General features: G+C 43.9%; 2 protein-coding genes across 2 annotated transcripts; one reads left to right on the forward strand and one right to left on the reverse strand.

Annotated features, from left to right (window-relative positions):
* Positions 1-14816: 14816 nt before the first annotated feature.
* LOC143689742 (uncharacterized) lies at positions 14817-16250 on the reverse strand. Its single transcript, XM_077167900.1, has 3 exons — positions 15914-16250; positions 15254-15344; positions 14817-15138 (listed from the first exon to the last, which is right to left on the reverse strand). The coding sequence occupies exons 1-3, from the start codon at positions 16150-16152 to the stop codon at positions 15013-15015; spliced, it is 456 nt and encodes a 151-aa protein (XP_077024015.1). The 5' UTR covers positions 16153-16250; the 3' UTR covers positions 14817-15012.
* NTF3 (neurotrophin 3) lies at positions 15863-82594 on the forward strand. Its single transcript, XM_077167899.1, has 2 exons — positions 15863-16134; positions 81186-82594. The coding sequence occupies exons 1-2, from the start codon at positions 16117-16119 to the stop codon at positions 81975-81977; spliced, it is 810 nt and encodes a 269-aa protein (XP_077024014.1). The 5' UTR covers positions 15863-16116; the 3' UTR covers positions 81978-82594.
* The last annotated feature ends 61585 nt before the right edge of the window (positions 82595-144179 follow it).

Consider the following 144179-nt stretch of genomic DNA (forward strand, 5'->3'; position numbering starts at 1 on the left):
ATTTCCTAATTTACCCTTTAATTCTTTAACTTAGGAATGTTGTAAAGGTGTTGATTAATATCCAAACTTTGGGGAGTATTCTCACTCTTTGTTACTGACTTCTTAGGTTATTCATTGTAATCATAGAAAATGCTCTATATGCTTCTTTTTTTTTTGTATGCTGTGTGGTGGCGTCACATTTCGTTCTTTTTCCATGTGAGTATCCTGTTATTGCAGCACCATTTGTAGAATTTTTTGCTAATTTGGTTGGTTTCTTTGGGAAGTGCATGGGCTGGGAAACGAACCATGGTCTCCCACATGGCAGGTGAGAATTCTACCACCGAATTACACTCGCACTTGACTCTATACGCTTTTAAATCTTTGGATTTGTTGGCACTTGCTTTATAGACCAGCGTGTAGTCAATTCTATTAGTTGTTATATGTGCACTTGAAAAGAATTGTTGAGTGTAGTGTTTTAAATATTTGTTGTCATTAGGTTCAAACTTGTTTGTCATGCTGTACACATCTTTTATCACTTGATTGATTTCTTGTGGTGTGCTTGATCTATCAATGTATCAGTTTCTGAGAAAGATGTATTATAATCTTCCACTATGATTGTGAATTTGTATTAAACTCTTATTTTCATAAAACGTCCCTCTACGTTTCTAATAATAAGTCTGGCCTTAAAACCTATTTTATCTAATATTAGTTTAGTTATACTACATTTCATTTGGTTAACGTTTTCATGGTATAATGTCTTTTATTGTATTGATCTCAATTTTTCTTTTTGTAATTACTATATAGTATTCTAAGAAAAAATCCAGTTTGACTCTGTTTTTTTAATTGCGTTTAGATTTATTTCTTTTAAAGAAATGATAGATATTTGGGTTTAATTCCCTACTATTTCACTGCTATTTTTACGTCTCTCTCACTTGCACCATGTTCCTTTTTCTTTCTTTCTGACCTTTGAAATCAATTAATAATTTTATTCCAATCCCTGCATTGGCATCTTAATCATTATTTTACGTTCATTTTGAGATTATCATAAAGATTTCAACATGCAACCTTAAGTCTAATATACATTAGCACATTATTTACTTCCTGCACAATGCAAGGACCTTAGAAGTCTATACCCATTTACAACTTATTGCCTTTTGTACTATTGCTGTTGTGAATTTTAATTCTACAAGAGATTATATGGTTTTATACAGTTACTATTCATTTACCCTTACCACATATTTAAGGTTTCTGCTGCTTTCTGCTACTTGTTTCTTGCATTTCCTTACTTTTATTTGAAATCTCTTTACTTATGCATGAATAACTCCCTTTAATATTTCCTTTAATACATATCTTCAATAATAACATCTCAAATTTTAATGATCTAAAAATGACTTTATTTCACATAATTTTAAAGAATTTTTTTTTGCTGAATATAGAATCTAGATTGGTAGTGATATTCTCTTGTCATCTGACTTCCATAGTTTCTGGTGAAAAGTCATTCATACTGCTTTAATTGAAGATAACGTGTCCTTTTTCTCTGGTACTTTACCTATCTATCTATCTATCTATCTATCTATCTATCTATCTATCTATCTATCTATCTATCTATCCGCCTGTCTGTCTATTTTTTATTTGTTTCGACAGTTTTATTGTGATGTACTGAGGTGTCATTTTCTTTCTGTTCATACTGTCCTATGTATGATGGACTGCTTTAATATGTAGGTTGGTAATTTTCAAAATTCTTGATCATTAATTCTTTATATATATTGCCAGTGCACCATTCTCTATTCCTTCTCCTTCTGGGACACCAATTATATGTGTATTAGATCCTTCCTCCTTATATCATGCTTTTTACATCTTTAAATATATTTCCCATTATTTTTATCTCTATGCCTCTATCTGGATATTTTCTACTGAGTTGACGTCTGGTCTAGTAAGCCTTTCTTCAGTTTCATTTAACCTAGATCTTTATTTTGGTTGTGTTTTTTCAATTCTAGGATTTACACTTTTTTTTTGTTAGAGAAGTTTTTTGTTCTTTTTTAATGCAATTTTATTGAGATACAATTACTGAATTGGTTTGCTAAAGCTGTTGGAATGCAGTATAGCAGAAATGGAACATGTTTTAAAAAGGGAATTTAATAAGTTACAAGTTTACAGTTCTAAGGCCATAAATATGTCCTAACTGAGGCATCCAGAGAAAGATATCTTGGCTCAAGGAAGGGTGATCTGGGAAGGCACATAACTGGCGTCTGCTGATCCTTGTTCCCAGTTCTATCGCTTTTAGCTTCTGATGCCAGTGGTTTCCTCTCCAAGCATCTGTGGGCCTTCACTTAACTTCTAGGATTTACATTTCATTCTTTTAAATGGATCCCTATTCTGTCATGAAATTCTCCATTTTTTCATGTATTTTTTGGAACATAATAATCAAACTTATTGTAAAGTCAGTATCCGGTAACTTCAAATACGTAGATATCTTTGGGTTTCCTTCCCACTGTCTGTTTTTCCTCCTGGTTCTCAGTCATTTGGACATGTTTCCTGATGTTTCATAATTGAGTAACAGAAGTTGTTCATGGAAAGCTGTACAAATAATTGGAATCACGGTGTGTTCTTCCTTCTGTGAGGGTTTTCTTTTACTTCTATGAGGCTGTTAGGCTAAGGAAAGATCACCTTAGTCCTATTTTGAATTAATCGAAACCTGGGTTTCTGCTATTGTAAAAGTGGTTCTAATTTTCTTTTTCTTTACTCCTAAGTAGCCTTTCAGCAGTCAAAATTGAAGGCCCTTCTCACAGGGTGAGTCCTGAACTCCAATTTTTTTTCTCTGAGGCTTGCAGACATTACTGAAAGTTCACCTCAGAATTTCACACTTTCACTTACCACTTACAAATCAGCATGTACCTCAAAAGGAAAATGGAGTCTTACCTCCTGGTGCCTCTCTTCTCTCTGGGATTTTTGTCCCTCAAGTTCCTGCTGCCTTGAAGCTCCCAAACATAATTTTTCCTTTTTCATCAACATTTGATTACAGGAACTGTCAAACATAAAGAAAGGGTTAAAGTATCTTACAGCGAATAGTCACATACCCATAAACCAAGTTCTACAATTCGCATTTTATTATGACTTGCTTGTTATATACCTTTCCATCTATTTATCCCTCTATCCATCCATTGATCCATACTATTTTTTATGTTTTTCCAAATACTTTAAGGATATTGGAACAATTTCCTCTAAATATTTCACCATACAGTTTCTTAGCCTAGTGCAAAATAATTTTTAACTTATCCATTAAAGCTGCTATGCACATACTTTTTACAAGTATTTTTTGTATGCATATATCTTCATTTTTCTTGGATAAAAACTTAGTAGTGGAATTATTGGATCACTGGGTTTATATTTAGTTTTCAAAAAAAATGGCAGAGCTTTTTCCAAATTAGTTATACAAATTTTACCATCAACAATGTTTGAGAGTTCTAGCTACTCCACAACTTCACCAACATTTTGTATTGTCAGTCTTTTTAAATATTAGCCATTCTTGTGGGTGTGCACTTGTACCTTATTTTGGTTTTATTTTCATGATGACTGCTGATGTTGATAATTTTTCTCACTTAGTTATTATGTATTGGCATTTGTATATTTTCTTTTGTGAAGTGTCTGATCAAATATTCTGTCCATTTCTATTGGATTTTTTAAATTGAGTAGCATACATTCTTTATATGTCTGGATTACCATATAGTATATGTGTGTGTGTATCTATATATATATATATATATATATATAGTGCATTTGTCAGATAAAGTATCTACGAATAGTAACTAAGTTAAGGTTGCTGATAGTGTTATCTTTGTCTTTTTTTGATATTTTGATCATTTATTCTACCAATTGCCTAGACAGGAATATTAAAACTCAAGATATGACTAGAGTTTCTCACTCTATATCTGTTTGTTTTTGCCATCTCATAAGGTACTAACTATGACCTTTCCAGAAGCCAAAAACTGTAAAAGCCCAAAAATTCAATCCATGCTATTCCCTTCTTTGGACTGGCGACTTCCCTCCGGAATCTGCCTGTATTCGTTCACTCTCCAGTCCCCAGTATATGGTTGTTAGCTGTAGGAAGGTCGGTCTAGAAGAACTTACACAACCATACCATAAGTGGAACCTCCAGATCGTTTTTAAAAATATGTGTTCTCCAGCTCTCCTATGTGTTTTTGGTGGAAGGACTGGTATGTTACAAAATGGCCTGCCATAACTGGAAGTGAAAGTCCCCAATAAATGTATTTTTAAAGGAAGTTTTGTATCATCATAAATAGAATTGATATCTCACAACAAATCAAATAAAACTATTAAAATTAAAAATGTTTATCCATGTGTCACCAAAACCAATCTTACATATTATCAGTGGTACCCGCATTACATCTCGCTAAAGTGACTAGATCACTGCATGTGGCATCTCAAGTTTGGAAGGGATCTTAATTGTTCAACTACCCATCAGTCTGAAACAACCTCCAGAACAGGCTTCAAAGTGGTCTTCTTTCTTATGCCTGAGCTCATCCAGTAACAGAGAAAATATCACCAGCTATGGAGGCAGTTGATCCCATCTTTAATATTCTGTGCGTCAGAACTATCACCCTTGTCTACTAGAAGACTGCCCCCTGTAAATTCCACTAACCCACCCTGGCTCTATCCCTTGGAGGGCTGCAAATCAGTTGAATTTTCTTTTATATCATGAATCTTTAGATAGCTGGGTCTTTACTTATTCAGGATACTCCTAGCCTCCTGAATTGTGGTGTTATTGGTATTTGTGTCAGTTGGGAAAGGTAATTTGACCCCAGGTCTTACTGATAGCTTTATTGCAGGGAAAATTAAAAGAAAAAGTTCTATCAAAGAAACATTCCCTTAGAAAAATAGATCCTTTTATTGCTTTTAATGCAAAAGGAAGAAGATGAGAAAGTGAGAAGAAATACGTTGGAGGAAAGATTAATTCAGCTGGGAATCTTAAAAGGTCATCTATAATAACATTATTGAAAAATAGATAAAGAGTTCATCTAATTATTCCATCCCTTTTCAGAAAGGACCAGCCTATGTCATCAAAAAGAGAAAAGTATCCATTTCACTTTTAAAACTGTCCTTTAACCTCTATTGTGATTAAAATTCTTTCCCAGTTCCTACTGAAATCTTGTCTGTTGCATGTTAAGTTAATTTCTTCCTTTTCTGCCAATAGTGCACAATGTGAACAAAATAAAGGAAATGAAATACTAAACTGAGAGAAGTAAAGAAAGGGAGGAAATAAGAAAAGGTAGGGAAGGGATTGGAAGGAAATGCAACCACCTTTCTAGAAGGAAAACAGGAGATGTATCTATTTCTCACTGATTGCATGGAAAAGACAGAGCAGCAGCATCTGGGAGTGAAAAGCTTGGGTTCCACGCTCTGTCACTGACGAGTCTGATTATCTGCATGATCTCTGGTGGATCTCTTCAGTCTTCTGGATCATGTTGACTTCCTCTGCAAAGTGAAGGAGTTGATTGGGAGAATCCCAGGTCCCTTCCAACTCTGAAAGAACTATAAGTCATTCATTTATTGAGTCCACGTTGCAGCCAGTCTCTGTTTTCCAATGTGAGTGACAGCGTGTGGACCAATGTTTCATACTGGGAGCCCCTACCATGATGATTTCATTCTTAACATTAATCATGGTCTCCCTGCTATCCCTGTGCAAAATACACTGCTTTGTCTTATTCATTTCCATATATTAGGAGGCTGGCTATTTCCCACATTGTTGTATACCTTTATTTATCTATTTTATTTTATCTTAGTTTATTTATTTTGGGGGGATGCCAAATTACTTTATTTGAAGAAATAGTACAAATGAAAGAAACTGGTGGGTGTTGATAGAACTTATAGAAAAGGTAAAGGTAAACCCAACACGCATGCACTGCTGTGGTGACCACAGAAGTCACCCTGTGACACTAGGGAAGATGGCATAAGGCTTAGCTGTCATCATTATTGTTTCCCAGAGTGTGCTTGTCAGAGAGATAGCCTGCCAAGCCAAAATCCGGGGCCCCCATCGTGCACAGTTTGGTTACGTAATCACCCAACTCTTTGAAGGATTTCACCTGCTCATTCAGGTAATGTGTCTCAATGAAGTCACACAAATGTGGACCATTTTTGTGAGCAGCCAGTTTGTACAGTTCCAGTAATGACTGATTCACCCTTTTTTCAAAGCATAATGCACACTCCATCGCATTCAACCTGTGCTTCCAGTCGTCTCATTCTGGTTTCTTGCTGTCCTGAAGGGAGGTTCAGCCACCTTGTTGATTCTGCAGCTTCATACGTTTCTCAGCATGTTCCCTCTCCTCATGAAGAAGAAAATATGTGGCAAATTTCTTCAAAGCCATATCATCATGGTCAAAGTGGTAAGATATTGACAGGTGGATTTAAGAGGCACAGAGCTCCATGTTGACCTGGAGGTTAATGGCGGCCTCTGAGTCCTGGTTGAGTTCTAGCGAACCTGCGATGGGGATGTGGTCGTCATGGCGGGCGGCCGAGAGGAGGTGGTGGCTGCGCAGTGCTACAGCGCTGGCTGAGGGCTGCTCAGGGTGGCTGGCTGATGGGGGCAAGCACCAGGCTCGTTCAAGCACTGTTGAAGCAGGAAATCATGGCGACTCTCCATGAAGACGGCTGCCTATCTATTTTATTTTTAAGGTATCTGTGTTAGTCCGGGTTCTCTAGAGAAACAGAACCAATAGGAAAGATTTATAAATATGAGATTTATTAAGGTGTCTCATGCAACTGTGGGAATGGAAGAGTCCAAAACCTGTTGGGCAGGCTGTGAAGCTGGCAGCTCCCATGAAGGGTCTCAATGAGCTCCACAGGAGAGGCTGGCTGGCTGAAAAAGCAGTGAAAATGTCTCTCATTGGTGGGAGACGTGCCTTAGTTGATCACAGATGTAACCAGCCACAGATGCAATCAACTGACTGATGATTTAATACACCAGCCTTCCAGTTTATCAAGCAGCCAGGAAATATCCTTGCAGCCACGGTCAGGCAGTGCTTGCCTGTCAGACAACTGGGCATCACCACTTCGGCAAGTTGACACCAGAACAATTCATAAAGTCAGTTAGGGGAGACCAATGTATGTGGAAAGATAATCACTGTCATCACATAAACAGTTATTTTAAAATTTATGCTAAAGGAGCTGATTTCCAACTTTGGGACTCATTGCTGGGAACTTTTGGGAAGACCTTCAATCAGTTAGATAAGAACCAGTGGAAATCTCTGTTTGGAAGCAAGAAGCTGGAAGTAGTGAGGCAATGAGATGCACTTCTGATGCCTTATGATTACTGTCTTGGCAGAAGCTCCAGGTTGATTGCTCTTTCACAGGCAGGTTTTGAATGCTGGCTTGCCAGTTGAGTCTGGGCCCTAAGTGACACTTAAGTCTTAGATGCCTATGCCAGAAGAAGAGACACTTGTATGAGTGCAGATTGATGACTGGGTAGAATCCAAATAGCATATACATGACAAAATATCATATGTCTGTAATGTTCTAATCTAACATTCTATATTTTGGGAGTGGGCATTTATAGAGTTATTATTTACTTGAGGATCAAGGCTCAACTTTTTTCATGTATATTTAAGTGCTGCAGATAATTGTGATTTTGATTAGAGGCGTTTTAATCTTTGGAGCAAAGTTAATGACCTGTCTCCATGGACAAACTTCTTAGTAACCTGGCACCACATGAAGTTGTCTAGTCTCCTTGAAGAAGCTGTCTTATCCAGGGCTGTCATGTACAGTTACATAGGTTGTGCCCTGCAGAAAAGAAGCAGTTGGGAGATGAGTGGGTGTGAAAATTCAATCCTTCCCCCATGTGCCAAGTTCAGTGCCCTTTTGTGGGCCACACTGACCCAGAGGAAAGCGCCCTTTTCCTAATTTACACAAATGCCTATAAGTGGACCTGATCCTATCCTATTCACAGCCTTCATTTCCTTCCTTTTCTCACCTCCCTGGGACAGACTTGAACCCAAAAGAATTGGCTCTACTCATAACTGCAGTGCTCTTACTGCTGTTCTAGGTACTGGACTAGGAGATAGGGAGACCTAGCTGATGTCTGAGCTCCTCTGTGTGATCTTAGACAGGTTGATTGTCCCCTCCTAGGCCTCAGTTTCCTCATCTGTAAAAAGAAGCAAACATCACCATCTCAAGGCTGTACGGTGCAGTGGTGACATACAGTCGGGGTTTGAACCTCTCATCTACCCCTCATTCCCTGCCTATTAATCCTTGGACAAATTGTATGAGCTCTTTATGCCTCAGCATTTTAAATCTGTAAAGTAGAGATACTAGTTACTTCCTTAGTAGGGTTTTCTAAGGATCAAATTATATATATGTATATATATATTTTCCTCCAAGGAGCTAATGCATATGTGTATATATATACATACACACACATACTGGGTATATGCGTACTACACACACACACACACACACACACACACACACACACACACACACACACAATGCTTAGAACAGTATTGAGCACATAATACTATTATTAGCAGTACCTGGAACTCAGTAAGCATTTACTAGAAGATACATATTTTATTACCATTATTATAATCTATAAAGTAAGTTCCCACCTGCTAATATTCTTTCCTGCTCTGGGGTTTACAGTTCTATGAGACCTCAGCTTGGGTACTCTTTGTTGCTTGAGCATTATTTGCATTCAGAATGGGGGCCTAAGGCAGTCTGCACTCAGGGTGGGGACAGGAGTAGATAGAACTGTCAGTGAATTGACTGGAAAATATAGAAAACCATCAGATGGGTTGGCTGCATAGGGTATGTCAATCTGTAGATATTTGTGTGTGTTGGGGATAATAGTGGTATATAAGCTTATTTTCACTTGACCTCAGCTTTCCTAAGCCCCTAACAACTGCTGACATTTCTTTTTAGTGTTTCACGGCAACAGAGTTCCTAAAATGTAAGACCTAATGATTAATTCTTTTTCTTCAGTTTTCCTAGACCTGTGGAAAACAGAGATAATATATACAAAGAGGTATGGATAACAGGATGAAACATCCTTGCCTCCCCCCCACCCCTTACATTTCGCACGCATCTGGCAGGGCTAGGTGAGGTCTGGTTTGGGCACAGGAGGATGGATGAAGTGATCTTTTCAGGGTCCTCCCAGTCGGAGATTCTGAGGAAAGATGTGTAGGAGATGAATACTCATGGGACATTTTATCACATACTGCTCTCATATGTGTGGCTGGATTGGATGCGGCTTCTAATTAGAAATATGGAGGCCTGAGTTCCTGTTTTGCTTTGCCTTAAGTCCCTGGGAAAGCTGCACCTTTGGATTGTCACACATCTACTTCCCAGACATTCTGGGCCCCTTGCTACCCAGTAAAGGAAATAAGTGGAGGGTGTGATCTGTTTTCCCTGATCCCTAGCCCTAGCCCAAGTTCCCTAACAGAGGTAAATCCCCAGGTGGTTTCAATACCCAACGGAAGGGATTATGTGATGGAAAGAGCACTGGTTTTCCGGCCTACTTTCTAGCCAGTGTGCCTCCATCTTCTGTCTTTTTTCTGTAGGACCCAGGAAAGTACAAAGGGCAGCTTTTGTTCTACACTGACTGTCCCAGTAGTAATGGGTAGCCTTGGTAAACAGCAGGGAAAATCATTATGCATTGTTTAGAGAAGTCCCCTGGCTGTGGCTTGTAACTGTGGGAGTTTTCCACATGGATGACTCTCTGGGGCTACTGCAGGTGGAGAACAGATAACACAAAACTCCCAACTGTATTCGAATTCGCATGTTTTTGTTTCCTTATTTATAATTCTGGTTGTTGAAAACAGTTGAGGTTATTAAGCCCCATTTTTTGCATTATTAAACCAAGGAGCTGAAAAATTAAGCTGTTTGCCCCGGCTTACACAAAGGAGTGATAGAGCTGGTTAGTTTCCTATCTTCCAATTTCTAGCCCAGTGATAAATCTCTGGATTGTAGGACCTCTCAGGATTAGCATTCTTATGATGCAGATACAAGCATTAAGCTCTACCTACAACCCTCCATTTTCCTTCTAAGCTTTCAAGATGTCCTTTAGCATCCAGACCCTTGCCAAGAAGAAGCCACAGTAAAAGGGAGTCAAGAAAACTGACCTTGACCAGGTTACTTCAACTCTTGGGCTCAGCCTTCTCCAGAGATTAGTTTCTAGAGAAATTTTCTGCTCCAGGATTCTCAAGTCTGTAACAATCAAAAGCATCTGCATATTTTGAAATATCCAAATTGACACTACTTTTCATTTTCTTCTCAACATATGGGGCCAACTAATTAGAAGAGGGAGTGTTCAAGAAACAGCTGGCTGGTCAGTGGACACAGCTCAGTAGATGAATCGAAAGGACTGACCACATTCAACATTTGTAAAACTGAGTCTGAAATATGAAGGCTGGTGCATGTGATGAGTGGGAGAGTTTACCAGGAATTTTATTACACAAGATGGAATTAATGTCGGTTCCATATCTATGTTGAGCCCTGGTAGTAAAACATTTTGGTTCCCTCCCCATGAAATATTTTGTTTATGTCATATGGGTCTCATCTGATATTTCTTTCTTTTTCTTCACTTCCCCACTCCTTTTCCCTGCCTTCTTTGTCTCCTGAGGCCTATTCCCTTTGGAAATGCATTAGTTACCTAGGAAACCTTAATGTCACTTTTTTATGAGTGGCGTTTGGTGCAGCATAAAGTTAATTTATAGGGTGGCTCAGAATTCATGTCATGACTGGTGAAATAGGACACTTTATTATGATTTCTCTATCCACCTGTGTGGTAGATCTATATACCTTTCTTCTATTATTATGGGTAATTTCTTTTAACATAATTATGAATACATATACTATTTCAAAAAATGAGTTGATTTATTGTTGTTCAATATAATTCATTATATTGTTCAATGTAAACTCTAGAACACAATTAGCAATGACAACAAATCCAGTAATACACCAGGCAATCTGTTAAGAGTTGAAGGATATAATGGAATCTCCTTTTAAATGATGGGTGGTCCTGCCTTAGAGACAGGGAATGGATAAGAAGAGATTTTGAAATCCTTTTACTATGTCTTTAATGCTCTTTGAGGTTCATATGAGAAAGCGGTATAAATTCTAAATACTTCTTCTACTTTGTTCTGTTAATTTTTGCTCTCTTTGTCCAAAGGGGAAAGTACATCCACGAGTTACAGTAACGACATGTTTAAAGATGGCACACAAATAACAGGACATTCCAGAGTCAAGCTTACCTCTAATCTAAAGCTTGAGTTCAGGCACCAGTGGCAGGGAGGGGGGCACTGTTTTTAGCATAAGGAGGGTTAATTGGGAATTAGTGCTTGCCTTGTGCCAGGCACTGCGCAGTGTTTTAAATAATTTCTTTTGATCCCAGCAATACCCCTATGAGACTGCTGTTGTTACTGCCAATTACAGATGAGGTTCTGATGGGGAACCTGTCCAAAGACACATAACTAGTAAGGTGGGAAACGCAGCAATGGAATCCAGGTATGTCTCCAAAATCTGTTCTCTTTCAGAGAGTTCTAGTTACTGATCTGTTATTTATTTATTTTTAAAATATTCTTTCCTGCAACCCTGTGGAAAGTCTTCGAACGTCTGAGTCTCAGTTTCCTCACCCATTAAATGTAGGACTAGGATATGGGGACGGGTAGAATTTGATCTCTAACATCCTTGCTCTGTTTAGAGAGTTTCATTGCTGATAAAAACAAAGCTGTGCGTTCTCAGGAAGATGGAAATGTTAGGGAAGACCCTGGTTTCTTCATTAAACATAGACAAATCACTTCGTTTCTGTGAGCAACTGTACCTACTTTAAAAGAAATAATAAAGCCTCTCAGAGCGTGTGTCAGGGCATTTGGGAGGAATTGCTCATCAACATGATAGCTTATGTGACTGTCGGTTCATAATACCATAGCGAGTGCCTATGCAGTAAGATGTGGGCAGCTATGAATCTTATTTGAGTGCCATGAAGCCAGAGTAGCATGCAGCAGCCTTCCCTAACCCTTAAATTCCCAGTGCCTATACAAACACCTTTGCCTTCACTTTAATTGTTTCAAAATCCTAGACTTTCTGGCTCCATCAGCTCAAACAGCTGTCTGGGTGGGTGGGGGTGGGGATGTATGGGGTAGGGCAAAGAAAGCAGCTGCAGCCAATGGGCCAAACCTCCCCACAGCGCCCTCCAGCAGCAGAAGATGCAACTTGCAAATGTTTTAGCATCTGCTAAGGTGTGGAGTATATTTTAGTAAACTTGAAAGCGAACAAGAGAAAAACAAGGGCAGGACAGACATTCGAGGCTAGCTACATGATCAAGGAGAAAAGAACCAAGCTTGTCTTTGCCATGTACGGTCATAAGGACAAGGTTCTTGGAGCCCAATTCTCTCATTTCCTGGGTCAACATGTCACAATGAATTAACCACAAGCTGCTACAGCAGGAGACACTCCCCCCCACCCCCACCGGTAACTCCTTCCCCATCCTCCATCCCTACACACACATACACACACAATCCACTCAACTGAAACTTGGAGTAAAAAATGCTGGTTTTCACAAAGTAAAGGCATCATTCCTACTAACGTTTCCATTTTGTTTCTGTTCAGTATTTCAACCACAGAGTGGTGCTATTGCAAAAGATAAGGGTGGGCAGACAGCATGCTCTCTCGGAATTTACTTTCGGAGAGAGTTTTAAAGGGGGTTTTCAGACACCAGGTCTGGTTCTTGCCCTCACAGGCTACTTTGAGGAGTCAGGGCCTTACTCTCCAATGACTCAGGGAGAAAAAGAAAGCTCAGCAACCTAAAAATACAATCAACAGACGGACGGTCAAGGCTGTGACCAGGAGTCAACTTGGAGAGAGGCATCACCTGGCTAATGGAGAAAGACTAGTTATGAATGGGCTTCCCCGCGGATCCTCAGGACTGTCAATGGAGCATTGAACTCACTAGCTTACTTTCCAGTTCTACTTCTAGCTTTAGCTGTTTACCCTACCACAGTCTTTCTTTTAAAAAGAAAACAAAACAAAACTCTTACATTTAGAAAAACAGATTTGCTGAAGTCACAGTGCTCTGTAGTTCCAAAGTGACTCTCCATTAGGTACTATAATCTCCTATTCGGTATTTAAAAAAAAAACAAACAAAAAAAAACCACGCTTTTTTTTACTCCCTTTTCTACCTACCATCCTCTTTCATCATTTTGCCACTCCCTTGGAAGCCTTTTGGCAGAAGGAGGTCATCCCCCAATCCCCTGTGAAGGCGAGAAAAGACCATCTTTAGTTCTAAAGTAGAAAGAAAAACAGTAAAGGAAAATACAGGTTGCTTGCTCAAGACCTTTCTTCCACCAAGAAAAGTACCAATTTCTCTTCATTTGGAAATTCAATCCGTCTGAGAATAATGTATCTTTCACTCTCTGCCTCTGTCTGGGTCTCTCTCACTCGGCATCTCTTCTCCCTTCAGACACCCCGTCTTCCCCCCACCCCCACCCCCACCCCCCACCAAAGGCACTGCACATATTTGGCAAGATTAAGGTGTCACTTCTCATATTACAAGGCGTGTTGATTGCACGCAAAGGCAGACCCACAGGTTTAAGACAAAACCCCCTCGATTTGGGAAACAATACAAACTCGTCCTTTGATCCCCTAGATCCTGGCAAAGCAAGGCTTCGGTCAGCGCGAGGCATCTGCAGAACAAATCGGGGTCTTAAACTCACTGCTGCTTTTTCTTCTTCTTTTTTCCTTCTGATTTTTCAAATTTAAGTTTGCGCCCCCCCCCCCCCCACTTCCCCTCCTTCTTCCAGACTACCAGTGACCAGGGAGCTGCAGACAGAACGGCCCGCACATTTTTAACCCGTTCCTCGCTGCAGCAGGAGCTAACCACCTCTTTCTTTGCCATCTTCTGGTTCGCCGAGGACTTGGAGCTCAAGAAAAAGAGCCGAGGGGCTGGAGTTTAAGGAGCCCTAGAATTCGGCCAGTAAAGCTGAAACTGGGGCCTGAATCCCTCCTTTGAGAGCTGCGAGAAGGGAGGGGGCCAAGTGCGGGAAGTGGGGGAGGGAAGGGAGGCGGGCCAGAGGAGAAGAAGAAAACAGAACCCCACAGAGCACGCCCAGCCCCAGCCTTCATGGTGTTGTGTGGCCGGGTGGAGGGGAAAGCGCAGCAGCCTGGCCAGGGCCGGAGAAGGACTTCGATATTTGGGCACCAGGGAAACCACTGAAGGAGGATCCTACCCTTCGGAGGGACAGCGGGAGTTGACGCCCGGGCCTTGGTGCGCGCTTCCGGCCGTTTTCGATGTGGCAGCGCCCATCAGCCAGGATAATGATGAGGCAGGTACAATCTATCTAGTAACGAAGTACCCAGGCTCCGGGTCCTTTCCCACCGCCCCTCCATCTTCGCCCCCGCGTCGGGTTTGGCCTGATCGGGTAGGCGTTTTGTGCTACAGAGTTCTGGTGGTTCTGTGTTTTGATCAAATTTTCAATTCCAAAGAATTTGTGGGTTTTCTTTTTTTTTCGTGGCTTTTTTTTTTTTTTTTTTTTAATCCTAGACCCTGGAAAGTAATGAGTTGCTTATAGGCTCCTGGTACTGCAGGGCAGGGAGGAGATGGGATCCTCACCCACCTCCCCCAGTCGCGCTGGGATCAAAAAGTACCGGCAAGAGATGGGCGAGCAGTGTCAGAGGTGGCAGGGAGGGAGTGGTGGGGGGATCGAGGGTGAGGTCCACCGCGCCACGACCAGAGTGGGGAGGAAAGCGGGAGAGCGGGAGGCAAGAAGGCAAAACTCCTCTCCGAGGCTTTCGAATTCTCTTAAGTGACACCACAACCCCTCCGCCCCCAAGTTCTCTCGATGGCAAATGGGCGAAAGCAAAATAACTTAATTCAGAGAACGAACTCGGAGCAAGTGGGGTTTAATGGGCAGCTAAAATTATCAGCCACAGTGCAAGGTGCTGCTCTCAAAAGAAAAGGTTTAGCCCCCAACACCCCACCTCCGTCCTTTCTCTGGAATGGATGCACAGGTGGGGAATTGAGCTTCACTATTTGTCGGGCGCTACCGAGAGGGTCGTTGCCTCTTCTGCTTCCCGCGCTGTCCCGTGTGCAGACTGGTAGATGCTGGGCGGGTGCACCGCTGCAGGGCCCCATTCTGGTTTGGAAGGAAGGAGCTAAGAGAGAAGTTGGAGGCTGGGTGAAATGGAGGCTCGGATCCATCCCCCACTTCCCTCCACGCGCGCGTGTCACACACATGTAGGTCCTCCCCTGTCCCGTCTTTCCTGGTACCTCTCTGGCTTGACCTCCTGCACTGCGCCCTGGGCGCTGGTCCCCGGGAACGAAGAGTTCGCTGAGGACCCGAGTATTCCTTAGGATTGTCCTGTTGTGGGGTGGGGGAAGGAGTCAGGAGTGGGCACGGTAGGAGGTGGGGAGAAACCTGGAACTGGAAGGGTCTGAGATTTGGAGGAGGGGTTTACACATCAGACCCAAGCAGCCTGAGGACAGGAACATGTAACAACAACAACAAAAAATCTTAAAAAGAAAAAAAAACAAGAAAAAAATTTTGAAGTACAAGAACAAATAGTTCTAACATGTAAAATATAATGAAAAGTTGACTATTTCGTTTTCTCCTGGATTTCCAAAAGGGAAATCGGGGGTGGAGAGGGGATTACTGAAGAATACCACTTATTTAGAAGCTTACCTTTTTATTTTATTTTTTTTAAGAGGGGCTAGAGGAAAATTAACCCGGTCCGCAACCGACCCTAGGCAGAGGACCGAAGGACACCGTTGCGCTGGTCTGCGGGGCGCACCGCGGGCCCGGTGCCGGTGCTGGCGGCGCGGCGCCGAAGGGGTTAAGGCGCTGAGCGCGGAGCCATCTGGCCGGGTTGGCTGGTTATAACCGCGCAGATTATGTTCACGGGACTCAGAGTTGAAGGCTCCTCTCCTTACCGAACAGCTCCGCTCACGGCCCCAGCGAGAGAGCCCGGCGCAACTACTTTCTTCCCTTTTCTTTCTTCCTTTCTCCCTTTTTGCCCCTGCTGGGTGGTGGTGGTGGCGGCGGCGGCGGCGGGGTGGGGGAGACTCTGAATGACCAAGCTCGCGTCCACCTTTCTCTTCATGTCGACGTCCCTGGAAACAGTCACACGGATGCCATGGTTACTTCTGCCGCGGTAAGGGGAGGCTGGCATGGAGAGTGGGCAGGTCCTGGGGTGGGGAGCGGGCTCCGTTGTGTGTGAGTGTGTGGAGGGGGGTTATGGGGGTTTCCAGTGGACTGGAGCGAGGGGCTCCTAACTCCGCACCCTGCCCCACCCCCACTGTGCCGCTCTTTCTCACTTGCCCCGGATGGTGCCTGCCGCGAAGTTTACGCTGGATCCGAGGCCGAGACGTAGCCGCCCCCTCCCCCCACACACTCTCCCACACACGCCGGCACACACCGACACCCCTTCCACCTCCTCTCTCTCTTCCTTCGGCTGCCCAAAAAGCCGTTCTCAATCTGGGAAAGTGATCAGGTTTAAGAAGGACCAGAATTGGAAATGGGGACGACAGAAGGTCCGGAAAGAGATTCAGCAGAACCGCCCCCTCCCACCCACTCCCCCAGCACCCCCAAAGACCCTTGTCTGCTTCTCCTGTGAAAACTCCCCGCCCATTTAGAAACAAAAGCGGTTGGCAGACAGACCCCGGGCGGGGAGGAGACCAGGGTGCCGCAGCAGCTCCCCCGGCGCGCGCCTTGTACCCGGTTCCCCTCGGTGCCGGGCTCTCGATGCGGCCCCCCATCCAGGGTCCCGGCAAGGGCTGGGGGAGGGGACGCGGAGCTCAGGACCGCGGCGCTGGCTTCCCAGTTTGGGGAGCTGGGACTCCTGGCCCCGCACCGCGTACCTGCACTGGAGTCTCCCTGCTTCCGCCGAAAGCTCGCTCGGAAACAACCCCCCGTCCCCCTGGCTTGCCTGAGCCTAGCTTGCCTGTACCCCAACCCCATCCGACCCCGCAACCGCCACCCTGGGTTTCTGCGCAGATGTGGAGCTCCGCACGCGGCCAGCACATCTGGGGCCCCACCGTAGAGCGGCGGCTGGCGCGGGAGCCGGGCCATCCTTGTGTGTGTGTGTGTGTGGGGGGGGGTTGCCTCACAGATTCTCCGAGCCCCTTCTAGGAACTTGAGAAGGAGGTGTGGGAACCCGGGAATCGGCGGGGCGAGGTCGGAGTTCAGAAAAACTACAATGATCCAAATTGCGCCACTGCCCCAGCGCTCAGCTCAATGGCGGACGCTCCTAATTGAATTTGGAACCCTTGGGAATTGAAGGTTCGGGACCGGGGATGCGTGTGGCGGCGGGGCTGGGACAGGGCACTCTGCTTGTTGGTTTCGGGCGCCAGTAGGTGCGCGCCGAGGAGGCGCGGCTTCTTTGCCGGAGCTCGGCTGCTATGTTCCTCATCTGCGCTTCAGATGCACGCAACTGAGACAGACCCCTGCGTCTAATGGGGTGGGGGCTGTTGACTAGAAAAGATCCGTTCATCGGATGCGTGGCCTGGGAGGAATTCTAGGTAGAGGATGTAGCAAGACCGCCACGCCTCGACCTCTGGCGGCGGGCTGCAGGTTCAGAATCAGAGCGGAGGCAGCTGCTGGGACGCAGCCCGCGTGCGCGCTGTGCTCTTTGCTGGCGAACTCCGGAGACTGTGCTCCCGGGGACTTGTTTATGTGCCTGAAGAGGAGGGGGCGGAGGGACTCGTGGGGGAGGGGAGGAGAGACTAAAAGGATGGGTGTTCCTCCGCAGCCTGACTGCAGAATATGCTGGGAGACCTGCTTTTTAATAATGAGCTGCCTGCCCTCTGCCACTTAGCAAAACAGTTAAGTGAGCAAAACATCTGAGCTCCCTGCCCCAAATTTCAGGGTGGGAGAAAGTTGTAACATAGAGGGAACGTTTCAATTAGTTCTATTTCTGCAATACACAGAAATTTCCAGCATACTCAACCTGCCCCCTTCCCACACCCAATTCTTTCCTGAAGTGTTGCACAAAGAAAGTTGAGAGATGAAATTCAAGGATTAAAATCCAACCGCCTCTGTCTCGGGCTCAAGCACATACAGCAAGGTATGGAGGGAGGAGGAGATGAAAAACAAGCCAGCTGCCCTGAGCAGTGTGGAGGCAAGTAGGAAGTCTGCGGATGTTTGCCCTAGAGAAAGGTTTGGCTTTACTGAGGACCGCGCTGTAGCTGGAAGTGGAGGATTTGGTTCTCTGTGAATGGGGTCTTTGCTTTCCGCAGAAAGGAGATTGTGACCCTTGGGTGTTCTGTGGGTCAGTGAAGGATGGGCAAGTGTGTGAGGGTGTGTGGGGGGGGGGGGAAGGGGGGACGGCAAGAAAGCAGGAACTGCACCACGTTCTGCATGAGGCAAGGTGTGTGCATTTCCGAGGTGTCTGTGGGGTGGGCATATGTGGGAATAGCTGGAGCTGGAAGCATGTGGGAACATAGGTGTAGCTAATGAGAAATCTGTGCCTATGAAGGGTGTCAGAGCAGGAGGAGAGGTGCAGTGTGTTGAAGACAGATGGCTTGTGTGTGCCTGCACAGACGAATGCAGTGGGTGTGGTGTGGGAGGGCGGCTGTGCGTGTGAGGGGAAGGTGGTTATGTGTGGAAGGTTCGGCGCCTGAGGATTACCAAGGGGATGTGGGGGGGGGGGCAGGGAAAGAGTATCTCGGAGGACAGCAGAGTGTGAACCTTATGAGTACCCACTGGGAAATTTGGCTGGGGTGGCACGTGGGGCATGTGTGAGAGAAGAGTGTGGGCTCAGACACTCTATGGAGGGATATGGCAATTGTGGGAGAGGGTGCCAGTATCTGCCTTTATTCTTTCTTCCTCGGAGAGGAGGGAATTGGAGAAGGCTTAAAATGAGAGATGTGCATTTGAGAGGAAAAGGCCTCCTGTGTTGGCACTGGGTAGGGGACAGGGAGGGATGTGTATTAGATTGCAGTGAAGGGAGATATTTTGGGTGCCTCATGGCCAGGATGCATGTTTTCCAATGGTGTATGATGGGTTTCTTATTTAATAGTGGAATTCACTCTCACCAATTGATATTGATTAACAATTAAAATTTATGGAATGCCTACTGGATGCTTAGCCCACTGCTGAGTTCTGGGGCATGGCATCATGCCCTGGAAAGATTACTTCTCTGGACTCAGCTGATTGCTGCAGTTTTGCCAGGAACAAGGGAGAGAGTGCAGTGCTAGTTGAGGTTTCTTTAAGGTCTATAATGCAATTTCTAGAGATTTTTATGGCTTTTGGGGGCCTAAGGAAAGCTGTATGGAAATATATCTGTGCTTTTGCAAAAAAGTGGAGCATAAAGATAGGGGTGATGTATTATTTTGTGTGATAGGGAGGGAGCTGGAGGGTGTTGTTACAGTTTCTTGTAGGATATGAGGGTTGGGAATTGGGGGTGCTGCCTTCCAGTTTGAAACAGAGCCCAGATACCTTTGAGGATTGAGTTTGTAAAGTACCTGCTAAGAGGGGCAATAAAGACTTGACACGTGGAGCTGGAGAAGGGTGACCAGAGAAGATGGGGTGTTTTTGTTTTTATGTTTTCTGGGCTATAAGTGCAAAGTAACCTGAGGTGTGCATGTATATGCATTTGTACACACGTGTACATACTGTGGGGCTAGAATAAAGTAACTGGGAGAAAGCTGGATAGAAGGGTGTATGTTCTGGCTCTAGAGAGGGGGTGGGGTTTTTACAAGGAATTCACAGGAAATCTGCATGTCTGAGGAAGACTGGAAAATGTCTTGGTTGCTCAGATGTGTATTGTAAGTGGAAAAGAGTGTAGATAAAAGGATGTCTGTAGGCTTGGGGAGCATTTGTTTTGTTTGAGGAGTGAGGGGTGTATAAAGTTGCTTGGGCTCATACCCTGAGATAGCTAGTGAGGCACCTGGATCTGGGCAGGGCAAAATGTGTGCTTTTGTGACAACGCGCACCTGCCTGGCTAGACCAGGTGATGGGAACCCCATTTTATTAGGTTCTGATGGTGTGAGGGTGCATGATTGGGGGAACTGTGTCTGACTCTTGGCATTTTCAAATTAGTGAAATTAGAGTTGCGCCATCTTGAGGTTGTACCTTATTTCTAGGGGAAATTTATCACTGTAAGAGATAGGACTGATGATAGCTGATATTTGTCACAAAGTAGGGACTTAACTATTGGTCAGAAGGGCTGCTGGTAGATATTTTTTAAAACAGTGTGATGAAGTGAAAAATTTGCAATTAGAATGCCTTGATTCTCGCTGTCTTGCCACTTTGGAGCAATGTGACTTTGGGAGGGTTTTTAATCCCTCTGAACCCTACCTTCTCTTTTTGTAAAATGATAATGTCTCTGATGATTCAATAAGGAGGAAAGCTCACTCCTCTTTCCCCCTTTCCAGTAGGTTTAGGAGCACAGAGCTTTACCCACACAGGAAGTCTAATTGAATACATGTGCTAGCTTGTAAATAAGCCCCTGTAAAAGCCCTCTTCTCCTTTATAGCCCAAATTGATAAAATAGCCTTGATGCAGCTGTCTTGGTTTACTTATCCATAAAATGAAAGTAGCCAAACCTTGAGTATGGTTGATGGAAATCTCTATCCATAAAAGGACTTAAATTATTTAGAAGAATGTGGTCCAGAAATCAAGGTTATTAATTATAAGAGACAGGCATTTTCTTATTGTTTAACATTAGCCATGCAGACCACAAGGCCAAACAAATGTGACCTTGAGGACAGAAAAAATAGTAATTGCCCATGGCATAGGCATGAATAAAAGAGGATCACAGTCTGGCCAATTTGGGTTACTGTCAAGGCCTGTTCTTCTCTAGACTGTGGATCCTTGGCAGGCAAGAACCTGCCTGGTAAGAGGAGTTCATGGACTTTGGGTTTGTGGAATGCTACATGCCTAGTGAAGCAAGTTGGAGACAGCCACTTGTCCCAGAGACAAGGAGGCAGGGGGACAAGAGACCCATGCAAATCTCTGTGTCCTTCCAGAAGTTAGCACAGGCTGTTAACTCCTGGCTCAGACTCAGGTTCCCATCCTTGAGTTCGGTGGCCATAAATAGACAGGAGCTAAGCTATTTCCATGAGGCACTGAACCAATTCTGTTGCTTTTCTTGGCGAGATTGGACCAATTAAGTTGATTGGAAGAGGTCACCGCTGATGGATCTTACATTCCCCAGGCGGGATAAGCCAGAAGAGTTTAATTACATAACGTTCCCCATCTCTGCAGTTCCACCCCCAGATGTATCAGATGTTCAAGCCTCTCCTCCATCCCACCACCCCGCCACTCTGCCACTCAGTATGCAGCAGGTGGCTTCTTCTAAAGGCTTCTCCAGACTCTTTCCCAAGCACTACAAGACTCACACCTGAACTGGAGGGAATGCAGTCCACGTGCTGATTGAAAGTGAAAAGGCAGGGAATTCAGGCTGACAGAGAAGATCTTTAAAACCCAGCACCCTGCTGCTGTTTTACTCATTAATGAGGCAGGCAATCTCTGGCATTAGGGATGTTGAACTATTGACCGTTGCTAGGACTTCATTTAGTTTTATTTAAAATTGAGTTTTGTTGGAGAAGGACCAAATATTGTCCTGGAGACAAGCCTGAGCCCCATATGGTGCTGCTGATAGGGTCTGTGGATGTATTCTGTGTATGCTAAGCATGTCACAGGATGCAAGCATGCATGTAGGAGGACACGTGAGCCCAGGAGCACCCTGGGGAGGTAGTAACTTTTGCAGAGCTGACATCATCAGTGATGGGCACATGAGAGCCCCCAACTCAGATTGGATTGTCATTTTATTGCTTCTGTCACCATCAGGGGCTCACAGAAGGTGTGAGGGACAGATACCTTGCAAGTGGGCCAGCTTGAGGGAAAAGTTGGGGCAACTTCTTTTAGATTGTTAATACATGGGAATGTGTGTGCTTTCAAGAAGTATGAGGCTGGTGTAGACAGCGCTTCACCCCTGTCTACAGATTTCTATTAAGTTCAAGGCTGCATAAAGAGAACCTTTTCAGAGAATTCACTTTGGAACCTGTGGGAGCATATGTAGCTGGCCAAAAAACTCCTTTTTTTGACAGTTTTCCATAGCTCAGCCTTTCAATCTACCAGAAAATACCAAGCAGCTGGAGAGTGCCTGACCCGGGGTGGGGTGTGTTTGGGGGGGAATGGGGCAAGAGGGAGAGGGGGTCAGAATACAGGTGCTGCTGCATGTATTTGTCTAGGCTCAGGTCCTTCTCAGACAGTCTTAGTTGGAAACCACTGAAGAGATGCTCTTGTCATCTCACAGCAGGAACCCTTGACTCGACCTCAGCTTAAATGGTGAAGAACAGATTTTGAAGTGAAATTTGGTGTAGTCTATTGTGATTGCTCCCTTTTTAGCAATACCTCCAGGGAAGACTTTTTTTTTTTTCTTGAGCCCCAAATCCTTTACTGGTTTGTTCAGTCAGGGACTTTGAAAGGATTAAGGTTCTCACATCTAGGGCCAGAACTATAGGAGTAAAAGGTAGCTTACTGAGACTCCAGGCCAAGGTGATGCTCAGCAGCGTGGGGCAGCAGGAAGCCTGCTGACTTGGAGATAGAGGACCGGGCCGGAGACTTGGTTCTGTAGCCCAGTTAGCTGTGGTTGTGTGACTCTGAACATTTTCTCCAGGCCTTAATTTTCCCATCTGTGGAAGAAGGGCTCAAGTTAGATCTTGATATCCCATTCCAGCCCCACCTTCCTAGGATTCTACAGTAGTCTCAACCTCCTACTCAATCAGCACTAATAGGCCTGGTTGGAGTACCTCTTGGCACACCCTTAATGAGCCCTGGTTCTTATCTTTGGGGAACGGATGAGTCAAAGGCAGAAAGGCATGCAAAGAATTTGCCATAGTTTTAGTTTTGGCCAAGAATGCTCACAGCATTAGCTTAGCCTACACAGTGTGTGCAAAGCTGAAAAGTGTTGGGTTTGGCTTTCTGGTAGACCTGGTGCTAAACGTCCAGCTTCCACACCAATTCCTTTCAAAGTTAGTGTTTCTGATGAAGATAAGTACCACCTTTAGGGTGATTAGTGATAATGAAAGTTAACATTTGAGTATTTTCTGAGTGGCAGGCATTTTTACAAGTGCTTCATGCCATTATCTCAGTGCTCAAAATAATGCCATTTATGATGGGAAGACTGAGGTTACGTGAAGTTAAGTGATATGTCCAGGGTGACACAACCGATGTTGTATTGTAGAGTGTAATGCGCTGGCTTTCCAGCCTGAAGACTGTGGTCATCCCATGTTTACCACCTGCCAGTCAGAGTCTTTTCTCTATGTTGTCATCTGATTTGGTAGCCTTCTACAAAGCCTGTCACCACACAAAAAAATAACGCGCTCCACTGGAAGGCTCATTTTAATGTGCAAGACAAATGTTTAAATTTTCTAGCCACCTGCTGGCAAGCATGTGTCAGATCTGTCTTAACTTCTATCCACCCCCCTCCTTTACTTCCCCTTCTGTTGACAAGGGAAACTGCCCTTCCGGAATGGGGGTATTGATTTAAGCCACAATTGCCTCCTTGTAAATTCTATAAGATTGGAGCTAGACATCTGGTTTTGATCCACACGTCCAAGTGAGGTGGTAAGTCCCAGCATTCTTGAGTCCTGGGATGAAGCTTGCACAGAATCAAAATAAAAGAGAATCTGAGTGGAGAACATGAGGTTTGTCTTTTCAGAATCTGGAAAATGCCTTTCTCTGATAGACTAGGGACCTCCTACCAAGTGCCTCTCCTTTTAGACTGGAGCCAAGGTGAAGGTGAATTTCTAGCTGGAAAGTTGGGGGAAGATGAGGACTGGGTCCTTGGGCTCTGTCTGCTGGAGAGCCAAGCAGCTGTAGAGTCCTCCAGCCCTGGCATTTTCCTGCTGCATGCTGTAGTCTGGGCAGTACCAGAAGTTAGGAAGCCAAGGGATTCTTGGGGTGATACTGTCCTTTCAAAAAGTGTGACTGAAATCACTTGTTCTTCCTCCGCTAATTCTCCTATCTCAACTACTGGGCACATACCTCCAAGGCATTCAATGAGGGATGGCTCTGTTCTGCTACTTAAAAGTATTTGCAGTGTGCAAATAAATGCAAAGCACTGCCCTAATGCCTGTTATGTTGTGGGTGCTCAAATATATATATACGTATACTTCTCATAAAACAACTTTTCACAGTTGTAGGAATACTTATTATATAGCCCTATATATACATATCTATACATGCATATGTATGTATTTATAATAGCCAGATCCCTGTGATTTACTTACCATGCCCTCCCCCACTTCTGTGTCTAGGTTTAAGCCCCCAGATTTTAAAATACTCTTGAAGCATTTAAAAATATCCTCCGTCTCTGGCTCCAAATTATTCCTTAGGGATAATGCTCAAGTTCACAGTCTGGGATTAGTTCCATCCTGAGTCTAGCAGACCTGCTCCTGTTAGTTCATGGGTCTATCCCCTCCTTCCACTGGGTTCTTGAGGAAAATGGAGCTCTGGTAAGTGACATGTTTTCCCAGCACATGTGTTCCATGATTGAGAAGGAGCTCAGCTTTCCTGACACACAGCTGGTGGCATGAACAGCTTACCACATCTTTCCCCGAAAGGACTCAAACTAGCTGTGTGACTTTGAGTAAATCACTTTCCCTCTGAGGGCCTCTATCTCTTCTCCTGGAAAAGGAGGGAGCTGGACTCACTAGTGGGTTGACCAGGAGTCTGCCGGTTTTAACCCTTCAGATATTCTGTGATCTCTGCTTCCTAAATCTCACTGTAGCTCATGCCTGGGATTTCCAGGTATCTCTGCTGGAAATGTCTTGGAAGACTTATATACAGAAATGCCGGGAGTGGGGTGGGGAGAAGAAGGGAAGGAGGAAATTAAGTTATGTGATGCCAGATAAGTTATGGAACATATGGATAAGTGTCTGTTTATAAAGTGCTGTAGAAGAAAGCCTGCCAGATTTGTGGCAGATCTTGGATTGGAAATTGGGAGCATAGGGAGAGGTTTGTGTGGGATAAAATCATCTGTGGGTCACTGAATTTAGTCAGATAAATCACCAAGATCCTGAACTACAAGCAGGGAGACCTGACTCCACCCCTTTCGGTACTAGAGACTAACTGTGCGATTATGGGATGTCCCTGAACCTCCCCAGGCCTCACTTTGCTCATCTGTTAAATTACAGAGTTAGGGGCTTCTGGCCTAGAGATCTCTACAGTCTTTTCTTCCTCATCAGTAAGTTGTAGGACTTGGAGATTGGTAGAAGAATCTGGATGGATGGATGGATGGATGGATGGATGGATGGATGGATGGATGGATGGATGGATGGATGGATGGAGAAGGGAGTACCCTCAAATGGTTCAACTCTAGAGAGAAATATCTGATTGAGGAATGATATGAGAGGTAGAGAAATCCATTTGTTCTTGAATTTGAAATGGTGGTGGCAGATAGATCCCGTGCCTTTGTTGTGTTTAGAATGCTCTCCCCTCCTTACTCACTGATGAATTGAGGTCATGTGCCACATCTTTACTTAAGTGATACCGCCTCTGGCTCCCTGCCGCCCTAATTTATACTACTGGGCAGCATGTACTTTATTTGCATTCCTATTTTCTCACTCAAATATGAGCTCCACAAAGAAAGGAATCTGGTCTGTTCACTTTTGTGTCTCCCAGAACCTTGAACAGTGTCTGCCAGAGAAATGTGTCGGGTGGATGAATGCATGACTGTCCATCAGTGATCTCAGACCGGGCAGCAGTGATAGGGTAACCTCAGGAAATAGGGTCAGAAAGGCTTGCCAAGGGCCCAGAGCTGAGTTCTCCTGTGTCTCTTTTGGTCTGTGCCAAGGCTGGGGTCGTGAATATTCACTGTCTACTCCCCAGAAAAGGTCATTCTTGCTCTCTTTAGAGACCCTCCAACCTCTGTCATATCTTAGCCTGCTTAACGCTTCTGCAAATTTGGGTTCTTGGTTGAAAGGGAATTAGATGCTGTTGTGTGTGAACCAGGCCAGTCCCTCTTTCGATACTCAGAAAGCAACTCAATACACATTTTAAAAGATTATTCAGTAAATATCAGACTCTGTGCTAGATATTGGAGAAGATGCAGAGATGAGCGCCGGGGCCCTGATGACAAGGCTCGGTAAGCAGGTGGGGGAGACAGACAGGTTACTGCTGGGTCAGTTTAAGGAGAGGAGATGTGAGTGGTAGGTTGACTGCAAGACTCTGAATTAAATGTTCTTGGTTGGTGTGACTGAGGATGGAGAATGCGCTGGGTCCAGGAGCAGGCTCGTGGGCCTGTGGACAACCTTCACTCTCATAGCAGAGTGACTTCTATCACTGAGTTCCCAGTGCCAGACCAAGCCCAGGGCCTTGGGTGCTAAGTCTCAGGGCCCTGTGAGCTATTCACAGGCAGTTTTGGAGAAAATACATATTGTACAATAGTTGGGGCTTGGTGGATTTGCAGGCATGCTTGCAGGCGAACCCTTCAGAAATATCCCTGCCAAGAGCAAAGCAGTGGTGCATACTGGAGAGGGACTTCTGCCCCAGGCATTGCTTTCCCCTCCTGCCCTAACTGCAGCTGGGTGCTCTTAGTGGCCACTGCTGACGCAGTGACAGACTGCCATCTACTGTCCACTTGTGTCCGTGAGTCCCTCCTGCTCAGGGAGGCCCAGACACCAGGAGAAGCAGACACTGCATCCTTATTTAGTAATGTCTGTAGACTTTGGAAGGGGACCTTTTAAAAAAATAACACGTTTATTAGATGTTTTCTTTATCTGCTTAACAAGAGTGCTATTTTAAGGGGACCTCCGTCCCTCCACTAGTGTTTTTTAACCGCTGTGCTGGCTAGGTACTTGTGGATTTCGAAGGTAAGGCCTTACCTTCCAGAGCCTTCTGTTCCGGTTGGGAGTACAGGACTGACTTGCAGATCAGGGTGCATTTGATAAGTGGCAGGTGAGTGGCATGGACTGCAGATGCTGAGGGCTTGTGGAACAAAGAGGAGCCCAGAGGCTGGGGTGACTGGGAAAGAGGAGTGTGGGCAGCTTCAGCATCTCAACGTGTGCTCCCATGGGTGCCTTGTGGTGTGGAATAGACTGTGACCCAAGAGTGGGGCCTAGAAAACTGAGACCCAGTTCCAGATCTGTCACCCACCCGCCCTGTGACCTGGAGCCTCAGGCTCCTCACCTCTAAAGTGAGGCTGTTGTCTAAGCCCCCCAACACCCACTCCTCCCTCCCTAGGTATCACACTTGTATGCTATGGGTTGTGGTTCCTGGTTTCCAGTTTTCCAAGGAACAGCAGAGTCAGAGTCCCGGCATCCCACATGGATGCTGTGCAGGGCGGGAGGGGACTCCTCCCTCCATGGTCCTGCCCTGATAACCCCACACTCAATGGGAGAGAGAGAATTTCCCCAGAGGAATTTAGGGTGCCATACCCACCTGGGGGGGATGAGGGGCTCTATGCAGCACCTGCCCTGCTACTTCTTTCCATATCTCTCCTGGATTTTCCTCCCAAACTATATCTGTGTAATATTTGAGTCTTTAAGATACTAAAGAAATTGCTTTAGTATCTTAGTGTTAGAGCTTAAGTCTAAGATGCCTTCAGGTTAGAATTCATTCGACAGTTGCTTTTAAGGAGGTTTATTCTATTTTATTCTTATTCATTTACTTTCATTTATTTGACGTGGCTGAGAGTGGGAGGTGGCTGTTGAGTAAAATTGAGGAAAGTTGTTTTTCGTAACTCACGCTTTCATTCATTCTCTTTCTCTCTCTCTTGCTTAGCTTTTAGATTATCATCCAGCAAATATCCAGTGTGTTTATTTCATGTTCTTGTCTTTTGCTATGTGTCGGGTGGGAAGAGGAAGGGAAGAGGGAAGACCTAAGTACACAAGAGATTGTTGTCTCTTAGCCAGTCAAGAAAATCATGTTGATTTTGGGGCTGTTGTATAAAGTTACTGCCTGACTGCAGCGAGGGTCCGGAGCTCTTTGGGGGACCTTTGACAGAGGTACAGTCAAAGGTAGAGCCGCTAGAGAAGGTCAGATTTTGACTAAGAGAAGAAAACATGTTAGAGGTGGGCAAAGGATTCCAGTTGTTTATCTTCTTTGTGGTGTGCTTTTTTTTGCAGCACAGCGATGTTTTGAGACTACGGTCCAAAAGACAGACAGCAAACTGGGGCTGGGAGAGAGATAGAAAGGGAAATTTTCCCTAGACCAACCAGGGTAGAGGGAACTAATCAATTCTCAGCAATGTATGGGGAGCCAGAAAGCCCCAGAAAATAACTAGGAAATGTTCTGTTGGCCTGCTGTGTAATTCGTAATCATCAGTGAAAGTGGGAGGAAATGGGGGAGAAGAGAATTTAGGTAGATGGAAACAGCATGGGGAAAGAAAGGTTCTAAGGTGAATGAAAACAGGGTGTGCCTAAGGAATTGAAAGATACCCAGGTAGGTGGTACCTGAGAACAAAGGTAGATTAACCTGAGGTGAAGGAGAGAGGTAGGCAGGAGCCCACAGGGAGCTTGACCCCAGGGGTGATGGGGAGCTGTTGAAGAGGTGGAGTTAGGAGAGGGTAGAGGGGCACAGTCAGCTTCTGTTTATAAGATTACTCTGGCTGCATTGTGGAGGTGGCCTTTAATAGTTGTTCAGTGAAAGAAGGAATGATGGGGTGGTTGGATTGATGGAAGAATGAATGAATGAGTGAACAAATGACTGAAACACCCTGGGAGAGTAGCAGAGAATGGCAAGCCTGGTTTGATCTTTGGATTCCTTAACCAGTGCTGGCCACGGGGTGATTATCACAACTGGGGAGGATGCAGGCAATACAGCAAGTATCCTGGTTCTAGCTGTAGGAAAACAGAGGCTAAACTAGTTACTCTTAGTTCTGAAAACTTTAGGGTGGCTGGAAGTGGGGCATCTTCGGACCTTTTCCCATCTTCTATCCTTTCCATCCTATTTTGTACCAGTTCAGGATCAGTAAAGAAACTGACTTCTGGAATTGCCCCCCCCGGGAAATCTGACACTGTGGGAGTGACTTACTTGAGACCTGCAGACTTTTTCACGTTCACAGTAGAATAGGGATAGATGCTAAGCTTTCTGGGAATATGAGGAAGTCCCAGGTTCCTAGACATCAGACCTACCCATAGATCATTTCTGTGGATTAAAGTGTGTGTGTTTTAAACTCTCCTGAAAATTACCAAATACCACAGATACTCTCTTGCCAGCAATGAGTCTGTACAGTTTTTTGCAAGGTCATGTTGTTCAGCATATGCAAGGGAAAGTGAATGACAGGGACCCAGAGAGATGTTTGCCATGCCACCCAGCACCTTAGGAGATGGGAACTCAACAACTCCCTTGGTCAAGCCACAGTGAGCTAAGGAGAACCTCTAACATCAGCTCACAGGTCTTTGGCTGCTCAAAGACTCCCCCACGCCCTGGCTAATACCTCACCTGACACTTGGAGATCTAACTTTGACAAACTGTGGGTGCTCAGGGTGTTGCTTTGACCAATTAAATTGGAATCTCTAGGGTGGGGAACTAGGCATCTGTATTTTTTAAAGCTCTCCAGGTAATTCCAGGTGATTGCATTAACTTTTAGTATTGTCCCAGTTTGCCCCTTCCCTGCCTCTCTACTGCTTTGCCAGAGCGCCTCACTGAGTCTCACCTTTGGTGTAACTGTGAGAACATTTTGCTTAGATAAGGATGTTTAGCTTATTTGAGCTGAGCTGCTCCTTGACCCATTTGCTTCAGAAATTGGAGACCAAGGGCAGAGGGGCAGAGCAGAGGTTCTCGGTAGATGTCAGAGTGCTCTACTGTTCTCTATTGAGGGCAAATGGTGGGGAGCAGAGGAGAGGAAGGGAAGTAGATCAGCATTCATAGAGCAAGTACCTCTATAGCTGTCATCTCATTTAGTTTCCCCACAACCCTCAGAGACAGGTACTATTACACCAGGCTGAATGCACAGTTTCCCTAAGGTCTTTAAAATGCAAAGTTGTTTGTGGTCTCCGAATAACCAGATTCCTACATTTGTTCTCCCTGGGTTTGCATATCAGTCAGATGCTCCCCTCTAGGGACAACTGGGACCAGGGCTGCTGATTTCTGGCACTGATGGCTGAAAGGAAGAAAAAGCCCCTCTCTTCCCTCTGTGGGCTAGTCCTAAGAGGCTCAGGTTGAGGACATTATTTAACCAATAGGCCTCCATGTAGGGAAGGTAAGTTGTTCTCGCCAATGTCATTGTCCGGGTAGGAAGTCAGGGTTTGTGAGGGATAGAGGAGGTGAGTACAGAGAAGGAAGCTAAATTACAAGATCTGACGCAGTTAAATAAGGTCTGTAAAAGTCTAGTTTTCAAATGTATATTTTCAAGTTGTAAGGTGGACCATCTTTGCAAAAGATGGATGGCCATATATGTCATCAGGCATGCTACAGCTGAGGTCCAGCAGTCATTGTTAAGTGTGTGCTTCTGCCAGAGTTTTGAAATTGGGATTTCCTGGACCACCAAGTGACCTTGGTGTAGTTTGGAAACTGGAATGCAGGTGGAACGGGCCAGTGTAACTGAACTTGAAGACTGGGATGGTCGTTCAGAGTGGCGTAGCCATGCCTCCCGGCTGTGGGCAGTGAGAGTTGGGGTGAGTGTCCTTCTGTGCCAGGGACTAGAAGGCTTGCACATTGCAAACAAGAGAGGAGCCTTGCAAGTAGCAGCAGAAACAGAAAACCGCAGGGCCATCTCTTTGTATTTCACGTGGCTGGGCCAGAAGTCAATCTTCGGTAGTTATGTGTTGCTGTCACCACCCCCCACCCTAAACACACCCAACAATCATTGCCCAGCACTAGCTTTTTTCATTTTTTAATTAAGGGACAGTGATCTTTTAAGGAGGGAGAAGAGAGATGAACAGAAACATTTATTTCTGGCCTCTAGGCAAGTTATTTTTATGTAAAGTAATTGAGGACCTGGTTGTAAGGGACCACTTAATGAGTGGAAAGTTGACTATATATAGTATTGAGGAATATTAATTATAAGGTACATAAATATCCTCTAATAAATAAAAAAGGATAAAGAAAGGCTTTCCAGTCATTCCCCTATATTACTATACAAAGAAATTTAAAGAGAAAATGTTTCTCAGGCTGCTTTTGCACTGGAACTAATGATGACGGAATCTAAACCCCATTGCAGCAAAACGAAGAGAGTGCTAACATTTAGGCAAGAAGGCGCAGGTTTGTTCGTACTTCTGTCACCGCTAATGGTGCAACCTCTTGCAGGCTTAGTTTCCTCTTTTGTAAACTGTAATAATAAACTGTACCCATTTTAAACAATTAATGTGAGGTTCAGAGGAGATAATGCATAGGAAACAGCTATGCAAACTGTAAATTCCTTTCCGAATTTACGTTATGATTTAAGTTGATACTTTTTAATGCCGGCAGCCCATTGCTCTGTTTGGAAGATGATTGTCTTCCAAATCAGGCTAGGAAAATGTGTTCCCTAACAAGACATTGTAGCACACCTAGGTGTTTATGAAATTTTGAGTTTGGGAGGTAACCTTCAGGTGGCACAGTAAGAAATAGGAGGAAATGTCATGGTGTGGCTTGAAAGAATAGCAGTCTATTACTCTGCTTAGTTCTCATGATGTCACCGGGGTCTGAGTCTCAGGGTACCCCCATTTGTGAAGGTCTGCTCATGAAGCAGGATGCTGAGAGTGAACATAAATGATGCACAGGGCAGGAAAAATGCTATCCAGGAAATGTGAGTTTGTTTCAGCACGGGTTGCCCACCACATTGTGAGGCCAATGGGCTGGCTGGGTTCCAGCTGCTCTAGTTACACTCCGCACACACAACTGTATCTGTGTGTGCAAATCAGAACTTCCCTTCCAGCCAGAGAGTGGATCTGGTTCTAAGACTCACAGATTGCCTTGCCTACTGCCATGGCCCCTGCCTTTTTTGTTTATTGTCTTATCATTATGAAAATCTCCTTGAAATTAATCTCCTTGAAATACCTGATTCTCAATTTGTGGATGCAGAGCCTTACATCTTTGAGATTATTTCATATATTTATATATTATTAACATATGTAAAGCCCATGCTTTACATGCTCATGCATTTCCTTGGGTTTGGGTTTTTCTGGCAGGAGAGTTGGCTGTTTCTTTTCATGATGCTGACTTCCTTTAGATGAGTGGTTCGTTATTCTTATGGCCTGCTGGTCCTCTGTGTAGATTCTCTTGAATACCTTGGTTTTGACTTGTGTGCTGACTTTGGCTTCTTAAATTGTCCTGAATGCTTACCTTCTTTTAGGGACTCGGTTTCTGGTCAATGAATGACCCCCTTCTTATTTTCAAGCCTATGTAGAAATATGTTTATTTTTTAGTGTTTTTTTCTGTTATATATGTGGATTTGGTACAGAAGGCTGAAGACTGCAGAGGGTGCCCAGTTTGTGATCTTGAAATTGGAGTCTCTTCAACATTATTAAGAATGCTTCTGTTGAGTGAAACATTGAATAGGGTTTCCACAAGAGGTAATGGCTAGAAGAACTAGACCAGTTAGCACAGTGCTTGTCCCATATAGGGGCTTGTGTTAGATAGGTAAAGTTGTTTTGTTAGTTGTATATTATTGGAAATAAAAATGGAGGTTCTTGTAGAATATCAGCCTAGTTTTAAATCTCATCACCACTGCCTCTTAGCAAAGGAACCTCTAAGATTCAGTCAGTTTTCTTAAGTGTAAATGGGTGACAATGGTCCTGCCTTCCCCATTACATTACTGGAAGGGCTAAATTCTATGTAGTATATAACTCTCTTAATCTGTAACATGGTCAGGTCTCAGTAAATGTTAGCCTGTACTATCATTATATTATTTTGAGCATTATTAACTAATCCAAGACCCCCCTAAAAAGATGCAGTGCCATGTCAGGGCAACCAGTGGCAAGAACTGGAACTGGCTTTATAAGACACTAAATAAGAAGGCGGAGGCCATTCTCCATCTGCAGGGCCCAGTGGTCTCTGCTCCCTGTGAATCTGCACGCCTCTCTCATTCTGTCTCCCCTGGGTCTGCCCACTGTAAAGATAGAAGATATTTATCCAGTTCATCGCCTTTCATTTCCAAGCCTACCCACTGACTTTCCCAGAGCCCCAATTCCCAATTCTCAAAGAGAGACTGATTGGCCTGACTTGAGTCAAAGTTTCACACTAAATTAGTTAGCCATGAAAGAAACAGCAAGGCACATGGCTTAGTACCTAAATGTTTTCAGGGGCCCAGCCTTCATTCAAAGTTGAGGGCTGTTCTCACAATACAGGCCTGTGGACAGAGCATGTAACCCAGAATTTATCCCTAACAATGATCAATAAATAACTTCATAACTAGAAAGAGCTTCAGGGCATGTGAGGATTCTCAGGGGCATTTAGATGGGGCAGTTCGAGATGCCCTGTCTCTTTCTGGGCAGCACACTCTACCTGTGCTGAATTATTAGGGCACAGCCCCTACTTCTTAGGAGGCTGCTGCCCTAGAGAGGAGAGGCAGCAACAAAATGCACACCAATATGCGTGGCATATAAGCAGACCATGCAGAGCATCCAATTAAAAAAAGAAAAGGTTTTACATGTTCCAGCAAGACTAGTTCTTGCTGAGCCTCAGGACATGGGTGGGGCCATCCCTGCTCTTTATCTATGGGTAGCAATTCAATTGGGGGCCTATATTGGAGTAGACAGGCATGAAATGAATTCTGCATAGACATTTAGGAAGACTTGGTAAGGTGGGTCCTCTCATCTCTCTCCCTGTGGTTCCAAGCACTTAGACCCTGGAACACGCCTTCCAGGTGAAAGGCGGACTGTCCAGTTCAACTGATTTTCCCAAAGGCAAATCTTGGGCTCTTCTCTAGGAAGCGTCTCCTGAACTCTGCCTCTTAAGTTCAGAAAATGCAGAACTTCACTGTGCACATGTAGCTCCCAATGTGCGTGAACTCCTTCCTTGTAATCCATGCATTTTTTAAGATAAACACAAGAGTATACAGTGAAGGTCATTGAAATATCCAAAGTGGCAGAGATTCAGATTGTTAAATCCTGGACAATTAGATAATCTAGTTTCTGAGCCAGTACAAGGGTATCTAATGTTGTGATTGTTTTTATAAGATTTGTTCAGCATTTCTTGGTTTATTTATTTGCACATGGGACCAGAGCATAGTATAGTCTGGGAACTATACTATGCTAGGTGCTTTATGTGCACCATTTGGATCCCATAAAACTCTGCAAGATAGAAATAATATCCCCATTCTATAGGTGAGTAAACTGACACTCCAATAGGTTAAGCAGCTAACCCAACAGACCTTTGATCAGACCCTAGACCTCTCTGACTCCAGCACTTACAGGGTGCCCACTGCTCCAAGCTGCATCTCCTCTATTCAGGAATAAATTTGTTGTCTACCCTGTTCCATCCACCCTCCTTTATCTACATATATTATGGTAAGAAATAAACTGTTTCTTTAGTGAAATTCTTCTCTTATTGGAGCCTTTTATCTTATTATTAGATTAATTTTTGAGTTAATCTCAAGATGTCTCAAGCCATTTTCTTACTTTTCATCTTTTTTCTTTGTTTCTAGTTTAGCTGAGATTTTTTTTGATGAACAATTTTGTATTGAAAAAAAAAAGAAGGAATGCACCCATTACTAACCTAATTCTTGTATGTTTAAATAAAGTGAGGAAGGAAACTCTCTCCATCACCCATGAAGATTGGCCCAGACTTCTTTGATGTGACCTGCCTGACAATACATGACTTGCTCTGCCTGCTTCACATTTTATGCCCAAGTTCCCTGCCTCAATTTTGTTCTGGTTGACCCCTCTGCTTAGGAGCCCTTCCCCAACTTTATTTGCCTGGTTGACAATTACAGGTGTTAGTTCACCTTGGAAGCTTTCTTCAAACCCCAACATATCTCTGGTTTGTCATTTATCACACTGTATATGCATGTGTATCTGCCTCCTCCAAAGTCTGTTCTCTGTGCAGGTAAGGGCAGTAATGTAGTCCTATTTGGTGTTCAAGAAATAAATACTGAGCTGCACCCTAGGCAAATCTACAATAGCATGGGGGCCCCCAGAATTTCAGAGGACTCTTTTTTAAGCACTGACGGATTATCTTTCTTAAGTTTATCTTTATAGGAAGGCTTGTGGTTACCTTTAGAAGCCTTCTTTTTTCCCTGGGAAAAAGGGAAGAGAGGGCTGATTGATTACTGGCCAGGGCTATTAAATCTCACCCTTACATGTCTGACCACTAAAATTTTCTCTTAGCATTAATACTGACATTTAGGGAGAGCTCTGTCAGCAGCTACTCACTACATGAGCATCCAGAAAGCTTCAATCCAGAAGTATTTAGTAAGCTTCTGCTGTGTGCTAGGCAGTGCTCCAGGTGCGGTGGACAGAGCAATGCACAATACCAACCCTCTGCCCTCTTGGAGCTTACATTCCAGGGGAGACATCCATAAACATGGAAACAAACAAGCACATAAAGAGAAAAAATAAATAAATTTCCTATGGTGAATTGTGCCATGATGGAAAATAAAGTGATATGATAGCAGAGAGAAAGCTTTAGATTGGTAGGTTCAAACATGGCAAGAAGGCCTTTATGGCTGGGGTACAGAGTGAGAAAGTCTGGCTGGGTTGCATAGGGCTTTATAGACCATATATAGAGTACCTTTACCTATTTTTCCTAAGTGCTCTGGGAAGCCAGAGGTCTGCCTGCCCCCTCCCCCAGTGTGTTGGAAAGCCATGGATGGTTTGGAGTTTATGGTTCAGGGAATAACTTGATCTGATTAACATTTTTAGAAGATTCCTCTACTATGTGGGGATTGGATTGTGGCAGGAATGAGACAAATCAGATTCTATTGCAGTGGGTGACAAAGAATGGTGGCTTGGACTGGAGTGGTCAAGCGTGAGGTGTGAAGAAGCCAGAAGGTTTGAGATCTGTTTTGGAAGTAGGGCTAGTGGATTTGCCAATGGACGAAAGGAGATGTATGAGAGAGAGAGATGCAATGGAGGAAGGAAGAATCAGAAGTCCCAGAAGGAACATACACTCAACAAGAACTGATGTTGAGTTCCTAAGGCCTGAGTCTTTTGTGTGCTGTTACCAGGAGCACAACGGAAAGAATAATATTCGGAATGTCCAGTATGCTTCATTTATCTAATCTGAAAAATGAGCTTTGCTCGATGACCTAATGGATGTAAACTCTGGTTCTAAAAAAGTCATTCATTCAGCGACTAGCTGCTGAGTGCCTGATATGGTAATGTGTGTTGTGCTGGTTGGGAATACAAAAATGCACAGTTCTCACCTCCGAGAAAATACAGTGCACCTATGGAAATAGGGCATTCTCAACTAAATCCAACACAAGATAGAAATTATCTGGGCCGTGGGAATGTTACACATAGAGGGCAGTTGGAATTGCAGAGACTTCTAGTAGATATTAGATGACTGAGGAAAGACTTGGAGCAGGGGAGAAAATTTTAGGTGGCAGGGCTAGCACAAGCATAGAGGTGGGAAAAAGTATTACGTGTTTGGGACTTGAGCAACATGCTGAAAGGTAGAGAGTTTATGCAGAGAATAATGGAGCTAAGTCTCAGTGCAGTTACCCCAATCCCTGGGCATTGTGGTTTGGGAGAAAGGGCCTATTGTGCCCCTCAGGTTTTTCTCCCCTTTTCCGGTTTTTGGTTTGTATTATTTCTCCCTAAAAGGGTTCTTTGAACTTTCTGGAAAGTCCTCTTGGGGTCTTCTCATCTGTTCTTAGTTTAACACTGTGCACCATTTCATGGGGTTCTGCTTTGTAGGTTGCGGTGTTTGACATTTTGCCTTCTTTAAATGTTTCTCTGAATTTAGCAATTAGTACATGATTTTCAGCCATCCCAGCAGCAGGACTTACTTTGATTCTAGGAGCAGAGCTTTAGAGAAAAACCTAACAGTACTGACTCCTGGGTTTACAGAGCTCTGCCAAACTTGGCTTTACAGGGAAGAGGAAAAGTATAATAAGTGATCCTCTTTGGTGTCAAGTGCAAACAAATCATTTAGCCCCTCTGGGATCTGCCAAAAAAAAAAAAAAAAGCTACTCGTTGTGAAACTGCTGGGTAATCCATCTGATTTAAGCCCAGCATTTAGTTACTTAAAACATTCTTGCACATGCATCTGCTAGCACATGCACATATGAATACACTCTGATGTCTCTTTGTACCCCTTCCTAACCTCTGATGATTTCTTTCCTCTCCAGGAGTCTGGACTACAAGGTTTATAACATGTGACTTCTGGAAAGCTGTATCTTCTCCTAGCCCAGGGCCCCATTTCTTTCCTTCTTCATTGGCCTTTAGCCCAGTGGTTGGGCAGGGATCAGAAACATTCTAGCATTCTGGGGACTGTCCTTAAAGCCTGGGTGGGAATCTTCATTGTGGTCTGCAATCTGATGCCACCAGATTTGGGAGCACTCCACTTGAGTCTCTGACCCATTCCATGACTCCCAAATCAGTGAACTTTTGGATGACAGTCTCACTCCCTTTCTTTTTGGCCTTTGCAAGAACACAGTTCGATATCTAGCAACCTTTTGACACAGTGGAGGAAATCATGGTGGTCAGCGCGGGAGAAAGTGAAACTCCTGAGATCTTGCACCTTTCGTTAAGCTTCATCCTGGAGTGTAAGACACCGAAGAAGCAGATATTATCTTTATTAAAATGATAGTAGAAGTGGCTAGTGATTGCTCTGGCTTCTCGTGGGGTTGGATATACCCCAAAGTGAGGAAGATGCAGGCCCTTTGTTTTAGCTGTCAGGAAACTCAGCGTCCTGCTACAGTGTTGCTGGTTTAATTTGCTCTCATCATTTTGGGTGGAATCCCCTTTTCCTGTGCATTTTCTGAATGGTTTCAGACATTTTGTATAATTTCCCTGTCTTGTCACTCAGACAAGAAGAGTAGATTTTGGCTCTTTGAATCTTGAAACAACAATAGTAGCCTTAACTGAGAACTGTGCTGGGACTCTCTACGTGAGCTTATGAATCCTCATAACTAACCACTCAATGAAATAGATCCTTTATTTTTTAGACAAGGTGTTTTGGTTTGCTAGAACTGACAAAATGCAATGTGCCAGAAATGGGTTGGCTTTTATAATGGGGATTTGTTAGCTTGCACACTTACAGTTCTTTGGCTATAAAGAATGTCCAAATGAAGGCATTAACAGGAAGACTGGCTACGGGCAAGCTTGGTCTCCTCTGCCAGAGGGCAATGCACATGGCAACGACTGCTAGTCCTTTTCCTCTGAGTTTTGTTGCTTCTAATTTCTGGCTTCAATGACTTCCTCTCAGCTTCTTTGCGGCTTTTCTGTGAGCTTCTCTTAATTTCATCTCCTAGCTTCTGTGTATGTTTTATCCTTTTATAAAGGACTCCAGTAAGAGGATTAAGACCCACCTGACTGAGGTGGGGGGCATCTCAATTGAAATAACCTTATCAGAAGGTCCCACCCACAACAGGTCTACACCCGCAGGAATGGGTTAAAAGAACATGACCTTTTATGGGGTGCATGCAACTTCAAACTCCCACACAAGGAAACTGAGGCCGCAACAAATTTTTCTCCATTACACTTAGGATCATTTGAGAATACCTATTTTATTTATTTTTCTAGTAAGTTGTCTGTTTCTTCCTTTTCTAATGTGAATTCCATGAAGGCAGAGCTTTTCTTGTCTCCTTGCTTCACTGCAGGGTCTCTGTCGCTGGGAATAGCACATGGCATGCGCTGGTTGTGCTACTTGCCCCAAAACATTTGTTGAATGTCCTTATAACTTGTTCAAGGCTGAATGGCTAGTCAATTTTGGCCTCAAGCTTGGAATCACTTTTTTCTGATTCTGTCTTCCTAACGACCTCACAGCACCTTCCATCCTAACCCTCACCTTTCTTGCTCTAATTCACTATCATAGCTGTTTGCTAAGACGTGTGGTATGCTACAGTACCTCTCTGCACGATAGCCTCATCCCTCTCTTCCTTTCTAACACAGCCCTTGCTTGATTTTCTATTAAATCAGCACATACAGTTACATCTTTTATCTCTTTTATCTCATCAGAAACACAGAAGTCACCTCCTTAATTCAACAATTCTAACTTTTCCTAGATTGAACCTGCTCTCTGGTGATGTAGAGCTCGTTGGGGCTGCTAAAAGTTTCCTCTTTCTTGCCCCAAGTCAGTGGGTAGTAGAAGAGATGACAGCTATACTTCTGGAGAGTGTGTGTGTTGGGGGGGGGGGGGGGGGTCTTTCCAGAAATAGAAATAACATACAACATTGTTTTCTGGTTATGAAATTAATACCTATTCTGATACATAGTCATAATAAAGAAATAGGAAAATGTTAAAAAGAATAAAGAGAAAATAATTGCCAGAAAACCCATGAATATTTTAGGATATAATCCTCCAAGTTCTTTATCTGTGTGTCTGTGTGTATATGTCTTGTGAGGGGCATCATTGTCTATATAGCCAGTTTTGTAAATGGTAATTTTCCACTTATCGTATTATATGTATTTCTCTCCTGTCTTCAAGAAGTCTTTCATAAAATGATTTTACTGCTTAATATTCCATCATGTACTGTGTACTTTATTTAACCATTTCACAACTGTGGCACATTTTTGTTTTGGCCACTGCTCTTATACTGCAGTTGCCATCCTTTTACATCAAGTTTTATACACATCTCTGGTTATTTTTTTTAGGATAGAATTCTAGAAATTGCTTTCTTAGGCTTAGAGATATTAACATTTTAAAGAAAGGGAGTGCTTCTTGAGGCTTTGACAGCACGGAGTGGGAAACCTGAGCCGATGGTTGCCCCAAAGCAGCGGAAAGGTCTGCTGGCCAGCTCCACTAGGCTGAGGGCCCCTCTGGGGGGCTAGCCCAGGGAAGACCTCTGTGGTTATGGCGAGGATGATCACCTTTCTTGATCTAATTTTTATGTGCTTTCTCAATCTACTTTTTAGATCATTCCTCTCCTGCCTTCTTACACGGTGCACATCTTGCCTAGTTTAGTGGAAAAGAACTCGGGTGCAGGAGTCGGGCAGGCTTGGGTCTGAATCCAGCTCTACCCCTTGCTGGCAGGGTAACCTTCAGTAAGGGACTTCATACATCTGTCACCCTCAGTTTCCTCAACTGTAAAATGGGGATAACAATCATAACTACTTGTAGGATTGTGTAATACTAAATGTTCGAATACTTAAGAACTTTCGCTTTGAATAATGTCTGGCACATATTAAGCATTTAATAAAATGTTGGCATATTTAAATAAATTTTTTAACTCAAATTAACATTAAATGACTATGATCAGGATCCATATTCGTACAGTTTTGACTTCCAAAGTCTGTTGGAAGTGCAGTTGGCAGCAACCACAGTGTGTACCAGTCACTGACAAGGCTTTTTCCCCAGGACCCCATACTGGTGCTCCCTTCCTCCCTGTAGTGTTTTCTGGTCCTTCTCACTCCCCTTCCCTAAGAAGCTGGATGCTTGGCTTTTCTGTGACTTCCAGATCTGCCCACGTGTGCACGCCTCTCTTTCTCACCATTCTTGGACTCCGTTCTTATCAGTTTATTTGTTCCAGTTAGAAAGAACTGGAGCCTAGCAGCAGCTTTTCCATTTGGCTCTGTCTGTATGCTGCATTGTAAAACCATTCTCTCCATTACTTAGAAATCTCTTTGATCCATGTTTAGCTGTATTTGTTCTCCCAACAGATGTTTTGAAATAGTTGGAGGCTTTTCTTCTCCCTGTTTGCCTAGCTTCATGCCCCTTGAAGCTCCCCACTTGTTCAGGATCTTTTCCCCAGCTGACCACAGAGCAGGGACATCTGTCACGAAGGTCTCCCCTGACCAGCAGCAACAGGAGCAGCTCTGCTACCAGGATGTTCTGGAGTGGCTGCTTAGTGGAAGGAGGGAGAAAGCTGTTGGCGAATGGTGCAAGGCAGAGCTTGAGTTTCCCACACACATTCCAGGGACTCTTTTGAGCCAAGATATACATAATTTAAATTGCATTCTGTTGGCATGTTAACAAAAACTCAACCTTATGTTTGTCTGTTGTAGACCACAGAGTGAAGCCCCAGGGTACGGCAGGTAGCCTAAGAAAGCCCCTGGGAGGTGGGAAGGATCCACAGCCCCTCCATACACCCTCGAAGGGCAGAGCAGGGTGTGTGTGTGCAAGTTGATGGTAAGAACCTTCCCAGGATTAAGGGAGTGGTCCAGGACCCATAGAGGGGAAGCTCTGTCTGTCTCAGCAACAGAGATGGCCAAGGAGGAACGTGTCTTGCCTTTCTCAACTCAATCCAATCATTTTTATTTCTGATCCTACCCCTGCCTTTAGCTTCCAACATTTGGGAAGTTTCTGAGTGCTTTGTAAAGAAAGCAACAGGAAAGTGAGAGAGACAGCAAAGAGGTCCTGAGAGAGAGAGAGAAATAATGGAGGGTCTGGGGAAGCGGAGGGTCGAGGTGAATGTACACCTGATGGAGAGTATCAGGAAGGAATAGTGAGTGGACCGCTGAGGGGCTGGGGATGGACAGATGGCTGCTTGCCCACCACGTTTCCTCTCCTCCCTGCACCAGCTCTGTGTGCCACTGGCCCGGGCGTTTAACATCCTAAACTTGAGGTTTTCTATGGGTGAGTCTGGGAGGCTGAGTGTGCTCTCTAGGATCCCTTTCTGACCTGGACAGAGTTCAGCTAAATGTGTGGAACGAATGGGAGCTCCCAGCTGGCCCCCTGCAGAGTGTGCAGCCCCTCTTCCTGTGGAAACATCTTCCATGCAGGGCTGCCCTGCCCACGGGGTCATCCGGGCCCCATCTGGGGCCTCTCCTGCTCTTCTTTAAACTGCTCCCTTGTCTCCCCACATGCAAGCTTGCTGCTCTTTTTCACGATTCCCATTATTCTCTGATGGCATGCATCTGTCTCCCAGTGTTGTCAGCTTTGGGAGGTTGGACCCAGGTTCCCTAGTGCAGTCCGTGCCTGACGAGTCTATACTGTGAGTTAACTAGAAGGTGAGATGGAGATGCCTGAAATCCACGCTAGGGCAGAGGGGTTGGGCCTGGCCTCTGACTTGGACTCCAGAAATGCTTTCCTAACACAGTAAGTAGATATTTAGGCTGTTATCACACACCCACCTTGTCTCCATCCACATATACACAAACATGCAAAACACACATACATAGAGACCCTGTATTCGCAAGTATCCTTGGCTGTGCTCATACCAATGATTTCACCTACCTGCCCCATTGGTTTGTATTCTGTTTGTAGAGGTGATGTGGAAAGGAAGGTGTCTTAGTTTCCTAAGGGTTCCGTGGCAAGGTATCATGAAGTGGGGGGCTTAAAACAACTGCAATTTATTCTCAGAGGTATTGCCTTTGCTCCCCCCCCCCCCCCGAGAACTTGTAGAAGAGAGTCCTTCCTTGCTTCTTCTACCTTCTGATGGTGGCCAGCAATCTTTGGGGTTCTTTGGCTTGTAGATGCCTTACTCCAATCTCTGCCTCCTCTGCCTTCACCTGGTGTTCTCCCTGTTGTCCGTCTACATCTAAAATTCATCTTCATCACCAGTCACATTGGATTAAGGCCTGTCCTAACCCAGTTTGGCCTCATCTTAACTCATCAAATCTTCAAAGACCCTGTTTCCGAATAACATCACATTGGTGGGACTGAGGTTAGGACTTGAGCATTCTTTTTCAGGGTACACAATGCAACCCACAATAGAAAGGCAGCTAGGGCTCAGAGAAGTAAATATCTTGCTCAAGGACACTCAGCAGCTGAACTAGGAACATACTGCTGACTCAACAGCAAGATGCTGACTGGTGAGTCTGGCTCTGAGCATCCTTAACAATCCTTTCGAAATGACACAGACAGTTCTCTGGGTCAGTGAAGGATAAACAGAGAGAAGAGTCAGGAATAATGGTCAGAGGCTAGAATCCGATAGCCCACAGAGTCTAGGAAAACAGGATGGACTCTGGTGAGCTGGTGGTGAGGGAGGGAGTGGGGAGGAGAGTAATTGTCCACCCCAGACTGGACAGGGCTCATTGCTGTGTGCGCCAGTTGAGAAAAAGAACAGGCATGATCTTACTGTGAGAGGGTAAGCTATTCATTTAGCAGTGCCTTCTTCCTTCAGTGCTGAGGAATTCACAGTCGGAAGGTGAGCTGTAGGTTCCGGTTGGAATTGAGTTTTCTTAGCAGGGCTGGCTAAGGTCCTCATATTGACGGATGGGTCTTAGTGCTACAGGATGCCCCACAGGTAAGGTCCAGTCACCATAATGACCCAGGAACACCAGGCATATTCACATTCCCAGGCCTCTGGGCATCGCATGGATCAACATTGACTCAATGACTGAAAGATGTGCTTGAGCTTCCTTTTCCTATCCTAGAAATCCACTGAGCACTGTGGACTCTTCAGACCCAGATGGAAGCTTGCCAGAGTTACTCAGTCCATCCCCCTGCTTCTGGCCTGCCGCACCTAACCGCCTCAGCAGGGCTAGTACTCACTCCCCAGAAGCTTCAGGGTGGTGGTGGTCCGTGTTCTGCTCCCATCCCCCCTACCCCCTCCCCCACGCCCAGGGCCAGAGCTCTGCTGAGCCTCTGACTGTTGGAGGGGAGGGCTTGTGTAAGGCTCCCTCTCAGCAGCTCAGCCCAGATGGGATGACGAGGACCAGATTCAGTTTCCGATCTCTGAGTTTTGCCAAGATTTTGACCAGGCTTCCTGGAATAGACAGGGAAGCAGAAGGAGCTCCTTGAGGTCAAGTGATCTGGGCCGGAGTTCGCCCAGAGTCCCTGAACGACTGTTACTCAGTGCAAGTGTGCCAAGAGACCGGGGAGAGACAGCTGCGGGAGGAAGGGGGCGCTGCCGAGCTGCCCTGCCGTCTCCAGGCTGGGGTTGGGGGGAGCAGGGTGGGGGGGGGGCCAGTCTGTGCCTAAGTTAGTCTACCCATAAAATAGAGAAAATAATTGTCTCATTCCTTTCACTATAGGATGAGAACAAAAAGGAAATATTTATGAAGTGTTTCGCATTCCAGAGGGAACAGAAACTTTCATGGCACATTATGGTTTGGGGAATGCATGGTCAGAAGTTAGAAATTTACCAAATCTAGTCACGAGTGTCAGTGGAGGCCTCTGGTGGGCCTCTGCCCCTCTCTCTGCCCTGGGGCCCCTCCGTTCCAGCTTCTACCCTGACTCCCTTCTTCATAACCAGGCTTCTTTAATGGAGCAGTCATTTCCGCATTTTCTGCTCAACACTTCAGCCCATCTGCCATCTGGCTTCTTCCTCCAGCGGGTCACAGAGCCTGCTGTGGCCCGTGGCTGCTGTGCTACTAAACCCGATGAAGGTGTCAGCCCCGTTTTGCATGAGCTTTCTGCACTGTTTCCATGTTGACTTCCTTCTGGAAATTCTCTCTTCTCTCAGTACGACACCACACTGTCCTGTGTCCATCCTGCTTCTTTGGCCACTTCTTCTGCTTTCCTTGACAGACTTCTTCTTCTCCATTTGACTTGGACTCTTCTCTCTCCACACGTGCTTGGTAGCCAATTTCAGGCATTCTGGGGCTCTTAAATCCATTTGCCGCTGACTCCCAAACTTGCAGGTACCTCTTCTTAGGCTACACAATCATATATCCACGATGCCTGATAGATACGCCACCCAGATGTCTCCTAGATACCTAAACTCAGTGCATCCCAAACTGAGCCTGGGCTTTCCTTGGGCCCCAAACCTTCTCTTCCAATGACTATTCTCCACTGTTTCCCATCTTAGTAAGTAGAATCACCTGCTGCTGCTGTTGGCCAAGGCAGAAACTTGGGAGTCACCCTCCACTTGTCCTGTGCTCTCAATCCCCGCAAGCAGGCCACCACCAGGTCCTCATAATTCTGCCTCGTCAAGATCTCTTGAGTTTGCACACATCTCGTCATCTCCAGTGGCACCACCCTAATCACAACCACATTTATCTTTTGCCAGTCTCCATGCTTTGCAAAGCTAATCAGGCCATTTTTTTCTACTTGAGATCTTAGGGTGGTTACCCAGAGCCCCTGATTTTCAAGGCCATTTGTGATCTCCTTCTTTGTCGAGTCTCATCTTTCTCTTCCTCTCGCTCTTCCTGGTCTCTGCTTCACACCGCATCAGTTTTGTTTTCCAGAATGCACGGTGCCCCATCTTGCCTCTGAGCCTCAGCATCTAGGAATTACTTCCTACTGCCTGGGACTCTCCCTTTTCCCCCCACCGCATCTCATGCCTCTTTAGCCTGATATCACCTGCAAGGTGTCAGCTTGAGCATCATTTCCTTTGGGGGATTGTCCCTGATCCCCTGTTCTATGCTAGGGTTTCCTGCTAAGCTCTGCCATAGCACCCTGTACTTTTTTTAGGTGCCAGGTTCGAGAATTGAACCCAGGACTCCCGCGTGGAAGGCGGTGAGCTTTCTACCACTGAACCACCTGTGCAGCCCCCTGCACTTTTCCTAACATCAATATTTCTTATTGTAACAATTGATTCAATGCTGTTCTCATTAGATGACAGACTTCTTGAGGGCACGCACTGGACCTACCTTGTGCATAGAAGCATCAGCTGCACCTAACAAAGTGTCTGGCTTACAAAAATCCCTCAGTAAATAGTCGTTGAATAAGTGGATGGATGAGCGGAAGATGTTTGCCTCACGGATACCTGCAAAAGGATCAGAAAGCAGGGATAGAATTAAGGAAAAAGCATTGTCAGGGGTGACATTCTGAATTCCCAAAGTAGGTGACTACCCTCATTCGCCTTGACAGACACTGACCATGCCACATGCCTGGGAAAAGACTGCACGGGATGCTGTCTCTTCTCATAAGGAGCTTACTCTCGTAAGTTCTTTAAACATGCCCTGGATTGATTGGGGCACATTAATGAACTGGTCCTTGTTTCTCTGTGACCAGTTACACAGAAAAAGGGCGATTAAAACTTACTCCACTTTACATTTAACTCGTTTTTCCCTTTTGGCTCTTGCATGCCACAGGAAACCTCATCATTCTTAGATGTGAGGAGGCAGGTTAGATTCTTAACAGTGTAGCTTTTCAGCCGAGTCTTTTCTGATCTTTTAGTCCTTGATTCTCATTTGGTGAGCGTAGCTGCTATACTTTCCCTTCCTCCTGAAGTTAACACCTGGCTTGGCTCCCCAGAAACTGGCTTTCTCCTTTCTGTGCTGAGAGTTCGTTTCTTCCTCTTCTGGATTTTTAAATGGGATGACATCAGAGGATGGAAACCGACCACACCCTGCCACCTTGACCCTTGATAAAATTTCCTGGAAACTGCTACACCCAGAGGCAACCTAGTCTCTGAGAAAAGGCCTTGGGAAGCTAAAGCCTTAGTTCCTGCCCCTAGTCCCCCAGGAAGGACTGTCTGTAACTCTCAAATATCTTGATCTTACACCCCTGCTGGGGGAACACAGTGCATTATTGGAGCCTTCCTTTCACACTCCAGCAAGAAGCTGTTTCCCGGAGGCCTTGTAAGCGGTTCCATCCTCTTCTGGACTGTTTCTGTATTTCAGTTATCTTCAGGGAGGAACATGCGTATTGGACCTTTGCCCGGCTGTGAAATTTCATTTCCATTTCTTTACACCTGCAGTTGGAAGGAGAGAGAGAAAAGACCGGAACTCGGCTTTTGTTCCAGACCCAGGTTATCGAGGTGCTCTGGCTGTGGCTTCCCAGGAGGGGTATTTGGCCTCAGAGCAGATTTCATCGGCGGGGGCTTTCTGGGGCCACACTAACTCAGCCGCCTTCCGTTTTGGGGTTGTGGCCTCTAGTTCCTTCTCCTCAGGTACCCGAGGTTTGTGTACTCGGTTTGTGCCTTAAGGCTGACATCTGAAAAATATTCGATTGATGTCAAAAAATATTTGATGGACCATTCCAGAGATTGAGTCTAATTCACAGCTTTTCACATCTTTTCCTGGAGGGGCAGCATATCCTCTTGCCTTCTCCCTTTTCCTGCCCCTCACCGTCCCCTTTTGGACCTCAGGGAGGCAAAACTTGTCTCCTTTTCATTGTTTCATCACCACAAGGTGCAAACACCAATGAGATTATTCCATCTTTATAGGTTCCTTTCTATCTCTACTTAAGCGAGTCCTTGGCATATAATAGGTGCACATGTAGTGATAATTGCCTTCTGCCACCCAGGACATGTTCCCAGGGACAGCAGAGAGACAGCCTGGCCCTCGAGCACCCTACCTCAGCTATAACCTCATCTCCCTTTTTGCCATAAGAACTTGGATCAGAACGAGCAGCCCTGTAGGAGTGTATTTCTTTGCCTCAATACCAGGCCCCAGAGAGCATTTGATTCCTTGGCAAAGTGGAGTAGGCTTAATTAATTTTTCTCTTTTCTCCTTTGAACCTCTTGGAGTAGACACACAGAGTCACATTCATGCACAATTGGATGTATAATAATTTTAATGGCAGGTGGTGTGAGCAGTTCTTTTCCTCCTGATACAGACCAGGGATTTTCCATCTGGGCTTTTTAGCGGGACCTAAGAATATTGGCTTTCTAACCATTTGGATTTGGGTGGAGTGAGCAGAATGGGGGAAAAAGTTCAAGAGGGAAATATGCTGATGTATAAATCACATGTGAGGGAAGTTTTGAAGTCATTATTGCTTCAGGATGTGTGAACTCTAATTATTTTTTAAGGTCTTGATTTGCCCAAACGAGCATTTCCCAAGGTTGCTGCTCCAAGCATGACGTCTTTGCTGTCAGGGAGTCCAGCCTGGTCTGATAGGAGTTTAATCGCTTTAAGGAGGGCCCAGGGTAGGATCTGGTTTCCCCAGGTCTTCAGTTGTGGCCAGTCCTGCAGGCAGTACGACGTCCAGATGACTTAGATGATTAAGACGACTGAGTTAAAATGAAGAAGAGATGTTTCCCCCATGACCCTCATGGCCCCCATCTTTTCCTTTTTCTTCTGTTTTTTTCCCCAATTGGCTGGGCAAGGCAGTAAATCACTTGTAGGCTGAATGGGCTACCTGCCGTTAAACTTTGCTTCCCTCAGCCCCCTGCTCTAAACAAGCAGTGCTATTGGGCCTGGATTCTAAAAGAGATTTCTCAGCTGCTTACTTGCCACCTTTTGACTCCCCAGCCGAGTCCTGTCTCCTTGCCGCCCCCCTTCCACATCCCCACATACCCCATTCTCCTCGCTTCCATCCCTCAGGCTCCTTCAGCTGCAGCCCTGGGTCCTAATGATCTTTCCAGGGAATGGTTTTCAAGGGTCATATAAAACATGCCCCTCTGTGTTTGGAGAATGTTTTCCATCCCCAAAGGGCCTTTCTGGATAATGAGGGAGGCCAAGCTGGGCAGCCACAGGAAGAAGCCCTTGGAAGGGAAGACTGCGGCCATAAGCCAGCCTACCCGGGACTTATGTGGAGGGCTAACTGCTTAAAGGGAAATGTGGGAAACTTGGGGAAGACTTGGGAGAAGAAAATTAAGAGAATGTTGAAGATATTTGAGGGACAAGGCAGAGGGGGAGATTTTAAAAGGACATGGCGGAGAATTGGTTTCTGCTAAAACTTTCTGACAGGGTGACCCATTCTTGATCTGAGGCATACTTTAGGGCAGGGATGGCAGATCAGTGCAGCATGTGCGTTCCCATTCCCTGCTCCTTTGCAGGTATGACACTCTTTCCCACCGAACTTCACAAGGCCTTTTTAGTCCCTACCACGGGCCTCAAGTTTGTGGATTGGATGAAGCCTATGGATTGGGTTTCGAGCTTGGATTGAAATCCATGTGCCACCTCTAGTGTAATGAAAAGAGCATTAGCCTTGTAGTCCGAATACCTGATCACTACTGCTGTTAATGATGATTCTCAGACCTTGGTCTCCTCCTTTATAATAAGGAAATCATACCTATCTCAAGTGCAAAGGTAAGGATTAATCAGATAATATATTTGGTGATGCCTAGAACCATTCCTGGCATGTACCAAGGACTCAGTGAATGCAAATTTCAAGTATTGCAGGTATAGCAGGCCCTCCCCCACCCCACCCCCATCACGTGTAGAGTATCAGGCAGTACTTCTTTCATTCTTGGCTGCTCCTTTTAATGTCCTCAGTGAAGGCAGATGGAAGATAGCTGGGTTCTTTCATGCTCCTTCACTTTAACTTCACCTTCATTCAGTTTCCCTTTCCCAAGCTAATGTAATGCTCCCTGGCAACCCTGAAAAGACAGGTTCACACCCCAGTTTGCCGTGCTCTTGGTTCTTTAAGTGCATGGTGAATGTGTGACCATGCAGCAGCAGCAGGTCTCCTTTAGACCCTGTGCTGGCTCTCTGAAGCCTTGCACTGTGGCACAGGAGAGCTGGGAAAGAGATCTCATGTAAAGATCTTTGTACAGCTCATGTTTGTGGTATTTCCCATTGGTGGAGACGAAGAAAGCTGGGGTGAATTGAAGGCTGTAGGCCTGGCATCTGTGGAAGAGACTTTGCTGTAGCCCACCTCAGCTCTTTCTCAGTCCGAGGTCAGTAGACTGGAGTGAGTTCCGTGGGCATCCCCTAGAGTGCCTTCTCCAAAATGGTATCAGACTGGTTTCAAACCCTGCCTCCAAACTGGAAAGGTGCTATTTTCAGAGCATCAACTCTAGGAAATATTCTTTGAGCAAATCAGACCTTTAAAATCATAAATTCACATATTCTGAGATATCAAAATGCCTTTATCAAGTTACTAGATAGATAAATAGATGGATGTAGATGTAGGGTTGTGTGTTTATGTCTGGAGAGACAGAGAGATGATTTTACTCCTTGAATCAACTACTGTATCTCCTTCTTGTCCTACTGATCCGCACTGAAAAGGCCAAGCTGAATAGATTTCTTCCATATGGCTTCAGATTCTCTTTGGGTTTGTCTCATTCATTGTTGCTTTCAATGTAGACACTTAATACCAAAGGTTACCCAGGAGTTTTATCGCCTATGTTCCAGAATGAAAGGTACAGAACCCAGAGAATGTATTGTATCAAGATAGAGTTTAATTAAACAACTGTGTATTGATCACCTAAGTTTGTGCCAGACAATGTAGGGGATATTGATGCATGTAAAACGTACTCCCTGCCCTTAAACAACTTTAAAACTGTCATGAAGGATAAAGAGATACACACAGGACAAGACAAAATGTAAGAGCTACAAAAGAGATCATCAGAATCCCTGGGAGTTTGAAAGAAGCAGATAACCAATGACTTCATGCAAGAGACAGTGTTTATAGCATTTGGGATCAGTCTTGTGGTAGGGTTATATTTGGACAGGGAGAGATGGTTGGAGGTGGCATGGTAGGATTTACAAGCAGAAAGTACCACAAGAGTGAGGATGTAAAGAGCATGGGAGGGGACAGATTGTCATGAGGGTGGATTTCTTTAAGGGACATAGCCTAAGAGAAAGGACTCTTCTTTGTGCTGGGGTTGGGTTGTAGAGGCAGAAGCCTGGTATATAGACTGGATATGGGAATTAATCAAATGTGGCATTTTGTCAGGTCAGCAGCTATGTGCAATAGCAACAGAGATGGCTGAGTCCTCTTCCCACCGTATCACACTATTGGGCTACCATCTTGCAGTGGCTGTGGCCAAGGCCCTCTCTCTGGGACTCAGCTTCTACATGGGTAAAATCAGGAAGATGAATTCACCTATCTAAGATCTGACATCAATGATTTTGTGATGATAATAGGAGGTTGGCTTAATTAACTAATTAATGGATTAATCATGATGCCTCTTTCAATGGGGTGGAAAAACTGGTGTCCCTAATACACATGAAAGTAGGATTCAAGAGCCAATTCTGAGCTGTTCTTTTCCCTCTTTTTCTACGCTGGACTAATATTCTTTGTATTGTAACTCCTTGGAAAGGAACTTCTAGTACAGCACGTCTTCTCTTTTCTATCTGAGAGGCCTCAACAGGTTCCATATTGCACATTCACCAACTTGGAATTTCAGTTCAGTTCAACTAACCCTTTTATTTTTAATCATTTTTTTATTTCAGCAAACCCTTTTTGACCATTTCTTGTGCCATGCATTGTGCTGAGGCTGTGTGGAGTAGAGATTCCTGCCAATCTCACGGCAGGTAGATGTGGAGGAAGCAGTGATTCCCAGACCTGATGCTTATTAGAGTCACTGTGGGCTCTATTTTAAAATTTGGGTTCTGGCTCTATTCCTTGATACTGTTGATTCAGGAAGCCTGGGGCATGGGGAAGGGCTGACTGTCACGAATACTGTCCCCTCCCCATAATTGTGGTGATGGACCAATTTGAGTGGGATTATCCAGAAGTTTACCAGTGGGAAATTAAGTCAAAGGAGGGACTTTTCCCAAATGAATACCTAGTGTGTGCCTGGGAGTTTGCACACCAAACATGTCATGAAATGCCTCATTTATTTCTCCTAACCGCTATGTGAGGTTGTTGTATTTATTAACCTCCTCTTATGGTTGAGGAAGCTGAGGCTTACAGAAATTATGTGATTTACCCACAGTCACCCTACTGGGAGATGGTGGGGCAAGCCTTGATGTGCACATCTTTCTGACTTCCCAGCCCACCTCTTTCTGCTCACACCTTGCTACTCAGTTCACCAAATAATTACTCCTTGGTGGAACTGGATATCCTGAGTCCTGGACCATAACCATCCTAAGGTGCTCCATTGAGGTAGCCCATGGAAGCAATTCCAGCAAAGGCTTGGAATGTACAGGCTCCAGCATCCATGCTTACCTCACAGTAGCCATGAACCAGAAGTGGCTACTCAAGAAGCCTTTCCCTAGGAACCTTCTCCTTGACGCTCCCTGTTGAGGCTTAGAGAGGTGATGGAAGTTGCTCAAGAGCATCCAGCTTTTGTTGGTGGCAGAGTTGGAACTAAAAGGCAGGTCTCCTGACTCTTGGTCCCTCTTAGAAACATTGGGTGTTCCGGGGGCCTGGGGAGGGATCTGTGGCGATCAGCCAGCCTGTGCTCCAGTCTCCAGGCTGAGCTGCATCTGGCCTGTCTCTGGTCAGGCCCAGGTAGAGGCCAGAACTTTAAACATCTCCTTTCAGCTCCACTACAACTCAGTAACACATTTAACAAGTTCTTCCTTACTGGCTAGCCTAGCTCTGTCTGGCTATGGCCAATGGCGAAAGGCATGGCAGGGAGAGCAGGTATTGATGTCCTGCTTCAGGCTGTCCCTATGTGGATGGGGCCGTGGCCCCTCTCATTCTGCACCATTGGGTTCTAAAACCAGCCTGCAAGGACAAGGCTGGAGAATGTACTGCCAGCCCCAGTGGTGTCTTTTACAACTTCTTGTTTCTCCCATGATTTTTCGGAGAAGTCCTCCTTTTGATCTGGATTTTCATAGGCATCAGTTCTTTCCAGAAGTGATGTGTGCCACATACACGCTGGAGGCAGAGACAGGGAAAGGGGGGTAAGAGGGATATGGGAACTCTAAATCTGCTTGAGTGTGGTGGAGTAATATATCAAGAAAGTATGGCCTACTCACTGAAATGTTATTTGCCTTTTTTTTTTCCCCTCTGGGTAGAGTCTCCTGTTCAAACTTGAAAATTCCTCTACTTCAAAATGAACAGGAGAGATAGGCTATAGGTTGGGATTTCCCAAAAGGTTTGATTAGGGAACCTGAATTCCTTTTCCTTTTTTATAGTCTTGTTGATAGGAGGAATGGGGGAAGGGAGAGAGCAGCAGGGCTGGGTCACCCTAGAAATTTTCCTCCATGCCCTTGAAGGGTGGAGAGGTACCTGGATCCCTTATTGGTCACTGGGGTGCGGATTAGGAGGGGCTGGTTCTGGGATTTGATTTCTGTGATCTCCATCAGACCTTTTCCTCTGTCCTCCCATGACTTCAATGACGGAAATGACAGCACTGCATTAAAAGAGAAAAGGGCTCCCACATTTGGGCATCTTAGTGCTGGGGAGAAGGAGGTCTGTAAGAGAGTGGCTGCTGCTTTCTTCATATTTGATTTACCTGTTCTTAGGCCACATTCCCTCGGTGGGGGGGCACACAAAAAACTGGGGACACAAAACCCAGTTCTGATCCCCCATTAACTAACTGGCTGTGTGACCTGGAGCAGCTCATCTTTGGTATTTGGGCCCCAGTTTTGTCAGCGGTGAAATGAAGGTTGAGGGATGAGATGACCTCCAGAGTTCCTCGACTACTCAAATCCCACTGTTCTGTGACAACTGAATTTAAGTGCTGCCATCATTTCCAAGCATGTGTTTGGGGAGATTTCCCCCAGGTGAACATGACCTTGTGCTCTATCTGAGAGGTTTTGTCATCTGGTGGGGCTGTGGTAGCCACAGCTGCGGTTAGCTTGACTAGTTGAGAGGTATAGAATCCTGAATTTACCATTTTCTTTTTCTCCAAGGGATTGGCCAAATGCCAGATTCTTCTAGCTCCCTCCTCCCACTCCTTCTCAAATGGTTGTGTCTAAAAAGATTCTTTTGATGCACCCTGCTAGAATTGTCCATTAATCTTACTTCTTTCAAACCTACAAATGATGAACATCCATCCTTGAATTCCCGCAGTTAGAGATGAGGTATGTTTCCATGCTCAATTACAAAACCGTAGTGAATTTATTTCCCAGTGCACAGCGGCAGAGATATAAACAGGCCAGTCCTTATTAGTTGCCTTTCCAGCTCCTCTCCTTCTCCTCCCTAGATTTCTCTTTGTCTTATCGTCATCTCCACTGGATTTATTATGCTCTGTGCTTCTTACACCCTTGAAAGTGAAGAGATGAATTATTTTCCTTTCACTTTCCCAGACTCTATCATATAGCCAATGGGCATCCTCTGCTCCCCACCTCCTGTCTGCCACCCCCCATTTTTTTCTCTGATGAGATTTCCTCTCTGAGGTAATATTTTGGTCCTGTTCTCTGTTTCCAGACAAGTTGCCTTGGTCCTTTAAATCTGGTTTCAATCAGCATAATTACGGTCTGTTCAGTGATATCAACTCTGCCTTGATTTGATCGTGTAATTCACACTGTGTCCTCCATCTCTTGGGTTATTTTATATATACACACTTAAGTGCATAGATATGTGTATAGATTAGATATAATGTATGTATACTATATATTGAAAGAGAGATAGATTTTCCGTCATGCTTGTAATTACTTTCCGTCTTTTTCCAGAGCAGTACTTAATTCATATCAACTCAACTAGATTCATTTTGAGAACCATAGGTGCTCTTTTTTACATTTTAAGAGCAGCTTTCTAAACCTATGTCAATCACTAGTCAGAAATTGAGGGCAGACTTCCTTCATCCCCCAACATAAAACTCAGTCCAACTAAAGAGTAGAGTCGGGTGTTCACTTCTCCACTGGAAGCCCACCTGGCCAGCACCACACAGTGTTTTCTCTTCGATCTCCCTTCCCCATCATCCTCTTATAAGTCCTTCCTTTTATTTAGAAGAACAAAGGAGGTGGCCCTGGGAAAGTTTTGATCCATTGAGGCCATAGAAGACAATATGGATATGAAACAGAAATGATAATGCAGTCGTGGAATCTCAGTCTACTTGTCACGTTGTGAATTCTACTAGCCTGGTGGTTATGCCACCCAGGTTGTGCCAGCACACAATGAAGCATAATGACGGCTTCTGGCATAGAGGCTTTAATTGGAGAGAATTATAAGGTTGGGATTCTTTCCCTTCTTGGATATGGGACCAGAGTTCCTCATTGTCTTCATTGATAGCAGGAGGCTGGATTAACTACATCAAGCTCCATGAGGGTGTATGCAGGGAAAACCCCTCACCCTGCAGTTTAGTTCCTGAATCCTGTGGCATGGTTAGTCTGGACACTAAGTCAGAAGCAAGGACGTCGGAGTTCCTGGGAGGCATTCTGCTTGGAGTCCTTTGTGTGGTTCCTGCTGCTAAACCATCTCCTCGGCCACCTCCTCACCACCCCTACCCCTCTAGCTGCAGGACAGGGGCATGGGGCATACCCTCCTGCTCACTTCCTTTTCCTGGATAAACATGCCACCTCCATTCTCCTGGTGTCTGGTGAAGCAGCTGGAGAAAGGGATGTGGTATGCCCCCAAATGGGGTTCACATGCTCTTTCCTTCCCCTCTGCCTCCCCATACCTGTCTAGCCGAGACTTAACCCAGAGTATTTCCTTCACCTATGAAGTTCAAACACATATGCTCCCAGCCTTGAAGCCGTCTCTACAGTAAAATACTGGACTGTAAGATGAAGATGTAGGCCAGGTGATTTCTGAAAAAGTCATTATTTTGAAATGCAAATTGAATGTCTTTCAACTGCTGATAATCACAGAAGATGGGCATATTGTCAGCACCTGCTTTGAGCACCTTCCTTTGCCTACCCTTCCTTTAGGCAATATGCATTGCAATTTATCCTGCATTAGGGGTCTCCTCTCTTCTCCCCTCATTACCAGATCTTTCAGTAGACTTTTTATATAGTTTATTTGTCCACAGTATTGTGTCGTGTTGTGTTCAGAAACATGGACTCGCTGTCTTTTAAGGTCATTTCTGGCACAAAAATTCCTTCGACTTTTATAGACTATTTCTTGAGCTATTGATGGAAAGCAAAGCCGGCATCGGTGTCGACTGCTGATGTGGTAAATCTTCCCATGGCTGTGCTTGTAGGGTGCTCTTATTTGGAGGAAGGGGATCTGGGTGGTAGGCATGAAGAACAGTAAGAGCTCTGCATAGAGGGACAAGGATTTGGGTTTGTTCACTGGGAATAGTTTTCTGGATCTGTGTAGAATTCAGGAACTGATCTCCTGGTGAGGAAATATCTGCATTCTAGTGGGAAGCAGAAAGTGGGTCTCAGCATCCTGGTGGATTTTTGTCTTGCTTGGTCGGAGGAGGACTAGGAGAGACGGGGAATCAAAGGCAGAGCACCCTGCACGGCCCCTGCAAGCCTGCTCATGGATGCAGGTGTACACAGCAGACAGCCCGGGAGCCCCAGACTTTTGTCTACACACTGTCAGCTTCACCTGGTTTCATCTTGATAAGTGTTTCCCAAGACCCTGGTCAGAAAGTGTTGCCAAGAGGTATATTATTTTGCTGATTTTGACATTGCCATTGATACATGACCAGAATCTAAAAAAGTTTTTTTTGAATTTATTAATGGGAATAATTTGAAATTTCTATGCACAGACTTTGCCTTCATGGGATAAGTAAGAATCACAGGGCTACCTTGGGAGAAAAGAGGGTTGGAGGTTGGTGTGGGGGGAAGAGAAAGCATTAGTAGATAGATAGCGTAGGAAAAATACTATGAGTCAGAAGATGAAGCATCTTGTTCTAGCTCCATCACTTACTGGCTGTTTGTTATTGGACATATCAACTCACCTTCCTGAACTTCTATTTTTCTTAAATCTAAAATGTAAAAAGACTTTTCTTTATCTCACAAGGCGACTGCAGTGATGAACTGGAATATATACAGAACGGTATAATCATCAGGTATTACTAGTGTAATACCTAAGGCCCACCACTGCTGCATCCATCCCCTTTCCTCCTTCAGTGGTTACTTACTCTCTGAGCTTCTTTCTAGATCATTTCTTCTTTCTCTCTAGTTTGGACCTGCCTATGTGTGGGGAGCGTTGCTGATCTCCCATGATGGCAGGCAATGGGATGTTTTTCAAGGTTGATTTGACTGTCACTGCTGATCTCTTTGCCCATTTGCACCTCCTCTTTTTTTCCCTGGGCCTAGAGTTCCTGGAAGGGTGTCGCTAAGGAAGAAAGGGAAATGGCAGGCTTGGAGACCGCCGACTGCCAGAGGTTTGGTCTCCAACCTAGCCCTTGTGCTCTCTGTTCTAGAAAACCAATGGCTTTAGATTTCTATGTTGATGCTTATATTAATTTATTCCCAGAATACTTATTCAATGAATTCCTTAAGGGCAAAAAAAAAAAAATTCTTAAGCCTTATCTTTCTTGGAGCCAGGAAAGCACCCTCTCTAGGTTCTAGATTTTTCTTGTAGTTCTGAATATTTGTGGGAGGCCCCAGCAGAGTTCCTGTCTTATTGAGTTCACACAGAGCTCCTCTCCCCTATCCATGCGATCTTTCTAAAAACATCTTCCCCATCCCCAGACCTGAACCTACGCCTGAGACTGTGACCCTCACCTCACTGTTACCTGTCATGGTGAGGGAGTTAAACCTCCTTTCTTTTTTACTTTTGCCTCTCTAGCTCTTCCTGGATCCTTGTGCATCTTTTGGAGGAGTAAATTATTCTTAGCCCTGCACGTAATTGTACATCTCATATTGGGTTAGGCACTGGGGCTGTGGCAGAGAAGGTAATGAGGGTGCCTCGGGAAATCAAAATCCAGTTACCTAGAGCCGCACTCAGTTTCCCAACCTAGAGGAGGTCCTCCCAGGTCGTACCCTATCTGGACTTCATCTCACAGCAGCAACTAAGGGGCTTTTGGACCCTTTTGGACCAGAATCTCCTTCACAAATCCCATTGGGTATTGGTTCTCATTTGCTTTTTTTTTTTTTTTATTAATTAAAAAAAGAATTAACAAAACAATTAGAAATCATTCCAATCTACATGTACAATCAGTAATTCTTAATAACATCACATAGTTGCATATTCATCATTTCTTAGTACATTTGCATCAATTTAGAAAAAGAAATAAAAAGACAACAGAATAAGAATTAAAACAATAATAGAAAGAAAAAAAAACAAAAAATACAAAAACAAAAAACCTATACCTCACATGCAGCTTCATTCAGTGTTTTAATATAATTGCATTGCAATTGGGTAGTATTGTGCTGTCCATTTCTGAGTTTTTATATCCAGTCCCGTTGTACAGTCTGTATCCCTTCATCTCCAATTATCCCTTCTCTTTTTTTTTTTTTTTTTTAATTAACGGAAAAAAAGAAATTAACCCAACATTTAGAGATCATACCATTCTACACATGCAATCATTAATTCTTAACATCATCACATAGATGCATGATCATCATTTCTTAGTACATTTGCATTGGTTTAGAAGAACTAGCAACATAACCGAAAAAGATATAGAATGTTAATATAGAGAAAAAAATAAAAGTAATAATAGTAAAATCAAAACAAAACAAAACAAAACAAAACAAAAACCTATAGCTCAGATGCAGCTTCATTCAGTGTTTTAACATGATTACTTTACAATTAGGTATTATTGTGCTGTCCATTTTTGAGTTTTTGTATCTAGTCCTGTTGCACAGTCTGTATCCCTTCAGCTTCAATTACCCATTGTCTTACCCTGTTTCTAACTCCTGCTGAACTCTGTTACCAATGACATATTTCAAGTTTATTCTCGAATGTCCGTTCACATCAGTGGGACCATACAGTATTTGTCCTTTAGTTTTTGGCTGGATTCACTCAGCATAATATTCTCTAGGTCCATCCATGTTATTACATGGTTCATAAGTTTATCTTGTCTTAAAGCTGAATCCATTCTGCCATTCTATGTCTTTTGATTGGGAAATTCAGTCCATTAACTTTTAGTGTTATTACTGTTTGGATAATATTTTCCTCTAACATTTTGCCTTTTGTATTATATATATCATATCTGATTTTCCTTCTTTCTACACTTTACTCCATACCTCTCTCTGCTGTCTTTTCGTGTCTGACTCTAGTGCTCCCTTTAGTATTTCTTGCAGAGCTGGTCTCTTGGTCACAAATTCTCTTAGTGACTTTTTGTCTATAAATGTTTTAATTTCTCCTTCATTTTTGAAAGACAATTTTGCTGGATATAGGAGTCTTGGTTGGCAGTTTTTCTCTTTTAGTGATTTAAATATATCATCCCACTGTCTTCTAGCTTCCATGGTTTCCGCTGAGAGATCTACACATAGTCTTATTGGGTTTCCCTTGTATGTGACAGATTGTTTTTCTCTTGCTGCTTTCAAGATCCTCTCTTTCTCCTTGACCTCTGACATTCTAACTAGTAAATGTCTTGGAGAACGCCTATTTGGGTCTATTCTCTTTGGGGTGCGCTGCACTTCTTGGATCTGTATATTTAGGTCTTTCATAAGAGTTGGGAAATTTTCAGTGATAATTTCTTCCATTAGTTTTTCTCCTCCTTTTCCCTTCTCTTCTCCTTCTGGGACACCCACAACACGTATATTTGTGCGCTTCATATTGTCATTCAGTTCCCTGATTCCCTGCTCAAGTTTTTCCATTCTTTTCCCTATAGTTTCTGTTTCTTTTTGGAATTCAGTTGTTCCATCCTCCAGTTCACTAATTGTAGCTTCTGTCTCTTTAGATCTACCATTGTAGGTATCCATTGTTTTTTCCATTTTTTCTTCTTTGTCCTTCACTCCCACAAGTTCTGTGATTTGTTTTTTCAGATTTTCTATTTCTTCTTTTTGTTCAGCCCATATCTTCTTCATGTCCTCCCTCAATTTATTGATTTGGTTTTTGAAGAATTTTTCCATTTCTGTTCGTATATTCAGCATTAGTTGTCTCAGCTCCTGTATCTCATTTGAACTATTGGTTTGTTCCTTTGATTGGGCCATATCTTCAATTTTCCGAGCGTCATCCATTATTTTCTGCTGGTGTCTGGGCATTTGATCAGATCTCCCTGGGTGTGGGACCCAGCTGGTTGAAAGGTTTTTCTGTGGAATCTCTGGGCTCTGTTTTTCTTTTCCTGCCCAGTAGGTGGCGCTCGTGGCGGTCGTTTGTCTGCGGGGCAGTCGGCCCGGGAAACCGCGCGTGGAGGCGGGGGTCGCTGGCCGTGGCTTTGGGGAGTGCTGGTCCAAATTGCCCAGCTGGCTGAGACGCCAAGCGTGACGGGAGGGCCCCGCTATCCAATGTTCCCAGTCAGACCGGGGAGCCACGTGCGTGGAGGGGACCCCAGACACCAGCCACCCCAGCCGGGAAAACGTGCACCCCTCGGGTATCTCACAGCAGTGGATTCTCCCTACCCGTTCAGCCGTTCCAGAATGGGGTACGCTGTCTTTTTTGGTCTCTGTCGTGACTCCGGGAGCTGTTTTGTATTGTTTCTGTTTCTTTAGTTGCTTTTCTGGAGGAGGAACTAAGACCCGCGCGTCTTACTAAGCCGCCATCTTCTCCGGAAGTCGGTTCTCATTTGCTTTTATCTTCAAGTCTTATGCATTCTCCTATCCTAGGAATTTCCAGTCTAATCCTGATCCTCTGCCAATGCTGTCGGACCCAGGAAGCCTTGGTGGCGAACTGCTGATCTGGGAGGTGGAGTGTGGGGCAGGGGGCCCAGGTCCGCAGCAGCTCAGACTTCTGGGCACGTTCCTCCCTTTAGTGCAGGAGGCCTTTTCTGTACACTTGACAGCTGCCTTCTCCCTGCCTCTCCTTCCCACAAGAGGCAACCGTGCCGCTTCAGAACAGTAAGTGAACTGGAGTTGCTGCATTTGCTGTTTCCTTTTCCTCTTTGGCATCTGAATCCTTCATTTCCATTCGCTGACATGCAGTTTTGTATGTGAAATCACCCACGTCATCCATCAACTCCCAGGAGAAACCCCTCCTCCTGCCTCTTACCTTCACAAAAGCATTCTCAGCTCATTTCTTTTCTGATTCACCCTAGCCCATTGATTATTCTTGATTCTGACAAAAGATGTCTTTAAAGAGTGCTGATTGTCCATATCAAGGGGGGTAGGAGCAGAGTGAGCATAAAATTCATTATCCAAAATGGGACTCATTTTGAGAATGAACGGGAAGAATTAACAATAATTATACCAGGACAAGAGCATAATGGTCATCCTTCTTAAGATACTCACCCTTTATCCAGTGACTCTATTTCTAAGACTCTTTTCTTGAGCATCTACTAAGAGCCAGACATTATTATAGGGGTTGGGATGCTGAAACGCAGAAAATGGGAGCTTACAGTCTATTTGGGGAAGACTGGTGACTGAAAGGGATGACTAAAAAAGAATGTGAGGAGTGCCAAGTTAGATGTCCTCTTCAGGGAGGTGACATATGAGCAGGGTCAGAAGGAGCAGCTAGGAGTTACCTGGTAAGAAGGAGGAAAAAAAGGAGTTGTTGGGAGCCCTCACAAGGATGAGTGAGCACATGGCATGTTGGGAGAACCCAGGTCCATTGCTGCAGCCCATGTGTGCAGTGGAAGGGAACCAGTGGGGGGGTGATGGGGAGCTGGCAAGGAAGGTGCCCAGGAACCACATCCGCCAAGGGCCTCTGGCTATGCCTAACAGTGAGGCATCATAGGTTATAGAGGTGAGTGGAAATCTCTCCAGAGAGAAATGGCCCAGTTAGGTTTGACTTTAGAAAAATCCAGTATGGAGAAGAAATTATAAGGTGGGTGGGAGAAGATAAACATAGAGTCTCAGAAACCACTCAAGTAAACCATGCTGGAAAGAGTGTGTGAGCTCTCAAGAACAGGGGAAGGAGGGTGTTGAGGAATACAAGGAGGCGGAATCAGCTAGAATTAAACATCAATTTGACATGAGGGAAAAGCAAGAGGAAGGACTCAAATGTAAATTCTGGTGAATGGTGGGGTCCTTCCCTGGAAAAAGTCGAGGAGAAGCAGTTTGGGGACATGCTGACTTCACTTGTGGCTCTATCCCCCTTGAGATGTCTCTAAAGCAGTCAAGGAGGGGCATCCAGTAGGTGGGTGGACATAGGGGCTTGGAGCTTAGGGTGATGCTGGAGGTGCGGATGTGGACATTTTCAACACAGAAACCGGGTGGGTAAGATGACACACTCATAACCACGAAGAAGAAGAGGACAACGGGATTTGGGGAAACAACATTTAAGATGTAAAAATGCTTTTTACATGGCAGGAGGAGAAAACAGTGGGTGAGTGCTATCAGGGGAGCCGGCAGGAGGGAGAGAAGGTCTGCAGTGTCAAATGAATCCAGTTTAGTAAGGAAGGGATGGCAACATGGCTGTCTGATCTTACAACAAGAAACTCCCTGGTGTTCTTAGAGGGCTGTTTAATTGGAGACCTGTTGTTAGTGGTGCTGGAGGGGGAAGGCCTGTTGGCAAGAGGGTTGAAGAATGGAGATTCCAAGTGCAGGATGCTTCTTACAAAGCTCAACTGGGGTCAGGGAGTAGTGAATTAGAGTAGCACGAAGGAGCAAGGAAGGGCTTTCTTTTACTTTCCTTTTTCTTTTATTCTTTTAAGATTGGCAACACTTGAGCATTATATAATGAGGATTTGAGGAGGAGAAAACTGTAGAGAGAGATGGGTGAAAGATCCAGCTGGGATAGAGATCCTGATGGAAGCAAGCTTCTGAGGAAACAGGAGGGAGTGAAATCCAGAGAGGGGATGTAGGTTCTTCTTGAGGGGAGATAGGACAAAATGACTCTGTCACTTGGGAAATTAATTTTGGTGCTGCCCAGGGGGACCACACCCCCTGGGTGACCCAGGGCAGCCTTGCCAAGAGCTGGTCCCCACAGAATTACGGCTATGGTCCCCTCCGTCACTTTCAAGAGTGAACGGGTGTGGATGACAAAGTATCTGGTCATCTTATTGGTATGATTTCAGTAGATTTGTAAGTGCCATTCAGAATTGGAGTTCCTCCTACTCTAAGAGGCTTAAGGAAACAAGGGCAGGTTTTAAAGAGCTCCTATGAGTAATGGAAGAAAGACTTCAGATGGAAATGACAAAAATGAAACCTAAAAACATCGATTGTACAGCAAGGACTCAGCTGAACCTGAGAACATAAATTTGCTTGGCACTGAACAGTGCATGGCCATGTCTCCCTTCTCAGCAGCCCACATGTCAGCCAGGAAAAATGGATGTGTGAATTTAGCTGAGGTTGGAGTTGTGCATGGTACATGGGACTGGAGTATAAGAGAGGGGCTGAAGTGACAGACCACGAGAATAACCCATGCAAGTCATAAGCGTTGTACACAAAGATATTTATTGCGACATTCTTGATGAAAGTGAAGAATTGGAAATAATAAATGTCCAACATGGGGTGTAATCCAGTAAATTATGGTACATTCATATGATGGAATATTATGTCGCCATCAAAATTTTGTTTAGTATGATGGGATAAAGCCTAGATTGTAATATAAAGTGAAATAAGAAAGTTACAGAATGATTAATAGTAGTCTCAACTACGCAATGCATAGTAAAACTCTGCATGTGTTTTAAAAAGATGATGTAAATATTTCAAAATGTTTGCAAGGGGGGCTGATAGATTTCTTTCTTCTACATTTTTGCATTTTCTAAACTGTACTCAGATTACTTCTATTATAAGGAAACATAAATTCTCTATAAAAATTTGTTTAAGGAAAACATTCTTCAAACGTGGAAAAAAAAGAGTGTGTGCAACATAGTTTAATTTAACCATCCAACAAAAGCATTATAGGGAGTTTCCTTTCTTCTAGTCCCTGGATAGGCCACGTCAGCAGCGCAACCTGGTGTCTGAGAGTGTGGATTTTGAGATCAGACGTGCCTGGGTTTGAATCCAAGCTCTGCTATCATCTGAGCCCTGGTGCAGCCATGTTTAGAATATGGAAGTAATAAAACACACCCCCAGTCTCTTCTTAGCAATTCCAAAACCTAAAGAACTCTGAAAACTCAGAGTCATGCATATGTAACCCCAATTGATATCATCATTATTTTACCTAAGTGAAGATTTAGAATTTGCAGGAGATATATTAATGTTTAATCATGGAAAAATGGGTTGCCATCCTTGACCTCACTGAGGCTATTAGATAATATACCAAAAAATACCAGTTCAGATGGGGGATCGCAAACTATAGGACCTTCGTCGTAGGCTCATGTGGAATTATATCAGATGTGAGTGTTGAGTCCTTTGCACATTTCCTGGCACAGAATAAGTGCCCAATTATTATTATTATTGATATGACTATTCTTGAGCTTTCATTAGGTACAGGGTGTATGATTTCTGCTTGACCACCCTCTCTTCCTCTTTTTCTTATTGTTATTTTTGAGAGGAAGATTAAACTGTCATCATACATTATGTAAACTTAGCTTGATCTTGTTTAGCACACGAGACTAGAAAAATGGGGACTTCCAGCCAGGGAAATTCTCCTGCTTCTTTATTTTCTTCCAGATTTCAATAAACTTCTGAGAAATAAGCCATTGGGAATAACACACAATAACAAGGCACCCAGATAGTTGAAGAATAAGTCTCATTCCCTTGGCAAAGACTTGAATCTCAAAGCATATGTGTTCATTATGGAATTGGAGTGTATTTATGGCAGAGTTGCTCTACCTTTTAAGGTAAAGCTAAAACCAGTCTAAGATATAAAATTTGTGTGCTTTTTAAACAAAGGCTGGTTATTCATTGCTTTCCATAAGAATTCACAATAAGAACTTTTTAATTGCAAATCCACCTGGTGTCTTTAAAATATGATTCAGTTCACAAAACTTTGCTTTGCACTCAACATTTTTGGAGGCATAGTTTAGTGTACAAACCAAGGGCCCCTTGTGCAGCTACCAAGATCACTCCTTTATCTCCTCAGGTGGGTACACACTCTAAATTCTGCTCACTTAGTGATGGTCAAGTACCTTATTAGCATTACTGAGGGTAATTATGGTGTATCATGCTATAGGATCAAAAGTTCCACCTTCTGGGTGGGCCACGGTGGCTCAGCAGGCAAGAATGCTTGCCTGCCATGCCAGAGGACCCGGGTTCGATTCCCGGTGCCTGCCCACGTTAAAAAAAAAAAAGTTCCACCTTCTGAATCAATGTCAGATTGACTCAGAAAAAACAAAAGACTCTCCAGACCCTTCAGTGGTGGGCGCAGAGTCTGCAGGAGTCCCCTCACTGCCCCAACCATGACTTTGTCCATCTCAGGGTGGGCAATATATAGCCCATTTGCCTCCCCTATGGTGAGGTCTTCTGCCTCACTGCTGCAACACAGAATCACAGGTCTGGGACGAACTTTTTTTCCAATCCACTATAAAGTCTAGTGTGTCTAGTCATTGCTGTGTGCCTGGAAACTCACTACAGCATTCTTTGTCATGAGATCTCCCTGAAATCGATGGCACTCCAGCTTTGCAAATTGATCCCATGGCGGAAGAGCTAATCTGCTGACCGAGATGACCAGCTATTATGAGGACTCGAACTTTTTTCCAGGTGGATTTATCAAGCCTCTGTCAGTCTCCCAAGGCAGGCCAGCCCGGTGTCAGAACACATTCCTGCACACTCTTGGGCTCCAATTTATCCTCTGTGTTAATCCGTTCATTAGCACCAAGTGGCAGTGTTCCTTGCCAAGCCCATCAGCGTAATTGGAGCTTCTGAGGTTGAATCCCTCAAAGACCTGAGTTCAATTGTCTCATTAGCCCCCATGCATCATCCACACCCATCATTGAGCATTATTTCCTTCATTATAGTTGTCATTTTCTTAATACAGGTGTTGTTGAGAAGGATTGTTTTTAACCCACGTTTGCTTAAGCTATGGTTTGATCTTCAGACTACATTAAACTGCAGACTAGACAGAGCCAGTGCGGGTGGTATTTTTTTTCCCTTTGGCTGGACTTGGAGAGCAGTTGAGTGCAGAGTTTGGATCAGAGATGGTCCTGGTTCATCTGCCTGGACAGGACCCTGTTCTTGCAGCTGGATGTGGCCCAGCTTTGGAAATGATCTGGTTTGGATAAACTGGTGCATTGGAGATTTTGTGAGCCTAGGGAAAAAAGTGCAGTGTGCATTTTGTGGCGGGGTGGGGGGTGGAGAGGCATGGGCAGGTTCCACCAAATGCAGAGAGAGATAGAGAAACCCCACTTCCTTCAGGGTCACAGGACTGTGGTCTGTCACTCTGAACTCTGTACCACTTTGACAGTAGAAAGGACTATTTTTTAGGAAGAGTGTAGAATCAGGAGTAGGGAACCAGAGGTTCGACTTCTAGTTTTATCTCTAGCTGGAACCATCATTCACATATGCCCCAGATTTCTCAACTTTAAACTAGCAAAACTTTCTCTTTATAGTTGCCCTAACTTCATCTTCCCCAGAAAAGCTAGAAAGAGTGGAAGGTTAGTTTTAAATTAAAGTACATTGCACGTAGGTGCTAAGTACATCATCATCCTTTCTTCCTTTCCGAGAACCTTTGGCCCTGCCTGCCTCCAAATGTGGTTCTCACACTGAGACCTGTGCATCTGTGTGGGAAAGCCTGGCCTCTGGGGCCTTATGTTTCGGTCCTGCTTGCTCCTGCCTATGTTAGTTGGGCAGAGCGGCTGCCTGGCTGCCTGTTTCAGGCGGCCTCGCTTGATCTCCAGAGCATCTACATTATAAACCTTTGAGTTCAAGGAAGAGGAACTGCAAGCAGATGTCTCAGGTCCCTTGACCAAGTGGAAGTCCCTCTTTAGACCTTCCAACTCCACCCCCCGTCCAGAGCTGTTGAAGCCCACTTTCTTCCAACTTGTGGGAAACCCAGAAAAACTAGTGTGGGGCTGGGTTGTGCACTGTGTTTTCCAATAGTCAAGCTCAGTCATCAAAAGATGAATCAGAAAGGGGTGAATGTATGAGGTGGGGGGGGACAGGGAGGGGTGGAATGTCTGTGCAGCGTCAGCCTCAGCAAAAGGAGCACTGGAAGTTATGTTGGAAAAATGTCTTCAGCCTTTATTTACCATGGTGGGTAGCCCTGGGAGGCAGGGGAGCTGGGTGGGAAAGGAAGACAATAGAATGCTGTGTTTCCTTGCTATAAAAGCATGCTCTAAGCAAATAATGTGGCAAGCTCAGTCAGAACACTGCTCAATTAGCCCCAGTGCTTAAAGGAGGGTCCCCTGCAGCTGTCGGCGGGCTGAAGGGGAGGCAGGCGCACCGCTGACTTGGAGGAGACAAACCTGCAAGAATTCTACATGGGGAGTTGACCCGGAAGGGAGAGCATGCTCCAACCTGACCCAGAGCCATGCTGCTGGAGCAGAGGGTCCAAGAGGGGCTGGGGGTGCTGGGGTGGGGGTAGGCATGCTTTTCTCAGGACAGGCAGTATAGGGAGACCAAGGAGAAGGTGACCAGAAAACCCAGGGCGAACGTTTCATGCAGAGTGACCGACATATGGAACATGTTATCCGAAAGGGTTACAGGCTGGAGGGGCTCCTAGAGCATTTCAGGGGGCCGGCTAGGGGAGGGGAGGCTTCAGAAACCCAAGGAAGTTTCTAAACAAAAGGAATCTGAGAAGGGTTGGGGAAATAATGAGAAAGGCAAACTTGACCCACAGGCTCTCTCTTCTATCACAGGGGCTTCCCCCCTGCCTGTCTTTACATGTTTTCAATTCGCAGAGACACAGGAGCCAAGGGCCTGTCTCTTTAAATGAGGAGCATGGGGTTGGGGTGCATAGGACACCCCATCCCCCAGCCTGTGCCCACCCAGAGGGGGCCTTGTTTTAGCTCCCTTCAGGGTCCACACTGCTGGAGATAGAATGCTCTTAGGATGATTTACTCAAATTCTCTCATTTTGGAGGAGAGCAAACTGATAACTAGGAGGTAAAAAAATCAGATAAAAGACTTGCCCATGGTCTTAGAGTAAACAGATGGGAAAATGAGAAGTCATAACCATCTCTTGATTCCTTATCCTTGTCCTCCTTGTGTTTTCTCCCCTTCTCAGCATCCCTCTCCCAGTATACCATACACACACACATACACACACACAAACACACACACACTGCTTGACTTCCTTTTTTTATAAGAGAAGTTGTGGGGGGATTATAGGAAAATCACACAGAAAATACAGAGTTTCCATATTCACCCCCACCCCATTCACACCCTGTATTAGTGTGGTAGGTTGTTAACGATTGATGAAAGATTATTGTGTTGGACTATTAACCATAGTTCATGGTTTACATCTGGGTTTCCTCTTTGTGTTGTACAGTGCTTTTTAAAATTTTTATTCTAGTAGCATATATGCAACCTGAAATTTCCCGCTTTTAACAACATTCAAATATATAACTCAGTGCTGGTAATTATGCTCTCAGTGTTGTGTTACCATCACCACCATCCATTACCAAAACTCTTCTCACCCCAAATAGAAACTGTACAATTTAAAGATTAACTCCCTTTTCCTACCCCCACTCTGGCCCCTGGTAAACTCTCTTCTCATTTCTGTCTCTGTGAATTTGCTTATCCCAGTTATTTCCAATCATATATGCAGTGTTTGTCCTTTTGTATTGCCTGACCTCTTTCCAAAAGCAAATGTATTAGTTTGATTCCCTCCTCCCCTCTCCTTATCCCCACCTCTGATAACAGTGCTGCTGGTCATAGCACCTAGCCACTACTGGGGCCACTACAAGTGGCCTGTTTTGTGGGCCTCTGCACCTGAGTCTCTGCTAAGAGACTTTTTTGAAACTGAGTACTCGTGCCTTCGTGCTTTTCCCATGCTATCCCACTTATGGCTACCTGCCAGGTCTGCAGCACTGGCTTGTTCATTTTCCTGGCAGGTAGGAAGAAAATATTAGTGTAGGGATTTAAATAGCTTTGGGGGGATGCCGGCAGAGTGAATGTTTTCTAACAGGAATTTAAGTGCCAACACCCCCTGAAGCTACAGCGGTGGTGGCTTTGGAGGAGGCACCTCACCCCTGCCCCCCACTTTTTCCCTAACCAGGTAAAAATAGCCACTCAGGGACCTTTGACTCTACTGAAGCCCCCTGTTCCAGAAAGCTCTGTGTGCTTCTGTCTGTCTCTGTCAGTATCTCTCTTTCTCTCTCATGCATGCACACATACACAACCTTCTCTTGCCCTGAAATGTCAATGCATAGAGGATATCTTCACACGGCGGCTTTGTGACTTTGCAGTCAGACTCTTTGGATCTCAGCACTCAGTTGGACCACATCTGCAGATGACTGACAGCTCCAAGGGGTATTCATAGTCTTTACTGTCCAGCCTCAAGTACTAGTAGTGTACCAGTAATTATCCTAGAGATCCATTTTGGATCCATCGTCCAAGATTTATTCAGCCTCTCCTGAGCAATTGTAATTTTTAAATTACATTAAAAGGTGACACCTCAGATCCTGTCATTTTTAGCTGTGGGTGTTCTGTTTATCTTCTGCTGTGTAACAAACCACCCCAAAATTTGGTGTCTTAAATTAAAACAGCACCCATGTTACCATATCTCATGATTTTGTGGGTAAGAAGTTTGGGCAGAACTGGGTGGAGTAATTTTTCTGGCCATGTGGCATTGACTAAGGTCACTTGGTGGTGTTCAGCTTGCAAATGAGCTGGTCTTAATCATCCAAGTTGTCTTCATTCACAAGTTTAATGCCTTGGGACTGCCTAGGGGAGCACTTTTTCTGGGCATCTCCGACCTGGTGGCCTGAGACAGTCAGATTTTACCTACATGACAGGTCAGGGCTCCAAGCGCAAGGCAAAGCCACATGGTCTTTTATGGCCCAGCCTTGGAAAGTGCAGATTCTACTATGCTGAATTGGTCAAAATGGTCACAAGCACTCAGGTACAAGAGGACAGGGCAAAGACACCATCTCCAGATGGGAACAATATAAAAATCTGCAGCCATGTTTTAAATTAGCAGCCTGCATGTACATAATGTCTGGTTCCAATGTATTTTCTGACTAAACCCTCTTGTAGAGTAATTAATTTACCCACTTTTGCTATCTGACATAGCAAGAGAGCCTCTATTTGTGCTTAAGCCACCTCTCTGACTCTGACTCTGGTGTCTTCCATGCCAGTGTCTTTTGCTGCTCTGTAGTCATCCCACCTCCTCCTTTTCCTGGTGAGAGGATGTACAGCCATGCTCAGCGCTCAGCACATGGTACCATCCCCTTCCCTAGAGTCATAATAACAGCAGGCTGGAATGGGGAGAAGTAAGCACTTTGGAAACAGTGAAGTTTTCAAACGTAATGGTCTTGATGGTGTTGAGGATCTGTGAGAACAATAAGATGAAGAAACCATCGGGTTGGAAGTAGAGTCATTCAGAGCAATGGCAGGATATAGGAGGAAAAGGAAAATACATCAACTTCCACGGTCCTTGAGGAGAGTGGCCATCAGGAGGTGACGGTGCTGGTGCTACATAAATATTGATGGAAAGAAGAAGGGAAGGATTCTGCTTCCATGGGTTACCTGTGGGGCCAGGTCAGTGTTCAGGCTGCCTACCCTGGCTCTATCACAGGGTAGGGCAGAGCATGGCATGGTGCTCAGCCTCATATAGGACCCCTGTGCTTCCTCCAGGGAGCCCTGCCATCCACCCCTGGGTAGGATGAGCCCCTCCATGTGCTCTTATACTGTTCGGCATGTTCTGATGAGTAGCCTAGGGCTGGCCCTGTGGAGGTCTGGGCTTTACTTCTGGTTCCCTCACTGATTTATTGTTTAATTTCAGGAGGTCGCTTTGCCTCCCTTGTGACCCATAACTTCCCCATTACACAAGAGCCCTAGTAAGTTAGGATGCCCAGAGCCTGGCTCCATAGCTTCAAAGCAACACAGTAAACAGGGGAGGACCAGAAAATGAGACCAGTAATGAGTCTCATTGAGTCTGTAGAAGAAGGGTTAGCAAAGCGTAATAGAAGCACTGAGTATTCAGACTAGAAAGAACCTTTGAAAGTCTCCAGGTCCAGAATTATTAACTTTAGGATCTGCAGGTTTCTGGGCTAGGTGTTAGGGAATCTGAATCACCTTGAATTTTTTTTTGTAAAATATTTCCTTTACATGCATGTGTATGTTTCTTGGGGAAAAGTACTTTAGCTTTCATCACATTCTAAAAAAGGTGAGTGATCCCCAAATGGTTAAGCATCACTGCTTTTATCCACCAGCATCATGTTATATGATTCTTAAGCATGGGCATAAGGCCTCTCCAGGTGACATTTGGAAATGTGTGGGCGATTTTGTTTCAGTTGTCACAGTGACTGCAGGATACTTCTGATTGGTGGTAGGTGGGGTCCAGAGCATCACTTGAGAGACAAACTCATCAATGAAGACCTGTCCTGCCCAAAGTACGAGTAGCTCCTCTTGGAGAAATACTAGTAGGAATTGGGACCCAGAGACGAGCAGTGATTCTCTCAAAGTCACAAAGCTCATTGGTGGCCAAGTTGGATTTTATTAGTAAATTGAAGCAGAAGATGGGCCAAGAGCCTCATTATTTTTTGGCAGCATATACACTGCAATCTATGAAAGTCAAAAAATAGAAATCTGACTCACCTTCAAATATCCAATTTTAAACAGGAACCCCTGGGCTCTTGGTCTTCTTTATCATCAATTAAGGATGAATTGGTGATGCTAGAGGCCAGCCTTGGACTGTGAAATGCCCTCTTTACACGTCAGAGGACTTATCTTGAATGTCTCTTTCTCTAAAAAGTGGTAAAAAGCATTAAACACACCAGCATGATGCCTGGCGTCTGGTTCACTGCAAGCCAGGGGCAGATGTCGTAGACTATCTGGAATGAGTTGGGAAGCACAGGGGAGGCCTGTGGAGTCACTCAGACAGGAGATTCAGTTGGGGATTTGAACCTGGCTCTGCTTCCTAGTTATTGTTGATCTTGGGCGAACTGCTTAATCCCTCTGAACCTCAGTTTCCTCAGCTTCAAAGTGGGGTAATAATCATATCTGTGAGGATTAATTGAGCTAATCCATGTAAAGTGTTCAGCAACATCCCTAGCATCTGGTAAGGGTCAGTAAATGTTAGCCATTATTCCAGGCAATTATGACTTGTGTCTGTGATGATGACTTGTGTCCCAGCTTTGGGTTCTGAGTGTTTGTGCCAAGATTGCTTTCAGAGGACAAGCTCTTGCTTGGGTTTTAGGCTTGCCCAGCTGCCCAGAAAGAGAGTCACTAGATTGTTTGGGGTTGGAGTTATGATGTTTATTAAGTGTCTCCTGCACACTCCAGTTTGGGTGGAAGATTGATTTTCTTCCTGTCTGCTTGTCCCAACCTCGCTGCCCATGGAGGTGAGAGGAGACTTGGGAAATCACCAGATCAATGTCTCTTCTGCCTCAATTTCCTAGGCTGTAAGTGAAGGACTGCAGGCAGGAGGATGTAGGGGAGAGATGCCCCAGCAGAGTGCAAGGCAGCCTTGGCCTTCAGGCTTCACACATTGCAGCTTCCAGGAGAGGCAGTCCAGACCTAAGACAGCCACAGACCATTATCTCATCCTTGTGTAAGGAGGTTGGTGTGTGGCAAGGCAAAGGCGTGAGAGAGGGACGCAGGCTATGTTTGACACATGCCTGATCCCCAGGCCTGGGCAGGGAGAGCCTGCCATCTGACCACACTTTCTGCGGCCAAGTCCTCTCTGGGCCAAACCAGTATGGCTTGGGTTGATCCCGGCTTTGCTGCTGCTGCTGTATTGATGCACATGTAAAGGTTTGGGCGTTGCCAAGCCGGCTGTGGTCCTGGTTTGGAAGAGGCCACCAGAGTGTGAGTAAAGAAGTCATGCTGTGGGGTTCCCCTTAGTTTTAGCTCTCAAGATGAAACCAATTTCTTTTATCTGCCATTTTGAGACTCATTCTTGGCCGGATGGACACGATAGGTACTTCATCATCATTACCATTATTATTTATTATAATTATTAAAAGTCAGTTACTCAGCAACCCCTGCCCTGTAATAATATTAACTTAGACATTTAGATAGCACTGTGCAGGCAGTTATGGCCCCTAAGACCAACTTAAACATGAGGCATAAATGCACAAACAGAAAGGCTGACTTGGGGCAGTTGTTCTCTGATGCTGCGTTTGATACTAGTCATACCCCCAACTGCCTGTGTAACTGAAGCAGGCTTCCCTTTGTTTTCTCACTTGGAAAATGGAGTTAACCCAAGTGCAGTAGATGAAACCAAAATCTAGATGTCTGAGAACATTAAATGATGCAGTAATTTGAAAATAGCACAACTATACCCCATCCTCATCTTGGGGAGTTACTCTTTGTGTGTGTGTGTGTGTGTGTGTGTGTGTGTACACACAAGCCCATGCATGCAATGCACTCCTATATACACAGATTTCCTAGAAAATGCTGTTATGGCTAGTAGCTGAATTGACTCAGATTTTCTCTGCAGATTTTTCCTTGTCCACCCTCTGGCCATGAAATAGGAGGATAAAGTAAATCTCTCTCCCCAGGGGCTTGAATCAGCATACTAAGCTCCTTTTAGATCTCTGGCCAAGGTGAGATGGCCAGAGGGTTCTTTGGCCTGGAGAATAACTACTAACTTCCCCCTTAGAGCAGCTGGTGCATTGTTGTGACATGTGCCATACCTTCCACCTTTCATTGCTTGGGGCCAGAGGAGGGTATGCTTTGAACAATGAAAGATTCCTCTTCCAATCTATGTGCAAAGCAAACTCACAGCTTTCAACCTCCATCTCAGGGCCTTTCACTTTCTTTGGATATAGGGTCCTTGTACATTCAGGAGTCCCTCTTCTTCATATCCTGTCCTCCAGGAAGGACGAATTTCAGTACTTCCTTTCTGAAGAAATTGAGTCAGAACAAGAAAGGAAACTATTTCCTTTCCTCCGTTCTCACCTTTTTTGACTCTGTGTTTATGCAGAGATCCCCAGCCTTCAGGGATTCTCAAATGCGTTGTCACCTGACACAGCACATAGAGAGTCCCTCTCATCCTTGGGCCACAAATGGCTTTACTGTCATGTGACTCTTGAGCAGTCTCATCAAAACCTTTGGTGACTGTCACTCACTCGCCCTCTTATTTTGGCTATCCCTTGCCCTCTCTAAAGCTCAATGACACTTTCTTTGTGCTGGATAACAGGCTGTGTAGTAGCTATCATCATGCCAGAGGTATGTTAAGAGTGAATGAGTGATTTTTAGAAAGGAACTTCGAGCTAGAAGATGAAGCTATAGTGGAAACCCACACCGCGGCTCTTCGTGTGAGTTCATTTCTCATTTGCTTCTTGTAGCAATTCCAAGTCTCTCTTCCCTTTCTCCCTTTACAAGCATTTCCCTCCCTTGTTGGTTTTGGATTCATCTTGCCCCCAGTGAGTTAGCCTACGTGTTTCCAGTTTGAATCTAATCGTGCTATTTCCAGGTTGCCAACCCCCAGGGGTGCCTGTGCTTAATTGGTCTGTCCTCACTGGTGTTTGCAGCACCTTCTCTTTGAGCGTCATCTGTGCATTTTAATTAATCTGCCACTTTTTCCTCCCTCTTGCTTCCGGGTCATTAATAAAAAGATTAACCCAAAACAGACCAACCCCCAGTGGAGATTCTACCAGGATCTCTCTCCCCACCCCCCATCCCTGACCCCAGCTCACAGACTTGTCTCATGGGTCAGGACATCTTCATGTGGCTTTCACTGACAAATTTTTAGGCCTGGGAACCTGTGCTCAGAACAAAGACCAATTTGAATTAATTTTGCAATTAAGATTTGGAGAACAACTTAGCTAGTCATTTTATAGAGGCTTAGTTTAATATTTCTACCACATTCCTTTTCTTTTTGTCATCCTATTTTAAATCGATCGCTTTCCCACCTCTCTTTCCCTTTTCACTCGTTGAAAAAGATATTACAGTTATCTGGCAGGATGTGATCTTTTGAGCCCTTAGTGTTAGAGGCCATGTCATGACTGCAGAAATTCTCCAAAGAATCAGGCCCTTCTGGATATAGTTGGGCAGTGTTCTCTTCAGTCCCAGCCAGAGAATGCATTAGTCTCCGAAGGATGTGTCTCAACAAGAAATAGTGAAGTCTCTTGAATTTGCATATTACAATTTTCACAAATTAAAAAAAATAGGGCTTTCACATTTGATCTCATGATTCCTCTTTGAGGAAAACAGGCAGGAACGTTCCAGATGTAGAAACTAAGACCGAGCCTTTATACCTTCTCTGTAAGTCACCCAGACTTAGGTGCTACTCCCCATGCCAGGAAGTGAGAGGGTAAGTACTTCCCTCTGCCTGCTCCAATGCACAGCCTCCAGAGGGACGTGTGACCTGCAGGGGTCTGACCCGGGAGAGCACGGAGGCCAAGAGGGACAGGAGGAAACTGAACTGCATTTACTTCCCTGGGGAATACGAGGAGAAAGAAACAAGAATGGTGGCCTCAGATCCCTGGAAACTGCTTAGAACTGAGGCTTCCTGGGATGCCGCTCAACTTGCTGGGTAACAGCCGTCCTGCCCCAGGCTTGGAATGTGAGCTTCCTGTCAAAATAAATGCTAGAATATTTGAGGGCAGGGACAGACAGAGAGGCAGCATAGCATAATCAGTCATTAAGTGCATGAATTCCAGAGCCACACTATCAGCTACTGGCTCTGCTATGTGTTAGCTAGCTATTTCACCTTCTTGTGCCTCAGTTTCCCTGTCTGAAAAAGGGAAATGTAAGAGTAACTACCTCAATGGAGTTGCTATCAGAATTAAAGATTTCATGTATGGCAGTACCTGGCATGTGACATTATCCTTGATGCTCCTATTCAAAGCAGGCAAAAAATTCCCTCCATACTTTAGCAACAAGAAGCACCTTCAGCGAGGAGGTATAGGAAAATTAATCCTGTACAGGTCGAGTGGAACCCAAAGGATACAGCCCCTGTCTCTTTGTGACAGGCAGACATTGGTTGCTGTGGGCTCAGACCCGGTACCACCCGCCACCGCAGCTTCCATTTCAGCTGCTCCTCGAATATCCTCAAGCCCTCTGTGTGTGTTGTAAACTGAGCCAAAAAGGAGGAATCCGTAATTGCTCTCTTTTGAGTATTTTGAGCGATGGTGAAACCTTGTAGGAATGTTGCTCCAGGGACTGAAAACACCATATGTGGGAAAGCATTCTAAGTGAGGAAAATCACATATGCACGTTGGTCAGGATCTTGGAAAACTCTGAGCAGGGAAAATGGGCACTGGGGAAAGTGTAGGAAAGGGGTTTTACTGGGGTCTTTAACAGGTCTTTTTCCAATTATAGCCAAGAAGAGCCTGGGGACAAGAGCCTACTTCATTGCCAGGGTCTGTATTTTCTTTGGGGAAAGAAGGCAGAGTTGATTGGTTGCCAAAGCCAGGCTTGGCAGAAGCCCATACAGAATCTCAGGCCAGCAAGCTGTGTCTAGGGTAGGTCTTGCTCATGTTAGGCACTCAGTACTTCATTGTCAGTAGACAATGAATCTCTGCAACATGCCCGTCCCTAAGCATCATCAGTGATACATGGATAAAAAAGACCTGGTCCCTGTCTTCAAAGTGTATACTGTTATACTGACAATGATAACACAATAAGACAATTGCTACAAAGTACGGTGACCACTGGAGAAAAAACATAGAAGTCCCCCTAAACCAAACACCTTGCTGATATTTGATTGCCTGGACGGAGCTGGCCCTGTCTTTCCTTTTACACTCCATTCCACCTCAGGGAATAAGTCCCCTGAGGAAATTTCACCCCAGAAGACTGGGTGGAAAATTAAGCCTGGATGACCAGAACGAGACTGAAGATCAAAATTAGCCTCTTCTCATGCTCAATTTTCTCTGAAACACCACCTCACACTTCCCTATGTTTGCTTTCTTAATTTTCTCTTCATTTCCAGCTCACAATGTTCTTTTCCTCTTCCACAACCGCTGTGACTAGTTCAAGATCCAAGCACTTGCTAGCAATGACATTTGGGAGACAGCCTTGTGGAGGTCACGGTGGTGTAGACTGCTGCAAGCTGGGTGTGGGGAAAGAAGTTCTTGACTTTAGATGCTTGGTACTTTGTGGGTGTGCATCAAGGGCAGTGTGCAGCATCTCCTTCTGCCACAGACAATTCGGTTTCACGTTCAAAGTGACATTCAAAGTGTAGTTACTATGTACCAACCACTGGTTAAGTGCTTTCAGGTAGATTTAATTCACCTCTTGCAATGAGCTTGAATATTCCCAAGCCACTGAATTTTTGTGGCACTTAAGAATCAAGTATTCTCTATCAGTGAGACCGTCACCACCCCTCCAAGTCTCAGTTTCAAGTTCAGACTTATAGACTTCAGACTTTCTGTGTTTGGGGAAGTTCTAGTAGGAACATTCTTGAACTTGCTCTCTAGGAAAACGCTAAAAGCAGACCATCAAGATGGAGTACACAGGAAGGCTGCTGAGTTTAATGGCAGCCTTACAAATAGTTTGGAATTATTTACCAGCTTGCAGATGATGTATTCCCACCATTTATTCCAAGGTATCATGGCATATATTTATATATGATGGTAATAAACAGTAAAATACAAAAATGGGTGGAATCTATGCTGAGGACATTTCGGGAGCATTTCATATTATTAATTTCTGTCATTTGTCCCCACCACCACAGTGATAGCCTGATTTGTTTGCTGACTTTGTATTCTTGGGGCCCAAGAGAGGCAGAATTGTCTAAAAGAGGTAGAATACCAGTGCTGTAACCCATCAAATGGCTCAAGGCTCCCCAAACAGTGGCAAACCAATGGTGAGGGTAGTAGGAAAAGTCCACTCTGGGTGTAAACAGAAATATTGTCTGTAGAGAACTTGAAAACAATAAAACCAATTGCAAGTCAGTTTGCTCTTTATTATCATCATACTTTGGCAAGTCTTAACAATAGCAGTGATAAAATATTCCTTTCTGAGGACGCTGCCCTCTCCTATTGCCTGCTCTTCATCCCCCTACCCCTTAGTTTGTTACTGCCCAGAGGAGGAAAGTGGGCTGTCTCTTCTGCGGGCATTTGAAGATGGGAGAGAGATCTGTTCATTTCCACAACCCCAGGTTCTCCTGAAGGGTTGCAGCTGAAGTCTTAGTTCCTATCCACAGCTCTCACCGTGATATCTAGCACTCATGGGCTTTGCCATCCCTCTTGGTCAAAAATGGATTTCTGCACTTACCTTTAGCTTCAGCAGAATGGAATGTCTTAGTTCCTGTGTCCAGGGCTGGCTTCATGGCCATGCCACCAGTGCAGTTGCTCAGGGTCTGCTTGGGGTTGAATGCCCCATGCTCATCGTCTTGGAATTCTTCATAATTTTCCCTTTCAATATGTAGGTGAAATCCTGATGGGACAATGGAGTGTGTGCCTAGGGCCTTGGCGCCTGGGCTCATAGGTGGGCACCCCTCTTGCCACCGCCTCGTTTCCACTGCTGACTCATTGCACGCAGACCCCAACCTCAGCGTGCCCCTTACTGTGGAATGGACATGGGGATGGGGCACGGACACGAACAGGAAAGGGTTCCTGGCCTTGTGGTACACAGATTTTGCTGAGTAAGCCACACAATGCATGAAGAGTGTGATGCCAGCCGCACGTGTCATTCAGAAAGTATGCTGAGGAGAAAGGGATCTTGGGGGAGCAACCTAGAAAAAGTAGCTATAAAACCAGAATTTCAGCAGAAGAGGGAATGGAAGTGTTGGCAAGGTGACAGGAACAGCATGTGCACAGCGGACCCAAAGTTCATTCAAGTAGTGGTGAACAGTGAATGTGGCTGGAGGCAGGGGGCAGGGGGACCCAGTCAGAAGATGATGAAACGGGAGGCTGGGCCCTAGCAGAGAGACCATTGTGGGTCTGCAGCTTAGGTTTTTCTCTTCCATAAAATGGAGGAGTCAGAGTAGATGCTCTTTCAAATGACTCTTCTGCTTCTAATACCCGTAGGTTCCATATTCAAGCCACCCTTCAAAATGCTTTCTTTTTCACCCCAATGCCAGAAGGATCACCCATCATTCTTCTTATTAGTTCACCCTTGTAACGAATGACCTTCCTCATCTGTACACCGGCTCTTACCCTGCCGTGGGCTCCCTCCCACCTACCATACTTAATTTATTTTTCTTTAATCGGGTATCTTGCATATTCTTAGCTTATGGTGGCTGGGCTTTGGGGGGGATATAATAAATCATCTTTTGATAGAATCTCAGTCCTAAATGATTTCTTTGTGCTTGGGTGTTGCCTGCACAACACCCAAGCCTGCTTGGGTTCTAATTCTAATTGCCTGCTTTTTCTTTTTTGCATCCCATCATTTTTTTTTACTTTTTTTTGTCATATAGTATAACATATATATACAGAGCAAAGAAATAAAAAAGCAATCGTTTTCAAAGCACTCTTCAACAGGTGGTTACAGGACAAATCCCAGAGTTAGTCATAGGCTGCCATACCATCCTCTCATATTTTTCCTTCTAGCTGCTCCATTCTGGCAGGCTAGAGGAGGCTAGAGGGCTTAAATACTTTTTTATCATCACAGTCAACTTTTTTTCCTTCTTTTTTGTGAATAATAACATATATACAAGCTACAAATTTCAAAGCACAGCACCACAATTAGTTGTAGAACACACTTCAGACTTTGACATGGGTTACAATTTCACAATTTCAGGTTTTTGCTTCTAGTTGCTCTAAAATACTGAAGATTAAAAAGAGATATTAATTTAATGATTCAGCATTCATATTCATTTGTTAAGTCCTATCTTCTTTGTATAATTCCACCATCACTTTTGGTCTTTCCATACCTCTTTTTGGGGTTGTTTGGGCTATGGCAATTCTAAATTTTTTATATTGGAAGGGTCTGTCACTAATATGGGGTAGGGAGATGGAACTATCTGATGTTCTGGAGAGGCTGGGCTAGGTTTCAGGACTTATCTGGACCGGGGACCCATCTGGAGGGTGTAGGTTTCTGGAAAGTTACTCTAGTGCCTGGAACCCTTGTGGAATCTTATATATTGCACTAGGTGTTCTTTAGGATTGTTGCATGCTGTACTTTTTGAATTGTTCGAATTTCATTTTGTTGGGCCTGCAAGAGTGAAGGAAATCTCCACTAATTAGCAGAGAAGGAGCTCATTTATGCTGAGGGGATTGTTTTCTTAGGATAATATAATCCCTGGAGCAGTCTCTCTAAGGATGGGCAGCAAAGCTAGATTCCTCTCTTAGCTTTGACCTTGATAGGGTTGGTTGTTACAGGAGTAATCCTGTGGAAGGGAGATGGTCCCCTTAGCACAGAGGTAGGGCAAGAGCTGGGAGGAGGAAGTCGGGGAAAGGTGCCTGATACGTTGTTGCTCTTTGGGGGCAAGAGAGCAGTGGGAAAGAGGCAGCATCTGTGCACCGGACCAAGCTAGCGTTGCAGGCTCAGACTCGGGTCCTGGGTAAGCAGGTCTGCTTTTCTGTTCCTTATGTCAACCTTTGTTTATTTCCCTCCTGTTTTCCCCCTGGATTTAGTAAAGTCTTTCTGAAAATACCAAAGGAGAACCAAGGGAAGATTTTTTTTATTTTCCACTCTTAAGAGCTTTAGAGAGGAAATGATATACCCCTGGGGGCCGGTGAGGTGGTAGCAATGGTAATTAAGAGTGAATACCTCAAGTGTGCTGTGTGTGTGACTATCTTGGGGTACAGGTCAGGTCCACTAAGGTGACATCCCCTGCCCACCTGCAGGGTCTCCTTCCAGGGCTGACCATCAGAAAACCTAGGCTGTTTTACTGAGGAAGCTGCTAGCAGGGATGGCGTCTCAAGATCAGCCCTCTAATTCCACAAGGACCCAACAGAAACCCTCTGTTGAGGTTCCACTATGGCAACAGAATGAGGCTGCTGATGGGTAAAAATGCCGTTTGAACAAGGAGATAGCAGAATCATGAATATGCCCGCTAAAAGAAGCATTTTAAAAAATGGAGACTGAAGATAAATAAAGCCAAATAAGAAGAAATTAATCAACAATAAATTTTCCAAATGGGGCAAACCTGACCCATTAATTGGACTTGGTTGCTGCTGTGTCTCCATTTACGGCAAGATCTGCTTTTGCAGGGCTGCGTTTTGTGAATGAAGAGGGTCTTTGGGGATTGAGCAGATGAATTGGGTGTCCTGGCAGAGCATCTCCAAAGGAGAACCTGGCAAGGCATCCTAAAACTGGAGCCCTTCCACAGAAGGGGTGGAGCTCAACCCCCCTGTTCATTTACAAGGGGAGTAGAGCAGCTCTGTGAAGAGCTTCTGGCCAGAGATGAGCCCACCTCTGACACTCCGATGCAGAGGCAGCTGGCCCCACCCCCAGGCTCAGCGAATCCTTAGAGGGGAGACTCCAGGGGCTGCAGTGGGGGTAGCTGTGCTTCTGGAGACAGTGGCGAGGCTGCTGCTAGTAATAGAAGAATAAAATACACAGTTCTAATTCTCAGGTTGAATATGTTCACAACTGGCCAAGGAGGGCTCTATGTCTCTCTTGACTAGTGTGATGCTTAAGGAGGTTAGAAGGACATCATCATCCACACACAACAGAAGGCTGCAGGCTAAAGCAGACTCCAAATGCAGATGCAACATGTATTTGTCTAGTACATATATATGTATCCTTTTGCTCACCTCTCACACATCCCCCCATCCACACATACACACACACCCACAAACATATGGGTGTTTTTTTCCCATCACACAGCCACAATTGTTAGAAGCAAGATTGTTAAGGCAAAATCTTGGAAATCTAGGAGAGAAGGGTGCTTTGGAGATTGAGGGGATTCTCATTATGGCTGTCTTTCCCAGGGGTGGGGGAAAGCCAAAAGCAGCATCTTCAAAGTGTCTAAAATTTATTTTTTTGGCTAACCTAGGATGGTGATACTCCGTTCTCTTGCCCTCACAGGTCTACGCAGCCCCACGTAGCAGGTCGCAGAGCGGCCTGGACTCAGCTGCCCCAGCCTGCTATTCACACCTGTTTTTCCTTTTCAGATCTTACAGGTGAACAAGGTGATGTCCATCTTGTTTTATGTGATATTTCTCGCTTATCTCCGTGGGACCCAAGGGAACAGCATGGACCAGAGGAGCTTGCCGGAAGACTCGCTCAATTCCCTGATTATTAAGCTGATCCAGGCAGACATTTTGAAAAACAAGCTCTCCAAGCAGGTGGTGAACGTTAAGGAAGACTACCAGAGCACCCTGCCCAAGGCGGACGCCCCCCGGGAGCCGGGGCGGGGCGGGCCGGCCGGGGCCGACCAGTCGGTCATCGCCGTGGGCGCGGACTTGCTGCGGCAGCAGAGACGCTACAACTCCCCCCGGGTCCTGCTGAGCGACAGCACCCCCTTGGAGCCCCCCCCGCTGTATCTCATGGAGGATTATGTGGGCAGCCCTGCGGTGGCCAACAGAACGTCACGGCGGAAGAGGTACGCGGAGCACAAGAGTCACCGAGGGGAGTACTCGGTGTGTGACAGTGAGAGCTTGTGGGTGACTGACAAGTCGTCGGCCATCGACATCCGGGGACACCAGGTCACCGTGCTGGGGGAGATCAAAACCGGCAACTCCCCTGTCAAACAATATTTTTATGAGACGAGATGTAAAGAAGCCAGGCCTGTCAAAAATGGTTGCCGAGGGATTGATGATAAACATTGGAATTCTCAGTGCAAGACAGCCCAGACCTACGTGCGAGCACTGACTTCAGAAAACAACAAACTCGTGGGCTGGAGGTGGATACGGATAGACACCTCCTGTGTGTGTGCCTTGTCGAGAAAAATCGGAAGAACATGAATTGGCATCTCTCCCCGTATATAAATTATTACTTTAAATTATATGATATGCATGTAGCATATAAATGTTTATATTGTTTTTATATATTATAAGTTGACCTTTATTTATTAAACTTCAGCAACCCTACAGTATATAAGCTTTTTTCTCAATAAAATCAGTGTGCTTGCTTCCCCCTGGGCCTCTCCCATCTCTTAGACCTCGTTTTGTGATGCGGCTCACGGCAGCCTCTGTAAACTCTGTGTACACCAGTATTTTGCATTCAGTATTGTCAAGGCCATGACTGTCGTTTTTAGTAAACTTGTTAAAATTGGATGATGTCAGAGTTGTGTATAGACACAGTTATGTCCCCTTCTGGTACTTTCCATGTTCGATTAATTAATTAAAAGAACTGTTATCACCTCCATTTGAAAATGACACCCTGTAGCTTTGAGCTCAATGCTTCATTCTTGCCGGCAAGCTTGCTCTCAAGTCCTTACTTGCCTTCCTGCCCTGTCACTTTGGCCAGTTGGAATTAAGATTTGCTCCAATGTTATGGTCCTGGAACAATGAACAGAAACCTGCAGCTTTACTTCTGGGAATTTCTTTTCAGCATATTTGTCGTTCTGGGATTTGGGGTTAAGGGTGAGATTTTATTTTATTTTTTTTTGGCTTTCGTTTTTGTTTTGCTTTTGATAAGTGGTTTTCATCCTTTTAGATACATGGTGAAAAAATTAACTGTTTATAACGAAATAATTTTATGGCTACCCAGAAGCGAACTGAAATGAATCATGAATAAGCTTGTACACAGAAGATAAATTTACTCGTTAGAGACTCTCTTGGTGTGTGGCCTTCCCTCTCTCATCTGCTGCCCCCCTAGAGCTGCTTGAGGGGTTGGAAAATGTTCGGGCTTTGGAGTCAGATGTAAGTTCAAATCCCAGCTCCTCCCCTTTGATCCTGGGTAAGGTTTTAAATCTCTGAGCTAGGGTGTCCTGGGGTCAAATGGGGATCAATAACTACCTCACAGAGTTGTTGTGAGAATTCAGTGAAATAACCACTATAAAGTGCTAACACGTAGTAGGAGTTTGAGAATGATCAGTTCCCTATCGCTTCCCTTCCTCTGCTTTCTTAGGTATTTTGTTCCTCTGTATCATTTTTGGTTGACTCATCACCTTGAGATCTAAGAAACCTGAATGAAAGGGACCTTCTCAGGGCCTGTGAAGTCCAGCCGTGAGTCATGACAGCACAGGGGTCACTGAGGGGTGACCACACATGTCCTGCTGAGCAGTAGGGTCTGCAAGGACTTTGGTGATCCTCTTTTCCCACTGGGAAGCAGTTCTTCTCCTTTTGAGTGGAGTGCAAGGACCCACTTCCCTTCTTGCCAGGAGGTGCAAGGTTCCCAGTGATCTAGGAAGGAAGCTGCATTATCTGTTATGAAGCCCTGTGCTGTGCATTGCAGGGATGCCCAGCTTTTATTGAAGGCTCCCATGTGCTGCCTCTATCTACAGCAGCCTGCACCCTGAGCTGTCTCTAATGAGCATTAGTAAAGAATGTGTCCTTTATGGCATGCATAGCAGTGGCTTTAGTTAAGAATGTCATGCTGCATTCAATTCTAGATGCCTATTTTCTGGGTGCAGGAAATGAGTTCACCATGCAGCCACTATGATCGAGGCACTTGCAAGCACTGCCACCATTAATGGTCACCCATCCTTTGAAGTAGCCATGCCGTCTCCATTTTCCAGGTGAGGAAACAGGCCCAAAGATGTAAACAGCCCATGGTCACTGAGTGGGTAAGTGGTAGAGTGAAGATTTAAATTCACGTTTGAATGATGACACCCCTTATTTCCCTCTACCAGTTCCCTCCCTCTCTCCCTTGTGCGTGGCAGTGTTGCATTTCAGAATGAACACTGAAGTCCCAGAGAAATGGAAAGCATAATTTTTCTGTACATGGAAATCTACTGTAACTGTTGTTTCACTGGGCTTACGTCAACAATAAAATAAACCTGTTGACGGGATAATAGGAATCTTAAAATTGACCCAAGTTCAGTTCTTTGGGAGAATTTGTCATTGGAAGGTGACTGGGAAGGCCATTTCCTGGGCACTCAGTGGGCACACAGCTAGTCCCCTGGTCAGCAGGACGAAGGACACCACAGCTGGGAAGCATCTATAAGGCTTGGCCCTGGACGCTCAGCCAGTACTTGCAAGGGCAGGCCAAGTCATTTCTGAGCTCAAGGACCTAAACACTGGAGTTTTGTAGTCTTGGTTAAAAGTAGATTTTGGGAAATTTGGAACAACCTGTCAGGGGATTCCAGCAAAGGCTACCCAATATCTATCTGTAATAGGGCATTTCTTTTCACCCTCAGGGCCTGTACTCCAGGAACCCTCATGTTCCTCTTCTGGAACTTCTATTCTAACTGGGTAGAGGCCTGTCCAGAGAGTGTGGTTGATGGGAAGATGGGCGTGGGTGACTGACAGCCCAGACCCCAGCCTCAGAAGGGACGCTCCGAGCACAGCAGGGCTAAGTTCTGGTCCTACCTTGGGAGGAAAGAGTTTATCCACATGTCAAAAGCAAATGTGGAGGTCTGTACGATGGTGGCTCAGTGGCAGATTTCTTGCCTGCTGTGCCAGAGACCTGGGTTTCATTCCCAGTGCCTGCCCATGCAAAAAAAAAAAAAATGCATGTGTGGAGTTGCATGCTTCTAGGGTAAGGTAAGTGTAGCTCTGAAGAGAAAGTGAACCTCGGAGTGAAGTGAAAACATCTCTGAGAGGAGCTTTAGGCTTCAGGCAGTCTCACAGCTTGGCCTCCGCCATTCCAGGTGGCAAGGCAGTGAATTGCTAGCCCATTCTGTTTCGGTGACCTTATTGGCATGAGGGCATTCAAATGCTGCCAAAGTCAACAAGTTCAGCTCAGGGGCCTTGTGCAGAGCCTTCCTCAAGGGTAATAGACCTATTTCTCGCCTGTCCCCATATTTGCCATTGGGATTGGTTGAAAATTAAACTCATCTCCAGGATGGAAGGGTCTTGAGGGACTCATGTCTGGCTCCTAAAGAGAACTCTACAATTGCTTTTATCTTCTCTTGTTGCTTAGTTTCTTTTTGGAACTTCGTTAAGCAGAGATGGGTTGGAGTGCAAAGATTTTGACAGAACAGGAGAAAGTGGGCGCTCTGGCCCAGCTTTGTTACCTCTAGCTGCATGGTCTTGGACACCTCATTTGTTCTGGGGCTTTCAGTGTCATGAGATTCAGTTCCAGAGAGAGGCAGCATCTATACTGGATAGTCTTCACTTCCTTAGCGAATGCTGCAGTTAGGGGCTCTTTTAACTGTATGTGGTTTCTCTCTGCTTGCTCATGATCCCTAAGTTTCCCCTATTTATAAGCTGTGTGAAGTTGAGCAAATTACTTACCTTCTCTGAGCCTTTGTTTCCTTGTCTGTGAAATTGGGGTAGTGTCTACTTCATAAGATTGCACTGTGACATAATGAAATCATCCAGCGCCTTACACGTAGCAAGCCCCCTTAGGTGGTGGTGATGATGATGGTGAGGATGATGATGATAATAATGATGGACTTTTGGGGGGATAGTCTGCTTTGCCAGAGCCCTCATTCTGGAACTCTAGTAGGACTTCCCAAGCTTTATGGTAGAGAATTAGTCCTACTTAAAGTGTTATCAATCACCTATCACATAGGGAGCAGACACCAGGGTAGCCGGTTTGTCCAGTTCTCTTCTGGAGGTCTCACTAATCAAAACACTGGCCCAGTCTTGCTGACAGCAAAGTAATTAATTATTTAATTATTTCCAGTTGAAACCCTAGGGAAGGTGTTTCTAACCCCTTCCAAGCAGCGAAACTTAATATTTTGCTAAAAGTTCTGCCTATGTGATTTTCTGAAATGTGCATATGTTTTCTTTCCTTTCTGCAAATTTATGGGACAGCTTTGTTCTCATTCTCTCTCTATTCTCCCCCTTCCTCTTTTCCAACAATGTTTTCTCCAATTTGGTGCTTTAAGATTTGCCATTTTTAAGGATTTTGTTGTTGTGAGTGCATGTATGTATACATGTATGTATTTTATAGTCCATTTAGTCCATAGAAAACCCCTCTACTGAGGCTTGGAGAAGCCATCTGCATTTATTTTATCACCTTTGAACACATGTTCAGAAATGAAATCTGCGTAGTCACTTTATGACTACCTGGAGATCCGTCTGCCTCCACCAGGAAGACATGTTCACCAGGCCCCGAGCTCTGGCAACCCTGCCCGAGCAGAACCTCCATCAGATCCTCATTTAGGCTCTGGCTCTGCCCCACCGAGCTCCAGCTCTGAGCCACTACGCACGGTCATGCCTCAGCGAGGGCGCTCTGAAGCCTGAAGAATCACTGCCAACTGCCAACGACCCCCGTCCTGCCCTCTGCGTCCCTGGGCCAAGGGTTCTGTTCCACAAACCCATGAACACCACAGAGTTACTGGAGACTGATTTCTCTCAACCAAAACCTTCCCCAGCCTTCCTTTTTCCTCAAAGACACCCCCCACACGCACTCAAACCTACGGAGACCCAAACTCCTTACACATTCCCTTCTCATTGCAGCAGGCAAGACTTCTCAAAAGGCACACACACTTCACAGCATGCTGAAATGCAAACCGCCGGCTGTGCTGACTTGACCCTCTGGGGTGTTGATGGATCTTCATGGAGGTCGACCCAGCTTGGAGAAGCAGAGCCACCAAGCAGGTCAGAGGCATTCTGAAGGACTGAACTGGTTTTCTTCAATCCGCATCTTGCATTTGGTTGCAGAGTATGGAAGGCAAATGAAGCAAACGCAGATGTGCAAGTGGAGGGGCAGGCCTGGGGAGGATCAAGGAGGTGAAGAAGGGGAATGGCCCAAAGACATCAAAAGCCCTTTCTCTCAGGAGCTGCCTGCCACTGATGAGTTTAGCTGGGCTGACTTATTGCTGAGTTCAGTAACGACGTTCCCTGTTAAATTACAGAAGTCTCTGTGGCAAGAAAACATAAAAGTTGATTGGGAAATTGTGAGACATGACCTAATGAGTTAGATGGCTTTTCACATGGAGATGTATGGAGGTGTGTGAGTATGTTTGTACGTATGTGTGCATGCACGTGTGTGTATAGCTGCTTTGATATCCTAACCACTGATGTATTGCATTTTTTTATGGAAAGGTAATGCTTGAAAAGAATGCTCCTGAGCATAAGTTTAACCTCTAGGAGACTGAGTGGGTAGCCAGCTGGAGAGCATATGGAAAATGAACATTCTTGGGACTAGAAAACAGGCTGCTTAGGGTTGAGGATTTACAGACAGAAAAGGCATCAGGCCGACTCCCCCAGCCAAAACAGAAGGAGTTGGAGTCATAGGCCTTCTGATTTGGTAGGAAAGAATCGGAAGCTGTGCTGGGATTAGGAGGTGGAACAGAAGATCAAACTGAAGAATAAATAATAACAACACACCACTTATGTGTTGCTTCCTACATGTAAGGCACTGTGTACTCATCTTCTTGATTCCAAGAAGATTCAAGCATCACTGAGTGGAGACATGTCCCAGCAGTCAGTGTAAGGGAGCTGCCATCGCAGACATCTCAGGTCATATAAAGAATAAAGCTAGATATTGGGAAGCTGAAACCATGACAGCCCTGGTAGTTTTAACCCTTTTGTGAAATTAGGGACACTGAATGAGAGAGGCTAAGGATCTTGCCTGAACTTGTCCAGCTTCTAAGATGCCCAGCTCAGAACCCAGGAGGTACATGTGGCTTGGAAGCTCATGCCCCTCATTGCAGTGGGTGAGAGAGTGGTAGGGAGGATGCCCAGGGCTTCAGGTGCCCTGACTACTGCATTTCAGTTAGGGGCACAGTGTTAGTAGGATGGCAAACTCTTGGCACACAGGGAGAGATTATAGGGTCAATTCAGTTGTGGTTTTTACCCAAGGGAAATGCCAGACTGGTCAGTAACAGTGGTTCACTGTAGCAGGGGTTGTGACTGGATTAGGAAGGGGAGAGGCCCTCTACCCCAAAACCCCCACAGGGCAATTTAAGAGTCAGCTTACTAGGGAAAGGTGGTTAAAGCTTCTCTCTGTTGTATAAAGATCAGCAGTTCTGTAATATCCCTTATGGGGCCTTTGTAAAGAGATATGAAACAAGACTTTCAAATTTGGACAGGATCTTTGAGATCCAATATCCATCCTCTTTGCAAGGCAGAAATCTTTTTAATTCATTTGACACTTTTTCTCATTTGTCTAGTGTCTATTAGATATTGGACACCTTGTTCAACTCTGGGATGCAGCACTATCCCTCCTGGAAGGGTGGAACCTTAAATGCTAGCTTTGCTTTTCCTTGATAATTTCCACATCCTCTTCATATGTTCCTTCTCACAAGGCAGCTTCCTCCATTTAAAATTGACTAATAGAAAACTCCCCTCTATGCTGAAGTCAAACCTGCAGATAAAACAGCTGTAATTACGTTGTCAACAAAAGGGCTACAAATACCCAGAGAAGAGAGCAACTAAACGCTGCCTTGGATAGTCAGGGAGGTCTTCACTGAGGTGGTGACCTCTGAGCTGACTCTTAAAGGATGAACTGGAGTTTCATGGGGAGTATGAGGGAAAGGATATTCCAGACAGGGTTACAGCTTTTAAAGTTCTGACTGGTGAAAACATCTGACATACGTAAAGTAAAAGGGTCATTGTAGCAAGAACTTTAGGACTGTGGGAAGCTAGAGAGAGAAACTGGAATCAGACAACTCAAGATCACAAATGAAACGCTATGAAGTTTGGATTTGTTTGGGTACTCCCAACTTTAGCTTGCATCAGAATCACCTGGAGGGCTTGTTAAAATAGATGTTGGGGCCTGACTGCCAGAGTTTCTGATTCATTAGGTCTGGGGTGGGACCCTAGAATTTGAATGTCTAACAAGTTCCCAGAGGGTGCTGCTGCACACTTTGATAACTGCCAGTTTACTAGGTAATGAGTCAGCAGGTTTTCTCAGTTATTTTTTTTTAAGATAATTTTAGTGGCAGTATATAGTTGTTGAATGGCTTGAGACAGAGTGATGTAAAAAAAGTAAACAATAGTTTAATAACAATCTTCTACATAATAATAATAATACATAAAGCAGCAATATTAATAATGATTATTGAAGGAGAGGCAATGGATGCCTGGATAAGGAAAAGGTGATGGGAGTAAGGATGAATATTGGATTAGAGAAGGATTTTTGAAATACAGTCAACAAGATTAGTAGTCAACTGCATGTGAAAAGAGAGGATGGCATTATGGAAGATGATCACAACATCTCTCAAGGCATAACAGTTCTAAATCAAGTTCAAGAAGATAGCAAATGGAGATTGGGTTTGAAGACAGGTACGGTAGATAATGAGTTTGAGGTACTCGAGTGGACTTCAAGATAAGGATATCCAGTAGCTAACTGATTATCAAGGTAGGAACGTGCTTGAAATGGTGCAAGAACAGCTCTTAGATGTAGAGATAATATAGTTCATTACAAATGAGTTCAATCCATACTTGGTGGAAGCTGAAATCATCAACCCATCAGCAAATCAGGTCTGGGCTCTCACTATGGGGATCTGTGGTTCAGGCCTCCCTTGCAGAAGGGCTAATTCCCCTCCCACTTCATCCCTTTTGAAGAAGAGAAGGAAATGCCTATGCTGAGGCCCAGGGTTGTCTGTCACTTCAATCAAACATCACTGAATGGAGACATGTCCCAGCAGTCAGTTGAGGGAGCTGCCATCACAGACATCTCAGATCACATGAAGAACAAAGCTAGATATTGGAAAGCTGAAATCTAAAGATTCTGCTCAAAAGGGAGCTACTGCTGTTTTATTTCTGAGCTAGAACCTTTCTCAGTTGTTAACTGGCAGCTTGAGAACCTCTTGGTTAATCAGGAAGATAGAAGATTCCTCTCTCTTAGCTAAATCTTGGAAGGAGCCAAATGTCTTTCTGCTCCAGAGCTTTCAGATCTGCCCTTTCCTCCTCCTTGATGCTCTTTCTTTGTCCTCAGTTCCCTCATCTTAGTCACTCCTGCTCAGCCCTCAGTTCTCAGTTTATAAATTATTTTTCCTCGAGAAAAATATAGTTATGGTATACCCTTCTCTACCACTTTCTGGTCTCTTAGCACCCAATATTTTATTTCATGTTACTTAACACAATTGAAATTGTAACCAAAGGATTATTTACATCATTACTTGTTTGATACATTGCCCATTTGACTGCAAGCACTAGTATCTAAGTCAGGTGATTTTAGGCAAAACTGTATCCCAGGTGCTGGGCAAGGTGGCTCGGGTCTCAACAGGTACCCAAGAGATATTTGTCATAAGAGTGAAGGAAAGAATCCGCTCTACAAACTGCAATTGCAACAAGAAAAAGGATTTGGGTCAAAAAGTGGCAGATTGGATTAGTAAAGAAGCTTACATTACTCTTTAATTATTTGGACATCTAGGATGAGTTAAGGGAACAGTTCAAGGAGGCAAGAGCTCAATGATACAGAATGATAATGTCATTTTCTGTCCCCAGATTTAAGACTCTGTTATTCCATTAGTGAAATGGAATTTTAAATTGGAAGAAAAGAATGTTGAAATACAAGTTTAAAGAAATAAAAACACAGAACTGAGTCTAGGTTTATACTTCTTAGATGAAGAAGAGTCACGTAGTAGTTTTAGCCTCAATTCATTCACTCAGCCACACATTCATTCAACAGATTTTTATTGAGACCTACCACGTGTCACCTCTCTTCCCAGGCATTGAGTAGTAAAATGGCAAACCTGGTAGAAGAAGCCCATGTCTTATGGAGCTCACTGGTTAGCAGGTACAACAAGAAAAAGATGTAAAGCCAAGTACGTATGTAAAATAATTTCAGGTAGCAGTAACTGTCAAAAAGAACAACACTAAAAGGATAGACAATGTGTAGGGAACGGTTGGGAGTGGGGTGATGGTGATGTTGCGTGCTATGTTTTCTCCGTGAATGAATGCTTGCTGCTATGAAATCCAAGACCTGAAATGTCAGTATGCTTGAGGGAAGTCAAACACATTCTCATATGCTCTCAGCCATTAATGGCCCTAATTAAGTCATGTGATCTTTAACCAAAATTCAAAAGCTCAACTTTGGCAATAGAAGTGCAACCAGAGCCCAATTCATGACTCAGCAGGCCATTCTTCAGCTCTGGGTGACGGTCTTTATCAGACACCGCAGACACCCCACTCGCCAATAAGAGGCCAGCATTATCCACGGTTCTTCTTCAGTTTCGTCTCCCTGTCAAACCTGTTCTGTTCCAAAGGAACAAGATTCAGTCCCGTTCCAGCTACCAAGGCAGGCTTTCTGGTCTCCTTACAGAAGCTGAAGGGCCTAGGGCTGGGGTGGGGGGTGAGGGGTAGAGCCACTCCCTTCGCATTCCTCTAGCCTCTAGGTCCTGCTGGCAGCTCCCCAAACCAGGGTTGGTGGGGAACTCTGCCCAACCTAGGGCTAGGTTTCTGCTTCTGGCACCCCCAAGGGAACTTACTTTTAATCTGAAGTATCTCTAAACCCTTGGCTGTTCTGTGTCCCATCTGCACTTGCTGCTGGGTTGAAATGTGCAGATGCAGATGTGCCTGGAGGCAGGGGAGCAGAAGGGCTGCCCAGGTGGCTACTCCAGGGAGATTTGCTAGACTGTTCACCCAGGGAATGGACATTTCCACAGTCAGGGGTAAGGGAAAGACCTGGTGGGCACCCTGGCAGGTTGAAAGCCAGGTTCAGGGAAAGTGGACGCAAGACTGAGAAGGTGGTGTGGCCACTGTCATCAATCACCCCCTCCTCTCAGTTTGGCCCATTGCCAGGCACTGCCCCTGGGCGTTCACGGACCCACCTCTAGTCTCTGCCTTTTCTGGTCTCTTGCAGCTGGAAATCCAGATGCTGGGTCTCATTCCCAGGATGACAGAGCCAGTCCACATTGCTTCCTCCCCTCTTATCCTGTCATGCTTCCTCCTGAACTTTTGACACGGTCCCTGCTTCATGTCAGTGCAACTGTCAGTCCCAGTGAAGAAGCTAGCATCCTCAGGGTGGGCCTTGCAGATTTGCACAGCCTTGAGAGCCACAGGCCCCATTCCAGGGCAGCAACCTACCTTTCCTCCCCCAACCCACAGCCCCCACACCAGAGGCAGCAAGGTTCCAACTCCTGGAAAGGCAGTCTTGCTCCTGGGAGCAAGTTTCATTGCTGCCCCACTGATTCCTTTGCTATTTCCTGAGCAGGGATCTCACCCAGTCCTACAGGAAACCTGCCACACAGCTGGCTTTCTTCTCTCCTGGTACAGCCTTTTAAAGGAGCTGAATGAAAGAATTCCCAGACATGAATTTCCATGAAATGCCACGCTCATCACGCCTGCCCAAATGCTTGCAGGAGCTCCCCATTATAGCCCAGTCTCCCTGGTCTGGCAGTGGAGCCTGCGTTTGTTGGCTGTGACTCTCTGTTCCTAACCCTGAGCCCAGCACACTAATGCCCCCCTACCCCCATTTCTCAGACCTGCCTTGTTCATCTGCACCTCCCAAGTCTTTGCACTGAGCATTCCCCACACCCGCCCCTTCACGGAGCCTGTTCTTACTCCAAAGTGATAGTAGGAAAGAGTAGGTAGCCCAGAGAGGAAATCCTAACCGGAATTTGTGACTTTTCCTCTATGGACAGATGAAGATGCTGAACTTTAAGGAGAGGAAGTAACTTGCTGTAGTCACAGTCATAAGTAAGAGAGCTGGTACTTCAGACCCGCATGCTCCCACTAGAGCTCAAGATTCAGAATTTCAGAAGGAACTCATTTCCTTCTACCTGTGAGGAGAGACAGACTTCTAGATTGCATATCCTCAGGGTTCCCTGACTCTTTTTTTTTTTTTTTTTTTTTTTAGGGCTCCCTGACTCTTGCCTACCTGTCTTGGGACACACAGTTCTTTCTTCCTGGAATGCCTATCCTCCACTCTTCCCAGCCTTCTCGAGTTAATGTGGGCTAGACTTAGAGGCTGGATCAATTCCCCCTTCTCACCACCTGCTACAGAACTTGCAAAATGAAAACATGCAGTGCCTTGTCTGTAAATCAATAGGAATTTCAAAACACTGACAGCAAACTGTTGAGCCTCAAGTGCAGGGTTCTTGTACCTGCAGGGTCCTGGGTGGCTGCCCAGGCTCCCTAAAGCAACACAGCCCCACCTCTGGGCTTCAGAGCACCCGGACTTCCCCCGGAGTCCTCCCCGCCAGTGCACCGCCCCGCACGGATGCGCACTCGCCTCTTTCACCACCACCCTGGGCGGTGACTGGGACTCCTTGCTGCAGCCCCAGAGGAAGCAGTGTCTAGCACGTAGTGGGCCCTCGGTAATATCTGTCAAATTGGAAAGACTTCTTATGGACAAAAGGCTGTAAACTGCAGAATCGGTGACTTCAAGAACAGAAGATGCTCACCTACTTAGGTCAGAGGCCGTCCAGGTTTCCTGGGGCTTGAAACTTAACTTAGTTTCCAGATCCCCATCTAAGAAAAAGAATCCAATTTGGGGCCCCTAGAGGAGAACAGGCATGGCAACAAATTATAAATGCTAAAAGCTGACAACTACCACAAAAATCAGAAAATAAAGAAAAATAGTGTAACATTCACAGTTTTAAAAATTACCTGGCATACCTCTGTAATATGTTACTTTATGTATTTTGACTGCCTTTTCTTTGTATAAGACACTAGTTTCTATAATATTTTCTATAAGGAGACTAGAAAGATAATTTAGCTTTCCTTGAAACATAATTGATCAAATTTCCTTACCCATGATAGTTTAGAAAAATTACTTTCAGCTTCACAACTTATTATTGGTAAAGTCACATACATTTTTAGAATTGTTATGAAATTTCAAAAACCTCTACCAAGATTCTTTCGTGTATCAGCTGGAAAATGTCAGACCATTTCCATTTTTTTTAATGCAGTGATTTATTTTAAATGCTCTTAGAATTGCCAACACTCAACCAGTTTGTCATCAATTTCCCCACTGTAGTGTTATCTTTGTCAGTGTTAATGTTTTACGTTGAATCAGCAAAAAAGAAGAAAAATCTTTGTTCCAATTTAAGCATATAATCCATTCCATTAATTGGATTGTGCAATAATCCATGAGCCTATTTATTACCTCTGTTGGAAGTGTTATCATTTCTATTGGAAATTTCTCTTCCTCTGAATTAATTAATCCTTTTAGTGTGAGTTGAAATTTTTTGTTACAGTTTGTTTCTTGACATCAGAATAGTTTTAATCTTACTCACAACATTTTTTAAACCATATGACCATATGAATACATTGCTAGGTGCCCCTCCCAGGGCTCTGGAGTTGGGGGCAGGTACAAGCAAGAGGGACCCTGACGCTGAAGCTTCATTAACTTCACTGTAAGCTAAGGTTGGAGACAGGAGCCAGAAGCACTGAGCTAACAGATTCTCCCAGCCCCACGTGCTCGCTCTTCAGAACCCCGGTCACAGGCTGGAGCAAATGTCTGGGAGGTTACAATGAGATCATACACTGTGCTTGTGTGTATGAGAAAGAGAGTAACCATTTCCTGAGCCCAACATGACGTTGGTCCTCACTGGCCGTTATCTACCCTATTTGTCTTGTTTACCCAAACAAGATTTTCTTTGGTTTTACATGTAAGGTTTTCTTGTTGTCTTTTCAGCAGTTTAGTTTTACAGGGTTTGTTTTTTTGTTATTCATTTCACACAGAAACTCTGTCCCTTCAGGAGGAGAGATAACTAGAGGTGGGTGAGGGGAATTCCACTGCTTCTTGTGGCCTGTGGACTTTGTGGCCTTCCTGGGCAAGGTGCTGCAGAATTATGAGTCCTGTCGAGTTGGGGACTAGGGACCCTGAGGGCTGGACCCTAACTTCATCTTATACCATCTGTGTAACCGAGGCAAACTAACCCCTCTACTCTTTCCTTTCTCACATGTAAAACTGAGGAAAAGCTACACTGGAACATAGGGTTGTGGTGAGAACCGAGTAAGGGTTACAGGTAAGGCATTTGGCACAGATCGGGGCACTTCATAAGTGGCCACTGCAGGATGGTTAATGTTTTTATTAAGTCTGAGATCCAGAGAGTTGGGGGAAATTAAAAGGTGGTAGGACAGCTTCCTTGCTTTGGGAAGCTGGTCCATCCCCTCTATTCAAGGCCTCATTGGTTGCTGCAGCCTCTGCCCCTCTAGCCTGGGGAACAGCCATGGATCTTATGTCCCATTCCTTATCACAGAGGGAGTCACGCCAGGGAGGCTCACAGTTCTGGCCCCTTCCTGGCTGCGTGCACGAGGGAGTCTCCTGCCCCCACATAGGCCATCCAGCCAACATGGAGTGTGAGTTTCCCAGGCCAACAGGTTCTGGCAAAGGACTGCTGCAAAGCCTGGCCCAGGCTGTGCCAGAGCTCAGGCCCAAGGGGGTAAGTTCACACTTACTTCTTCCAAGAAGCCTTTCCAGATGTCACACAAAGGCTGTCCCCTACTAAGATGTAAGGTATGTTGCTGAAATTGTGAACTAAACCCAAAAGTGCAAAAGCTTAAACATAGATGTACCCATCATAAGGTATGTGTTTTCCCAGGGACCTAAGTTAAATTGTAAAATTGAAATTAAGCTCACTTTTATACACAATTTGTTCAATACATTACCCATATTTTGAACATATTCTTTGACTTACTTCCTTTACAATTTAACATTTATTCACTCAACAGATAACTACTGTGCACCTCCTCAGTGTCAGGTACAGTTCTAGGTGTTTGGGATATGTCTTTCATGGAACTCAAGCTTACAGTCTAATAATGGTGCGAGATGGGCAATAAAGAAGATACGATAAATAAGTCAGTCTGTAAGATGGTGACAAGTGATAGTGGTAACAAAACAGAAAACCCGGATCTGGGAGAGAAGATCCAGGATGGAGGGTGGGGCACAGGCTGCAATTTAAAATAAGAGGATCTAGGAGACACCTCACTGATAAGCTGAGTTTCAAGCAATGATTTAGAAAGGCGGCCAGGGAGTGAGCATTGTAGAAATCTGGGGAAAGAGCATTCTGGGGAGAGGGCCCTCAGGTGGGAACCTGTCAGGCATATTTGCAAACAAAGAGCTTAATTGCCTCAGTTGTAGTTCTTGACCCTCCTTGAGGTGCCTAATTGCTCCTATCTCCTTATACGGCCCTATTCCGGCTTTCAGCTACTTTTCATAAACGAGTAAAGACAAAATTAAACTAAAAGTGTAAAACAACTGCACAGACTCTGTATTAGAGACAGAGGGATGAATACCCCAGGGCTGGCTGGCAGGCTGCGCCCCAAGTGGAAGCATGTACTGCTTGGCCCCAGAAATCTAAGTTCCAATCTGGCACTTGCAGGTAAGTCCAGGGGTGTCAATGCACAGTGTCCATGTTGTGCAAAAGTGAAACACATGGAAGACAGAAATTTCTTGCTATTTTAAAGAAGAGCCCAAGGGGAGAAGGAGGGATGGGGGGGTAGGTTGCTAACTGGAATGTGGGTCACACCCTTCTTCTCCTCTGAGCTGGCCAGGGCCTTCCTAACCCGGTGCAAGAAAGCTGATGGTTTGCCCCAGGCTGCTGTGTGCAGGGGCAGGCAAGCTGGCCTTCTTAGCAGGCTAGGATGGGCGAGGTTCCCGGGAGGGTGCAGCGCTGTGAGAACTGGACACGCATGCGCACATGTACCTCCTTGGCAAAGAGCCTTCTGTTCCCTGGAGGTGTCTGTCTTCTTGTCCCACAAGCATGCTCTGGGTAAAGACTCTCCCGAGACTGCGGTCCCCAGAGGCATAGTGCCAGGACGTGGGACTTGTGGACGTCTGGCCTGGTGAGCCTGGGAACCGGGGAGTGGGTGTCTTGTGGGGAGAAACCGGTCTACCCCAGTCATAAATGCCATATTCTTAGGGATACGCAGGAGTATTTTATTGTTTCATTGAAAACTGAGCCCCCCGTGCAGCTGTTCTGCCCAAGAATTCCAGAGGGAAGGGACGGGACTACGGGGTGGGTGGGGGAACAAGGGGGAAGTGGGAGGAGAGCGGGGAGAGGGCCCGGTTGTCAAGCCTGTGCTATCTTGTTACTGGGGTTTGGGGGAAATTGGATGCGGTGCCAGGACTCAACTTTTTCTTGCCCCACACACCAGGGCGCTGGCTCTTTTAAAGCCGATCAAGACACAAGGGTCTACGTGTTTATTCCCCACCCCACCCCCCACCCCCACTGTCAGCAAAGCAAATGGTTTCTGGGGCAGCTCCAACAGAGTCTACATCCCAATAAGGAAACAGTTTTTAAAAAGCGTTTTGCTTAGAGACTGAATGAAACCAACCCGGTTGGGCGACTCTGTAGCCAACTTTCTCCTCCTGGGTGTGCTCACAGACTCTTGCACTAACCCTTCTGCCTGCCTGGAAAGCTCTTTCCTTGGACTTCCACTGGACTACCTCCTTCTCATCTTTCAGGGTTAAAGGCCACTCCCCCAGGGTGTTTTCCTGAGCACCCAGACCCCGTTCCTTCCTGCTGTAACCCTCTCCTGGACGTCCTCTCCACCTGATATTTTTGTGCTCCTTGATTGTTTGATTCTGTCTCCATCCACTAGAATGCTAGAAAAACTGAGAGCTGGGTCAGTGTTTGTCCTTTTTGCCACACTTTCCAGCCTCTAGAAAAGCACCTGTGTATAACAGACTTTCAATTAATATATTGATTAAATGAATGGTGCTTAAAACTTGGCTTGTGCATTTTCTTTGATGAAGAGATGAAGGAAATATAATATGATGGAGTAGACAAGAGGTTGAAGAAAGGTTGCGGAAAGAATCAGGAAAGAGAAATAAGCTTCCTGTCTGGCAATCTGAAGAACCTGGTCCTGGCTCCCAGCATCTGTGATTGCTGTTTTTCTTCTTTTGTACATCATGTCACTACGCTACCCAGGGCTGAAATCCCTTTCTCATTTCTAAAATGTCTTCCTACAATCTAATGAGTTTGACTTTTTCCTTCACCCTTGGAAGGAGTTGTCCTTGCACATTTAGAAAATTAGCAAGAAAATGTTTCCTATTCCTTTAAATGATGCCTAGATTCTCCTGGGGCCAATGGACTGTGTGACCTTGAGCAAGACACCTCCCTTCTCTGGGCCTTAGTTTTATCCTCTGCAAAGGGAGGGGATGGCGCCAGCTGATATTCAAGTTCTCTGCCAACTCTAGAAGGAAGGCTGTGAGCCTCTGATGTCAACAACTGGGTAACATTCATACTGGGGCAGTGACCACTCCTCTGAGCAGCCTCACGGCCAAGCATCCCTGTAAATGTAGGAAGCAGAGGGTCTTCTTCCTGTTGACCCCTGGTGACCCTATCCCTTGGAATATGCTACTATGATTCACCATGAGGACCCACAAGGCAAGAGAGGAAAAGCCAAGTTGGTCTTCAGGGTAGCCTGATTGCTAAAAAGCCCCAGTTCCCCACCCCTTCCAGTGTTCCTGCCTTGTATGTGAACTCACAGATCCTCTCATCAAGAGATGGCGCCCCTTCTCTCACCCCTTGAATCTACACTGGCTTTGGGGCTGCTTTTGTTCAAAAGAATGCACAGAAGTAACCATGCTCAAATTCTGAACCCAGGTATCAAGAGGTCTTGCCTTCTCTCTTTCTTGGACCCCTGTAACTACCCTGACGTTGTGTGTAGGCTAGCCTGCAGGAGGATGAGACACGTAGAGACACAACAGCTGGCCCAGCCAAGGCCAGTCTAGATTAGCCAACAGCCTGCTGAGCACGAGACATTTGAGTGAGTCCCAGCCAAGAGCAGAAGAACTGCTCAGCTGAGCCCAGCCAAGATTGATCCAGCCTGATTCAGATCAACAGAACAGAACAGCTGAGCCATGCATTGATGACAAATGATTGTTGTATTGGTTTGTTAAATGTTGTTGGAATGCCATATATCAGAAATGGGTTGATTTTTATAAGGGGAATTTATTATAAGTTTATGGTTCTAAGTCCATAAAAATGTCCAAACTAAAGCATCCAGATAAAGATACCTTGACTCAAGAAAGGTTGATGGCATCCAAACACCTCTGGCAGCTGGGAAGGCATCTGCTCATCCTTTGGCTTCTGGTTTCAAACAGCTTCCCCAGGGGCAGTTTCTTTCTGAATCTCCAAATATCTCTGTCTGTGTTAGCTCTGAAGCAACTTTTCTCCAAGCATCTGAGCTTCCTCCAAAATCTTTACCCTTTTAAAGGACTTCGGTAAACCGATCAATACCCCAGTTTGAATTGAATGGGCAGAGTCATGTCTCCATCTAATCAAAAAGTCACACCCATAATTGAGTGGGTCAGTCTCCATGGAAACAATCTAATCAAAGGTTTCCACCCCACAATATTGAAACAAGGTGAAAGGACATAGCTTTTCTGAGGTACACAGCACTTTCAAATCAGCACAGTTGTCTTTGGGTGGTTTGTTGTGCAGCAGTGGCTAATTGGTGGTACACCCTGGATCTGTCCACACCACATCCCAGCCCTCCCTTATTTTGCCTCCTCGAGCATCCTTGTACATGGTCTGTCCTTTCTGCCTCTGCACTGCCTAACTTACTTCTTAAAAGTACAACTTCCAACGTGTAAGTTCAGCCTTATATATAAAGGCATAGAGACAACTGCCTACATGATGTGATTTTATTTTTCAGGGTCTCTTTAGAACTGTATTGCCTAATATATCAATATATCAGCTACTTAAGCCAGCTATATCTGAAATTGTGGCATTTCGATCACTCTATACATTGTACATATCATGTAGATGGACACGTTCCCACCTCTTCTCCTCTGGGCGGGAGGTGGAGTGGAAGTTAATACAAAGACTGTTCTCCCTGTTTCCATCCTTTTCCCCTACATTCTAGTCAAACCACTGGGCAGAAAGATCCTATTAAAACAAAAGTTAGAGTATATTGACTCATCTAAAAACCCTCCAAAGTTATAACTACTATCTGAAATTCTCATCAGGCCTCCCAGGCCCCAGATGACCTGGCCCTGAATACCTCTCCAAGCACATTGCCCTTTGTTAATCCTTCTCTAGTCCTTAAATCCGTCACACAGTCCTACCACAGGGCCTTTGCACTTGCTGTTCCCTCTCCATGTGACCCTCCTAACCTAGATCTTCCCATGGACCATTTTCATGACATTCCATCTCTGCTCAATGTCCACTTCTTCAGAAAGAACCTCCCTCACTACTAGAGCTAAAATCATCAACCCTACCACCCCACACGTGCAACATCCTTCTCTCTCTACACCTCCACCCTGCTTGATTTTTCTTCACAGCCCTTACCATTCCTTATATTACCCCTGTACTTGTTTATTTGCTTATTAGTTGCTGACTCCTCCTCCCTGCATATAAGCTGCTCATATACTTGTCTGTCTTGGGCTGTGCCACAGACCTAGCATGTTGAACACCAGTGCCTTCCACTCACTAACTACATATGGAATATTTGCAGAGTGAATGCCTAAGCATTCATGGTAAATCTTTATTTTTTAACTTTTTAATTTTGTAGTATAACATATATGCAAAGCAAAGCAAAGAAAAAGCAACAGTTTTCAAAACACTCTTCAACAGGGCGGGCCGCGGTGGCTCAGCGGGCAAAGTGCTTGCCTGCTATGCCGGAGGACCTCGGTTCGATTCCCGGCCCCAGCCCATGTAACACAAACAAAAAAACAAAATACAATAAAACAAGAAAATGTTTAAAGATGTTTCCCTTTCTTCCTTCCTTCCTTCCTTCTCTCTGTCTTTCCTTTAAAAAAAAAAAAAAAAAAACACTCTTCAACAAACAGTTATAGGACAGATCCCAGATTTGCCATGGGCTACCATACGATCCTCTCAGATTTTTTCTTCTCGCTGCTCCAGAATATAGGAGGCTAGAAGGCTTACGTATTTTTTTATCGCCACAATAGACTTTCTTTCTTTCTTGTGAGAAATAACATATATACAAAAAAGCAATAAATTTCAAAGCACAGCACTGCAATTGAAGTATTGAAATACTTGTAGAACATATTTCAGAGTTTGACATGGGTTACAATTCCACAATTTTAGGTTTTTACTTCTAGCTGCTCTAAGATACTGGAGATTGAAAGAGTTATCAGTTTAATGATTCAGCAATCATATTCATTGTTAAATCCTATCTTCTCTGTGTAACTACCATGTAATGTCTTTTGATACCCTTAAGTAGTTTATTTTGTAAAATAATTATTGACTTCATTGAAAATCTATAGCATAGCTCAAACAACTTTACTTTAGGAATTCAGAAGATACGGAATTAAATCCCATTATTCCTCTATTAAAAAAAGAAGAAAAAACAGAATGATATGACTTGAGACAAGTGACCTATCTTCTCTGAGCATTTTTTTCATTCTTCGAAATTGGTACAACCATGCCCTCTCTCCTCCCAACCTAAGAGGTAGATACTGTGGTTACTCCCATTTTACGAATAAAGAAGCTGAGGCCCAGAAAGGTAAGTCAGTCTTTGCTGTCTCAATAGGGGGATTATCCTGCCTAGGAATTGTGATCAGCAAAAGTAGCTCTGTAGGTCTGTAGGTCACTTTGAGGCAAAACCCCGGGTTTTGTATTCTCCACTCCTATAGTACAGGAGGAAATCCCCCTTCCCAGGCCCCTGTGCCCTTCCCTGTAGGGCAGAATGGGACTGGGCTCTGCATGGCAACAGGCTCAGTGCCTTTGGGCATCTGGTTTTACTAGCAGCATGTCCAGCCTTCAGGAGCCCCAAAACCCGCATTATCTGGGGTCTTAACAGTTGTTAATATCTTCCTGGGCTTATGGGCTTGATGTCATCATGGCGTGCACTTCTGCAATTGGCACAGGCCAGGTTGCAGACACCCGAGGCTTCCAGGCTGACAGCTGCATGGGGTCATTTTCAATTAGAGGATGATTTGGAGAAGGGAAAAAAAAAAAAAAAGAAATCCAATATTGATGCCTGCCACTGAAACCTTTCCTGGCCAAGGCCTAGGGACTTCCAGGGGAGCTAGAGCCTTGCCCCTCTTCTGTATGCAAGGAAAACAGCCAGCAGTGTCCTCCTGGAAAGGAAGACAGCTTGTAGAATTCTGCCCCTGGCTCAAGCTTCCCTTCTAGACAGGAGAAGAAACATAGGTGCTTCAAGAGGCTAGCTGTCTTCTGACTACCACCCAGCACAGAGGGCTGAGCAAGAACTTTGGAGCCACACAGAACTGGATTTGAACCCTGGCTTTGCTACCTGTTAGCTGTGTGACTGTGGGCAAACTCCTTAACCTTTCTGTATTGTTCAGGACTCCAGCAGGAAGCAGTGCTATACTCAAATTCGGTACTTTGAGAGGTGTATTAAGGGACAATACACCCTTAGCAAATAGGGCTACTATAATAAATCACTGCAAACTGGGTAGCTTAAAACAACAGACATTTATTTTCTCACAGTCCTGGAAACCAGAACCTGAAATCAAGGTGTGGACAAGGCCATGCTTCTCCTGAAACTTATAGGGGTGAATCATTCCTTGCCTCTTCTAGCTTCTGTTGATTGCTGGAAAACCCTGGTGTCCTTAGCTTGGAGACTCATAACTCTAGTCACTGCCTCTGTTGTCACATGGCCTTCTTCTTCGTCTCTATTTCTTCTTCTTATAAGGTCTCCAGTCATTGGATCAGGGCCCAGCCTGATCCCATTTGACTTCATCTTAACTTATTACATCTGTAAAGACCCTATTTCCAAATTAGGTCACAGTCTGAGGTTCTGGTGGACCTGAGTTTTGAGGGGGCACAGTTCAACCCCGGAAAGGGACTATTTACGAAGTGTGGCTGAATGCAGGGAAGGTATAAGGGGCAGTGCAGCTCCCCAGGCCTGGGAACAGCAGGCACCATCACCCAGGGATGGGACCAGGGTGAGGCATGCAAGGCACCTCCCTCGGGCACAAAATTTAAGGGCATGCCAAAAAGCAAAGTGATCAAGATAAATATGATTTTAATGCAACATTTAAAAAAATGAAAGTCAATGCACAAAAATTCATGGTAGACCAAATATCAAAACTTTAAATAAAGATAGGATCTGACGGTATTGGGCTGAGCCATATTGGAGCCTGAAGCAAAAGGGGAAAAAAGTGTGTGTGCTTATATACATGTTTTTGTGCAGTTTTAATGGTTAATTTTTCCCCAGAATATTAAAGTAATTTTTTTTAATTGAAAAACTAAGACTTAAAATGCACATTGTTTTAAGCTTAAATATCTTTATTTCTTCCAAAACCAGAATGTATTGTAATTTTATTTTCTTGGCTTAAATGGCAGCAGACTCATCGATATATTTTCAAAACCTACTTCTTTGCTTATCTTGTTTTCAATTGAGACTTGTGAGTTATAAGAAATGAGAGGAAGTAACCTTGAAAGTATGTTTGATGAATTTTTTATTTTAGCAAGAGATATGAATACACTTACTGAGTGTGAAAATAAATGAAAAAAATTTAAAAATTGGAATTGTATTAATCACCAGATGGGTATTGATTATTATGAGTACTTGATGTACTTATCAAGTAGAAATTGAGGCTATTATAGATATCCTCATTTCACGTGTGAAAAGGAGATATGACAAACTAAAGAATCTTCAGATTTTGAATTTTTAACTGGAGAAAAGCTGTTTTCCATGAATACATCTACAAAAAACAGCCACTGACTTGGCTCTTAAATATTCTGATGATTTAAGTCCTGTAGAAATTTTTTGGAGATAGTTTTACCTGACATATAATATCAATAACTTATAATATAAAATCAATATTGAGTTAGGATTTTCTAAAACTGGTCCACACAGTTTGCTTAGTGCAATCTTATCCAAAGTTGAAAGTGGCCTTGAAAATTAATTTTTTTATTAATGATACTAGTCAGATTTGTTGTCTTGACAAAGAAGTTTCTATGAGCCGAAGTTAATTTAAGATTATTAAAGAGTCACGTAGTCAAGGGAAATTGTCAAACATGGCAACTCTCTCAATTTAAAATCAATTGTAACAAAGGTACCAGCTATTGCCAAATATTAATAATGGGGAAAAGAAAAAAAAAGTGAGTTTTTAATACACCCATTTTTCAACTTTTCAATATTTTTTCTACTAAAAGTCTGGGAAAAAAGCATTTAAAATAATACACCAAATATGTGTACAAGGCACCCAGCTTTCCTATTGCCTTAGGTTTTTATATGGCTCTCCCACCAGGCTGCCAATCCCACCCCTTGACCTGAGAGGGAAGGGGAGGAAGATGTTATAGGAGCTTGCAGCAGAAAGGACTGATGGGAACTGTGTCCTCCCCAGGGAGGAGAAGAGGGAGCCCACTCTCCCTCCACCCTCCCCATCCCCACACCTCCTGCTGATGTTCTGCACTAACCATGGAAGGTCTCCAAGACACTGTCTGAGCCTTCGTGTATTAAATATACCCAATACATAGAAGATAATAGCTACCTTGCCAGGTTCTCCTGTGCATGAAATGGGACAATGAAAGTAAAGTGCCTGAGACATAATAGTCTTAGATATTCCCCAAACTGGAGCCATTGTCACAGCTGAAATTGAAAAGTAGTTGCTGCAAGGAAGTGGAGAGAGAGCTCTGATCAAGGAGGGGCAGAACTGAGGACACATGGGGTCTTGCCTTCAGAGAAACAGAGTTCGGGGGGGGGGGGGGGCGGGGAGTTTACCTGCTGAGCATCAGTTTCCTCAACTGCAGAAAGAGTCTGGAAGTGATAGAACAATGGCTGTCTTGTCCGATTTTGAGGACTCAGAGATAATGCACGTGAAAGCATTTTGTAAACTATGAAACATGTTATTTTGTACTTGGGATGAGAGGACTGGTGCTTGTTTCATCCTCAGAACAGAACACCACATAAAAGCTATGCGGTATACTGTGTTCTTTACCAAGAAATCAGATGTGAAAATATTTTCCTCCCTTTAGAATTCATGTGGGTGGTCCCAGTTTAACAGAATATTAACAGCACAGAACTAGGATGGAAGAGGTTCTGGTACCAGCTTTGTCCATGTTTCACTGAGATACTTTAAACTCATGTCCTCTCTTTGTCCAGCTTCCTTGGATTCAAAATATGGTCTAGGATATTCAATAAAATTCTTTATGTTTTGTACAAGAGAGGAGAGCGTCGCCATGGTAATTCAAGATTTTGTCAGCCTGAGTGACCTGCTCTGAGAGGAACGTGCATTCCACAGCGGAGTTCAGGAATCTAGACGAATACAGACACAGCTAAGAAGTTTCAAACATTGCAGTGGCACCTGGAGTTATTTTCCATGGCCTGCTCTCCTGGAGGCAAAATTAGTTAGAAAGATTTCGTTGGGTCCCAAGAGCAGAGCCCAGCACCAGACTCCCTGGGAAGAATAAAAGGAAAGTAGAAAGTGTGTCCCCACGCCAAATTTATGGGTAAAAATGGAACTTAGAGCTGCGCCAGGGCCTAGAGGGTGCAACTCTGGGAGCTCCAGGCACACCCAGGCACGGTGATATCTGTCACATTGAGGGCAGACATGGTGCATGGCCACAGAGAAGGGATCAGGTGGCCACAAGGGGATTACATTGTGGGTCTGTCCCAGTACTGTTGCACCTGTTTGTGTATGACCTTGAGCCTGGCTCTGACCTTGAGCCTGCCCCTTTAGCCCTCAGCCTCCTTTCCTTCACTCAGAGGATGAATGAAGAGGGCCAGAGCTTCCTGGTCAGAGTATTCAGGAGAAGGTACTGGGGATTTTTTAAAAATCCAGTTTCCTGGACTTCTGCTCCTAGAGATTCTCAATCAGTGGAGTTGAAGCAAAACCCAGGAATCGGTATTTTTTAGAAGTACCCCCAGTGAATCTGAGTGGCAGCCATGCTTGGGAACAGTGAGTCTAGCTGGTCTCTAGAAAACTGCCAACCCTGGCACTCCTTATGCTGAGGGTAAAAGCAATAGAGGCGGTAGGCTTGGGGCAGGATATCTATGAAAGGGTGGGAGAGAGACAGTTTCTCTGGTAGAGCAGGGCTGCTGTAGAGGCAGCAGAGGTTCAGCAATGCATTTTGTTGTCCTACAAAATGCTGGTTTGCATTGCTGAAGCTGTCTTAGCTGAACCCTTGCTTCAGATACCAGAATTTCTCACCTATACTAGTGTTTTAGTTTTGCAATATACCAGAAACAGAATGACTTTAAAAAAGGGGAATTTATTAAATTCCAAGTTTAGAGTTATAAGGCTGTAAAAATGTCCAAACTAAGACATCCAGGGAAAAATACCTTGATTCAAGAAAGGCCAATGGGTCCAGAACACCACTGTCAGCTGGAAAGGCACTTGGTGGCATCTGCTAGCTTTCTCTCCTCATTTCATAAGGCCTACCCGGGGGTATTTCCTTCTGTATCTTCAGAGGTCTGTGGTTATGTGGTCTCTGTCCATTCTAAGCTTTTTCCAAAATAGTTCCCTATAAAGGACTCCAGTAAGCCACCCCGCCTTGAATGGGTGGAACACATCTCCATGGAAACCATCCAATCAAATGTTGCCACCTACAATTGTGTGGGTCATATCTCCATGGAAACAATAAAAAAGATCCCACCCAGCAATATTGAATGAAGATTAAAAAACATGGCTTTTCTGGGATGCATAACAATTTTAAACTGGCACATCTAGTAAAATCCAATCTTAATGGATCTAAATAGGTTCTTAATACTATCAAACCCCAAATATTTAGGGGCACTCTGTCTGTTTAGAATTCCACAGTGGCCTGAGAACAGCTTGCCAGGAGACTTGTGTCCAATTCTAGGTTCCTCCTCAAATTGGCTGTTTCTCAGGTAAAGAGGCATCACCAGAGGCTGTCTTCACATGAGTACAGGTCATTCAGCCCAGGGGAGACCACAGGAGCTGGGCTGGAGGGGTAGAGGAGCAAAGAGGAGATGGAGCTGATAACACCCACAGCTTAGGATGAATCTGGGTGCTGGGGAATGGCATGGCCTTCCTGGGTGGATCAGGCTACTGGCCTAAATCTGAGGTGGGTCTGCATGCTGTAGACATGGGTCTGAAGAGACACCAGGATGTCTTAAACAGGAGACGCAACCCTGGGAACTGTGTGGAGGGCAAGGTCTCTAGGCAGCAGGCAAAGGTGGTCTATCAGTAGCGCCCCCGGGCATTGGCTGTTCACTAAGATTCAGCCCCAGGCACAAGGACTGGTGTGCTCAAGCCCGAGATCTTTGGGGCGGGGGGGGGGGGGGTGTGTGTGAATGGGAGAGGTCACTGAACCCTACCTTATGCCAGGAAGGGTGCTGGTCTCCTTTAATCCTCACATGCTTAGAGGTCATGTAATCCCCTTTTCATCAGTAAGAATACTGAGACTCAGAGAAGTTGAAGGGCATGGCTGGGGTGTGGCAGAACTGGTCTTTAAATCCAAGACTATGATTACAAACCTGTGCTCTTTGTCAAGGGGCAAATTGGAAGCCAAGAGAGGGTAGCTGGACAGAAATCAGACCATGGAGTATTCTACCCAGATTGGAGTTGGTGGTGGACATGTAAACCACATGGGCCCTCAAAGGTACCCCCAGCCCTCCAGACCCTGGCAGTATAGGTTATGCAGAGACTGGGAGGCTGGGGCGAGGGGCAGGTGTAGGCTCAGCTCTCTAGGCTCCCTCCAGCAGGTGAGCTCAGCAACTCCAGACTTAGGCAGTTGGCAGGGGCTGAAGGAGGTCTGCGGTGAGGAGAGTAGGATAATAGATTTGTCCAGCCTGCCAGTCTACAGATGAGAAAACTAAGGCCCAAGATATGTCCAGAATTGCACCCAGCGTCATTCAATGTTAGCTCAGTGTCTTCAGGGAAATTTGATAGCAAAGACAATTTGAGATTTGAATTACAGTATGAAGGGGCTGCTGGAAACGGGATTATTTTACTAAGATGATGATGGTGGTGAGAACTGATCAAGGCTTGGAAGGTGAAGAAGGACATGCTTGGCAAAGAGGTAGAGAGGAGACCATTTGGGTTGGGGCAAGAATAGTATGTGAGATTCTAGGAATGGAGACCTGGGCTGGAGTTGGGCCAAATTAGTCCAATTCCGGTCTGCAGCTCAGTGAGATGGGTGACCACAGGCAGATGGAAAAAAATAGTACAAACCTCTTAGGGTTCTTTGGAGGAATTCGCTAGAACCTGATGTAAATTAAAGTATTTGGCATATGCATGTGCTAGGGCTCCAGAATTAGGGCTTTTGTCGGATAATGACTGATGACTGATGATTAAGGACAGAAGAGGCTCGGGGATTATCAGGGCAAGTTGATGGTAGGCCACTCAGTGCAGGGGGAGAAGAAAAAACATCACAGAGGGGAACCAGAGAGCTGAGGGGAGCAGAGCCTTGGTCTTTAAAATTCAAGAGGGCCGGCTCACAGCACAGCCTGGGGTTGGGGCTCCTGCAAGCAGAGGAGCGTGCGATGCCCACCTGCCCCAGCTCATTGGAAAGTCTCCCGGATACCAGACAGCCAGACGTGACCTCATGCATTTACGATGAAGAGCCCTACGGCTGGAGTAGGGGTTGGAGAGAGCTGGGCAGAGGCTCAGCCAGCCCCCCAGTGTTCTTACAGGGACTCAGGGTTCCCAGAGAGACTTAATTAAGAGCCTTCAACAAAGTGTGTATGTAGGCAGGTTCAGGGGCTGAGGGAGAGTCCAGCATCTAGGACCTCGTACCCTGAGACCTTATTTCCTTCTTGTTGGCATGGTTGGTGCAGCCCCTCATAGAGGAAGCTCCCAAGTTTGGGGGGCGTGTGGATGTTGGTGGAGTACCAGCTGACAGGTCTGACAGCACCACATAGAACACCAGGCTGCCCAAACCATCTTTTCTTTATTTGCTCCCATACCTCAGGCAATTGAAACTTCCCAGGAAATGGTCCCTGGTGAGTAGAATGTCCCTCCCTCTTCCCCAGACCTGGCCTCCAGGGCTGAGAGGAGAAGCAGCTCCACCTGCCTGAAACTGGAAGGAGTGAGCAGGGAAAGGCTGCTCTAAGCCAGCAGACTGGGGTATGGGTGGTATCACTGTCACCATGACATGGGAAGAGCTTCAGAGGTCATTAAACCCAGCTCTCTCACTTCACAAATGAAGAAATAAGGATCTCCCATATGGGTTACAACATGAGAAAATATAAGTGCTGGTATTACTGTATTTGATGTTTGTATCTCCACCTTTTACTTCTACAGGATTTAAAAAGCAAATGCATATAACATAATGATAAATCAGTGGTTGTGGACACAAAATATAGAAATATGTCATTTGTGATAAGAATTACATTAAGGTGGGGGCCAGAGTGCTATGAGAACATAGTTTGTGTATATTGTTGAAGTTAAGTTGGCATCAAAGTTAACGTGATTAGTTATAGATTTAGAATGTTAAATTTAAGCCCCATGATAACTATGAGTAAAATATCACAGAATTTACAAGTTCATAAAGACAGAAAGTAGAGTACAGGTAGCTAGGGGCAGGAGGCAGGGGGAATGGGGAGTAAATGCCTAATAGGGTAGGGTTTCTGTTTTGGGAAATGGAAAAGTTTAGTAATGGACAGTGGTAAGGGTATTGCAACATTGTGAGTGTTATTGATCCCACCGAATGGTGTGCTTGGAAGTGGTTGAGATGGGAAAGTTTATAAGTATGTTCTTACAGTTAAAATAAAAGAAAGAGTGACCAAAGAGGCAAAAACAATCACATCTAATACATGATTCTGGACAGGATCTAATAAAGGAGGAGAAAAGGCTGTAAAGGATTTTGTTGAGGCACTACAAAAAATTAAAATATAAACTGTAAACTTTGTATCAATGTTAAGTTTCTTAAACTTGATAACTTCACTTAAGGTGGTTACATAAGTGGATACTTTGTTCTCAGGAGTACTGAGTGTTCAAGGAGCACGATGTATACAATTTATGGGCAAATGTTCAGAAAATAAGTTGATACATATGTGGACAAGCTGACTAGCAGATGGATGGACAGATGGATGGTTGGATGGATGGATAGCTAGATTGATAGGTGAATAGGTAGATGCAATGATATGGCAAATATGGTAAAATATTAAAATTGGTGGATCTGGGTATCTGGGGGGGATAAGGGGAATGTTGGAGTGCTCCTTATGGGACTGTATTATTTTTGCAACTATCCTGTAAGTTTGAAAGTATTTTTTTAACGTTAAAAATCATAGTTAGATATTATTTCATACCCATTAGGATGGCTATTATTGAAAAAAAAATAAAGCAGAAAATAAGGGCTGTTAAGGACATGGAGAAGTAGGAACCAACATGCATTGTTGGTAGGAATGTAAAATGGTGCCGCCACTATACAAACCAATTTGGCAGTTTCTTGAAAAGTTAAATTTAGAATTATCAAACAACCTAGAAATCCCACTGCTAGGTATATTCCCAAAAGATTTGAAAGCTGAGACTCAAACAGTTATCTGTATGCCAATGTTCATAAGAGCATTGTTCACAGTAGCCAAAAAGTGGAAGCAAAGCAAGTGTCATGAATGGATAAACAAAATGTGGTATAGTCATATCATGGGGTATTATTCAGCCATAAACAGGACTGAAGTTCTGATACATGTGACAGCGTGGGTGAACCTTGAAGACTTAATGTTGAGTGAAATAAGTCAGACACAAAAGGACAGATGCTATATGATTTCACTTATATGAAATAACTAGAATATGCAATTCACAAGACAGAAAGATTACAGATTGCTAGTGACAGAGAGGGAGGGGGACTAGGGAGTCAGTTATTAATGGGTGCAAATATCTGATTGGGATGATGGAAAAGTTTTGGTAGTGGAGGGTGGCGATGGCAGTAGAATGCTGTGAATGTGAATATTACCACTGAATTGTATGCTTGAAGGTGGCTAAGATGGGAAATGTTATCTTGTATATATGTTACCACAATTAAAATAAAAAAGATAGCCACATCTAATCCCTGGAATTTATGGATGTCACCTTATATGGCAAAGAAAAAAATGGGTCTTTGCAGAGGTGATCCAGTTAGGCATCTTGAAATAGGGAGATTCTCCCGGATTATTGAGGTGGGCACTAATGCAGTTATGTGTACCCTGATAAGAAAGAGGCAGAGGGAGATATGACGACACCCAAAGGAAAAGGTGGTATAAAGCTGGAGCAGAGGGTGATTTGAAGATGCTTGTTTTAAGGGTTGGAGTGATAAAGCCAGAAACTAAGCAATGCCAGCAGCCTTCAGAAATTGAAGAGGCAGAGAATGGACTCTCCCCTAGAGCCTCCAGAGGGGGCACAGCCCTGCTGACACCTTCATTTTGGACTTCGGTCTCCTGAATTGTGATAGAATGAATTTCTATCACTGAGTTTGTGATCAATTGTTGTTAGAGCAGCCACAGTGTTCTGCCCAGCCCAGGCCCCCAGACTCCAGGGCTGTCATTTTTCTATCATTACCCACTGGGCTGATGAGAGGGAGGGACAGTTGGTACCCAGAAAGTGGGGAACCCGCTTTTCGGCACAAGGCCGCTCCTTCTGTCTTCTAAGGGATACTGACAGCACTGTGCCATTTGGGGGATGCGCGGAGGGCTGATGAGGGAGAAGCTGCTGGAACCAAATGGCAAACATGTGTTCATTCTGTCCCATGTGTGCAACAAAAGATCCAGCAAGGCCAGGAGGTACACAGGGCCCTAAACCCCAGCTTCCTGCTGTTAACTGGGCCTTTCATGTTGTCTAAACACAATTTGGGGTATTTACAGTTGAAGTTGCTACTGTGCGGCACATAGCATTTGGAGTGCCTCATTCAGCATCTCTCCATGGCCCAAGGGGAGCTCCTGGGACCGATTAGGAGAAGAGCCATTTGGGGGAAAAATTGTTCAAGCTGTCTAGCTTTTCTTCCCCACTGCTGAGAAGGCCCTCGAGGGGTTAGTCTTCTTCTGGGCTAGACACCTGGGCCAGAGAACTTGCTAAAGCTCCAGGGGTCGGGCAGGGTGCACAGTAGCTGTTGTACAAGCCACGCATGAGAAAAAGGCAGTGGTTGGTTAGAAATCATTCTGGGGGTAGATGTAGAAGATCAGAGATCAAACCTACCTCAGAATTTGCTGGTTGTGTGACCTTGTAGAAGACACTGATCCTCCTAGAGGCTGGAACAGGTCAAGGTGAAAATTGATGCAAAAGGGCTTTGGAGGTCCAGACTCACATTGATTATTTCTATACTGTTAGCTTTGCTGGTTTTCCTAATCGGTTCCTCTCACATCCTGATAACGTAGTTTATAGATGGAGGGTGGACGGCTGAGAGGGAGGGGATGCCCAACTCAGGCCAGTCCATCTCACAATTGAAGAATAGCTCAAAAGGCGTTATCCTTCAGCACACACGCACACACACACACACACACACACACACACGCACACACACACACACACGCACGCAACCAAGGAATTGTCCCTTGGGAACTAGTCATCTAATGGGGGACACTAAATGCATGCATGGGAAATGGTCTTATTAGAAAGCAACACATCTGAAAGTGCCAAGTGACACAGCTCAGACTGAACGTGGAAATGCTGAGAGCCCACAGCTGTAGCACAGGGTCGGAGTTCAGCCAAGTCAATGATACTCAGTGGTCTCCTGAAGTCTGACACTGGGAACTTCAAGGACTAAGGCCAGGCTGTGTGTAAGTCAGAGGAGGGGAGCAGGGTGTGACAGGCTGCCTCTCAGCCCGCTGCAGGATAGGGGGCAGAAAGGATCTCTCCGGTAGTGTTGTGGGGTGGCCAAAGGAAAAAAGGAAGTTCTAAGCAGTGAGCCTGGGATTCCATGAGCCTGACAGGGCCCAGCAGTAACAGGAAAGGGAGAACCCGGCTGAACTTAGCACTAACGTCCATGGAATAATAAGGTGGGGCTTGGGCGAGGCGGTGCCATGTCCTCTTGGAGCAGCTTTCCTGCCAGGACTGAGCCATGTATCGGCTGCACTGCTGTGGAGTCAGAGTCCCAGCCTCAGGTACATGGCGTTGCCCCTGACCAATGTTCTAGGGGTTCTACAGCCGAGGGAAGTCAGGATTTCACAGACCACGTCTGAGTTTCAGCCGTAGCAAGCAAGCAGAGCCCCCAGGACTGTGTCTTCAGGGGCCTTCAGCATCTGGAGGCTTGGATTTTTCTTCTTGGGGGGTGGGGAGTGGACCCTTAAATATAGAAGATCCGGTTAATTGTACTCATCAGATCATGGCAAACTGTGCCTATGTAAAGGCTCCTGTTGGTTTTATCATATTAATCTTTTTCTCTTCATTCTCGATCCCTACCCAGTCCCCTCACCCACCCTTCAAGTATGGTATAAATCCTTGCAATAAAAAGCACATTTAAAATTCATCATGGCACTGAGCTATGGACTTTTTGTTTATCTCATTTTTTAAAATGTTGTATTAAGATCTGCCCACGATGCTGCATGTCCCGCTAAGTCTTGGTTTTGATAACCATTGTGTATTCCACGGTTTACTCACAACCCGCTGACTTACCCAGGTCCTGATGATGTGAACCTCATCTTCACCCAATTCTTTCTTCTTGGCCCCTTGTGACCAGGGCTTGAATCATAGGTTAAAAAAAATAGTTCATTGGGCTCAAGAATCCCAGATTTCTCTCCAAAACATCTGCACCAGTCTATCTTCCTGCCAGCAGTGAATGCAGATTTCTCTTTTCCCTCATCCTTACCAACATCCTTGACAATCTGATGGGTGTAACATTTTCAGTTTTATGGATCATGAAGAGTGTGGGTCCATCACTTATCAGCTGTGGGCCCTTGGGTGAGCCACTTCTCCATGCCCAGTTTTTGCATTTATAAAATGAGGTTATTGACATAACTGCCACATAGGGCTGTTGTGATGATTCAATGAATTAATGAAAGTCTGATATACATTCAGTGCTCAATAATTATTCCTACTACCATCGCTACTACTAATACTGCACTAGGACAGCCACTTACTGCTGCAGCTATGACTAGCAGTATTTCTTCTGATGACGTTTAGCATCTCTTCGTACACCTGTTAAACTTTTCTCTTTTTGTGAAATACCTATTCATAGACTTTTCCAATTATCCCATTGGGATCCTATGCTTTTTGCAAGTGTTTATTGAACATTCTATATACTCATCCTTGCTTATTTTTTATTGCTGCAAATATCCTTTCCCAATCTGTTAGCAATTTTCACAGTGACAGCAGTGTTCTCTGTTGAACAAATCCATCTTTTTTTTCCCTTGTGGTTTGTGCTTTTAGAGTGGTATTTAATAAATCCTTCCCCATCCAAAGTAACAAAGATGTTATGTTTCTTTTATGAATGCTGAAATTTTACTCTTCATATCTAGGCCATAAATCTATCCAAATTTCACATTTATTTCTTGGTAAGGTAGGTATACAATTTTTCTCCAAATACAACTCTTTTCTTCAGGTTTTTGTGATGATTCATTCATATGCATTTAGGAAATATACATATATATACATATATATATATATATATATATATATATAGGAAATTATGATTATGATCACTTTTTTTAGTACTGTATGGTATTGCATTGGTCTCTTTGCTATCCTTGCACCAAAATCACACAGCTTTTGTTACTACATTACTGTGGGTTTGTAGTTTCTTCATAGCTTCCTATGTGATATAATCAAAACTACCCTGCTGTGTTTTTCTTTTACAAATTTTATTTAACGATTTGTGGATCTGTATTCTTGGGTACACATTTTAGAGCAAGTTTGTGTTTTTCAAAAACTCTTATGAAATTTTAGTTGGAATTTCAATGATTTTATAGGTTACTTTGGGGAGAATTTAAATCTTTACAAAGTTAGGTTGTCCATTCATAAATATTTACATTTCTTCATTTATTCAGATCCTTTCTTATTTACACTGAGTTTTAAAAATATCTACATAAAGGTGACACACATTGTTTTTAGAAATGATTCTAGTTTTTGTTGCTATTTTGATAGTTTTATTTTTATTTTCTAATAGGTTTTTGAAGAACAATGTAAATGCTGCTGATTTATATAAGTTGATCTTTCATCTGTCAGCTTTGATGAACTCTTCTGTGAGTTCCAATAGCTTAGTTGATCATTCTGTTGGTTTATTTATCTGAATGACCATATTACCTGCCAATAGAATAACTGTGTCTTTTCCGTTTCCAAGCTTATTTCTCATTTTTACTTTCCTTGTTGTATTGCACTGGCCAGTATTTTCAGTGCGGCATTGAAGAGTAGTGGTTATGGTGAGCATCCTGGGACTGATTCTCAGCTTAAATAAATCAGGTCTAAAGAGTCTGTCTTTAATGTTTCATGTGGGTTTTTGATATATATATTCTCAATCAGATTAAAATATTCCAATTCTCGCTTTTGTGAGCATTATTACAATATCATTATAGTTCTAGAAAGATGTTGAGATTTATTAAATGCTTTTTCTGCATCTATCAAGATAATCATATGATTTTATTCTTCTTTTGTTCATTAATTTAGTGAACTACTTTGAAAAATGTTTTATATTGTTGTCCTTCCTGAAAATTCTCACTTGATCATGATATATTGTTTCAAATATGCAGTTGGATTCAGTTAACAAATATCTTTTTTATATTCTTATATGTTTAGAAATGAAAAGATTCTTTTGAATTCTAATTTTCTGGCTTTGAATGCTCAAAAAAGATAAGCATCTCTCCTATTATTTTTTCTGAAACAACTTGCATAAGACCAGGATTATTTATATATTACTTGCAACTTTAATACCACTCTCCTATAAACTTTCTGAGTTTGGGGCTTTGTTGGCACTTGTGTGAATTGGGGCCATAGGGACCATTTATTAAAATAATTATTGATGTATTTAAATTTTCTACTGCCAGTTTTGCTTTTTTTCCAGAATTTTATTCATTACACCTCAGTTCGATTTTTTAAAAATAATAGTCCATGATACTCTCTTATTGTTTTTGCCTTTCTTATTGTTCTCATTCATTCTGTAATTTTTTATTTGTATCTTTTATCTTTTTCTTAAAATTCTGATGTCTTGTCAGAGACATATGAGCAATTTAAACTTGTCGAAAAAAAACCCAACTTTTAGTTTTGTCATTTTTTCTACTTTTCGTCTTTTAGTTCTTTATTTTGTTGATTTATACTCTCATTCTTGGTTTTTCTTTCCTTCTTGGTTCTTTGGGTTTACTTAATTGCTCTTTTTCTAACTTCTTGAGTTAAAATCTTAGCTCATTTGTTTTTGTGCATTCTTGCTTTGTGATAAATGTATTGAATACTATAAATTTCTCTCAAAGAAGTAATTTCATCGTGTCTCCACAACTTTAATATATGGTTCTTTCATCTTTAGTTCTAAGTATTTCATAATTTTTTCCTGCAATTTCCTCTTCAACCAAAGGTTATACAGTAGTATGTCTTTTACTTTCCAGGTATATGGGATTTTTTAAAGCTATCCTTTTTTTGTTCATACTAGTTTGAAAGGATTTACCTACCCTAGAAAAGCCATGTTTTAATCCTAATCAATCTTGTGGGATCAATGGTTTCTTCTAATCCCTGTTTAGCACTATAGGTTGGAAACTTGATTAAGTTATCTCCACAGAGATGCGACTCAATCAATTGTGGGTATTAAACTTGATGAGATGGGGATGTGTCCCCACCCATTCTACATCGGTCTTGATTAGTTAACTGAAATCCTATAAAAGAAGAAGTATTTTGGAGAAAGCTGCAGAATGCTGCAGAACCACAAAGCAGAGAGTCTACCAGCCAGCAACTTTTGGAGATGAAGAAGGAACATTACTCCTGGAGAGCTTCATGAAGCAAGAAGCCTGGAGAGGAAGCTAGCAGACTGTCACATGTTTGCCATGTGCCCTTCCAGCTGTGAGAGAAATCCTGAACCTCATTGGCCTTCTTAAACCAAGGTATCTTTCCCTGGATGCCTTAGATCAGACATTTCTATAAGACTTGTTTTAATTGAGACATTTTCTCGGCCTTAGAACTGTCAATTAGCAACTTATTAAAGTCTTTAAAAGCCATTCTGTTCTGGTATATTGCATTTTGGCAGCTGGCAAACTAGAACATTATTAATTCCTCATTTTATTTCATAATGATCAGAGAATGTAGTCTGAGTGATATTGGTTCTTTAGAATTTATTGAGGCTTCCTTTGACACAGAAGTTCATTATTGAGTTTTATGAATGTCCCATGTATTCTTTTTTTTTTTGTGCTGTCCATTTTTTTTGTGTGTGCTGTCCATTTTTTTTTTAGAAATCATACCATTCTACATATGCAATCAGTAATTCTTAACATCATCACATAGATGCATGATCATCGTTTCTTAGTACATTTGCATCGGTTTAGAAGAACTAGCAATATAACCGAAAAAGATACAGAATGTTAATATAGAGAAAAAAAATAAAAGTAATAATAGTAAGAACAAAACAAAACGAAGCAAAAACCTATAGCTCAGATGCAGCTTCATTCAGTGTTTTAACATGATTACTTTACAATTAGGTATTATTGTGCTGTCCATTTTTGAGTTTTTGTATCTAGTCCTATTGCACAGTCTGTATCTCATCAGCTCCAATTACCCATTATCTTACCCTGTTTCTAACTCCTGCTGAACTCTGTTACCAATGACATATTCCAAGTTTATTCTCGAGTGTCGATTCACATCATTGGGACCATACAGTATTTGTCTTTTAGTTTTTGGCTAGACTCACTCAGCATAATGTTCTCTAGGTCCATCCATGTTATTACATGCTTCATAAGTTTATCCTGCCTTAAAGCTGCATAATATTCCATCGTATGTATATACCACAGTTTGTTTAGCCACTCGTCTGCTGATGGACATTTTGGCTGTTTCCATCTCTTTGCAATTGTAAATAACGCTGCTATAAACATTGGTGTGCAAATGTCCATTTGAGTTTTTGCCCTTAATTCCTCTGAGTAGATTCCCAGCAATGGTATTGCTGGGTCGTATGGCAATTCTATATTCAGCTTTTTGAGGAACCGCCAAACTGCCTTCCACAGTGGTTGCACCATTTGACATTCCCACCAACAGTGGATAAGTGTGCCTCTTTCACCGCATCCTCTCCAGCACTTGTCATTTTCTGTTTTGTTGATAATGGCCATTCTGGTGGGTGTGAGATGATATCTCATTGTGGTATGGTTTGCATTTCTCTAATGGCCAGGGACATCGAGCATCTCTTCATGTGCCTTTTGGCCATTTGTATTTCCTCCTCTGAGAGGTGTCTATTCAAGTCTTTTTCCCATTTTGTAATTGGGTTGGCTGTCTTTTTGTTGTTGAGTTGCACAATCTCATTATAAATTCTGGATACTAGACCTTTATCTGATATGTCGCTTCCAAATATTGATTCCCATTGTGTAGGCTGTCTTTCTACTTTCTTGATGAAGTTCTTTGATGCACAAAAGTGTTTAATTTTGAGGAGTTCCCATTTATTTAGTTCCTTCTTCAGTGCTCTTGCTTTAGGTTTAAGGTCCATAAAACTGCCTCCAGTTGTAAGATTCATAAGATATCTCCCTACATTTTCCTCTAACTGTTCTATGGTCTTAGACCTAATGTTTAGATCTTTGATCCATTTTGAGTTAACTTTTGTGTAGGGTGTGAGATATGGGTCTTCTTTCATTCTTTTGCATATGGATATCCAGTTCTCTAGGCACCATTTATTGAAGAGACTGTTCTGTCCCAGGTGAGTTGGCTTGACTGCCTTATCAAAGATCAAATGTCCATAGATGAGAGGGTCTATATCTGAGCACCCTATTCGATTCCATTGGTCGATATATCTATCTTTATGCCAATACCATGCTGTTTTGACCACTGTGGCTTCATAATATGCCTTAAAGTCAGGCAGTGCAAGACCTCCAGCTTCGTTTTTTTTCCTCAAGATGTTTTTAGCAATTCGGGGCACCCTGCCCTTCCAGATAAATTTGCTTATTGGTTTTTCTATTTCTGAAAAATAAGTTGTTGGGATTTTGATTGGTATTGCATTGAATCTGTAAATCAATTTAGGTAGGATTGACATCTTAACTATATTTAGTCTTCCAATCCATGAACACGGTATGCCCTTCCATCTATTTAGGTCTTCTGTGATTTCTTTTAGCAGTTTTTTGTAGTTTTCTTTATATAGGTTTTTTGTCTCTTTATTTAAATTTATTCCTAGGTATTTTATTCTTTTAGTTGCAATTGTAAATGGGATTCGTTTCTTGATTTCCCCCTCCGCTTGTTCATTGCTAGTGTATAGAAATGCTACAGATTTTTGAATGTTGATCTTGTATCCTGCTACTTTGCTGTACTCATTTATTAGCTCTAGTAGTTTTGTTGTGGATTTTTCCAGGTTTTTGATGTATAGTATCATATCGTCTGCAAACAGTGATAGTTTTACTTCTTCCTTTCCTATTTTGATGCCTTGTATTTCTTTTTCTTGTCTAATTGCTCTGGCTAGAACCTCCAACACAATGTTGAATAATAGTGGTGATAGTGGACATCCTTGTCTTGTTCCTGATCTTAGGGGGAAAGTTTTCAATTTTTCCCCATTGAGGATGATATTAGCTGTGGGTTTTTCATATATTCCCTCTATCATTTTAAGGAAGTTCCCTTGTATTCCTATCCTTTGAAGTGTTTTCAACAGGAAAGGATGTTGAGTCTTGTCAAATGCCTTCTCTGCATCAATTGAGATGATCATGTGATTTTTCTGCTTTGATTTGTTGATATGGTGTATTACATTAATTGATTTTCTTATGTTGAACCATCCTTGCATACCTGGGATGAATCCTACTTGGTCATGATGTATAATTCTTTTAATGTGTTGTTGGATACGATTTGCTAGAATTTTATTGAGGATTTTTGCATCTATATTCATTAGAGAGATTGGCCTGTAGTTTTCTTTTTTTGTAATATCTTTGCCTGGTTTTGGTATGAGGGTGATGTTGGCTTCATAGAATGAATTAGGTAGTTTTCCCTCCGCTTCGATTTTTTTGAAGAGTTTGAGGAGAGTTGGTACTAATTCTTTCTGGAATGTTTGATAGAATTCAGATGTGGAGCCGTCTGGTCCTGGACTTTTCTTTTTAGGAAGCTTTTGAATGACTGATTCAATTTCTTTACTTGTGATTGGTTTGTTGATGTCATCTATGTCTTCTTGAGTCAAAGTTGGTTGTTCATGTCTTTCCAGGAACCCGTCCATTTCCTCTAAATTGTTGTATTTATTAGCGTAAAGTTGTTCATAGTATCCTGTTATTACCTCCTTTATTTCTGTGAGGTCAGTAGTTATGTCTCCTCTTCCATTTCTGATCTTATTTATTTGCATCCTCTCTCTTCTTCTTTTTGTCAATCTTGCTAAGGGCCCATCAATCTTATTGATTTTCTCATAGAACCAACTTCTGGCCTTATTGATTTTCTCTATTGTTTTCATGTTTTCAATTTCATTTATTTCTGCTCTAATCTTTGTTATTTCTTTCCTTTTGCTTGCTTTGGGATTGGTTTGCTGTTCTTTCTCCAGTTCTTCCAAATGGATAGTTAATTCCTGAATTTTTGCCTTTTCTTCTTTTCTGATATAGGCATTTAGGGCAATAAATTTCCCTCTTAGCACTGCCTTTGCTGCATCCCATAAGTTTTGATATGTTGTGTTTTCATTTTCATTCACCTCGAGGTATTTGCTAATTTCTCTAGCAATTTCTTCTTTGACCCACTCGTTGTTTAGGAGTGTGTTGTTGAGCCTCCACATATTTGTGAATATTCTGGCACTCCATCTATTATTGATTTCCAACTTCATTCCTTTATGATCCGAGAAAGTGTTGTGTATGATTTCAATCTTTTTAAATTTGTTAAGACTTTCTTTGTGACCCAGCATATGGTCTATCTTTGAGAATGATCCATGAGCACTTGAGAAAAAGGTGTATCCTGCTGTTGTGGGATGTAATTTCCTATAAATGTCTGTTAAGTCTAGCTCATTTATAGTAATATTCAGATTCTCTATTTCTTTATTGATCCTCTGTCTAGATGTTCTGTCCATTGATGAGAGTGGTGAATTGAAGTCTCCAACTATTATGGTATATGAGTCTATTTCCCTTTTCAGTGTTTGCAGTGTATTCCTCACGTATTTTGGGGCATTCTGGTTCGGTGCGTAAATATTTATGATTGTTATGTCTTCTTGTTTAATTGTTCCTTTTATTAGTATATAGTGTCCTTCTTTGTCTCTTTTAACTGCTTTACATTTGAAGTCTAATTTGTTGGATATTAGTGTAGCCACTCCTGCTCTTTTCTGGTTGTTATTTGCATGAAATATCTTTTCCCAACCTTTCACTTTCAACCTATGTTTATCTTTGGGTCTAAGATGTGTTTCCTGTAGACAGCATATAAAAGGATCCTGTTTTTTAATCCATTCTGCAAATCTATGTCTTTTGATTGGGGAATTCAGTCCATTGACATTTAGTGTTATTACTGTTTGGATAATATTTTCCTCTAACATTTTGCCTTTTGTATTATATATATCATATCTGATTTTCCTTCTTTCTACACTCTTCTCCATACCTCTCTCTTCTGTCTTTTTGTATCTGACTCTAGTGCTCCCTTTAGTATTTCTTGCAGAGCTGGTCTCTTGGTCACAAATTCTCTCAGTGACTTTTTGTCTGAGAATGTTTTAATTTCTCCCTCATTTTTGAAGGATAATTTTGCTGGATATAGGAGTCTTGGTTGGCAGTTTTTCTCTTTTAGTAATTTAAATATATCATCCCATTGTCTTCTAGCTTCCATGGTTTCTGCTGAGAAATCTACACATAGTCTTATTGGGTTTCCCTTGTATGTGATGGATTGTTTTTCTCTTGCTGCTTTCAAGATCCTCTCTTTCTCTTTGACCTCTGACATTCTAACTAGTAAGTGTCTTGGAGAACGCCTATTTGGGTCTAATCTCTTTGGGGTGTGCCGCACTTCTTGGATCTGTAATTTTAGGTCTTTCATAAGAGTTGGAAAATTTTCAGTGATAATTTCTTCCATTAATTTTTCTCCTCCTTTTCCCTTCTCTTCTCCTTCTGGGACACCCACAACACGTATATTAGTGCGGTTCATATTGTCCTTGAGTTTCCTGATATCCTGTTTAAATTTTTCCATTCTTTTCCCGATAGTTTCTGTTTCTTTTTGGAATTCAGATGTTCCATCCTCCAAATCACTAATTCTATCTTCTGTCTCTTTAAATCTATCATTGTAGGTATCCATTGTTTTTTCCATCTTTTCTACTTTATCCTTCACTTCCATAAGTTCTGTGATTTGTTTTTTCAGTTTTTCTATTTCTTCTTTATGTTCAGCCCATGTCTTCTTCATGTCCTCCCTCAATTTATCGATTTCATTTTTGAAGAGGTTTTCCATTTCTGTTCGTATATTCAGCATTAGTTGTCTCAGCTCTTGTATCTCATTTGAACTATTGTTTTTTTCCTTTGACTGGGCCATATTCTCAATCTTCTGAGCGTGGACAGTTATCTTCTGCTGCTGGTGTCTGGGCATTTAGTCAGATTTCCCTGGGTGTTGGACCCAACAAGGTTGTAAGATTTTTCTGTGAAATCTCTGGGTCCTGTTTTTCTTATCCTTCCCAGTAGGTGGCACTCGTGGCACACGTTTGTCTGCGGGTCCCACCAGTAAAAGGTGCTGTGGGTCCTTTAACTTTGGAAAACTCTCACTGTCCGGGAGGTTCGCTAGCCGAAGCGGCTTGGAAGAGTGCCAGCCGGCCCGGGGTCCGAACGCGGGGAGGGTCGCTGGCCGCCGCAGCCCAGGAAAGCGCCCGTCCGAATTTCCTAGTCGGCCCGGGGTGCCAAGCTTGGCGGGAGGGCGCCAGCCGCAGCGGCCCACCCGGGAGAGTGCATGTTCCTGGGGAGTCACGGGTTTGGAAGGGGCCCCCCCCTCGTCACCGTTCTCCACGGCCTGGGGATTTCCGATCCAATTCTCTCACTTGGTCCAGGGGGCCGCGCGTGGTGTGGGCACCAGCCGCCGCGGTTTGAGGGGACCGCCTGTCCAATTCTCCCAGCCGGCCCGGGGAGGGGGAAGGGAGTGACTCCGGCCACTTGCCGCCCCGCCCGGTGAAGCCTGCGCCCCTCGGCGATCTCACCAGAGCAGGTTCTCTCATCCAGCCAGCCATTCCAGGATGGGGTACGCTGTCTTTTTTATCTCTGTCGTGACTTTGGGAGCTGTTCTGTATCGTTTCTACTCCCCTAGTAGCTGTCCTGGAGGAGAAACTAAGATCCGCGCATCTTACTAAGCCGCCATCTTCTCCGGAAGTCCCATGTATTCTTGAAAAGAATATGCATTTTATATTTATTAGGTGTGATGTAATTATGTAGTTCAGGCTTTTTCATTGTGTAATTCAAATTTACCATTTCATTGCTTTTTTTTTGGTTTGTTTGATTGAATGTGCTGTTAAAATCACCTGCTGGGCATGCCACCGTGGCTCAGCAGGCAGAGTTCTCACCTGCCATGCCAGAGACCTAGGTTCGATTCCCAGTGCCTGCCCATGCTAAAAAATAAAAATTCACCTGCTACCATTAATGATTTATCTATTTACTCCAGTAGTTATGTCTCAGTTTTTAGAATGTATTTATTCCAAGGCTTTATTACTAGGTACATATATGTTAATGATCATTGTGTTATCTCTGTCTTTCATTCTTTTTACTGGTGTATATTATCTCTTTTTTCCTTCTGATAGATTTTACTTTAAAATCCATTTATCTGATAAAAATGGATACCTTGGCTAAGCTTTGTGTGTGTGTGTTTTCTGGCTAAGTTTTTGACACATATTTTTCGGTACCTAGTTTTTATATACTGAGTATATAAAAAGAATATTTTGCTTATAATAAGCAGAGCATAAAATTCAACAAAATACAAACTCATGAAGCTATGACTCAGCGATGAACATTAGACCCATTTGCGTGTCTCCCTGATCTCTTTACTCTCCTTGAATCTCTTTAGATAATGTGAATTTTTGTCTGTCTTTCACTTTTCTTTATATTTTTCATATATGCATATGTCACTAAACAGTAAATTATTGAATTGTTCATGCTTCTGAACTTTGTTTGAATGTAATAATATTGCAAGCATTTTTCTGTGCCTTGCTTTTTTTTTTTTTTTTTTTTTTTTTTTTTTTTTTTTTTTTTTTTTTTTTAAAGGAAAGACAGAGAGAAGGAAGGAAGGATAGAAGGAAGGAAGAGAGGAAGAAAGGGAAACATCTTTTAAACATTTTCTTGTTTTATTGTATTTTGTTTCTCCGTTTTCGTTACATGGGCTGGGGCCGGGAATCGAACCGAGGTCCTCCGGCATAGCAGGCAAGCACTTTGCCCGCTGAGCCACCGCGGCCCGCCCTGTGCCTTGCTTTTTTGTTCAACATTATTTTTATGACTCATCACATTGATATGTGAATAGTAGCTCATTAATTTTCACTTTAGTATAGTATTCCACAATTACAATATGATTTATATATCATCTATACATATAAAGTATGTATCACAATTTATCTATTTCTTCCCTCACTCCCTCCCTTGCTCCCTCACTCACTCATTCCCTTTTTCCTTCCTTCCTTCCTTTCTTTCTGCTATTTCAAACATTGCTGCCATGAATAGTCTTCTTTTTGTCTCTTCTGATGTACTCATGCCAGAATTCCTTTACTTTGACCAGGAATTGTTGGACTGTCTAAAGCCTGAACTAGAATTGCTGGATTGTAAAGTATACATATCCCCCAAATAAAATCTAATATCAACAAATATATTAGACTTTTTCCATTCTAATTCTATATCTCTTGACCTTTCTTTTCCACGTCTTTTTGTCTCTCTATGCTTCATTTTGAAAAAAAAATTTCTTTGAATCTGTCTTCTAGGTCACTAGTTCTTTCTTCAGCTGGCTAATTTGTTGTTTAATCCATGTCCTGAATTTTCATTTAAATTAATATTTTTTTTAATTTCTAGGTGTTCCATTCCATTCAATTTTTTTTCCTATTTTTTTTTCTTATGGGCAGGCACTGGGAATCGAACCCAGGTCTCAGGCATGGCAGGCAAGAATTCTGCCACTGAGCCACCATCACATTGCCCCCATTCAATTCATTTTTAAATTTTGTTAGTTGCCTTTTATAGTCTTTGATTCTTAATATTTTCAAGCTTTATTTTTATTTCTTTAAAAATATCTATTTTATATTTGATAACTTTGGATTCCAGTATCTACAGCATTTGCCTGTGCAACTTTGATATCTTCTTTCTGGGGCTGGAGAATAATAAAGGGAGAGGTAGCAGTTAGCTGTGTGAGATTACATCAAAGGAATGGCCCCATTTCTGTGATTAGATACTAGCTATGCAGCTGCAGGGGTTAAGTTGGGGATTGAATCATGTCCTGTACAAAAGCCATGTTCAAATCGCACCTCCTGGCCCTGTGGGTCTGAACCCATTTGTAAATGGGTGCTGCAAAGATGTTTAGGTGTCCCCAATCTGCATAAGGGTGGGCTTTAATCTAGTATGGCTGAAGTCCTACAAGCAAAGAAAATTGCAAACAAAAAGAGAAGCAATTGGGACCAACCAGAAGTTGAAAGTCAATGGAACCTGGAAGAGCAAGGAGAAGCTACCACCATGTGCCTTGCTACATGGAAAAGTTCCTTGATGGAAAAGTCAAGGAACACCAAAGATTGCTGGCCAACTAGAAGATACTGACCTGGGGAGGAAGCAAACTTTCCATTCTGTGAAACCATATGCCATCAAATTTCTATCATTAAGCCAACCTGTTGTATGGTATTTATGGTTTTAGTAGCTAGGAAACTAATACAGGCTTATTCCAGGAATACAGCTTGAGCAGAGACTCCAAGGTCCCAAGCAAGAGCCTCCTATTCTTCTCTCCTATCTACTCCCATTCCATGATATCTAAATGGAAATCCACAAAAGAGGCAGAAGGTTCATTTCTCAGGCCACTGTGCCAACACCCTCAGATCCTTTGAGAGGCAGTCATTCTTCTAAGCCTAGAGATTTTCCATCTTTACCAAACAATGCAGGAAGAAATGCAATTTGTATAGGCTGGTATTAATCTCCTTTCTATATGTAGAGGCGCATGTAGAGGTAGTTTGTCACCTTCATGCTGCTTTTATCTTGCCAGTACCCTAAGAGTTGTGATAGAGAGATATCACTTTCCCTACCTCTGCAAAGCAGGCTGCAGAAGGAATCAGGGTTGGGTGAAAGGGGCTCTTGGGGGGATCCAATCCCAAGTGGGAATTGTAAGTGAATACTGTTAATTATTTAGCCAACATTTATTTCTCCTTTGTCCTTCCTAAAAGAACCCTGGCATTGCATCTTTCAAGGACTTGTTTTTCAGGGAAGACTGGGAAGTTTTCTTCACTTTAAACAAAAGACACAAGAAAGACTTATTCTCTATTCTTCCATTGGACATTTTTGTGTCTGGATGTGATGCCTGGAACTGCTGCAGCCAACTTGTGCCCTTGAAAGGAATCATCCTGGGGATGAAACAGCCCCTGGAATAGGATTGGGCAGAGAATCATAGGGGTGAGGGGCCGGAGTCCTGACATACAGAACTGGTTCTGTCTATGAATTATCATGCGAGAAATAAAGGCCTTTATTTTTTTAAAACTCTTGGGTCAGGATTGTCTGTCACTTGTAAACAAAACATCCTAACTGAGTCAGGAATAGGAGAAAGTACTTCAAAGTCACAGAATAGCATGGAAGAGAGTCTAATACCCTCAGATTTTCCACATAAAGACACTGAGATCTAGGTCAATGGCTAATCCTGTAAGAGCAGTGCCTAGAATCCAGCTCTCCTGATCTCGAATCAGTCATTTTATCCATGACTGACCATCTGATCAGCATCTGCTACTGCCCAAAAATAGTGGGTAATGGTCAGTTTATTTTTCTTTCCTGAATCCCTTCTCTATGGGCTTTGCTGCTCAGCTTACTCCACGTGATTCTGATAAGGTTGGCAATAAAAGGGCACTGCTAGAGGGGAAATCCACTTCTGCCTCTTTTGTGGATTTCCATTTAGATATCATGGAATGGGAGTAGATAGGAGAGAAGAATAGGAGGCTCTTGCTTGGGACCTTGGAGTCTCTGCTCAAGCTGTATTCCTGGAATAAGCCTGTATTAGTTTCCTAGCTGCTAAAACCATAAATACCATACAACAGGTTGGCTTAATGATAGAAATTTGATGGCATATGGTTTCACAGAATGGAAAGTTTGCTTCCTCCCCAGGTCAGTATCTTCTAGTTGGCCAGCAATCTTTGGTGTTCCTTGACTTTTCCATCAAGGAACACGTGACCCATGCTGGCCAATCAGACTTCACCCTTCCTCCGACTGTTTTGTTACAGAATGAGCATGTGACACAGGTCTGGCCAATCAGACTTTTTTTCATGGATTATTCCTTATGCTAGATGGGGTGTGTCACATTCTTATTTTTTTACCCTAGGATTTTAGGATGTTATTGCAACTAAGGTTATTCTATAGGGCTAAATCTTTCCTTTCATTTAGACCCCAAATTAATATCACCTTCTCAGACAATTCAGACTAAAGTAGCCTGCCAAGCACAATATCTCAACACTTGACTTTATTTCCTTCATGATACCTACCATGATCTGATTCTTTTTTGTTTATTTGTTTGTTTGTCTGTTTTTATGTCCTCCACACCCCACCCCATGCCACCATTTAGAATTTAGTTAATCCATGAGAGCAGGAACCTTGTTGTATTGTTTATTGCTGAATCCCTGGTGCCCGGGACAATGCTTGGCACAGAATAGATGTTCAATACATATTAATAATGGTCAACTAGGAGTCTAACTTATCATCTAAACTATTTTCTGCCCTTTAATCTTGAGCCTGCTTTTACAGAGTCTTCCATAAGGCCTTTCCCTGTAAGAGGAGTATATGACCCATCTCCATTGATATCAGAATTAACTATGTAACTATTCTGGCCAATAGAAACCATTGTGAGCATTTGGCCAAAGCAAACTGAAGCAATATGCCCTGCAACTGAGCAGAAGCTTGAAGAGCTAATGAGGCTTTCATAACTGCAATTTACTTCTTTTGCAAGACCAAGAAAAAAGCTGCTCCCCCAGGCTAGTCCAGAAATGAAGACTAATATAGAGCAAAGCTGATGCCTTCTTACCCTACGAAGGACATGTAACATGGGTGAGAAATAAACCTTTGTAAAGACACTGAGATTGGGGGTTAGAAGAGGTATTACTACAGCATAATTTAGGGATAGCTGACTAATACACTAGTTAACTAGTAAACTAGTTTTACTCCACCTTGTTTGAATTAAGTTTTTGTCATTTACAATGGAGGAATTATCATATGTTCTCTTTTATTGTCCTCTTTTCATTTACTTATGGTTCATTTTTCCCTTCAGAGTGTGAGGAGAGACATTGTGTGATTTCTCAATGATGATGCAAGAATGATTTCTGCCTCTATAGCCCAAGCCACTCAAGACAGAGGCAGGGAAGAGACCCTGCTGGCCTCCAGTAGATCCAAATTTAGAGTCTTCTTGGTTAATTCTAACATCCAACCCCACCATCTTTCTCTTTCATGTCTGTTGACCTTACCTATCTCATTGAAATGAAGAAACAGCCAGGACGGCTGCTCCAGTGGTGTCAGGCTAAGGAGTCCTGCCAATGTGCCAGAGAAATAGGTGATCAGGAGGGCTGACTTGCAGACTCGTACCAGCAAAGCTTCCTGAGCTTTTCTGAGGCTCCTGTCTCTTTATTCAAGGACCTGACAATTCACTAATTATCAGAGAAGAGTACCATGTTCTGTTTTCAAAGTGGAATGAAGTTTTTGGACCTAAAAAGCAGCTCAAGCCTTCTGTGAATAACAGATGGGGAAAGATGAGAAGGCTCAGGAGGATAATCAGTGGCAGAGTGGTCCTGTATGAATGGCTGATGATGGGACTAGAAAAGCAGGCCCAAGGACAAGCAGTTCATTGGACCAGCCAGTTGCCTGCAGAGAAGATGGCTCAGGGGGGTGTATCGATGCGGTGGGAAGGATCTACCGCTGGCCAGCTGACATCAGGCCACCTGGTTCTGTGGTAGGAAGAAGACATCAAAGTTTGACCTGGAAGAGAGTGTTCTTGAAATTAGATTTATGAGGTTGGTTTACCACTAGCCCTGCAACACAAATACATGCACTCGAGGCAAAATGATACCAATTTGCTTCTTCGAGATGGTTTAGAGAAGGGTTGAGGTGTGTTGAAGGCCATGGAGCCTTCTCAAGATAATGTTTTTCACATACGTAGAACAAAATCAAACACTTAGGATTTTACAAAAGAAACCAATGATATTGAAACAATTACCAAAATAGTACGAAAAGCTATTTTGTAGTCAAACATGAACACTTCTTTAGCAATGCATTAGATAACAAAATATTGCAGCAATTCTGCAAGCTACATCATTTCAAAGTACTGATTAGTATGGATGATATTTTGAAATATCTGAAACAACTAAAATGTGATATGAAAATATATGATTTCTATTGGTGATAAACTCACAGGTGTAATTAAGAGCTACCATTGCTTATATACAAAATAGAAGGAAATGCTGTTTTTCAATTGGAAGTTGAAAACAAAGTAAAGTTTTTTTTCATAACTAAGTTCATGGGCTGCCTGGATTCTATCCACACACACTTTGGGAGTCATAGACTCTTGGATAAGAACCCTGAGTTTAGAGATAGTCCACATGAATTTGAAGAAAAAGTTATAGTATTCTCTCGGGGTTCCATCTTGTCTTATCAATTCAGACCTAAAAGACTCAGTTAGTTACTGTTTGACTCAAGAAGACAAGCTGTTACCTGCTTTGTTGTTCTGGCCCAATGTGCCAGGGAACCAGACCGGGCTTTGAATATGTATGATCTGGGTTCGCGCTTGTCACTTCTCCCAGAGCCTCACAGAAGGCCTGGTGGCACAGATGGGGCCTTCTCGGTGCCCTCCAACTCGGCAGGCCTGGGAGCCATCCCAGCAGGAGCAGTAGCACCAATCCCTGCCTCTACTCCCAGCCCTGCTCAAATCTCTGTCTCCATCTACACTTGAATCCCTAAAGCCATATGTCCACTGAGGGCCACCGCTTTCCTGTAGGGATGAGAGAAAGTTTTGGGGGAGGAACCAACCCTTACCATCCTCCTAATATGTGCTGGACATTGTGGGAAGCACTTTGCATACACTGGCTCATTTAATTGTCACCACAAGCCTGTGGCATGGGTGATGTCACCGTACGGCAGATGAGAACACAGAGGCCCTGAGAAATTAAGTGAATTGCGTACATTGAAGTTCAGATTAGTGGAGCCAAGATTCCCCAACATTATACACTGATTTCCCCAAATTGGAAATATACCATCTCCTTTGAAACAGTTCATTCCACCTTTGGGTAGCCCGCACTCTCAAAATGTCCTGCCTAAAATTAAAAAAACAACAACAAGCAGCCATAAGACTGTGTAACACAAACAGTGAACCCTAATCTAAACTATGGACTATAGTTAATAGTGAAATTATAATTATATTCTCTCATCAATTGTAACCAAGGCACCAATGCAAAATGTTAATAATGAAGGTGGGTATCTGAGAATTCTGTATTCTCTGCATGATTTTTCTATAAACTTACGATTTCTTTAATAAAAATAAGTAAACAAAATAAAATGAAATTTTAAAGTACTTCCTTATTCTGAGTATTAGCCTAGAAGAGAGATGAGGAGTGCTAATTATTAACTCATTTACTCACTCATTCGACTATTTAATTGAGTCCCTATTAGGGGCAGGCACTGCAACGGCTCAGAGAGAGAAACAAAGAGACAAACAATAAAAAATAAGCAAGTAAATATATAGTCCATCAGAGTGTTGGTAGAATACTGGAGAGTGATAATGAGGAGGGAGACAGGGCGTTGGGATGCTCTGGTGGGCACAATGAGCTTCCCTGAGCAGGTGAAACTTGAGCAGAGTTCTGCAGAAGCTGAGGGAATGAACCACGTGGGGACAGAGCATCCCGCCCCACCACCCCAGAGGAAAACACTAGAGGGAAGAAGACAGGGAGCCACATGGCACAGGCCAGTAAATAGAATGAATGAAGCAGAGTGAACAAGGAGGAATGTGACAGGAGTAAGGCTAATGTTCAACCAATATGCACTTATAAGGGAGCACTGATCATTCACATGTTGAAAAAGTTTGATAAGTAACCATTCTCTTGAGCTCCCAAGCTCACAGCTCTGCTACCCTGGCCACACCGCCCTCATCCGCCACCTTGGAACCCCTCACATCCAGCAGTTATGGGGTTAATGCCTGGAAAAGCAGGAGACCCTCAGGACCCTCCTCCAGCCCTATAGAGGGCACCAGTTTGGGCTAATTAGAAGCCATGCCTTGTCACCCGGGATAGCAGGCAAGGTCAGAGAGAGAGCTGGGATCCAGATCAGGAGGTAAGGACCTTACTTGATAGTTTCAATAAGAATGGAACACCCTTGGTTATGAGGAGAGTCGTAGGCAGCTTACATATTTAAATGTCCACTCTGATTATGAGGTCAAGAATGCTGAAAATAGGTTGTAGAGAAGCAAAAACTGAGGCCAGGAGGCCAGGAAACTATTGTAACAATCCTGCAGAGATGGCAATGTCTTAAGAATGGTCAAGACGGAAGAAGTGGTCAGATTCTAGATAGATTTTGAAAGTAGTGTTAATAGCATTTCCTGATGACTCAAATGTTGAATATGAAAGAAATTGAAGATGTAAGGATGATGTCAACATTTTTTATCTGAACAACTGAAAAGATGGAGTTTCCATCCACAGAGCTGGGGAACATTGTGGGTAGAATTTCAGGCTTTGTCTGCAAGGCATTTGGAGTAAAAACTGACCCTTTGGACTGAATAGGGTTCTAGAGTTTGGGACAATTAAGGATTTTTTGACCTAAGCAATTGGAAAACAGAGCTGCAATCCACTGTAATGGAAATCCTGCCAGAGGAATTTGCATTAGGACATATTAAATTTGAGATAAAGAATACATACTTATATAATATCCAGAGATATAAGCCTGTAATTTGTGTTTCAAACCCTGGGACTGGATGAGCTATAATATGGTGAGAAAGAGTAGAGAAAAGAGACAGTCTAAAGACTAAGCTCTGGGACAGCTGTAGAAAAGAAACAACAACTAGGAAATAAGATAGAGAAGGATGGATTAGTGAATAGGCAGCAGAATCAAAAAAGGGATACCCTGACAGCCAGATTAAGAATGCATATCAAGAAGGAGGATGGTACCAACTCTACCAAATGGTGCCAGTTATCATGTAAAATGAGAACAAGAACTGACCAGTGGATGGAGCAGCATGGAGGTCTTTGGTAAACTTAACAAGAGCTCTCTTTGGTGAAGTAATGGGGACAGAAACCAGATTGGTGAGGCTTCAATACAGACTAGGAGGAGATTCTTCCCAGTGGAGATGATGAAAATTTAAAATGCTTTTGAGGAATTTGCTCTAAAGGGGAGCAGATAAATAGGGCAATTATTGGAAGAAAGTTTTTTTTATCTTTATTCTTAAGATAGGAGATATTACAGCTTGTTTGTAATGCTGATAAGGAGTGACCCAAGAGAGAGGGAGATACTCGAGAGGCAGGAGAGAGAGGGGTCAGCTGCCAACCTGAGAAGGAGAGAGGGTGGGGTCAATTGTGTAAGAAAGGGAGGAGGTAAGGATGATGAGGCTAGGGCCTTGGAGAGTACCAGGAGTGGGCATGGCACAGGACCCAAGGCATCAGACTGGTGGATATGAGCAGGTAAATGTTCTTCTCTACTTTTGCAGTGAAAGAGAGAGAGAAGCTGAGGGAGGAGGTGCTGTAAGTTTGAAAGGAGAAACAAGTCCATGGAAATAGTCATCCAGAAGAGTGGGGGAGTGAATAGATTAAGGACACATCTGGCAAATGTCCTGTCGACATTCTACAGGAAGAGATGGGTCCAGGGAGCAGAAGTTCAAACTCTCTTCCTTTGGAGCAAACTCTCGTTTCCAAGAAAGAGAAGTTTAAATAGAGACCTACCTGTGTGGTGTCAGAAGCTCCTTGAAGACAAGGATACATCAATACCCAGTACACAGCAGGTGCAGAGTGGTTCCTGTTTGATTGGAAGGAGTCCAGAAATGACCCCAAATCTTAAGTACCCCATCCACACTTTCCACAGTGTCTGTAATCCTTCTATTAAAGCTTCCTTTTTATTTGAACGTTTATAAATTGAAGTATTACATGCATCCAATAAGGCACACCGATCTGAAGTGCCTGAAGCCACCACCAGGTCAAGACATAGAATGTTACTGGCCCCCCAGAAGCTTCCTGTCTGACCCCCCCATCAGTGACTTCTGAAAGTCATCACCACAGTGGCTTCCATTTTATAAAAATATCTTTAGAAAATATTTCTATAAAAAAGTGTCTCCTGTTTTTGAACTTTATATAAATAGAATTAAACCATACATGCTCTGATGTGTATTTTTCTCAATATTGCCTGAGAGATTCATGCATGTTATTGCATGGAGCCAAATTTGTCTCTCATTGCTCTCTAGATTCCACTGTGTGAATCTAGCAAAATGTCTTTATCCATGTACTGTACATGGACATGAAGCTTGCTTCTAGTTTGGGGTTAGTACAAAGAATGCTGGTCTGAACATTAGTTTATAATCTGTACATAGTTTGTGGCTCAGTACATGCATATCTTTTGGGTGTATCATTAAGAGTGAACTCTGGTAGCTCATAGGGAATGGATATCTTAGCTTGAGGACAAACAGCACAACGTTTTCTAAAGTAGTTTCACTGATTTATGTTATAGAGCTCAGTAATTCTTTCTCTGGAGCCTTAAAAGTTTTGGTCTTTAAAAGACCCTTAGACTAACTTTTCCTTCTTGAGAAGAGAAATTATTTAAACCAGGGGCATATAACATCATAAGCATCCTTAACTGAGACCAGGAATAGGATATTATGGGCTCCAAGTGACAGTGAGAGAAGCCTGATGAGGAAATCTGGAGCCAGGAGAGGACCCAGTGGTAGATTAGCAAGTGCCTGGGCATGAGAGGCCAGTGTACAATTCTGCCAAGGCTGGCCCTGCCTAGAAACAGGCAGACCATCAGCTAGGTCCAGAGGGCCCTTTCGTGTCAGAGGGCACTCAGATTTAGCTCACTTTGCCCTCATTCATTCATTCACTTACTTGCATTCTTGCATTTCCCTTTTTCTTATGGTCCATGTCTGTTTTATTAACAATGCAAAGCCTTTTTTGGGGAAATGGCTCAAATGTTTTCTTTTTGGGAAGCTGGATGGTGCAAATAGCATTTTAAGATCTGAAGCTGTTACAGTTCTTAATGTATACGTAACCAAGGTTTTCTTTTAGTGAACTGGCAGAAAAGAAAAGATTATAGACTCCTCTTCTGTGATCAGCCGGGCCTAGGGGTAGGCCTATAGGAAAGTTGGAAGATGAAAACACACCCTCCCTAGGCTTATTTTGAGTTCTAAGGGAAGAGAGAGAAGTGAGGAACCATAGATGTCTCCCTACTGGGCACATGGAAGGCAGAAGACAAGAGTCAGACTACCCTGAGTGCCGCGTTCCGCCATTCCAGCTGGGTGAAGCTCCAACCACCACCACGTTCTCACGTAAGTTCAGTTCCGTGTCCTTCACTCTAGAACAGAGGCCCAGAAAATGCATCTAGAAGATGATCTGATAATGGGTCCCTGGACCAGATAAGTCCTGAAATGCAGAGGGGCCAGCCTTTCCAGAACATCAACTAGTTCTATCTCCCTATCTCATATCATCGACAGCCCCTTCCAACATGAAAATGTTAGAATGGGCATGGCCCAAATTCCCCTAAAGAGTGGAAGAAAGATCAAAGGTGATGGTGGAGTTAACAAATGAGTATGAGTGCTAAACCAGTATGTTGAAATTTCTCTTAGAGCAGTTAGAAATAAAAACCTAAAATTGTGAAATCGTAACCCAAACCAAACTCTATCTGTTCTACAACTAATTGTTGCAATGTACTTTGAAATTTAGTGCTTTTTTGTATATATGTTATTTTTCACAAAAGAGAGAGAGAGAGAATGAAGAGTATAATAGAGAAGCTAGGATTTAACAAATATATAATATGATTGCTGAATCAATATATTGATATTCTTTTTGGTCTCCAGTGTCTTGGAGCAGCTAGAAGAAAAAATGAAAAATCATGAAACTGTAACCCATACCAAACTTTAAAATCTATTGTATAATTACTTGCTAAATGTACTTAGAGATTTATTGCTTTTTAGTATATTTGTTATTTTTCACAATAAAAAAAAGACATTAAAAAAAGATCTGATTGAGTCCTTCCTATACCTTCTAAGGAAGAGTTAGAAAAATACTAGGTGCTGTAATAAATAAATCCCAATGTTTCCATAGCTTGACATGACAGAAGCTTATTTCTGGCTCTCATTACAGTCCAGTGTAAGAGCTCCCATTAAGTGAGATTCCAACTTAGGGACTCGGGCTCCTTCTATCTGTGGCTCCAGCATACCAAGTGCCTCGTCATTCTCTGCACAGCTTGTGAACAGGGAAGAGAGGAGGGGAGAAGGCACATTCACCTTTTAAAAGCCCTGACCTGGAAGTTGCTCCAACTCCATCAATGAGACTTTGTCATCTGGCCACACCTGAACACAAGGTGAACCTGAAATTTGGGCTACCTATAGCACACTCTATGACAAAACTCATAGGCTCTTCCTGCTTAATTTATGCAGCTTATTACTTCTAATGTCCTTCTTCTCCAAATATTCTATGTTTTCGTATCATCCTTGCTTTTGCTTGCATTCTGTCTTCCTACCCAGAGAGATCTCCTCAAAAGCCCATGCTGTCGGTCGTACACATTTCTGAACAAGTAACACCTAGCACATAGTAGGACTTCTGTAACTACTGACTGCTTGATTGTTCGATTCACAACCTATTCTTAGCATTTCTTTTCCAGAGATGATATCAGAGTTTCACAAGCGGTCACACTCTAGTTCCCATTTTCTACCTTTTCTAATGACAGCTCCCTTTCTACACTTGCAGCCTCTACTCCATCTAGACAAGTCCTCTACTGCTTGGACACCTGTAACCTCCCTACCTTTCCCTCTATCTGTAGAAAACCCAGTCATCCACCTACGCTCAGTTCAAATATCAAAAATTAGCCCTTCTCTGTCCCCAGTTATTTTTAATTCACAAGTTTGGCACTTGGCATTGCTTCCAGATAATGTTGGAAGTGCATTTTTCTAATTGCTCATCTAAATTCCAGTGCTTTTGGGCCTTGGCATCTCTGCCGGTTTGAAACTGTCATGTACCCCAGAAAAGCCATGTTCTTTAATTCTTGTCAATATTGTTGCAATCTTTTTGATTAAGTTATTTTCCTGGAGATGTGACCTACCCAAATGTAGAGGGGACCTTTTGATTAGGTGGTTTCCTTGGAGATGTGTCTCCACCCATTCAAGCTGGGGTTGCTTACTGAAGTTCTTTAATAGAGAGCCATTTTGGAAAAAGCTAGAGAGCTCACACAGCCAGAAACTTTTGGAGAAGTGGAAAGAAAACACCCCAGAGGAAGCTTTATGAAATGAAGAGAGAGGTGTTCCAGATAGTCTCAGCCTTTCTTGAGTGAAGGTAACCTTTTGTTGGTGCCTTAATTTGGACATTTTCAAAGCCTTAGAACTGTAAACTTGCAACTTAATACATTCCTTTTTAAAGGCCATTCTGTTTCTGGTATATTGCATTCTGGCAGCTTTAACGAATCAAAACAGCATCCTTCTTAACACTTAATGCAGGGCCAGGCAGAATGAAAATGCTCAATGAGGATTTGTTATCTAATGGATTAGCAAGATGAGATTCAAATACTCACAGAAAGATATCGCCGGGACCAACTAGTCCTGACCCCCCTGCATCAGTCATGCAAATCAATAGAAGCTGAACCCTCTGACATGTTTGGGCAGCACAGACAACAAGATTAGAATGCCAAGTTTCATCTCCACTCTTAGGTCCCCATTATCATCACATGTTCAACTCGCAAAAGAACAATCTGAGAAGAGAAAAAATTTGGAAGGAAGGAATATGTATGATTCCCCATGGGATAAGCAAGAGTGTGTGTGTGTGAGAGAGAAAGAGGAAGAGAGAAAGTGAATATAGCGGAGGGATGAGAGGCCTGAGGAAAGATAATCTCACATCCAATGCTGAGTGTCAGAGTGACTCTGCTGCCCAGGGACAGTGTGGTCTCGGCAACTGGGAGGGCGCAGGGAGCACACACCAGACCTGGATTTCTTCTCCATAGATCTTTCTTCCCCAGGCACAAGTGGCCTTTGCTGGATTCTCTAGTCACCTAGCTAAGTCCATAAGCCAATGTGCTAAAGAGGAGCGAACACCGGACTTGGGTAGTCTAGGAAGCCAGCTCCTACTCACTCTGAAGTAAGTTATAGCACCTCATCTGTGACACAGAGACAAAAATTTCCTGCTATTGTCTGGGCAGAGGGGCAGGGCAGGACAGCCTCCACTATCCAGAGTGATCATGTTGCTCAACAAAGGACTTTTATACTATGTACATTCCAGACAAACATCAAGGAATATTGTACTCAATTCTCTTAAAGCTTCAGCATTCCAGCATGCTGGAAGGGACCTGACAGGCCGACCTAGGACCTTCTCATTCTCCAGAGTAGACATGTCCTAGAGACAGGTTTTCATTCTGAGCAATTAGGTCAGGTGGTGGGGTTCCAGAGGGCTGTTTCTTTATCTCTGCCTAGGGAGCTCTGGGGTATTAGGAAAGGCTTCCAGGAGCTGGGCTTGCAAGGTGACCCCTAGAGTGCTTGGGAGAAATGATGAAGCCTGGGAAATACATGCCAGCTTCCTGATATCCAGGTGTAACACCTCTGTGTCCTGGCCTGGCTAACAAAGTAACTGATGTCCTAGCTACCAGTGATAGCCCAGGGTTAAGCTTACTGCCCAGCTGGAGATTTTCCCTAGTACTTTGTTCACAGGAGAGCAATATGCTCTTCCTTTTGCAGTCACAAAATTAGGATGATGTAAGCCTAGATGTATCTTCAGCCATACCCCTTCTGACCTCACTCACCCCATGGAAGGAGGCTATTATGTAGGAGAGAAGATGGGAAGGGAGATGAGAGGAGAGGAGGGAAGGGTGGCAGGGAAGAGAGAAAGACCCGATTGAGTGTCCATGGTTCCTAAGGACAACTTTATCCCTGAACTTTTCAATTACATAAGGACGGTTTCTGCCATCTGTGACAGAAAAAGTTTGGAGTAAATTATACTTTCATGAGATTTTGTACCTAGTAAAATTTTGATAAACTTGACTTTTTGGTCCTAGCTACAGAATTAGGGATTGGGTCTCTGTTCTTGAAGGAGCAGTGGGAGGTGCAGTTCAAAGGATATGAGGCCAGGAAGACAAGAAGTGACCTCTCAAACAGTAAAGTGGCCATTGTAGCCAAGCCAAGTGCTGAGGGCCATACAGCAGCCGGGATACACCATGAGAACAAGCAATGGTATCCTGGGAGATGCCCAGAATTTCCTGGGAAAGAGAACGTGGAGAGCAGAGTTGGAGCCTGACACGGGCATCAAAGGTTCACGTGACCTGTAGGCTACAGAAGTCTTGGGACTCTAAGGGTATCTACTTTCTGGGACCACATCACTTTAGTGCATTTTTTACTTGCTGGGTCATAGAAATACTCCACTAAATGGGGAGATTTTGCTGGAAGTTTGCAACATGATCTCATCCCATTAGGTCCTTGGAGGGCTCATGGGACCAGTTGGTCCAGATGTCACTCAGGATAGGGAGCTGGACCTTCCTGTCCCTTCCTCCTTATTGACACTTGGAGTCCCTAGCACTCTTCCTGGTAGGACCATTGTTATGTCTCCCTTTTCCTCATCAGTAGAACCCTGAATTTGAGGGGAGTGCCCCTCAAAGAAAACCCAGGCTCTTTTTCAGATGTGGTGGCCACCACAGAGAGGAGTATTCCTTCTAGAATGCTCTGCAGAGTCCCAGGACTCAAGAACTCCCTAACTAAACGGCCCTAAGTTCCTTTCTAGGGTATGTGATCTTCTTCTCTGGGCCTGTGCACTCTAAGACATGAAGACAGCCAGGGAAGACCTCTCTGAAGAAGTAGTACTTTTGCAGAGACCTGAATGCAGTGAGGGAACAAGCAACCTGAAGATCTCGGGCAAAGGAACCTCAGAGGCTTTCATGTGAGAAAAGATCAGTAAGTTTAAGCTGATAGTTTAAGCAGTAAGTTTAAGTTCTGTAGATCAGCTACAGAGCCTCCCTTCCTGGGGTTCAGAACCCCTTTCCTCCCAAATCCTGCAAAACACCACCTGTACCATGGAGGCCTCCTTTTTTGGTAGCCGTGGAATTCTAGTTCCTGAAAAAATTTGGAATAGGGTAAATTCCAAACTTAACTTCTCAATAATTAACCTTTGACCCTCTCTCAGATACTCTCCAAGCCATTTTCACCCTTACCAAGGCCAAAAGGAAGATGACTGGTGGCTGGGTACCTCTGGGGTGGGCAATGTGATGCCAGAAGACTGGTGGTATGATCTGCTCCAATTGCCAACTCTCTTGCCCAGAACATGGTTTCCTTTCATGCAGGACTATCATGTACCAGGCCCTGGGCTTATTTGTCCATTTGGGCTCAGGCATGCCAGCTGGGATGAGTTTGATTTGGTCCTTTGCCTGGAGGCAGGGGGATGATTGAGGTGACTTCCAGAGGAATCTAGAAACCACTGGAATGATCAGTCCTTGTCTCTGAGCCATGTCACCACCAACCAGCTAGAGTTTGGCACATTTTAACATCTTGCAGTCTTTTCTTTGCAGGAAGGATAGAAGGGATGGAAATGAATCTAATATAGGCAGGGGAAATACTGTGTATTCTGTCCTCTCTCTCCTGGAAAAGATCTATTGCATAGAGAAGATAGCAGGTGCTCATTAAAGTGGGCTTCCTGGTACTTACAGTTTTTATATAATGTAGGGAAAACATAAGTTGCCTTCAGTACAGACATGTCTTAGCCACTCTGTCACCCTGGAAAGAACCCCAATTGGCTCAGAGTAAATTTGCTAGAACATAATAAAGGCTGAAGATCTCCAGGGCTTTGGGAATGTGAGGAAGGGGAAAGGACAGGAGGGTTGTGACTAATACATTTCCCCAGGACCAGGTTAGAAATGGTAATTACTTCTTCCTTTAGGAAGAGATTGGGAATTGGGGAGATGGGGGAGAGGCACCATGAGGAACTGGGGACTCACGAACCCTTGTCTTTGCTATAATCTTGTCAGGAAATCTGGACAGTCCAACACTTTCAATAACATTTCTACAGAGAAGACAACCTGAGGTGCCAACGATTTTCCCATCTTGGATCTCACTTATGTCCTGGAATTAAGGTAAAGGTAGGCAGCTGCCTTGACAGTGTCCTTTGGAAAGCACTCAGGCAAATTCTACATGGGTTTGTTGATGTTGGCTGCCTACAGTGACATAGAAGTCCAGAGGCAAGAGGAGGTGACCTGGATTTCAGAGGTTCTGGGCCAATTCCAAGGATTCTAAGCTATTGAAGGGAAGTTTCCACGTGTGCTGGACAGAGGGCAAGTGGTAATTCATGGGACTGCCAGGATGAGGCATCATCTTTGCATAGATATTTAAACATTTTGCACTCCATACAGCATGGCCACTTACCACTTACAGGCCCTTCAAGCCTCCTGCTGTGACAGGCCTCACTCTTTTACAGTCCAGATCATAGGAAGGCCTAGAGGACCTCAAGGCGAGGAACTGGTGTGGCCTGGGAAGTGCACTTGGGGTCAGAAACCTTTTACAACCTAGCACAAAATTATTTTAATCAGTAGGCATGGCCCAGCTGTCATGCATCAGCAAAATGTCAACCCTGACAGTCTGGGATAAGCTGTGGAAAGTGAGGCAGAGAGGCATGGAAAGGGGGTCGGGGGGCAGTGGCTGGTCACTGCTGTTTTCTACAGGAAGACTGACTACTGCCCCATTACCTAAATACCTCAGTGTGTAGTCCGGCCCATTTCTTCTTTTCTCCCTTCCTGGATCCTGCCTTCCTTCCTTACAGTGAACAACCTTTCTTGAGCACCTTCTAGGTTCCAGACGCTGTGCTAGGTTTTGGGCCCTGAGAATAATTCACATATGTCCACTTCCTTAAGGGGAATCAGACAGATGAGTGAGCTGTGTGCACATTTCCACAGGGTGTGTGCTCTAATATTAAGACTGCAGTGTCCAAGCACACTTGCAGTGGCTCAATGGTCTGGTGATAGAAGAGGGAGGCTAGGGCTGGGGATAAAAGTATAAATGAAAAAGCTGATTCTCTGATGTGTGGCTGAAGAAGAAAGTAGCCTTGAGGGGGAACCAAAGGTCAGTGTCAAACCAAGGCTCAGAGCTTGGAAGTGAACTGGATAGGAACACACAGGATATCTATAGGAGATGGCAACAGATAGGTTGGCCATAGGAGAGAGCTTATACAATTAAACAATAGAAAATCAGACAGGGAAAGAACTTAATGGCATGTTGGCACAGAGGAAATAGCATGGCTTTTGCGACAGAAATGCTTCACTTCTGGCTCATGTAGTTACTAGCTATGTGTCCTGAGGGAGTTAGATAATGTCTTAAAGCACCAGGTTTTCCTCTATAAAATGGTGTTAATTCTTAACTCATGGATTGTTCTAAGGATTAGAAAAAATGAATATGATGTGCTTGGCATCAAATGATTTCCAATAAATAGCTGTTATCCATCCCCTCACTCTCCCCAATACCCTTCCAACCACAGACCCACGGTTTCTGTGTAGTTTCCCTTGAAGCAGGGAGGAGACAATTGAGAAGGTGTTCATGAAGGGAGTTGGCAGAACTCTAAGCCTGAGTCAAGTGGGCACAGCCACAGGGTACCAGGAGTCTCCATTCTTAAGAAGTGCCAGACAAGTGCCATGCCCAGGGACAAGGGATGGCGCTGGGCATTGCTTGCAGAAGGAGCCCCAGGCACGAGTACTGAGGGAAGGGCACAGATCTCAGCCAAGTAAGGATGGTGCAGGTGATGAGGAGAGAGGTTGGGTCAGGGATGGGATCACAGAAGCAGATGCACAGTGTGGAATTAGGCAGCTGGGAGCCATGGACAGATCTGGAGCTGGAGCATCACTCTTAGTTCAACAGTAGACATCATGTCCTCAAGGGATCCAGTTAGATATCCAGCAATATCCAAGGTAGTCTCTGTTGTTGCAGCAATTTAAGTGAATCGAGAACATTTCTGGTGTCAATCGTCTGACACACATTATATGTAGTTTCTGATCTCCCTCTCTAGTTTAACTGTTTTGTTCAAATCTTCAAATCTCTTTGGAAAGTAGGTGGTATATAAGGAAAAAATATTTTCAGTTTTCACAAATGTTTTCTTCCAGGGAGATATACTTTATTCCAATTCCTCGCCATCCCCTCCTCATTGCTTTCCAAACTACATCCCAACCCCTTCATCCCCCACCAGAAAAGGACAGAGAAATGCCTATGTAGGTACCATCTTTCCCATGTAAATCTCATTTAAGTCAGTGCTTTTTCATATGCATCTGATTCTTCGGTTCAAACCTCATTTGGAATAGACTTGAGATTGTAGACATTCATTGATGGATGGAAGACACTGGCAGGAAAACCTATTCCTGGTTGCCAGCATGCCAGAGGGGCTTTTGTATTCTCTGAGTAAGCCTGAAGTAAAAGTGCCTCCATGGGACATCCCTGACAGCCAGTGGCTATGAAAGAGTCACCGTCTTATGTTCTGTGTGTGCTGTGAGCTATAAAGAAATCATCCAAAGATCAATGGGAAAGCCAGTTTTCTTCTGAGGGAATTTCAGTCTTGATAATGAAACATTTCAATCCGTAAGTCTATGCTGCTCCCACAATAAACTCTCTTTTCTTTGGTAAATATTTTGAAGTAACCACTCAAGGAAAAACCACAAAAAACATGAAAAATTAGTTTTGATTAATGCATTTTTTGAAAATTATGTTCCAGCAACTGCAACTTATACTTGGGCATCATTTGATAAGTGTTTAATGAAGCTAGTGGAATTAAAAAAAACACTTCATACCCATTTGATGTCAAAGCAAGACATTTGTTTCAAAAGCCAAGGCATGTTAACAGACACATGGGTAAAGGCAATAATTCTTTAATGAATTCTTGGCAGTGGCACTGCATTTGAAGATTCCTCAATAGCTTACTCATCTGGAAAACCAGTCCCAAAATGGAGGTGGGTGAAGGTAGTGATGTCAGGAATTTTAAGCAGGCAATGCCATGCCCTCTGCAGAGGTTATCCCAGTGTGCAAATACTCCATTTCCTGGCATGCATTTCTACTTCTTGGAATGGCCCTATCATGACTTTGGGTTTACTGTTGACCACAGCAGTCTCTACCAATGCATCTTACATTGGACATAAACTTTTTCCAGTAATTGATACAAGGTTCAGAAATGTATGTGTTAATCTAGACCACTCCTTGATATCATTCTAGAGCTCTCTGGCTTACCAAGGGCAACCCCAAGAAGAAGGTAGGGCAAGTATCATTTCTAATCTCCAGATGGATTAAGCAGCTCTAAGAAGTTACAGAGCTTGCCCAAATGGGAGAGCAGGGAGTAGAACTCAAGTCTACCTCCAAAATTGAGCAAATTTTTCATTAGAGTACATTCAGAATTCAGCAGCATATGAAAGACTGTCCCCACAAAGGTTTTACCTAAGAAGAGACAGCTTAACATATACACCTTCTCCCTTTTCTCTAATGAAAGATTATAAGCACTGTCTCTGGAGTGAGGCAGAGTGGAGTTTGACTCCCATACCTGCTTTGGATCTTTGAGTAGAGCAGAGCTTCTCTGAGCCTCAGTTCCCTCATCTCTGTGTGACAGAGTGGTAAAATCCTTGGCCCCACCACACACACACACTATCTCTGCTCAGATTAGAGGTTTCCTTTTATGCAAATGGGGAAAAATACATTGCCCTGAGTGAGGGATAATGGAGCTTCTCTGGCTTGTCCGAGATGAACACTTAGGTTTATCTTGGCTTAGAGACCTGCTTGCTGGGAAGAAAGTTGACTGATTCCCTTGTTACTCTGAAACCCCCGATTCCTACTCCAAAATTGGTATAAGAAAATTCTATCAGTGTGAGTCCATATGGCAGGACAGACTACCAGATATTTAAAGGGACTGCCCCAGGGTGGAGAGAGGAGTCTAAGCTGGTGAACCTGACTAAACATAAAGGCCTGGGAGTTCCTAGGTGTTATGGTCAGGTTCATGTGTCAACTTGGCCAGGTGGTGGTACCTGGTTGTCTGGTTGGGCAAGTGCTGGCCTGTCTGTTGCTGTGAGGACATTTCATGG

Source organism: Tamandua tetradactyla, chromosome 7 (assembly GCF_023851605.1).
Source record: "Tamandua tetradactyla isolate mTamTet1 chromosome 7, mTamTet1.pri, whole genome shotgun sequence".
NCBI classification, from domain to species: Eukaryota; Metazoa; Chordata; class Mammalia; order Pilosa; family Myrmecophagidae; genus Tamandua; species Tamandua tetradactyla.

Bases quoted from the DNA above. Each gene is read 5' to 3' on its own strand.
- LOC143689742 (XM_077167900.1), bottom strand. From the start codon at position 16,152: ATGCCAGCCTCCCCTTACCGCGGCAGAAGTAACCATGGCATCCGTGTG. The intron at 15,345-15,913 runs GTAAGGAGAGGA...ACCCCACAACAG, and splicing joins GCCGTGAGCGGAGCTGTTCG to GACAATCCTAAGGAATACTC. The intron at 15,139-15,253 runs GTACCAGGAAAG...CTTCTCTCTTAG, and splicing joins CAGGAGGTCAAGCCAGAGAG to CTCCTTCCTTCCAAACCAGA.